Below are 123,914 nucleotides of genomic sequence, written 5' to 3'. Positions count from 1 at the left end.
CTTTCTTTCTTTCTTTCTTTCTTTCTTTCTTTCTTTCTTTCTTTCTTCCTTTCTTCTTTCCTTTTATTTTTTTCTTTTTTGAGACAGGGTTTTGCTCCCTAGCTCTGGCTATTCTGAAACTAGCTATGTAGGCCAGGCTGTCCTCAAACTCATACAGATCTGCCTGCTTCTGCCTCCTGAGTGTTGATATTAAGGATATATCCCACTCTGACCAGGTCACTTCCTTATTTTCCTTAGGAGTTTTGGGGATCCAAACTCAAGTTCATATGGCAAGTTTATACTTTGCCGACTGAGCCATTGGCCCAGCCTTCAAATCATTTCTTGAAGTATCCACTCAGGACCTCTCTCTCTTCTCTCTCTTCTCTCTCTTCTTAGGATTAAACTCAGGGCAGTGATTATGCTGGACAAGTGTTCTGTCGATGAGCTACATCTTATGCCCAGCTTTTTACTTCCTGTCTTGGGCACGTGTGCACATCACATATGTTCAAAGTCAGAAGAGGGGCTCAGCTTCCCCCTGGACCTAGAGTCACAGATGACTGTGAGCCACCACATGGGGGCTGAAACCAACCCATGTCCTCTGCGAAAGCAGCAAGCGCTCTTCACCTGCGGAGCCATCTCTCCAGGGCTCAGGACCACACCATGGGACCCTTTTTGTTTGGTTGGTTTTGAGACAAAGTTTCTCTGTGTGGCCTTGGCTGTCCTGGACTCCCTCTGTAGACCAGGCTGGCCTCAAACTCACAGTGATCTGCCTGCCTCTGCCTTCCCGAGTGCTGGGAATACAGGCGTGTGCCACCATGCCTGGCTCCATTTGAACCTTTGTTCTGGGTCACAGCAGTCCATCTCTGTCTAATTTCTCACTTTGTGGTGGTCTTTCGTCCTCCTGAGTCCTTGGGGGGGGGGTGTTGTACTTGTTTATAAATATTTACTATTGATATATCTTTTAGTAAAGCTGCAGTTAATCCTGAACAGCTGTATAACCAAATCACCACACAGAGACTGGGATTTATTTAGTTAACCTAGAACACAATGCTGGGCAATAGTTACTCCATCCTAAACATCCAAGCTTGCATAGTTTCCTACCATTCAGATTCACCCATTCTACTTGCTTTTAGGGATATCTTAGGTCCAGCTCATTTCTCCATGTTGTTCCAAGACCTCTCCTCCAGCCTCTTTCTCCCAGCTCTGCTCCTCTTCTCCTTCTCTCCTGCCTTCCACTCCTCCCTGTCCTCCTCTTCCTTCCTCTCTTTCCACTCTGAACCAGGATGTCCCACCCTATCCTCTCCATTGCTCAACACTGTAGCTGGTTGTTTTAATTGACAATTTAGAGAACAAATGGTGGCATGTTTACACAAACTTGAGACACAGTGTCAATGCAATGTCCAGTTTGAAACCAGATGTGGGAGAGAGAAATCAGGACTTGAATGAACAAGCGTAAGGTGTGTACATTCCAAAAGAACATTATACCAATGGGGGAAGAAACAACAACAAAAACCCTTGTGGCTCCTTCAGGAGCACCTGGAGTGAAGGGCAGGTGTGTCTGGCCAGGAAGTGGGGGCTGTTGGGGCTGTGGGGTGTAATGGGGATTTTGGGGTTTGTGTGTGGGTGTTCTTCCAGCAAGCAGCTGCAGCTGTGGGTGTGGCCAGTCCCAGCTGCAGCAGCTGGTTTTCCGTGCAGCTGATTTTCTGTTTGTTGAGGGTGTGTGGGAAGGGGGCCCTGACTTCCTCTCCCTGACTGCACTTCCTCTCCTGCCCTCCAAGGGAGGAAAGTCTGTGGAGATGCCTTTATATTGAAGGAAGCTGGCAGAATGGGTTATTCAGGGCACTCTGGACAGCACTGTAGTTATAGCGTCCATTTGTTTAAGTTGGTGTGTGTGTGTGTGTGTGTGTGTGTGTGTGCACACGTGAGCACCTTTTTGTCCTGTGCTTAATAACAGGTATGAATTGCCATAGCCAGGATGGTCATTTTTCTAGCTAAAGCAGAGACAGATATTCAGTTTCCACAGAACGATATAAAGTTGACACTGAAGCCAGGCATGCTCACTCACATCTCTAATCAGAGTGAGGCTGAAGCAGGAGGGTTGCCTCAGATTTAAGGCTAGCCTTGGCTTGCAGAGCACCCTCTGTACCACGTCCGCTCTAGCTGGAAATGAACTATGTGTCCATCTTTCCCACAGCCCTGAAGATTAAGTTCCTCTAAGGAAGGAATGTGCCCTCTGATCTACCCCTAGGTCAGACTTGGCAAGCCACAGGGGCCCAGGAAGCCTGTGTAGCAGGCAACATCACTGAGAATTGGGGTCCAGCATCTGAATTATGGAGACACAAGCATACCAAAGCAGCCAGCAAGCAGAAGTTGGGTTGGGCTATGGCAGGGGAAAGCAGCTGTTTGCCTCGGTAAGAGGCAGTGCAGACCCAGGCGGCAGAGCTAGCCAGCTGTTGTGCTAGTCCCTAGTCTGTGGGAGAGCCACTGCAGGCATATGTGAGCTGTAGAGTGACTGCTGGCGCTGGGCTCCGTGGAGAAGGCACTGGAAACGGGCACAGGGCAGGCCGGGGAGATCACCATAAATAGCTTGCCCAGCTACCGAGACCCCGCCTCCTGTTTTCCACCTTCTAATAATGGCACTTCAGCCTTCCAGGGGGAGGGCTGCTTCACCTCGCCTCCTCTCCTGCCAGGCGTGTGTTCAGACGGTGGCTGCACTACCTCTGCAGCCCTGTCCTTTTTTGGAAGTCTTTCAGGACCCATGTCCGGCCTGTCTTTGGTTCAGGGAGTCTGGTCTCTCTTCCAGGGGTGAGACCCTGCCTTATCTCTAGTCTGAGAGCCTACATTTTGCTCATAAGCACGCCACAAAACACGCGCCTGGAGGGCAGGCTGGAAGAAGCTGAGACACCCCTTTTGTCAGCTTGTGGTCTGGAAACAGGTAGGAGGAGCAGGAGTTCAAGGTCATTCTCTAATATATAGAAAGTTTGAGGTCAGCCTGGGCTACACAAGACCCTGTTTAAAAACAACAACAACAAATAGCAATAATGAGGTGAAGTTAAAAAAAAAAAAAGAAGAAGAAAAAGAAGCTTCTCTTGGGACCCTTCTTCCTGGATCTGTGGGGACACATTCTAAGAGGGTAGAGACAGAGTAACTTTTATTCTTCCACAGAGAACTTGTATGTAGCTTAGACTCAATCATGAAATGGAGCTTAACTTTAAAATCGTGGGGCTAAGCTTGGTGATGGTAGAGCACAAGCCTGTGATCCCAGCGTTTGAGTCTGAGGCCAGCCTGGACTTCAGAGCAAATTCCAGCACAGTAAGGACTACCCAGAGGAACCCTGTCTCAGAAAACAACAACAAAGTGACCTTGCCTTAACTGCCCCTAACTGGTGCCACGCTTTAGAAAGTGTTACCTGTGATGGTTATAAAAACACAAGGACTTCTACATCAGTCCCTTAGTAAACAAACACCGAGTCTGAGGGGTGAATTGTCAGCCCCCTGAGACCCGAGTCTGCTCTGTAGGGGAAGCAGGAAGACCCTTTTCCAGTGGCCGTATGGGCAGCTGCCCTCTCTCATTGCATCTGACTAGTCCAGAAAGACCCTTAGGAAGTCTGTTCTCCCACCGTGCACGTGTGGATCCTGAAGTCCAGGGACCTGATATTGCCAGGATGTCATGAAAGCCAAAGCCATCAGCCGCCACGGTCTTTACCAGCGTTTTTATGCAAGGGAAAAGGGCTCTCAGGCTCTTCTGGAACATGCAGCCACGGGCCAGGCTTCTCCTTTTTCCTTTCCTCAGACCCCGGAGGGACCCAAAGTAGCCTCTCCTTGCAAATGCCCTCTCTACTGGATCCTAGAGCTGAAGCGGTGGCTTGGACAGACAGACAGACTGCAGGGGGGAAGCTCTGATGTTAGCAGCTCAAGGTCACTTTCCTGGCCCAGCTCCATGGGGCTATGCCGGTCCTGAAGCCGGGGTGAGGAGAGCCGGGAGCACGGGCCAGGAGGCTTGTTCTCGCGTGGAGTTGCACCGGTGCGAATGGGAAAGCTGGGTGGGTCGGTGAGATTTCGACCACACAGAACCCGGCCTTCCCTGACCTTTCCTCCCAGAAAATGGGCAGTGACCAGGTTTCGTGGGCAGCTTTTCTATGCGACCAGGCAAAAATAGGAGCTACGGGGCTGGGTGGCGAGAGCAGTCCATTTCCCCATAGTTGGGGAGACTCTCCTTCAGGGGTGCGTAACTACTGGCACGGACTGTGGCTGACGTGCTTGTGTCATGAAGGGTGACTGTGTTTACACGCACAAAGTCCCCCGGCAGCACTCTTCTGCGCAGAGGACACGGATTCGGCCGCGCGGAAGGACTCCGGGGCTACACGTTTGTCCTCGTGAGGGGCGGACGGGGATTTCGACCTTTTGCTTTTGTCACACGTTCTCGTGTAGCCCAGGCTGGCCTTGACCTTAGCAGGGAGCCGAATGGTCCTCCCTCCGCCGCTGTGCTTAGGAGTTTAGCTCTGGATCCTGGGTCTCACTGGCTCCTGCCGCTTCGGGGGATGTCCGGAGGCTCCCAGAAAGCGCGGGCTCAGGGCTGGGGCGGCCCGGGCTCTGGACCAGGCCCAAGGGTGTCGGGAAGGCTCCTGCCCGGGCCCTGGACCCGCCTTCTCCCGGGTGAGACCCAATGGGGCTGCAGGCTGCGCGGCCCCGCCCCGGTCGGGTCCCCGCCACCCGGGCTCGCCGAGTCCCCGCCGCCCAGCCCGGTGCAGCGGCGCGCTCGGACCTCGCGTGCGTGCTCGGGATGGCCGGCTACCTGCGGGCCGCGCGCTCGCTCTGCAGAGCCCCGGGCTCGGCGCGGACCTGGGCCCCGGCCGCCCTGACCGTCCCCAGCCGGCCGGAGCAGCCGCGGCGCCACTGTGAGTGTCGCGCCGGGGGGGATGGGTGGGCGGGTGGGGAGTCGGGGGGGGCGGGCGCGCGGGCAGCGCTGCGACGTGGCGACGTCCCGGGAGGGGGACCGGGGAGCGCCACTCGCGACACGCGGGCGGCCGGGGAACGGAAGGGCTGGGGGGTGGGGCGGGGGAGAGGTGGCCTCCCTCTGGGCTCCCGCGCCGGGCGCGTCCAGGCTCCTGCAGGCGCAGGGGTGGGGACGCGGGAGGATAGTGGCGGCTGGTGGCCCCGGGGCCTGACTGTTGGGTCCTGTCCCGGCTGGGGTTCTCCAGCTATTCCGAGGGAGCGTTTCTTGGGGGGGAGGGGGTGACTGGATCCGGGGAGGGGTATCCTGACTCCCCTGCGCCCATGGAGGGGACAAGCGACCCTGAGGGGCGGGGGAGGCCTGCTGCTGCCCTAGACGGGGGAGGGTCACCCCGCAGTCCCGGCTCAGACAAAGGCGAGGCGGAGAGGCCTCCACTTCCCCTTCGCTCCAACCCCGGGCGCACTCACGTCCCTCCTCTCCGGCAGGCCCACGTCAGCCAGCTATTTTCGGAATCTTTACTCGACAGCTGGAGGAATTGCCCTTCTATTTCCCCCCACTTTTTTTTGGCCGCCACTCCCCCAGCCTTCGCTGTGCTGGAGGCTGTCTGGGGCCGTGTCCTGGCCCTTCCCCAGGGGCCCACCACCCGCCGCGTGTGAGTGGGTCCTGCCTGCCCTAGCATACAAGCTGGTAGTGCACGCGCATTGTCCTTTTTTTTTTTTTTTTTTTTTTTTTTTTCCTGTCAGTCGTTCCCCCGAGGTCTGCGTTGCCTTCAGCTCGCTTCTTAGACTTGAAGGCTCAACTGGAGGCAAAATGAGCATGTCTTAAGAGTCTCCGTTACCAACGGGCTGCTCGGCCTGGCATATGGGCGTCTTGCTACACCCTGGCTACTCAACGCCCTGGTACAAAAGACAGGGAACAATGTAGAGCGCTTGGTGGCCTTTTTTGATGCCTGTTGCCACGGGAAATTCTATCCTGACCTGGCCCATAGCCCCTTGGGGTTAGCCAAGAGAATGAGGAAGAGGGGGTGGGTCTGGCTGTGGGGTTTGTCCTGGCTAGAGTGGTAATCTTTAACTGTGTGGAAGCAGCTGACCAGAGCTGGGGGCCAGGAGGAGGGAGAGGGCGGGAGTCCTGACCCTCCCCTTTGCCAAGGAGAAAGGGACATTTCTGCTTTTGTGCTTCTGGGACCCGATCAAGTGGTTAGGCCTCCAGGACGCCTAGAAGGCAGCCCAGCAGCAAAATGTAGAAGTTAATGGCATCCAGTGTTTTCTTTTTCATCGTTTATTTTTTTTTGCAGTGTGTGTGTGTGTGTGGGGGGCGGTTCTGGTAAAAGGGTAATGGTAAAATCAAACTATCCTAAGAAACCACACTAACAAAATAAAGCTCCTTTGGGATCCTGAATTTGGATACACGTTTTTTTTTTTTTTTTTTTTTTTTTTGAGACAGAAGGTGTCTATATGTAGCCCTGGCTGTCCTGGAACTCGCTCTATAAACCAGGCTAGACTCAAACTCAGAGATCTGTCCCTCTCTGCCTCCCTAGTGCTTAGATTAAGGTGTGTGCCACCACTGTCCAGCTGGATACGCATTTTAAAAATCAGCCACTGGAAGGTTCTTCCCCAAGGTCTCCAAGGGAGGTGAGGATTCAAAACAAAACAAAACAAACACAAACAAGTCATCCCGTGTCTCTCCCACTTGATTCCTCTAGCAGCTGCTTGCTGGCCCTTCTGATAATTAGAATTCGGGAAAGCTTTTGGCTCAGACTCTGTAGGGACAGCACTTACTTAGACTCCCTTTTCTACTCCTGGCTAGAAACGTTGTCATTTCCTCACCTTGACTTTTTCAGATGTATCACCAAAGACTTACCGTACTTTAGTTTGTATCAGCATTCGCCCGAAGGATGTGTGCGCACCACATGTGACCCTTAGGGCCCACAGAGGCTGAAAAAGGGCACTGGATCCCCAGAAAGTGCAGTTATGATGCTTGTGGGCTGCCATGTGGGTGCTGGGAATTGAACTTGGGCCCTCTACAAGAACAGTAAGTGCTCTTAACTGCTGCGCCATCTCTTTAGCCCCACTTTTAGGTAGGTCTTCTCTCGGTGGCTGGACCAGGAAGGTGTCCCGCCAGTCCTGCACCCGTGGAGGGGACAAGCAATCCCAGTGTCTAAGATCCAAGAATAAATTATACAATGGCTGATCATCAGGGCGTTAAAAAAAAATCTTTATTATTTATTATGTATGTGTGAGAGACACATGTTAATGTGTGTGTGTGTGTGTGTGTTTGTGTGTGTGTCTGTACATGCTACAGTACATGTATGGAGGTCAGAGGTCAGCCTCGTGGAACTGACATTTTTCTTCCACCTTTGCCCTCCATCTCACAGCCCTTCCTCAAGTTTTGCAGACCCAAGAGTTAGTTCTTATCTGTGTATCTGTGTCCTGTCCTGTGTTGTGTCAGCTTCCTCCAGAGCTGGTTTGGGTGCTTTTGTTTGACCCAGCAAGGTTTTGAGGGAAAGCTCTAGAACAGCAGGTCTCAACCTGTGGGTCACCACCCATCTGGGGTCACGTATCATACAGTTACATTACAGTTCATAACAGCAGAAACTTAGAGTCATGAAGTAGCAGCAGAATGCTTTTATGCTTGGGGTCATCACAACGCGAGGAGCTGTATTAAAGGCTCTCAAGGCTAGGAAGGCTGAGAAAGACTTGGCTGCCCCCAAGTTTTCCACCTTTAGTTGAGGCCTCTGGGGCTCATCCTACCCTCCGCTTTGCTAGACTCTAGGAACAGCTAGCTTCTTGGAGTTTAGACTGAGTCTTTGGAGTTTAGACTGAGCAAGCAAGCAGCTCTCCGTTCAGTTTGCAGTCTCCAGCTCTCTTTAAACTTAATTTTGAGCCTCTGCCTCCTGAGTAGGAAGGATTACAGGCATGTACCTTGACACCTGAGTGCAAGCCCCCCTCCCCAGGTGCTGGAGACCCACCCCAGGGATTCTCAGGTGCAAGGCAAGGCAAGGCTTCAATCACTGAGTCACACCTTTAGCCCAGATTATTGCTAGCCATCTGCTCTGTGAGCTGCTCTGGGCAGGGTACCCATCACAGGAGACCCCTGCTTATGTGTGGCAATGGCCCTAGGCATCGGGAAAGGAAGGAATGCAGTCCTCAAAACAGGAAGTGAGCCCAGGCAGCCCTTGTCCTACCCTTGTCCTTCACCGATGGCTTTAGCACATTTACTTCCTTTTGTGGGCCAGACACTATGCAAGGCATGGGGGACAGAGTGGGGAATGGGAGCGGGGAAGAGTTCTGCCTTTGGGCTTTAGTTGTAGTGTGGAGGGGACAGGCACTGAAGAAGGTAGTTGGCCATTGTGACTCATAGTCATGAAGTAAGGAGAAGGGCCAGAAAGATGTGCAGTGGACAAAGGCACTCGCTGCCAAGCCTGGTGACCTGGGTTTGATCCCCAGGACCTCCATGGTGGAAGGAGAGAATGGACTCCCACAAGTTGTCCAGTTGCCCTCTGACCTCTGAAGGTACACCGCAGTGTGGGTGCGCACCCAGAGTAAATTGATGTAATAAATATCGGAAGAGCTGAGAAGAAGCAGCAAAGGTGTAAGGCGTGTGGGAAGGTCTGAGCGGGGCAGAGAGGGCAGACCCAGACAGTGAAGCCTGAGCAAGGGAGGAAGCTGACTCTTTAAATATCAGAGAGGGAGGGAGGACCTGCAGGTGCCCAGGCTGCTCGCACTGTGTGCTGAGGTCTGTGGCGGTTCCCTAAAGGGAACACATTTATGTAACTTGGAGTATATCACTATGATTGTCCTAGTTTATTAGTTACTGTTAATCATTCACTGTTTCTGATTAGCAGGATAAACCTTATCATGGAATGTATGTACAGGAGAAAGTACGTCACACATGCTCAGCGCTGTCCACCGTGCCCGCTGTGGGCACTGGAGCATATCCCTTACGGAGAAGTGGGGAGCTGTGAGGTTGTGTCTTCATTTACATTTTTCCAGTAGGATAGCAGCATGGATGAATGGACTTGAGGGCTCCATTTTGTACCATCAATTTTTCCCCCTCTGCTGATGACAGCTTTTTGAAATCTCACTCTGGTTGGGTGGAGTTGGCCTTTAAATTCCAGACAGAGGCAGGCAGATCCTGAGTTCAAGGCCAACCTGGTCTATAGAGTGAGTTGGAGGACAGCCAGAGCTACACAGAGAGACCCTGTTTCAAAAAACAAACAAACAAATAAATAAATAAATTTAAAAAAAAAAAAAAAGCAAAGAAATCCTGCTCTGAGAATCCTGGTAGAGGGCAGCTTCTGGTTTCAGGTCATTGTCTTTTTAAATTTTATGTACATTGGTGTTTGACTGCATGTATCTCTATGTGAATGTGTGTCAGATCTGCTGGAATAGGAGTTATACACAGTTGTGAGCTGCCACGTGGGTGCTGGGAATTGAACCCAGGTCCTCTTCCGGAATCCAGGAAGAGCAGTCAGTGCTCTTAACTGCTAAGCCATCTCTCCAGCCCCTTCAGGTCATGATCTTACACATACGCTGTCAGGTTCCCCAAGCTTGCTTTGAACTCCCTATGTTTTGGAGGATGGCTTTGAACTTCTGATTCCTCTGCCTCCACCTCCTAAATGTTGGGATTACAGATGTGTCCACATGCTTGGTTTATGCAATGCTGGGGTTCATGTAAGCTCGGCAAGCCCTCTACTGAGACACACGACTCAGCTCTCTGTCCTTCCTTGTGTGTTTGTGCTGACAATCAAATGAGGAAGATATGCTTGTCACCTGGGCCACACCCTCAACTTGTAGTCCATTTTGAGGACTTTGATTTTTATTTTTAGGGAAGAAGAAAGTTCTGCAGGGTTTCACAGGATGTACTGCAATCAGATGTATGGGTTTTTTTTTTTTAGATCTATTTTTACTTTTATTTGAAATTATTTGTATTTATAGAGAGATGGTGGTGCACACCTTTGATTCTGGCACTTGGGAGGCAGAGGCAGGGGGATCTCTGTGAGTTTGAGTGAGTGAATTCCAGGACAAGGAGGGCTACACAGAAACACGCACTCGCGTGTGCGCGCGCGCACACACACGCACACACACACACACACACACACACACACACACTATATTACATACAAGTGCTTGTCTGTGTGCACAACACGTGCGTTGGGCATGTCTGGTGTCTGTGGAGGTGAGAACCCCTGGAACTGGAGTTACAGGTGGTTGTGAGTGCTGGGAATCAAGCTCAGGTCTTAACTTCTGATCATCTCTTCAGCCCCCATGTTTCGTTTATCTTTTGCAATGCTGGGCTTGGAACCTAGGCTCTGAGGAGATTCAAGCTGGGCGTCGCTTTGGAAGTTTTCAGAAAGGATTGGGTACTGCTCCTTTTTAGAATTTTTTTTTTTTTTTTTTTACGTTGATTAATTGTGTGTGTGTACGTGTGTATACATGCCTGACTCAGCACTTGGATGTAAGAGGACGCTTGCAGGAGTTGATTCTTTTTCCACCAGGTGGAATCCAGGAATTGAACTCAGGTGGTCAGGCTGGGCTGTCTCTGGCCCTAGAATATCTTTTACTTAGACTTTGACAGTTTCTTTCTTTTTTATTTTAACAGTATATTTAAATCTATCCTTTGACAAGTTCATAATCCATACAATGTATCCTTATTCTCCTTCCACTATCTTACTTCAGTGGTGGTCAGCATTGTTACTTTGTTACTTTGTAGCCACCAGCCCCAGACATCTCTACAACCTTTTCATCTTGCAAAACTGAAACTCTGTATTTATGAAACAGTAACTCCCCATCTCCACCCTCTTTTAGCCTCTGGCAGATACGGTCCATCTCTTCTCTGTGCTTAAATGTTCTAGGTCAATAGTTCTCAGCCTGTGAGTTGGGACCCCCTTGGAAAACCTGTATCTCCAAAAGGATTTACATTTTGATCCGTAACAGTAGCAACATTACAATTTTTTTTTTTCAAAATTACAATTATAAAGGAACAACAAAGATAATTTTATGGTTGGGGGGGTACCACAACATGAAGATTAGAGGGTTTCAGCATTAGGAAGGTTGAGAACCACTCACTGTATAAGTAGAATCCTGCAGGATTTTTCTTTGTTCCTCTCTTTTGATACAGGGTTTCTCTGTGTAACAGTGGTTGTCCTGAAACTCGCTTTGTAGACCAGTCTGGCCTCCAGCTCAGAGAGCTGCCTGCCTCTGCCTTCTGAGTGCTGGGATTAAAGGTGTGCACCACTGTACCCGGCATAACTGTCATATTTTGTGATTTTTAGTGTCTTTATGGTGTTAAGGTATTTGCCAGATTTAATTGTCATTTCAGAGGCTTTCTGCTAACCCAGACCTAGTCCTGGAAGCTTCTAGCCTCTGTAAAATCTAATCTAGGCCTAGAATGTTTTCAGCCTCTGAGATGGCTGAATAAGCTCACCCTTTCTAGTTCTTTCTGAACTCTTTTTGGCTGGTTCAACTCAGCTGTTCTGGCTTAAACTCCTTTCCAAGCTGACTGATTCAAACTGGCTTCTCCTAGTTTCTCACTGAATTGTTCTGCTTTGCCTCAAACTACCAATCTGTTCTAATCTGGCTCTTTCTCTTTCTCAGGCGCATTATGTCTTCACCTGTGTCTAGCTTGTTCTCTCTTCAACTTCTCTCTGTAAAACTCTCTTGGTACAAACTGCCTCTGAATCCCACAAATTCAACTGCCACAAACTAAACTCCACTGCACTGCTTCTCAACTCATTGACTCAACTGAACCGCTGGAACAGCACTGGCTAAAACTCAAAAGATCTGCATGCCTCTGTTTCCTGAGTGCTGGGATTTAAAGGCGTGTACCATCACACCTGGTTATAAGCTTTACTTTTTTTTTTTTTTTTTTAAACCAACCAGGCCTTAAACTCAAAGATCCGTTTACCTCTATCTCCTGGAATTAAAGGTGTGTCTGTATTTCAGCTGGATCATACAGACCTAGAAGGTCTTTGGATGTGATCTCTTGCCAAAACAGCCATGTTCTGAATTAAAATTCTGCTACATCAGGGCTCACCTGTGTGGCAGCTGACAGGATTTCCTTTTCTCTTTCTTCTAAGTCTGAATAATAGTTCATGGATGTACAAACCATATTTTGCTTATTCATTCGTGGGCTGGTCTCAGACTCCAGGTAGTCCTCCTGTCTCAGCCCCCCTGCGTGCTGAGATTTCAGGACTGCACCTGGTTCAGTTTCTTGCTATTTTACACTTCATCTTCATGGAAAGAGTGAGAAATGATCTCTCCTGGTTGGAGCCTAGGCTGGTGGCGCCTAGACTGGCCTTGAATTCCATATGTAGTGAGGGATGACCTTGAATTTCTGATCCTGCAAGCCCAGTCTGTGCAGTGCTGAAGACTGAACTCTGGGTCTTGTCCATGCTAGGCAAGTACTCTGCCAGCTGAGTTCCAGTCCCAACCCCACTCTCCTGATTTATTTTATTTTGAATTAGGTGTATATGCAGGGGGTACTGAGCACATATTAATCCTTACAGGAGGTTGTAAGCTGCCTGACATGGGTGCTGGGAACCAACTCAAATTCTATGGAAGGAGAGTATGTATTCTTACCCTCTGAGCCATCTGCCCAGCACCTCAAATTAAAATATGTGTATGAATGTTTTACCTGCATGTATGTTTATATGTGTACCGTGACCATGTATGTGTGGTCCCCAAGGATATCAGAAGAGGGCATCAGATCCCCTGGAACCAGAGTTACAGACAGCTGTAAGCCATCGCGTGGGTGTGTAGTGAGAATTTTGGTTTCTTTCAAAACACAGAAATGTGGGTCCAAGAGATGGTCCAGTGGTTAGGAGCACTGCCTGTTCTTCCAGATGGACCTGGGTTCAATTCCCAGGACCCACATGACAGCTCACATCTCTCTGTAACTCCATCAGGCAAAACACCAATGAACATAAAATAAAAATAAATTATAAAAAAAACAACAACACAGAAATGTTATGTGAATATGTTTTTGCTTCAGTCCCAGGTGTGAGATACGGTGCTGCTTCACAGCAGCTAACAATGATTTGTCTGGAGCTCTGGCAGGGTCATGTTTTTTGACAGCTGCAGATAGTTATGTTTGGAATTCTGGGGACTCTTCAGAGGATATATAAATGCCAGAGCCCCAGAACCTCTGGGGCTGCTGTTTCCCCTGCTGCTGCTCCTTGCTGGATTGCTGGTTGGAGTTACCCTGATGAGGAAGATCAAACTTGTTCCAAGGAACTCCATGCGCCTAATTAGCAGGAAGTAGTCTAACAATATTGACACACTCTTTCCCATCCTAACCTTCTTTCTCTCCTACCTAGTGTAGGGAGGTAGAAAAAAACAACCCAATAAAGTAACTGAAAGTCTGGCTACATGGGTGGGAATCAAACCTGGGCCCCCTCAAAAATAACAGCAACCCGGCCGTCTTTCTATCCTGTCTCTTGATTTCTTTTTTTTTTAAACATTAGTCACCATGCTGGGTGTGGTGGTGCACACCTTTAGTCCCAGCTCTTCTTGGAGGCAGAGACAGGCGGATCTCTGTGAGTGTGAGGCCAGCCTAGTTTACAGTACATCCAGAGCTCTGTTACACAGAGAAACAAACAAAAGAAAACAAAACAACAAAAACTATTAGTCACCAATGGATATTTTACAAATGCTCCTACCTGAACGAGGTCGGTGGTATTAATGCTGGTAGTCCCCAGTACGCAGGAGACAAGGGCATCAAAGCTTTTCCATTTGAGGCTATCCTGGGCATAGAGTTAAAGGCCAACCTGAGCTACATGGTAAGACCCGGCCACTCCACCCCAAAACCAACACCCCAACAGAACAACAATGACAACAAAAATCCACTATCCAGATGAGGGTAGAGGGCTTGCTTGATAACCTGTGTGGGCTGTGAGTTCCAACCCTCAGCATCCAGTAAGGGGGAAAAAGACTTTTTAGAACAGGGGTTGTCTTAATTAGTGTTCTATTGCTGTGAAGAGAAACCATGACCAATGAAACTCTTTAGGAGAGCATTTAACCGGGGGCTTGCTTATGGCCTTCAGGGGTTTAGTCCATGATCGTCGTCGTGGTGTTTCTCCCTGTTATCTGCTCCTTCCTCCCTGTGTGGTTTCCTAACGTCAGAGTGTCCAGGATGCTTAGTTAGCACCGGGTTGCCATGTGAATAAATTGGTCCTGGCTCTCTAATTCTGTGCACAAACACAGGTACGTCAGGCTGTGATCTGGACTTTGACCACCCCTCCCCCAGCTGAGGGCATGTGCCACCCATATCCCTGTTGGTGAAGGGCTGTGTTTTTCAGCTGATGGAGTTGAGACCCTAAAAACTGGTTTACGAAGTAGGCGTAAATTTTTACCAAAAAAAAAAAATCTGACAAGCTTTTCTTTTTGTTTTTAAATTAACTCTCCATAGAAGCTTCTAGAAGCTAAGCAAATTCTGTCCAGCAGACTGTCTCAGGCCCTTCCCACTTAAGCTTGAGACTAAAGTTAAATTCTATAGCTTGGGTTGAAGATCCCCATGGGTCTTGGGTATGTTAATAAAGCCAGCCATGTCTGCCTTGGGAGCAGGCTAATTTATGTCTGCTTTTGGCATCTGGCGCATGAGGACAAGGCACACTGATCCAGGGAGTGGATTCTGTCTTGCCTCTGACACTAACCACACTGCCTAGCTCTTAAGGTTCTGTGTGCGTGTGTGTGTGTGTGTGTGTGTGTGTGTGTGTGTGTGTCCTGTCTCTCCCTCATACAAACTCATTTTCGTGGTCTTTGGGAAGTGATCTGATTTGCTCACTTTGAACGAGGTTTACAGTCAAGGGTGCTGTGAGTCGAATGGCTGAGCTTCGTGGCAATAACATGTTTAAGGTCCATTCGTTAGGCTTCCCCGCCCCTTCCTTCTGGATAAGCCAGGTATCACAGTCTAGTCTTACCTCGAGGTAAGTTTTACTTCCTCCTCCTGAGTGCTGGCTTTGCTGGCACTTGCCACCACCTGCCGTTTATGGAATGTTGGGGATTGAGGCCAAGGCTTCATGAGTGCCAAAAAGCATTTCATCAGCTGAGTTTACCCTAAGCCAGCTTGTTGAGGTTCTTTAAAGATCCTTTTAAGGAGCTGGAGAGACCCGCAGCAGTTAGGAGCACTTCCTGCTCCTACGGAGGGCCTGGGTTTCATTCCCAGCATTCCTGTAGCAACCAACAAACATCTGCAACTCCAGGTCCAGGTCAGATCTGTAGTGTCTGACCTCAGATACTACATGTTTGGGGTGCACATACATACATGCAGGCAAAGCACTCTATACATAACAAATACGTTACAAAATTTAACATACAGGAAGGCAGAACACTTATATACACAAACAAATAAATGTTAAAACATTTAAAATTTGTGTGTGTGTGTGTGTGTTTGAGAGAGAGAAAAACTTGAACAAGCTGGTTCTCTCCTTGCACTATGTGTGTCCTGGAGATCAAACTCAGGCTGTCAGTCTGGGTGGCAAGCTCCTTTACCCATGAGCCATCTTGCCTGCCCTTGTTGGGGTTTTGATACTTTTCTAGAATGACTGACTCCCCAGAGCCTGCTTGGCTGAGTTCCCTTCTCAGGTGCCATAAGCCCTGTTCCCAGTGAGGAAGGTACAAGTCCTCCGGGCCTTGCTGTGTCCTTGGGACCTGGGGCAGTAAGCTGCTCATCTCCCCGAGTAAGCCTCAGTTTCCTCGTGTTTAAAATGGAAGCAGTGAGAGGCTGGAGAGATGGTTCAGCTGTTAGAGCACTGGCTGCTCTTCCAGAAGATCCAAGTTCAGTTCCCAGCACTCACGTGCAGCTCACAACTGTAACTCCAGTTCCAGGGGATCTGACACCTTCACACAGATACAACATTGAGGCAAAATACCAATGTACATAAAATTAAATTAAAAAAATAATTAAGAAAAACTATTATAAAAAATAAAATGGGAGCAATGAGCTAGGTATTATAGCCCCTGTAATCTTAGTATTTTGGAAGCCAAGGCAGGAGGATTAAGAGTTTGAGGCTAGGGGCTGGAGAGATGGCTCAGAGGTTAGGAGCACTGTCCTGAGTTCAATTCCCAGCAACCACAGGGTGGCTCACCACCATCTACAGTGAGATCTGGTGCCCTCTTCTGGCATGCAGGTGTACGTGCAGACAGGATATTGTATACATAATAAATAAATAAATCTTAAAAAAAAAAAAAGTTTGAGGCTAGCCTGGCAGCACAGTAAGAGAACAGATTGGGCTACATATGTAGATGCCATAAACAAACAAGAAACCTAGTGAGGTAGTACAGGCAGGTAATCCCAGACCTGGGAGGTAGAGGCAGGAAGACATTCAAGGCTATCCTTGGCTATACAGAGAGTTCAAGTACCTGGGCTACATGTGACCCTGTCTCCAAAACAAAACAACAAAACCAAACAAGATGGCCCCGGAGACACTTCCCTTGGGTGTGTTTTGCTCTCAGATGGTGCCTGGATTGTTGTCAGCCGCTTGTGCTCCCACTGTGGATCTGCACATTTCTCCCAGGTGGCAGGCAACAGTCAGACTTAGTGACTGTGAGAGGACTGAAGGACACAGGACTGCGGGGGCTGGGGGGAGTGATGAGCTGAAGTGGAAGCCTGAGGATTTGCGGGCAGGGACCCTGGGCAGTCAGGAAACGTGACTTCATGCTGGACTGTGGTTCTCCCCTGGCCTCTTCAGCTTCTGAGGGGAGAGGATCTGATTGGCCAGGCTGGCCTCAGCCCCTTCAGCAGGGTGGGATGCAGCAGCTCTATATGGCTGTCCTCCGTGGGGAAAGCGGGAGCTGGAGCGGCTGCGGGGCCATCGCAGCCCTGGCTGTTTAATGAAGTGTTGAACTGGCTGGGAGGACGACTCCCTGCTGCTGACCCCGGCCAGGGATGTGACGTGCCGTGTGTGCCCAATTCTAGATGCTGACAAGAGGATCAAGGTGGAGAAGCCCGTGGTGGAGATGGACGGCGATGAGATGACCCGCATCATTTGGCAGTTCATCAAGGAGAAGGTAGCGCCCCTTCTTCAGTGGGCCGTGGGTAGATGGTCAGTCCCACCAGGTGCCGGGTCCCCACGAGTCCTGTTTTTCACTTTCTGCCCCACCTTCCTCAAGTAACCACGTTAACAGATGTTTTTTGTCAGCCAGTTCTGTCCCAAGCAGTCTGCGCCTCTCACTGGTGCTGAAGTGTGCAAGATTTTCAAATCTTGTTTCTTCTTCTTTTAAAAGCGTTTTATTACATACATATGTTCGTGTGCCACGGTGCACAGGTGGAGGTCAGAGGACTTGTCAGTTCTCTCCTACCGTGTGAGACCCAGGGACTAGACACAAATTGTCAGGCTTGGCAGTGAGGGCCTTCACCCGGCGAGTGAGCTCGTCTGTTCCACATCTCTGTTTTTTGTTTTTTAAGAGAAAAGGACAAAGAAAAAAAAAAGCCAGGCTGTTGGCGGCACACACCTTTAATCCCAGCACTCAGGAAACAGGCAGGCGGATCTCTGGGTGACTGGGAAGAGGTGTCTGCTGTCCTGAGTTTGCTGCGGCGGTCTCTCCCTGGGCTGGAGCTTGTGTTTTCTCTGGCTGGCTGGAAGTCAGCAGGATTAAAAAAGTTAGTTTAGATTTATTGATTTCATGTATGTGAACATTTTGTCTGTGTGCATGGGTCCGTACCACATGTGTGCCTGGTGCCTTCATGGGTCAGAAGAAGGTGTCGGATTCCCTGGAGTGGGAGCTGTCATGTGGGTGCTGGGATCTGAACCTCGGTCTTCTGCAGGAGGAATAAGTGCTTGTAACCCCTGAGCCATCCGTCCAGTCCCCTTTCCTTTTTTAAAGTTAATTACTATTTTTTTAAAAGCTGAAGTCTCACTCTGGAGCCCAGGCTGTCTTCAAACTCACAGTGACCCCCTGCTTCAGTCTTCTGAATGCAGGAATTACTCGGTCATGTGCTACCATACTGGCTGTGAGACAGGGCTCTCTCCCTCTTCCCTGAGACAGGGTTTCTCTGTGTAGCCTTGGCTGCCCTGGAACTAGCTCTATAGACCAGGCTGGCCTCCAACTCACATTATCCGCCTGCCTCTGCCTCCCAAATGCTGGGATTAAAGGCGTGTGCCACCACCTTCCAGCTTTGTTTGTTTGTTTGTTTTTTAATATTTTAGCAGGGCTGGAGAGATGGCACTTATTTTTTCTTACAGAAGACCCAGGTTCGATTCCCGGCACCAACACGGCAGCTCCCAACTGTCCAATACCCTCCTCTGTCTTCACAGACACCAGGCATGCCTATGCACAGACGCATACATGCAAGCAAAACAGACAGACATGCTCTGGACATGGTGGCTCGCCTTTAATCCTGGTACTCAGGAGGCGGAAGCAGGCAGGTCTCTGAGTTCCAGGATAGCGGGGACCATGTAGTGAGACCCTGTCCTAACAGCAGCAGCAGCAACAACACAACAATAAAGACTTATTTTTAATGTGTGTGCCTGTGTGGAGGTGTGTGGGTATGCATGAGTGCCGGTTCCTGCATCGACCAGAGGTGGCAGAATTCCCTGGGGCTGGAGTTACAGGTGGGCCCTCTGCAGGAGCAGGATGCACTCTTAACTGCCTAGCCATCTCTCCAGTCAGAGACAGGGTCTTAACTGTGTAGCCCAGGCTGGTTTGCCTCAGCCGCCCAAGTGCTGGAATTACCATGTCTGGGCCGTGGTGGCGCACACCTTTGATTCCAGCGCCGGGGAGGCAGAGGCAGGTGGATTGATGTGAGTTTGGGGCCAGCCTGGTCTACAGAGTGAGTTCCAGAACTGCCAAGGCTACACAGAGAAACTCTGTCTCAAAGAACAAAGACAAACAAACAAACAAAAAGATCACAGAGCGCTTGAGGAGAAGGGGACCCCACTGTGTAGACGGGGGATTTAACGGACTCCATGAGTCCCTGGTGTGGCAGGAGGTGCTCACACCAGCTTCCTTCTGAGGAGTGAAGCCTGGCTTGCCTCTCAGAGTCCCAGCTTCCTGCGTCTCTGCCTCTGCTGAGGAATGGCTCACCTTAGCTCTCTCCCCGGCCCTACCCCCACTAGGTTTCCCTCCTCCTTTGCCTAACCAGCTGATTTCTCATGCCTTGGCATCCTGGCCAAATCAGTCGTCCGGCTTGACACTTCTCTCGGGCTTTCTCCTTCCTAGCTCATCCTGCCTCACGTGGATGTCCAGCTCAAATATTTTGACCTCGGGCTCCCAAACCGTGACCAGACCAATGACCAGGTCACCATTGACTCTGCACTGGCCACCCAGAAGTACAGCGTGGCTGTCAAGTGCGCCACAATCACCCCTGACGAAGCCAGGGTGGAAGGTATGAGGGCGGTGGGGTCACAGAGGCTGGGAGGCTCACGGGCCGTCACACTTAGATGGAGGCAGTTGGCTGCGTCACTCATTATGAGACCGGGAGATGGGTGGGCGCTCCAGGGCTGAGCCTCCCTGGGGCTGGTGATGAGGACTGTGAGTCAGCCCAGTCATGCTGGGGAAAAGCCGTCGATGTTGCTGTGATGCCGCTGGCGGAGGTGTGATTAGGGACCAGCCTCCTGGGCAGCTCTCCTGGAGACCAGGAGAAGCGGAATCTCTGCTATGTTGTATGGCTTGCTCCAGGGAGGGAGACAGACCCGGAGCTCTTTAACAGCCTCCCTTCTGATGGCCTGGGTGGCAGGCTGGTACACAGAAGCTGTGCAGCCTGGGGGAGGGTGCAGGCCATGGTGCTGCGGGGCTGGCGAAAGGCTAAACTTGCCTTCCCTGGAACTGGCGGCATCTTCTGAGGACTCCCTGTCTCTTGCCATGTGGCTGCTTGATTACCCTCACCGCACACAGCATGGCCTTTTCTCCTCCCCTCTCCATTTCCTTTCTCCTGGCAGCCACTGAGATTTACAGCTCGCCTCTCTTGTTTTTTTGTTTTTTTCTCTTAAGCTCTAATAAAATTGTCCTCAGGCTTCAACAACAACAACAAAAGATGGTTTTGGACTTTTCTTCCCTAATCTCTGCAGTATGAGGAAGCTAGGAACGAGCCTTCCAGATAGTCTCCAAAGCTGAGAGGGTAGCTCAGGGATGGAGCCCTTGTCTACCATGCATAAGGCCTTGGGTATTCAATCCCGGCCCTGCAAAACAACAACAAAGGAAAACCCAGACCACCCGCCTATAGCACACTGAGCTCTTTTATAGTCCTGAGCTCTTTTCCTTGATGTTCCTGGAATTAAACAAGAACAACACAACACTGCTATGAAAGCACTGACAGAAAAACTTGGATCCTGTGTGTGCTAGGCAAGCACTGTGCCACCGACCAATGCCTCCAGCCCAGTGCAGGGTCTGTAGCTCATTCTTTCATGGACGAGGTCTTAGTGTCTTGGGCAGGATGGGCTGGAGGGAAGCTGCCCTTTCCCTTCGCTGAGCAACCTCCCTGCGGACCTGAGTCAGACAACTTATTTAATGACAACCCGGCATGGTTGGGATTTCATGAGTGGTTTCATTTCTCAGCTCAGGCTGAGGCTCGTTTTGTAAGCCTCCCAGTCAAAACTGGAAGATTCCAGAGGTCTCGTACTTAAAGTCTTACGACAGCCTTCCTACTGCTGCGGCCCATTAACACAGTTTCTCATGCTGTGATGACCCCCAACCATAAAATTATTTTCGTTGTTACCTCACGCTGTAGGTTTGCTACTGTTAATGAATCATGCTGCAAGTATCTGTTTTCAGATGGTGTAAGGGTTGTCTGACCTCCAGGTTGAGAGCGTCTGCTCTGGAGTCTAGCTTCTTGTGCCTCCTCCAGGATGGTGGGTGGGCCCCCTGTCTAGCTCTGTTTTGGCTTGGGTGCATTCTGGTTGAAGAGGTGGAGCTGTGGTGGGTCTGTCTTCTCCCTGTCCTCACAGAGTTCAAGCTGAAGAAGATGTGGAAGAGCCCTAACGGAACCATCCGGAACATCCTTGGGGGAACCGTCTTCAGAGAGCCAATCATCTGCAAAAACATCCCTCGCCTCGTCCCTGGCTGGACCAAGCCCATCACTATTGGCAGACATGCCCACGGTGACCAGGTAGGCCGGGCGTGGAGACACAGTCTGTTGACTCATGCGCCCCCTCGGGGAAGCGCTGGCCCGAACTGCCTCTCCTCTTGGCAGTACAAGGCCACAGACTTCGTGGTAGATCGAACTGGCACGTTCAAGATTGTCTTCACGCCGAAGGACGGCAGCGGCGGCAAGGAATGGGAGGTGTTCAACTTCCCCGCCGGCGGCGTGGGCATGGGGATGTACAACACGGATGAGGTAAGGCCCGGGCCGCCCTCCTCCCCTGCCCGTCTCCACCTCCGCCCACTTGGTAGCTTTCTTTGCTTCTGTTGGCCTCGTTGTCACGCCAGGGAGAGACCAGCTGGTCAGAAAAGGGCGCCTCCTTGGTTGGCCGTGGTTGGATCACTTGACCGCCTTCGAGCCAATCGCTGATGGCCATGGAAAAAGGGCTCTGATTGGATAAGTCAGGGACACGAGATCCAGCTTAACTAGGCCTGCACCAAGCGTGAGGTCTGGGAGTTGTGAGGCAGAGAGAACTGTCCAAAGTGAAGTTGGCGCGGGGTCTGAGCTCCCAGAAGTCTGGGGGAGAAGATGAGTCAGCCAGAACAACAGGGGCTCGCTCCCTGGCAGCAGGGGTTGAGGAGTCTTACGGAGGTGAGGCTGGCCCTGGCCCCGTGGGCGGACTGGCAGTCCTCAGGCCGGGGGCCGTGGCGTGCCCGCTCTCCCCACAGTCCATCTCGGGCTTCGCGCACAGCTGTTTCCAGTACGCTCTCCAGAAGAAGTGGCCTCTGTACTTGAGCACCAAGAACACCATCCTGAAGGCCTACGACGGGCGTTTCAAGGACATCTTCCAGGAGATCTTTGACAAGTAACAGGCTCTGCCGTTTGCCGAGGGCGCCGCAGCCCGCCCGCCAGCTCCATCCCTGCCTCAGCCGGGGAGGTCGCTCTCCGGGCGTGCTTGGTTCAGCTTTGAGGTTCAGGGAGGGGTCCCTAACCAGCCGGCCTCCTGCCCTCTCCTTGAGACAAGCCCCTTCGCCTCCCCCCCTCCCCCAGGCACTATAAGACTGACTTTGATAAGAACAAGATCTGGTACGAGCACCGGCTCATCGACGACATGGTGGCGCAGGTGCTCAAGTCCTCGGGCGGCTTTGTGTGGGCCTGCAAGAACTACGATGGGGACGTGCAGTCTGACATCCTGGCCCAAGGTACGCTGGACCGGGCCTCCCCATCCCCCCAGGGTTTCTCTGCAGAGCCCCGGCCGTCCTGGAACCCGCCCTGTAGACCAGTGCTTGCACTCAGAGATCCGCCTGCCTCTGCTCCCGAGTGCTGGGCTTAAAGGCGCGCGCCCATTTATTTATTGTATTCATAGGAACGCCACGTACACCAGCACACCAGAAGAGGGCATCAGATCCCAGGAGAGATGATTGTGAGCCACTGTGTGGGTGCTGGGAGTTGAACTCGGGACCTCCGGAAGAGCAGACAGTGCTCTTAACCGCTGAGCCATCTCTCTAGCCCCAATTTTTTTTTTTTTTAAGATTTCATTTATTTATTTATTTAATGCATTTATATTAGTGCTTTATCTGCATGTGCACCTGCATGCTAGAAGAGAGCAGTTAAGGGTATAGATGGTTATAAGCCACCATGTGGTTGCTGGGAATTGAACTCAGGACCTCTGGAAGAGCAGACAGTGCTCTTAACCATTGAGCCATCTCTCCAGCCCCCCAATTTTTTGTTTTTAATTAAAAGATTTCAATATGATTGTAAGCACAACTGTTAAGGAGAGGCTCTGGAGAAGAAAGTAAGATACACCCAAAAACACAGGCATGGACTCCTCAAAGAGTCATAGGAGGGTGTGTGTGTGTGTGTGTGTGTGTGTGTGTGTGTGTGTTTTCCCCTGTGGTGGCCAGAATTGATATTAGGTGCCTTCTATTGTGCTCTCCATTATTATTTTTAATATATATTTTTAAAAATTACATTTGCCAGGCATGGTGGCACGTGTCTTTAATCCCAGCACTCGGGAGGCAGAGGCAGGCAGATCTTCGTGAGTTCGAGACCAGCCTGGTCTACAGAGTGAGTCCAGGACAGCCAGGACTACACAAAGAAACCCTGTCTCAAAAACCCAAAAGGAAAACAAAAAACACAAAAAACCCTTCCCCCCCATTTATAAGGCCAGACAGCAGCATTATAACCAGAGGCGGCAGATCTGTGAGTTTAAGTACATACTGAGTTTTAGGACAGCCAGAGCTACATAAAAAAATTTTATGTATCTATAATTTATTTATCTATCTAGCAGTACTGGAGATTATACACAGGACCTCACGAGAGCCAGGCAAGTGCACTACTACTGAACTGTAGCCAGGGGCCTTTATTTATTTACAGTGGAGGTCAGAGGGCACCATGTAGGACTTGTTTCTCTCTACCATGTGGGTCATAGAGACTGAACTCAGGTTGTCAGCCTTGGTGGCAAGAACTTTTTCAGCCAAGCTGTCTTGTCTTCCCCCTGCCTTATTTTTTGAGACAGGCCAGACTAAGTGGCCGGTGAGTCCAGGGGTGCTGCCTGTCTCTGTCCCTGTGCCTGGTGTGTTTGAAGGCCGTTTTAATAGAGAAAAGGGTGCAGGATTATCAGGCAGCATGGGAGCCTCACACTTGTAATCTCAGCCCTCAGGAGGCTGTGAATTCAAGGCCAGCTTGGGTTGTATAGTGAGTTCCAGGCCAAACAAAAATAAAACAGAAAAAGGACCGTGGAGATGGCTCAGTGGGTGAAGGCACTTGCCGCCGTCAAGCTGACAGCTTGATCTCTGGAACTTACATGCTAGAGAAAACAGATCCTTGCAATCTGTCCTCTGACCTTTACACACACACTGGCACATCTGCACCGTCCCCTACACAAAATAAAAACAAATATATGTAAAACAAAAACAAAACCAGGAAACAAAACTGAGCTGAATCTTTTTCTTATGTAAGTTCCCTACATTTTTTTTTTTTCTTTAGGCCTTCACATTTCTTGTAGGTCTTGGGGGAGTGTTTTCATTCCCCAGCGTCCTTGACAACAGTCATTCCAGTTGAAATCTGGATTTGGGGACATCTGGAAATAAATCACAAAGTTTGAGAGTGATCTAACAGCAGCGGAAACAGTGGTGTTTGCAGAATAGTGATGGCAGCTTATTTCTGCTTGAAATGGTGTTCTGGGAGGCTGCAGGACTGACTACCTCAGGCTATGGGGTCTGGAAAGGGCGCACACAGACAATCGCTAGCAACCTGGAGATAGCCACCCGTGTGGGCGTCACTGTCCCGAGCTGCTGGGGTGGGGTCAGAAGATGAGAAGGCTTCCTGCCTAAGATGAAGGGTTCTGAGCGGAAGCCCTGAGGGGAGATCTGCCTACCCCCCAGGCTTTGGCTCCCTTGGCCTGATGACGTCTGTGCTGGTCTGCCCTGACGGAAAGACAATCGAGGCCGAGGCTGCTCACGGGACAGTCACGCGCCATTACCGAGAGCACCAGAAGGTAAATGTGTTTGCCTGAAGGTCGGAAGCCCTTAAGGTGGGAGGATGAGCCGAATCTGTCGGTCTGGAGGTGGCCATCTTTATCTGGGGCTCAGCTGTTGATCTTGTGGCCTGTTCTCAGGGCCGGCCCACCAGTACCAACCCTATCGCCAGCATCTTTGCCTGGACGCGGGGTCTAGAGCACCGAGGGAAGCTGGATGGGAACCAGGACCTCATCCGGTGAGTTCACGGGGAGGGGTTAAGCTGGTGCAGCCTTCGGCTCTGGCCAGCATGCCAGGGCCTCACTCTGCAGCATCCCCCTCACCCCGCAGGTTTGCACAGACTCTGGAGAAGGTGTGCGTTGAGACTGTGGAGGGTGGAGCTATGACCAAGGACCTGGCCGGCTGCATCCATGGCCTCAGCAAGTGTGTGCTTTGGGAAACAGGGCCTGAGACCTCAGCAGGTGGGAGGAAGGCAGGGGACCCCACGTAGAGACCCTCTCATGAAACAGCATAGCTGCCTGGGGCTCCGGCAGGACAAGTCCTGAGAAATGGCTCAGGCCAAGCCTCCTAGACCAGGCCTGAGTTGGTCCCCATTGGGAGTTGCTCAGTTTCTCTGATCTCTTCTTCAAACTTCGCCTACGAGGCCTATGTCCAGTGGCTTGTCACTCTGTGGTGACTTCTGGCCCTTCAGCAGTGGGCTAATGGCAAAGTTGGACCTGGGTGTGGTGGCGTGAGAAGGCCATTCTTGGTGCCTGAGGTCTGGTGTGCCTGGGAAGGGCTTGGTTGTTGAGTCGCCCCTGATGTTCTCTTGGCAGTGTGAAGCTGAATGAGCACTTCCTGAACACCACAGACTTCCTGGACACCATTAAGAGCAACCTGGACAGAGCTCTGGGCAAGCAGTAGGGGCGGACGGCACCCAGCAAACAGCGGTGCTCTGTACATGGTAGAGGGTGGCCCTCTCGGACCCTCTCTCTGGTGGCCTTTCTAGGGGACATTTTTTTATGATGGAGATTTTTTTTTTTTTTAAAGTATGTGAGTGTTCTCCCTCATGGTGGATGTGAGGCAGAAACGGTGAGCTTACCTCAGCCAGTCAGTGTGTTTTGCATACTGTAATTTATATTGCTCTGAATCACATGGTGCCATATTTAGCTACTAAAAAAGCTCTTCGCAAAAAAAAAAAACAAAAAAAAAAACGGTCTTGCTGTGTTTGTCCCTGAGTGGGAGGAAGCAGCTGGCAGGATGCCCCAGGGACAGGGTTGGGGTGTCTCAGGCTGTTAATAGGTCATCTAGAGGGCCACCATTCATGAGGGAACAAGGCAGTCTGAGGGCCTCAAGCACTCTATACAAGCTATACTGGAGTTGCTAGATTTGTGGGTAATGCCACGGGTTCTTCGAAAAATTGTTAGCAGTGTTTGTCCTTGAGCAGAAAGAGGCAGCTGAGAATCACAAAGAACTTCCCGACGTGATCCCTTCTAGCTACCTCTCTCCATCTGGGGAACATCATTTTGGGATGCTCTAGATATTTATTATTAACACGTACACCTTTTTAGTGGAGAGTCTAACCCTGAACTCTCAGCAAGCAAACATCCCCACACGGACCTGCACCCCCAGCCCTGTTCTTTTATTTATTTATAGGGCTGCCCGGGCTTCTTGGGGTCTGTGTATGTTAAGGGTCCCCCTGTTCCCACCCTCAGGTTCTTTTTCACCACACTTTGGCACAACTAAAAAAGTAAGGTGTTGAAAAGTTGCTCCCAAGCTATATACACACTATCCTCATGCTTCTCTCTCGGCTTCTTGGAGGAGTTAAAGAGTTTCGTAACTTTTTTTTTTTCCCCATAGTATAGTCAGTTCTCTGTATCCAGAGTTGATCTGGGGGAGTCGTGTTGGAAATTGAGTTTAGGAAAGCATTTTATTACTAAGATCACTAAGCTGTATTCTCAGGCCCCCCGTCATCGTCATCCACCTTTCCTTTTTTCAGACATGTTTTTTTATATACTAGGCTAGCCTTCTATGTAGTTGAGGATGGCCTTGAACATCTAACCTCCCTCTTGAACATTGGGATCATAGGCGTGTGCCACAGTACTGTGTATGCACTATGCAGTACCAGGAGTCAAGTCAAGCCTCTGGCAACTATCATCTGCAGCCTCAGCCACAAGTTTAAACTTTTATGTGTATTTTGCCTGCATGTATGTTTGTGTACCACATGCATGCAGGGCTAACTGAGGTCCAGAAGAGGGCATTGGATCCCCAGGAACCAGAGTTAGAAGACAGTTGTGAGCTGCCACGTGGGTGGTGGGAATTGAACCTGGATCCTCTGGAAGATCAATCAGCCCTTAGCTGATTAGCTGCCACTCCCACCCCTAGCCACAGGTTTTATAGTTGCAGATTCAACCAACTCAGGGTGGGAATATTTGGGGAAAAAAAGGCAGGTATAGCGGTGTGTGCCTGTAATCCCCGCATTTTGCAGGCTGAGGCAGAAAGAACACTGAGTTTGAAGTATCTGTCTCAAACAAAACAAAACAAATCTGAAAGGCCAGGTGTATGCACACATAGTTGTAATCCTGCTTCAGGAAGCAAGGGCAGGAGGCCAGTTGAGGTCCAGGCCAGCCAGGGGTATTAGATAGTGAGACCCTGTCTCAAACCTCAAAACTAAGAACAGTACCGGAGAAGAAGAAGCCTGGCGTGGGAGAGCACATCTGTACCCCAGCCCCCACAGGTAGATCTGGGTCACAGAGACCTTGTCTCAAACAACAGAACCCACCCTGGGGGCTTGGAGCATGCCCCCCTAGTTGTCTGGCAGGTCAGGTGGCTGGATGTGACAGGGGAGCCTCATTGGGACCTCCTTGTGGAGAGGGACCTCCCAGCGCAGCGGGAAGAAGCAGGTCCAGTCACCTCACTAAAGAATATCCATTTATTTATAATTATTGCTAAGTAAACTTCTCTTTTAAACAGGAACATAAGAACACAGTAGAGCTCTGCACAAGTGGACTGGCTAAACAGTTGGTTTGTATACAAGTCAAAATAAGTTAGAGTGGAATTCGGCCAGGGCTTCTGAGCCACCCTTCGGGAGGCTGGGTGGGGTGCGGCCGGAGCCTTGCCAGGACCACCCCCAGCTCCCACTGTGCCTTCCTCTCCGCACTACCCAGGCACAGGGCAGGGTTTTTGTTTTTTTGAGTGTGGTGGTACCCCCTCAGAGGGTTGTGCCAACGGCAGGCTAGGAGACGATGAGAGACCCCACCCCAGCCAGACTCTCCCTTCTGTTTCCAAGACCAAGGCTACTGCGTTGGCAGGAGAGGAGGGAGGAGGAGGTGCAGGCTGCTTTTTTGGTACCAGGGGAGAAAGTCATTGTGGAAAGAGGTAGTTTGCAGGGGTGACGCCTTCTGCTCAGCAGGAAATGAATGTCTTCGTACAGTGACGCCTAATCACTGCCACCTGAGGGTCATTGCGATGGGCACCTGGGAGGCCGGGAGCCTTGAGAAACCACACTTGGGCCGCTGTGTCTTGAGCAGTCGCCCTGAGGCCTAGCTTGGTGTTTCCTTTATGGACGCAGGCTTGGGGGCAGTTGGGCTTCAAATCAGCACCCTCTACCCAAGCTGGTTCCCCCTCTTGGTTTCTCAGCCAAAGCTGGTGGCTTCATCTGTGCCTTTTCAGGGTTAGCCCTGCCTGCTCTTCCCCTTGGAGGCTTGGGGTTTGTGGGCAGGGGTCTGGGTGCTCTGGAGCACCTGAGTGTGCTAGTCACTATGTGGAGGATGGGTTGGGGGAGAGAGCAGACAGGTGAAGCAGCTGGCCTCATGGATGACACACAGCCACTGGCTGGAGAGGGCCAGGAAGGCTCTCCGCCTCCCCTTCTCTCCTGAGGCTCCCTGCTAGTGACACACCTCCTGGGCCAGGGCAGTAGTCCCTTCTGGGCCCAAGTCCCATCAGGCTTGCTTGTGTTAGGTAAGGGAAGCAGGAAGCACACAAGAAAACTTAGGCACAAACAAAAACCACCCACCTCTCCATCAAAGATGATAGACAAGAGAGTTGGAAAGGAAAACAAATCACCTTCAAAATACCCTCACTTGATCAAAGCAGATCCTCCCCCCTCATCTCTGGTCTTCAAGTTTCATTTTAAATATGTTGCTCTTCCTGAACGTCAGCTCGCCCACTCCTCACGCACCTGCTCACTCAAACAACAACAACAATAATAAAGTGAACGTTCTAGTTCCCCTCTTCCCACGGGTGGTCTTCCTTGGCTTCCCCTGGGGACAGCCTCTCTTGGTCCCAGAGATATGTCGCCCTTCCCTACTCCATTACCCTGATTTTGTTTGGTGAGGGTGCTGTGGCTGGTACCTTAGCTTGGGACGAAACTGGATGAGATTTGTTGGAAATGCACATTAGGGACATTCTTTCAAACACAGGGCTAGGGTGCTCTGCAGGCTGGCTGGGAGGGTGCTCTGCAGGCTGGGCTCCCCAGCTCTCCCTCAGGCAGGGCCAGGGCCGCATGCATGCCTGGATGGAGCAAGGGGGTCCCAGGAGGTAGAAGGCAGAGTGCCCTGCCTGGCTCTTGAGTGACAGGGGAAGGGAAGAGGTTCTTGGGTCTGAGCAGGGTGGGGGTGGGCAGTGCCGACCTGTGCAGGAGCACAGATGTTCTTAAAGGCCAGAGTTGGTGCGGAAGAGAGACAAGACCTGGCTCAAGCGTTCTCTTCCAGAAGAGCCTCTCTGGGCCTGAGGTGGCTTGGAAAAGACCTAAGTGTGTGCCCCTGTGCCTGTAAGAGGCCTCACTAGCATTTTCCCTACCCGCCCACAGCAGCAGGCCAAGGAGAACCAGATGTGGACCTCCTGGTTACCTTTTCCCTCACTGGGATGCCTAGGCCTGTGCCCAGCTCCCTGCGAGGACAGTAGTACAGTCTCCATTTGGTCTAAAGGTCCCTAGTGGTGCAAATGACTGAGGGTGGGTGGGGAGGGAGGGCTGGGCAGTGGACAGTAGCTTGGTTCTGGGCTGCAGAGGCGCTGCCCTCAGTATGTGGGTCTCACCCTGTGCCCTCCCCGCCCACTCAGCTGGCCTGCTATAGCACATTGTAGTAGGCCATCTCTTTCATGGCCTGCTCAGTGAGGGTGCTGGCCTCCGCGCTGCTGTCCACACTGCTGTAGGTGTAGGCGTTTTCCTCGAAGTCTTCCATTTCCTGTTGGCTGTCAAGTTCAGAGGGGTCGGGGCCTGCCAGCTCCATCATGGGGTCTACAAGAGAGGGGCACAGTTAGGCCTAAACACTGGCCACCCCCATCGTCCTGCCGGAAGTGGGGGCCTTAAAGTCCAGCCTTTGTTTCCTCAGGCGTTTATGGATCCTACTGCTGGGTATCCAAGAGCCTTGGGCGGAACAGATCCTTGGCTCGGCCTTGACTTCTGGGCTGTGTTTCCTGGCCCCTGCTAAGTCACTAAGCCCTCCTGGGTCCTCCTCTGCAATATCTGTCATTGGTTCCCCCTTGCCATGTGACTCATTTAGTGCCCACTGCATGCCAGGTGCTCCCTAGACCTCCTCTCATCCAGCGTTAGCCCGGAACCTCAGTCTGCAGCTCAATGGGCTGAGCCACTTTCTGAGGTCATCCAACAAGCACTCCTGCGAACTTGCAGAGCTCTACCTCCCCGTCACTGTGGGCGTGGTTCCTCCACATTAGTGCACCAAACCAGCCCCACCCTGCTCCTGGCTTCTTGAAGGACAAACTCAGACAAGGTAGGTTGTCAGAGCATCTGGAGACAGAAGAAAGTCTGAGAGGTGCCTTCTAATTCTGTCCAATGGAAATCTTACTGTAAAGCTTCCTGTTGCTACAAAGCTGGCTACCTCCTGAGGGGAGATGGCTTGGTATGAACCGGGAGGCTGCCTGGGACTGTGGCTCACTGGCTAAATGGGTTTGGCCCCTGTCCAGCAAAGAAAATTGATGTTTAGGGGGAAACAGACCTAGCTCAGGGCTCACCCTGATAGTTGGGACCATAATCCTTTGTGGTGGGGACATCCTGTCCACCTCAGGATATCATAGTATACCGCATTCTTCCCATTTGATGCCAGTAGCATTTTGCCAGTTACAACATCCAAATGTCACCTGGGGGTCAAATTCACCCATCCCCCACCCCTGCCAATAAGTGGCTCAAGGATTGGCACGTAACCTAATTCTGACCACTGGGTCAGAAGGAAATGCCAGCTGGCAAGTTACTGGTTTTAAAGAAGTAAGGAAGACAACTTTTTTTCTTTTTCTGGCCGTGCCAGGAAACCCCGTGTTCTGGTGGTGATCTTGAGTCCAGGAGGAAATGCTAATGCTTTGGGGCCTCACAGGGTTTCTCTATGTATCCCTGACTGTCCTGGAATTTGCTCTGTGGACCAGGCTGGCCTCACAGAGATTCTCCTGCTTCTGCCTCCCAAGTGCTGGGATTAAAAGTGTGCACCACCACCAACTAGCAAGATAGGGTTTTTTTATGTAGCCCTGGCTGGCCTTAAATTGCAAGGGTTGCCTGCCTTTGCCTCCTCAGTGCTGGGATTAAAGACATTTCTCCACGATGTATGGCTTTCTCTTTATTTCAGGTAGCCCAGACTATCCTCAAACTCTATATAGCCAAAGATGACCGTGAGCTTTTGGCCCTCCTGTCTCCACCTCCAGAAAGCGGAGATCACACTGGTGAACTACCACACCCAGTTACTAGGATGCTGGGGTCAGACCTGAGGCCTGTGTGTGCTGAGCAAGTGCGGCCAGCTAAGCTATCCCTAACTCCCTCTGATTGTGGAGTCACTGCACCTAGCAGAAAACCCTCTTAACCCTGAAGACAAGGTTAACTGTCCCGGCAAACCAAGCCCAAGTGTTTCCCCTTTAAGGCGTACTACCATGCCATCACAGTCCACCCCTGGTTATTAAAACAAGCCAAACTCATGTCCCCATTTCATCTCCATTATGTCCACTGGTCCAGGCAAGTAGCCCAGGCTGGCTTTGAACTTAGTATATAGACTGCCTCCCAAGTCACCACCCAGTTCATGCATGCACATTGACTCGCCTCCCTACAATTCAACCAAGCCTGCGAGGTGGTGGTTCTTAGAACAAAGCTGCTCCTCGCAGCTTCATGGAAGATGTATGCTGGGATCCGGCTAATCTAAGCAGTCCTGGAAATGAGGGAAGACACTTCCCTCATTCCAGAGAACCAGGTTGGATGGCTCTAGTTATACGCAAAGGCACAAGGTTGGCTTAGTCTCTGCTGGTGACCAGCTACAAGGCAGTTCCGCCTCGTGAAGCTCTCAGATGAGTGCGCAGGGAACAATCCAGACCCAGCTCAGCACCCTGGGTCCAGACCCAGCCGTCAGCGTTAAAAGCCTTCAAACGTCCTGGAGAGGGGGTTCAGAGCACGGGGTATTCTTCCAGACACCCCAGTTTGACTGCCAGCACCCATGGGTGACTCACGCCTGTCTGAAGCTCCAGTTCTGATAGCCTCTTCTGGCAAGCACGTGGTACACAGACATCCACATAAAATTAAATGTTAAAGGAAAATCCTCGAGTGACTTCCATGGGCAGCCAATTTGAGACCTCATCCTGTAAGGTCTATATCAGAGGCAGTCAAGGGGAGCAATACCTTCACTCCATCCAAGAAACTGCTGGGAGTCCAGCAGGTTGAGCCAATTTGGGGTGGCACATTAGGCAAGGAGAGCCTTTGGTTCCCATCAGCAGGTCTGGGGCCAAGCTAAGCTCCAACTCCTCCAGACAGGGCTACAGAGAGCACCCACACACAGACTATAGGCTTCCTTCTTACCTACCAACGCACCTTGGTAAGACTATTGAAAAGCCACCCTCAGCAAGCCACAATGTGCCCCTCCTCTGTCAGGAAGTCCAGGCCGTTTACTGGCCAGATGTTCCAAAACCAAAGCCACTGGCCATTTGTAGTGGTTAGTCAACTCACTCATCAGCATGGTGAAGGCTTAGGAAGGAGCCACAGGCGCGCCTGCCTCCTGCCCGTACGACCTGAAGCCACCTCCCCACGGTGGAGCTGTGGACCTATGGTTAGCTCTGTTGTGAATGGACACAAGTGGGGGTGTCCCATAACAGCTGAGATGTCTACAATCAAGATGTAGCATCCTCTAGAAAGTCTCTCAAAAGGCCTTGAACTGAAGTCTTCCTGCCTCAGTTTCCTGAGTGCTGGAATTGCAAGTGAGTACTGCCAGAACACCCAGCTCTCCTAGGTCTTGGGTTCTGTTTTAGTTCTTACATTCATTATTTGTTCCATGTTTCCCTCTCAGGAAACTTAATGACAGGACAGCCTGTCCCTGTCTACATATGCGGCTGCATTCTCTCTGCGGGCACCACGACAGGTTGAATGTCAGAATTTCAGTGTGTGCTCGGAGGCGTGACCTCGTATGTCCCCCCTTGTCACTTTCCCATCTGCTTACTCAACATTATCATGGTGTCTCATGACAATGGTGAGAGAGATGGCACATGTGTGGCTCTCGAGGCTTGGGACTGAGTCGCCTCATCTCTGCCCTACGGTTCCTGCTACAGGAACAACACCAGAGCCAGCCTCCCTGTGAGGGTCACATGAGTTACACGGCACTCAACATGTGTGTAAGTTATTGTTTTTATTATCGTTTTCGTGAGCCCATGTAAGTCCTTAGAAGAAGACATAAATACCCCCCTCCCCCGTTATTGCCATGACGGCTCTCCGGGCTCCCCCTCTCTCTAGACCTGCGCCCACCTCATTGAAGTCTCGGCCTTGGCCAGCCTCCCTACACCCCTAATTGGACAGGACCCTCCTGAGTGCGCCATGCTGCTGTCATTCCTGCTCTGCCCACTGCGCACAGCCCACCCACCTTGGCTGTCCAGGCTGATGTCCATGACGCCGTGCTTGACCTTCATGTGCCGGCTCAGGTTCCCCTTGAGGTTGAACTTGCTGGAGCAGTAGGGGCACTTGAACGGCTTGCTGCCCGCGTGCAGGTGCATGTGGCCCAGCAGGTTGTACATGCGGTTGAAGGACTTCCCGCACACCTGGAACGGGGAGGGGACCCGAGGGCTGTGGGGAGCCGGCCGGTCTGCTCCGCTTCCTGATCCCCCCCAACCCGCCACGCATGGCACGCTGTCCCCTTCCTGTGCGACCACACAGCGAGGTCCTTGCATCTCCTGCCTGCTGAGCTGGAGGGGTCCTGACCGGAGCCCTGCAGCGGCCGCAGCACAACCTTCACCCTCTCGGTCCTCCAGAAGCTCCGATTCGGCAGCTTCAAGGCTCCGATGGCCGCCTGCCCCGCCTCCCGTCCCCTCCAAGTCCAGGCGGGCCCCAGGGACCGCACCGCGCCATACCTTGCACTTGAAGGGCTTCACAGGCGAGTGCACGATCATGTGGGTCTTGAGGGTCTGCTTCTGCACGAAGGTCTTGAAGCAGATGTGGCACTGGTAGGGCCGGACGCTGGTGTGGATCAGCATGTGGCGCTTCATGTTGGCCTGCAGGGTGAACTCCCGGCCACACACCTCACACTTGAACTCCTTCACACCCTGTGGGGGTAGAAGCGGCACTCAGGGTTGGGGCACTGACAGGTGCCATCTCTGAGAAATTCATTTTTACAAAAAAAAAAAAAAAAAAAATGTTTTTTTGTCTGTGTGTATGTGTGTGTGTGTCTGCCACGGTACATGTGATCGGAGGGCAGCTTGGCTCTCTCCTCCTACCGTGTGAGTTCTGAGCAGCGAACTCGGGTTATCGCGCTGGCTGGCAAGCGCCTCTACCTGCTGAAATAGCTGACCGTCTGGGGTACGGCTGGGAAGAATGGTAAGGCTGCTGTTCCGGGCTGCCTTCCACCCGATAAGGCAGACACAAACTATATATGCCTTCCCACCCTTGCCTGTCAGGTGGGCATGCAAGCATGTCTGCTACAGCAGCGCACAGAGATAGAAGGGGTCTGTCCGTCCATCTGTCTGTCCATCCAGCAACCAGGCACCTTCCCCTGCCAGCAGTCAGCGCCACGGGCCTGTGACCAGCAGGACAAAGCCTTGGCCTGGTGGCCCGAACAATGTTCATTAACATCAAGGATGGGTGTGTTTGTTTCTGTTCAGTTCCATCTCTTGGAGGACACATCTGTTTGGAAGTATGAGTAAAGCTTCGCTGCTGGAGGGAGCTTATCGGAGGAGAGCCTTTCTAGCATACTGTGTCTGAGCCCCAGCGCTGGAAGATGGAGGCTGAGGCAGGATGAGGCAAGTTAGGGCTACACAGGGAGATGCTGGGTATAACATAACATAAAGTCGGGAGGGCTCGGGAGGAGAAAACAAGAAAAAGCTGTATGTTGCCAGTTGTGGTAGCACAGGCCTGATACTTGGGAGAGGTGGAGGCAGTAAGATGGAAAGGGCAAAGGTAGTCTAGGCTACTGAGCAAATTCAAGGCCAGCACAGACAACTTAGCAATAAAAAAGAGTAGGGTGGGGTTTGGGCTGGAGAGATGACTCGGTGGTTAAGGGCACTGGCTGTTCTTCCAAAGGTCCTGGGTTCTGTTCCAGTCTTCACACACATGGTGGCTCACACCCATGTGTAATTCTAGTCCCAGGAGCTCTGTCACCCTGTCTAGCTTCCATGTATGTGGCATACCCACACACACACACGCAAGCAAACACTTCTACATGTAAAAATAAATAAAAATATAAAAGCTGGGTATGGGGACACAAAAGCAGACACATCTCTGTAAGTTTGAGACCAGCCAAGGGTACAGTGTGAGACTGTCCCAAAATAGAGGGGGCCGGGGAGCTGGGAGTCTATCTCAGCAGTAGCGCACTTCAGCTACCAAAGGTTGAGTCCTAGGTCAGTCACTAACACACACAACAAGAACCTTTGTGCGCGCTGAGGAAAGACGACGGACACTCAGGGCTGCATAAAATTCTGAGCTGCAGCTGGGCTGTGGTGGTGCACACCTTTAATCCACCACTCGGGGGGCGGAAGCAGGCAGAGCTCTGTGGGTTAGAATCCAGCATGGTCTACAGAGACAGTTCTAGGTCAGCCACGGCTACACAGAGAAACCTTATCTTGAAAAAACAACAACAACAGAAACAAAATTCTGAGTTGTAAGACCACAGACACCTTGATGGTGTGCCCCCCCAAATCTCCTGGAGCCGAGAGCCGCCTGTGCCTGTCCAGCGGACAGCCGCAGGCCCCTACCTACAGAGGTGCATTCCATGGGGTCTGGGATGGCCCAGGAGTTTTTAGCTGCAACAGTATTCCCCTATGGTTCTTATCACGGACCCCCAGCCCCAGGAGACACTGGCTCCGGAGCAAACTGTCTGGTCTGGACTGCCACATCTCTCTTTACGGCCCAGAGCTGACACTCGCCCAGCACAGAAATGGGGTGCTGTGTGCACAGGGGATGCTGGGAGAGAAGAAGGGGTCACAGTTGGGTGCTGTTGTACTTCTGGGGAACAGAGAACCCCGCTGGGACAGGGGCATGTCTACGGCACACGGCACAGCTGTTCATCTTAATTAGCTGTCCCAACTAGTTAATATGAAGTTTTTGTATTCTGTGTGTTGTGTGTGGGTGCTGGGGGCCCAAGCTAGGGTGCTCAGGATACTTTAGCAGACCCCCTGTATGTTCTCTTAGCATAAGGCCACATGACCACTAGGGGGCCCCATTTAAGAGTTGGGAGCACAGATGTGCATGGGGTACAAATGAAGACACTGACACAAATACTTGCAGCGACCTCAGCGTACCCTTTATGGCTCAGCATTTTAGTATGGTGGGGGCTCTGAAGCCTCTGAGTAGAGGAGAAAGACGGCAAAATACACAGCCACACATCACCGTTCATTCCCGCCCTTGCAGACATTAATAATCAATTACACGGTTTTACCGATGAGCTGAGGGTCAGCATCAGAACCCTTCTTGATGTCATACACTGAGCAGCCTGACGGGTCAGGCCCGACGGGACAAGCGTCTGCAGGGGAACCTGCCAGGGGTCCCTGCTCTCTCGTTCAAGTTGTCGGGGCTGGAGAAGTTCGGGCTTCTGGCCTGGCAGGCTCACTGTAGTGTCTTCTGTGACACTACAGGTCACAAGTATATGTGTTGTTGATGAGTGCTGCTGAGAGCGGAGGTCACGGGAGGGGATTGGGTCCCCCCCACCCCCGGAACTGGAGTCCAGGAAGCTGTGAGCTGCTGGATGCGGAGGCTGAGAACCAGACTGGGGCCTCTGTAAGAGCAGCCGGCGCTCTCAACTTCTGAGCGGCCTCTCCAGCCCCCTTTCCTCTTTTCGTGAAAATGCCCACATGGGCACTTGTACGTGTGGAGGCCAAGTCAGCATCAGGTGTTTATCCCCAGGAGCTGTCTAAGTTTTTGTTTGTCTGTTTTGCTTGAGACAGAGTCTCCCATAGGGACCTGGAGCTCGCCCATTAGGCTGGTTCGTCACAGACCTCCCAGGATCTGCCCACTTTCCCAGAACTGAGATGAAAAGCACGTGCCAGCTTCTTACACAGTGGCAGGGGACTGGCCATGACTGCACCAGGGGCATGCACGGCCCCATCTTCTACATTTATCTGTTTGTGTGTGTGTGTGTGTGTGTGTGTGTGTGTGTGTGTGTGTGTCAATCCGCAACTAACAGGAGCTGGCTCCCTCCTTTAACCACGTGGGTGCCGAGGATCAGACTCAAGTTTCTCAGGCTTGGCAGCAAGCGCCTCTGCCTGCTGAGTCATCTGGCCGGCCTTCCCCGGCCCCATCTATCCCTCTTTTCTAATCGTATATATAGCTTTGACTTTTCCTAAAGGGAAGCCAAAGGCTTTGCTACACTTGTGATCCTCTGCATTTCTGGCCATAGCAGCCACCTCCCTGTAGCATCCCAACTCTCCCAGGCCGCATATACAGGAAACACGGAGGGACCCTTTAGTGGCAAGGGAGTTCCACAAACATTTCACACAAAAATCTTTAAAATTCCTCTGGTGTGTGTGTGTGTGTGTTTGGTATGTGTAAGTGCCTGTGTTTGTGTAGGTGCGTGCGTGCGTGCGGGTGTATGTGAGCCTGCCCGGGAACACGCACAGGTGGAGGCTAGAGGCTGATGTAGGAAGTTTTCCTCAACTGCCCCTCACTCAACTCGGTGTTTTGGCTATGCCATCTGGCTAGTGAGCCAACAGGACCCCCCTGTGTCCTCCCTCCACTAGTGGGGTGAGGCACACCCACACACCCAGCTCTTTTAAAAAAAAAATATATATATTTTTTAATTTAAATTTATTTTAAGTGCATTAGGGTGAAGATGTCAGATCCCCTGGAGTTTGTGTTACAGACAGTTGGGAGGTGCCATATGGGTGCTGGGAATTGAACCTGGGTCCTTTGGAAGAGCAGACAGTGTTCTTAACCACTGAGCCATCTTTCTAACTCCCCCACCCACCCAGCTTTTACAGTTGTGCCGAGAACCTGAACCCTGAGCCATCTCCCCACGTCTCAAAAACACTTTAAAGCCCAGTCTTTAAAAAACCCAAAACTAATTTAATTTATGTTTCTCATACTCTACTAAGATACATTTCTGAGTATGAAAGTAAGGAGTCAGGGCTGGAGAGACGCCTTGGGGGCTAAGAGCACTGACTGCTCTCCCAGGGGACCCAGGTTTGATTCCTAGCACTCACATGGAGGCTCATGACCACCTGTAACTCTGATTGGGGGGAGGGCCTGACCTCCGTGGGCATCGGGCATACGCTGGGGTGTGGAGTCACACGTGCAGGCAAACGCTCGCACACGTAAACCCAAAGTGCACCTTCAAAAAGAGCTTCACCTGGGCTGACCTAGATAGGCCCCTCCAGGGCTCTGGAGCAGTGCTGAGGAGAGAGAGCGACAGGACAGCCGAGGCCGGGGTGGGGGTGGGGGTGGGGGTGGGGGCCTTACCTTGTGGGTGAGGGAGTGCTGCTTGAGGTGGTGGATCTGGCTGAACTCCATGCCGCATTCGGTGCAGACGAAGGGCCGCACGTTCTGGTGCTTGAGCATGTGGTTCTGCAGCTGGCTGCGGTAGTGGAAGGACTTGTCACACTCGAGGCACTGGTAGAGGGTGGGGCCCTGGTGGGAGGCCAGGTGGCGCTTGAGCTGGGTCAGGGTGGAGAAGTCTAGGCCGCACTCGACGCAGACGTGGCAGCGGCCGCTCTCGTGCTTCACCTCGTGGGCCTTCAGCTCGCTGGGGTAGGCGAAGCCGCGGCCGCAGAAGTGACAGCTGTAGGGTTTGACCTCCGAGTGCAGCAGCATGTGGCGTTTGAGGTGGCTGGTCTGCGTGAAGGCCTTGTGGCAGACCTGGCACTTGTGGGGCCGCGTGCCCTGGTGCGTGAGCAGGTGCGTCTGCAGGTGGCTGGGCTGCTTGAAGAGCTTGCTGCAGTGCGGGCAGGAGTGGGGCTTGATGCCGTTGTGGCCCAGGATGTGCGTCACCAGGTTGTACTTGGACGTGTAGGACTTCTCGCACATGCGACACTGCCAGCGCTTCTGGCGGTCGCCCGCCTCCACCAGGTAGGAGTCGTCGATCTGCACGTTGATGTCCAGCCGGTCCAGCTGGGCCTTCTTGTGGCGCTCCACTGTGGAACCTGCCGCGTCGGCCTCGAACTCGCTGGACTCCTGCCACACGAAGCCCTGTTCCGGTTTGACGAGTTCTGGCGATGTCATGCTGGGAGGCTCGGGGTTGCCCAGGGGTGCCAGGTGGGGCGGCTCGAAACCACATTCAGTGGGCAAAGTTTCTGGTCCAGGTAGTGCCATGCTGGGCTCGGGGAAGCCGTCCCGGGCTGGGTCCGGGAACGGAGGATCGAACGGGACCATGTCCAGCTCTGGCCTTGGAGTTCGAGGAAGGTGCCGGAGCGTCCGGGGTTTGCGGCTGAAGGCGCTGAGGTCGATCATCTTGACGGCGCTGCTCTGCACCAGGGCCTCGCAGCCGCCGCTGGCCACCTCCTCGGCAGGGCCCTCTGCAGGGCCTGGGTCCTTGTCGTCGCCAGGTACAGACACCTCGTACACCTCCTGCTCCTCTTCCTCTTCCGCCTTCTCAAACTTGACCTTGGGCACCAGCCGTACCGGGGGCCGCGTCTTCCTCCGGGTGTGCTTCTCAAAGGCCGCCTCTACCTCCAGCACTTCCTCTTCCGGTGGCTCCTCCAGGGCCCGCCCATTACAGGCCAGCTGATAGATGTCGGGGCCTGCCGGTCCCGGCTCCCCCATGGCTGTCCCAGACAGTTCTGGCCCTAGGTCTGGGTAGAAGGCCTCAGCACTTATGGTGGCTCCGAAGAGCTCATTTTCTGAGACCAGGCCCAGCACGGCAGCCTGGGCCAAGGACAGCACCACCACAGCGTCCGTCTGTGTCCCTGAGTCCATGAAACCTTCCATCCCGTGGCGTCTGGCTACGAGGGCATTTCTGTGGGAGAAAAGGGCAGGTTAATACTTCTAGTTCCCATGCCAAGTGGGCAGCAGACTCAGGGAGGACAAGGGTCCGGCTAACTTGGGGGGGGGGTGTGGCCTCCTGCCTTGAGAACGTGATATGCCTGTGATTATGGGGAGCAGTGTATGCAGGCACCTTCACATCTCTGAGAGGCCCTGGGTAAGCCCCACCCCCTGCTTGCCTAAGTCTTTCCGTGTGTAAAACAGGGGGCGTGTGGTTTCGGTACATGTGCTCATGGTCATCTGGCGAAAGGTCAGCGTTGTCAAGCTGTGGGTTGCTTTTTTTTTTTTTTAAGATATGGTCTCTAATCCAACCTGTAGCTCACCCACGGACTGGTCTAGCTGGTCAGCTACCCTGAGGGATTCTCCCAACTCTGCCTTCCAGCTCTGGGGATACAGGCTTGTGCCGCCATTAACGGGGTGCTGGGGATCAAACCCAGGTCCTCAGGTTTGTGCGGCAAGCACTTTAGCCGCAGAGCCACCTCCTAATCCGGGTTCAGTGGTTCTTAAGTCGGGTCTGATGGCGCCCTCGGAATTCTGTTTCAAAATGCATAAACATGTCTCGGCCTTTTTTTTTTTTTTTTTTTTTTTAAAGACAGGATGTAGCCTCACTATGTAGCTGAGGAATTTGCTATCTTACAGCCCTAGCCTCCTGAATGCTGAAATTGCAGACATGTGCCTCCAAGCCTGGTGATTTATGAACGAAACTGAATGCCTTTTTATTTTCGTTTTTGCAGAGCTGGGGACTGGACCCAGGGCTCTGAGCTAGGCGAGCACTCATCCTCTGAGCCCCAGCCCTTCTGTTTTAAAATTTAATCACTCCATTATTTTAAGAACTGATTAAAAAAAAAATACCCACCTACTCAAAATACAATGTGCCACACTTCTAAAACACGCCACGAGTCCCACTGGCTGTGCTGCCGGAGTAATTAATTTTGCACAGACCCTGGGAATGTACTGTGAGGTGTTGAACAATTGTTGCCATTAGTGATTGCATGGCTGCATGAATGAGGATTAAAAATAAAACATATACAGGGTAAAACAATACAAAAATAAATTACGTTCTGAGGCTGGTTTCAAACTCGGGTTAGCATCGGTCAGCCTGATGCTGTCTATCATACAAGCCATTGTTTTCCTTAATTAACTAAATGCCATATCTATATATACCCAAATATACTGATAAAAACATAGCTTTAGCTGACCCTGGAGTTGCACAGGAGATCTTATGGCTAAGGCTGGTGAGACCACTGATTTGACTGTTAAAACTGGACCCCAGGTTCATGGTCATTGTTTTCTGACCTAACAGGTTCTTGTAGACAATACCGCTGTACCCCATTCCAGCTGTACAACCGTCGAAGGCACCCTCCTTCCCCCTGGCTCCCCAAGCACCTCAAACCCCACTTTTGCAAAGTGGTTCCTGCTTGGCTGCCCCTTTCCCGGCGCTGCTTGGGTGTTCTGCCACCAGCCTCTCCCGCCTGCTCTCATGCCCATGCCAGCTTCCCCAGGGCTGTGGCGCACCAAAGGCATAGCCCCGCACCCTGCCCCTGCTCTGTTCCTGACACACTCCAGAAGAGTGGCACTAGAGGGTGGTTCCCACACGCTGTGCTCCCAGGGCTTGGGTCAGGCACATGGCCAGGACAGTCCTTCCTCAGGAAATCAGTCCGGGCCTGGCACTGCCCTCCCCTCCCCCTAGCAGAACTCAGTGGAGCTTCCTCTTCCTGAGGAGGCTGGCTAAAAATACCCCAGACAGGAATCCGGCCTCCTTGCAACAGACACAGAAGATTAAACTATTAAGCTCAGAGCAGGGCTCTGGTGGGAGGGGTCAGATAGGAGTCATGCCAGGGGCTTCAGGGTCCATCTGCAGCCATGCAGGGGGCTAAACTCACTTCTGGATACCCTACGCCATGCCCAGCTGCACTTAAGTAGGGATTTCCACTTCAGTCACTTGTAATTGATTACAAAAAGGTCACTTCCATGCCGCAGCTTCTGCATCTAAGAACTGGGAATGAGGGCACACAAGAAAGGTACGGGATTCCAAAGAAGCATGATGCAGGACCAGGATCTTAGTTAATTACAGAATCCCAAGTAAGAGTAAAGATCGATAGCTTAACCATCCTAGATCTCCAGAAAGGCAGTCACAGGGCTGAAAAAAAACTTTTCTTCCTTGTCCCAAACTCAGCAAAGCTTTGGTGATTGTAAGGACAACCGTTGAGCACTAAGAAAATAGTTCCTGAAAATAGTATTGCTAAATCCCAGCCTAGTCACAGGCCTGGTGCTTAGAGAAGGTGAACCAGATAGGGCTCTGTCCCCAGGGAGCCTACAGAGGAGACCCTCTGGGTCCGTCACAACTTTGTCCAGTGCCCACTGGTCACTGCTAGCTTTCCTGAACACTCTGGGAAATGCCACTGCCATACCTGCCTGTCCCAGACACAGCACCAGGCAGCAGTCGGAGTGCGTGCAGTGGCTTTGAGCAAACAATACACTCAGCGAATTTTTCTAGCCCTGTCCCAAGGCAGAACCCATGGGGGATTCATGGAGGATTCATGGCAGAGCCTGTGCTTGGAACTTGGCACTGGAAGCTAGGTATAAAAGCACACGCCTGAAATCCCATCACTTGGAAGGTAGCCTAGGTTCAGGAGTTCAAAGCCATTCTCAGCTACATACTGAGTTTTAAGCAGAAAAAAAAAACAAAACCACAAAAGAGTAACAACAACAAAAGAGAACTTGGTTTGAGTGCTGTTGAGGCCGTCACTAGGTCTGTCATGTCCTAGTGTAGCCCAAAGCTGCTTCTTCATCGCCTGCCTACGGAGGGCTTCTGACTTGAAACAGACACAAGATGAGATGGTGTGGCTTTCCTCAGAAGCCCAGGTGTCCTGCCCCCACCCCCACCAACCTGCACCAACTGATGCAGAGAGCCCACTTTACATTCGGATAAGAGCATGACCACTGACCACTTCGCTAGCCCGGCTTGAGGGGAGAGAGAAATCATGCAAGTAACCTTTCACACTGGGGTCCCCTCCAACAAAGAGACACTCACTGTCACACACTCGGGATAAAAACAAGCCCATCCCAGGCCATCTGGGCCTGCCCTTCCTCCAGGAACAGGTGGCCGTCAAAGGGATTTCCCCAAGAGTCAGTGCTCTTGGAAGGCTAAGGGTGGGGCCTTAAGAATTGTCACTCCTGAGCCACAGACATGGCAGCAGCTCTCCAGCTCATTACTGAGGGCTCCAGGCCCTATTTAAGCCGGCAGCAGCCTCACCCCACAGCACAGGGAATGGTGCCTAAACTACAGTGACAATTCTTTTGTGTGTGTGTTTTTTCGAGACAGGGTTCCTCCGTGTAGCCTTGGCTGTCCTGGACTCAATTTGTATACTCACAGAGATCCACCTGCCTCTGCCTTCCTGAGTGCTGGGATTACAGGAGTTCTTAATGAGCAGGCTGCAGCTGTAGCTGAGTCTCACCAAGCCATCTCTAGCACCCAGGAGAACTCCAAATCCAAGACTCCTGAGTCTGAGTGAAGGAGCTGCTCAGGGCCGCCTAGGGCCAGCAGAAGCCTACAACCTGGTGACAAGGGCTGGACTTTATGGTCTCTTGGGGTAGCCATATAGGCTGTGTATGCATGAGTGTGTATTATGTCTGCCCAAGTGTGTGTGATGGGTGCGGAGAAGGGGCTCTGTTGAGGCAGTGGTAGAGAGACTAAGTGAGGCAGATTCTAAGTGACTTGCTGCTCTGTCTGACATGCAGAGATAAGTGGAGGGGAGGTGGCCTCCAGTCCAGCATCTCTTTCATCCTCTTAGACCAGTCTTTTGGTTTAGTTGTCCCCAAGGCCGCTGGTTCCTTCTCAAGCTACAGCCTCTTTGATGCCCTGGCCCAGACTACTCAAGGCAGAGGGACCCACAGGGGACCCCACCACTTGCAGCACGGGGATGCTGTAGGCTCCCAGGGGCCGACCTCCCCCCCCCCCCCCCCATGGCACCTTCCTTCCCTAGGCAAGGCCTTTCTTTATCACTTGTGCTGGGGATTCAACCAAAGCTGATGGTGTCCAAGTGAAAAGGGTTTGGAGGGCCCTGTGTTCTTCCAAATTGCATGGCTTATGACGGGGTGGGGAGGTTGGGGTGGCTATCCATTAGTGCACCTCTACGAAACTCCTCCCACTCCTCAGCCCGCCTCTCCTCCTCCCCAGAGAAAGTAAATGCTAGAGGGTTAAAGAGTAGCTGCCAGAGTGTGGTAATGCAGCTAAGGGAAAGAAGAAAAGGGAAGGGAAGGGAGGAAGGAGGAGGGGAAGAAGAGGAGTGAGATGGGGGGGAGAGAAACAGAGGCCTCGGAGGACAAGAGACAAAGGCAGGGAGGGGGAGGGGACCCAGAGAGGCACAGAAGCCCGCGGCTGCCCTATTTCCCAGGGCTCAGCATCACCTCTGGGCCAGAGGGTCAGGCCTGATCCTGGGGAGGGAGTAAACTCTCCCCTTTGAGACCCAGCAGCAGCCTCCCCTACCCCAGAAAGGGCCCCAGGCTTCTCACTGTTACTCCAAAAGTGCTTTGTCTCTGTTCTCTGGCTCCCGTGAAGACTGATAAAAGCTCAGGGACCAAGTGACACCTTCGGGTCTCAGTGTCCCTATCTACAAAACAGACAAGGGCCTACTTGGAATCCCAGGGTTATGAAAATCTACAACCCCTATCCTATCTGACTGCCACACAGGGACCCCTCATTACAGAGCCCTCTCTTACCACACAGCGCTCTAGCAGCTCCTATCCTCCACGGAGACCCCCCTCATACCCCTGCTTAAGGGTAAGGAGGCTTGGCCGGGTGGTGGTGGCGCATGCCTTTAATCCCAGCGCTCTGATTTTGAGGGCAACCTGGTCACACAGTGAGTTACAAAACAAAATAAAACAAAAAAAAGCCAACCAAAGTCAGGAGTGTCCCACAGACTGCCCAAGCCAGCTGCAACTGACCAAATCTGGTGATTACTTCCTGAGGGGTCCCGAGGAGCCACTCCCCAGTGCAACCTGCGCTCATACTGGGAGGCCAAGTTTGCCCTTGGATCAAGAGGTTACTCAGGCTTTGGGCTGCATTTGTCCAACGGAGCCAACTGAATTAACATCCATTTACCAAGCACCTCTCAGGTGCCGCCCGTATACACAGCAGGGGACAAAATCAAGCTCCCGCCAACAGGTGGAGCCTGAGTTCGGAGAGCGGCCGGAGGTGCGGCCTCTAGTGAGAGGGGCGGGCTCTCACCAGAGGGAACAGGAGGGAGGAGGTCTCAGTTAAGGTTTGGCACTCAGATCTGCTATTAGCTTCGCCAGTGGGAGGAGGTGGTGCCCAGGCCCTGGGGGCTGGAAAGGCAGGCCCCAGGGTGGGGCGGATCGCCTGAAAGAGGCGAGTGCCTGGCACACAGCTGAAGACACACTCCTGGGAATTCACCTGGTAGCAAAACCTCCCTCTTGGCTTCCCTCTGTTGTTCGAACAGTAAAGTGCTCATATCCTCAGAGAAGAGGAAGTGAAAGCCCAGAGCTTGTGCAAACCTTATAGTCTCGTTTCTGTCAGCCACGGGCCACCCACAGTGTGGAGGGGGCCATAGGAAGTGGAGCTGTATTCCCTCTTCCTCAGCTTCCCCTTTCCTGAGGTCCAACTTCACAGAGTTAGACGGGAGTTGGGCCACAGAGCACACACAGGTCTGATATATGTCAGCCCCTGCTCTGTTTGGCCATTCTCTAACCCTGACAGGTCTTGAACTTGTAGCCTCAAGAGATCATCCCACCTCAGCCTCCAGAGCACAAACTCGGATCCCCCCTCCCCACCCCCCCAGCAGCACCCCACTCCTCCAGTACTCCGTAGCCCAGGCTTGTTTTCTGCTCCTGACTGTCCTCACTCCCAAAGGTGAGGGTTACAGGTTTACGCCACCACACCAGGCCTTCTGCACCTTCTTTTTAATAAGGACATTGAGGCCACAAAGAGAGGAGCCATGATGGTAGAAAGGCAAGGCTGGACTTCGGGTCTCCAGCCTGGACTACCATCTAGGCCTATGGCCTGGAGGCTAAGTACCCATGCCTCAGCCTGCTGCCTAAGGCTTAGTTCTCCTGCTGGGCCTCAGCCCCTCTCACACTTGATCGTCTTTGTCCATGCTAACGCCTCTGTCAGGAAGAAGAGTCACCCAGGCATCAAGAATGAATGAAGAGAGGGGAGGGAGGCTGAAGGGATGGCTCAGGGGTTAAGAGCAGAGCTGCTCTTCCAAGGGACCTGGGCTTGATTCCCAACACCCACAAAATGCCTCACAACTGTCTGTAACTTCAGTTCCAAGGGATCCAATGCTGCCTTTTGGCCTCTCCAGGCACTGGCACACACATTAAGAAAGAAAAGAAAGAAATGGATGAATGAATAAGTGATTCTAAGGGCCCCTTGACGCTCAGCAATAATGGCCCTGCTCTGAAGTCACCGGGACCCTCTTCACAGTCCCTCACTCTTCTACCAGACAGCGCACACCCCCAATGAACAGATGTAGCTTGTTCTTTACCGTAAAGGCTGGGCACGCACCTCAATGTAGCCTTTGCTGGAGACCCCTTTCTTTAACCATTCTGCCTGGTCTTAGGATTGTCCCTGCAGGCAATGCTGTCATCTCACAGCCCTACGGGCCCTGTGCCACTCTACGAGACTGATGTAGGATTTCAAGTCTCACTATGCTCTCCGCCACCTACTAAACATAACACTCCTGGCCCACAGTTCTGGGCAGGGCACTGCTGTCCAGCACGGAGGGCTGTAAGGGCAGAACATAGGAAGAAGGGTTGCCACAACTCAACCTTCCTGCTAGCAAAGAGGCGATTCAGCTGGCCAGCCTCCAGGGGCCCAGCAACCGCTCACGTCATCACCTGCCTACGTCATCACCTGCCTATGCCAGGTGCGCCCAGTGTGTAGGGGACCACGACCACCTCCAGCTCACTCCAACCCAAGCTCCCCACCCCCTCTCCGTATTTCTCTGTGTGTCCTAGGTGGTCCCTTCCTCTCCCTTACTGCCCTCTCCTCTCTCTGCCCTCATGGCTCACTCACTGTCTCTACACCTTCTCCAGGCCCTTACTCATCTCCCTTCCCAATAAACCTCCTTTATACCGGGTCTGCTGTGTGGTGTAATTCCTCAGGGGGTTGCACCTTGGAATAGACCCGCCACGGTGTCCACGCCCGCCACCCGCCGCTGTATGATCATCATAGATCATAACACTTCCTGTAGGAAATGTTTTGAACTTAAGAATCCTGCCACCAGCTTGTCCCTTGCCCTCAAATTCTAAACTAGTCGAGAGAGAGAGAGAGAGAGAGAGCGTGAGAGAGCGCTAAACCAAGTGAACAGAGATCAGGCAGGTCAACCCTGCTCTGGATCCCACTTTCCCTTCCCACTGTGCTTGAAATCAAAGGACCAGCCTGCTCTATCCACGGCTGCGTGGCTACTTCACTGTGCACTGTTTTCGGCCACAGACCTGGCCTGCAGGTGACTTTTGCGTGTGGAGTTCCACAGGCCAGGGATGCTCTTTCTTGTTCCTCAGCCTTCAAGTGCCTTCTAGTGCAGGTGTGACACCTGCAGGAAATCTCCCCTGTGCCGACCCACCTGCCCAGGTCCCACCCTCTCTAAGTTCTTGGCAAGCTCAAGTTTAACCCTTTTCTAATACCTTTCCTTGCCAGGCGTGCTGCCGCACACCTGCAGTCCTGGCACCTGGGAGCTGGAGGGTCGCCCCCAGGTTCAGCGGGGCTACATGCCAAAACCGTGTCTCACAACAAAGACGAAATGCCTTTTCCTTTTTGGACTTTATAATTTTTAAGGACTTGTTATTGATCTATTTATTAGGACAATTACTGGCATAGTGTGTGACATGCCAGTGAGATGACACCTCCCAGGGGCGGGGACCTGGTCTGTTTGCTCACCCCAGCAGAGCCTTGTGAGAACACACACTCAGGGAGAAAGAGGAGGCTGCTGGGGAGCACAGCTTGGAAAGCTGCCACATGGAAAGCCCCGGCCTGGCCTCCCTTTTCCTAGTGGCAGGAACAGTCCTTCTTCCCAGAGGGAGGGACAGCAGGCTTCCTGTTTCTGGAAGGTAAATCCTTCTCTTTCCTCTAATTCCAGAAGCAAAAAAGAACACACGGCCTCTATGACAAGGATGCTGTCTGTGCTGGACTCCAAGATCCCCAGCTTAATAGAACAGAGAAAAACTTTAGCTCACAATCGCAAGGACAGGTAAGAATCACCAATGAGGGGACAGCACTCACTGGGTTTGACACGTGAGCAGCCCTCTAGCAGGGGAACGTTTCCACCTTACAGACTCAGAATCCAAGGCAGTCCCTGCCGGCAGGGTGAAGCAGGCTCCCCAGGGTCTCTACTTAGATCTGGACAGGGCAGGCTTTCAGGGTCACTCTCTCCCTCCTTTGCCAACCTAGCTGGACCAAGGAGACTCTCATGGCTTCCCTTCCTCTTCATCTAGCCTCCTGTCAGGCCCCTCCTCTGCAGAGTCCTCTACCTTCTCCATCCTGTCTTCCTCTCCCTCCATTCCTCCCCTCTTCCGTTTCCATGGCAACCCCATCCTCCGCTCTGCCACTCGGTCTTGCGTTCCCATCTCATCTCTTTTTCTCCTCTTTCATCTCTCCCATCATCACAGTGTAGAGTCCAGCTCTCCCCCCATGTCCTTTGCTTCTGGCCTCTTGCTCCCTTTTACTCGCCTTTTATCTCCTCCAGTTGCTCTCCTGTTATCTCAGAGTGACATTTATTTGTCTCTTGCTTAGAAATAAAAGAGAGAAAGGAAGGAAGAGAGAGAGAGAGAAAGAAAGAACGAAAGAAAGAAAGAAAGAAAGAGAGAGAGAGAAAAAGAAACCCTAGTCTGTTTGGCCTGGCTCTTCCAGTTCGGCTCCAGCAACCCTTCCCTTGAGCCAAAGGGTCAAAGACCCTAGATTGCAAGGAGGAAGGAAACCTCCCAGAAGGGACCCCAGTGGAAAGAAGAAAACACACAGTTGGGGATGGGACTTGCTGGAGAGGAACCCTCAGGACAGAGCAAGGAAACCCCAACCCAACCATACAACAGCCTGAAGGCCCCTCTCCCAGGTCTACCTGGCCTTAAGAACAGCACTCTTCCCTACAAGCAGGTGGTGGAAATCACCAATTCTTCAGGGTTCACTTTTTAAGGAGTGGGGTGGGGCTAGTGGTAGAGCACTTGCCTGCCATGCAGGATGTTCTGGGGTCTTTTCCTGAGGGGAAGGCACGATTGAGGCATTTTTCCTAGTGTCCTACCAGCTCCCTCAGACTGTAGGGGCCAGGCAAGGAGATGGATGTATGCGCTTTTATTTTACAGACAGATGACACTATGCTCTTCCTCACTCCAGGACACAGCAGCCCCAAGCCTAGCCTCCTCCAGGACATGACACTGCTGTGTTTAATCTGCAGTGATCAGAAACAAAGGTCTAGGCACAGATTTACCACAGAAAAGCAAGCAAGCTGATTATGCCAGCGGCCCCAGGATTTCAACAACAGGACAGATAGGTTGGTAGAAATGGTATCAAGTCCTCTGGTGACATGGAGTAGGATGAAGGGCACAAGGCTATGAGACCTTGGGAGTAGCTGAGACTCTTTGGCCTCTGAGTCCTGGGCTCCTAGGGCCCAGATGGGGTCCTGCTCTGTTCTGTGCTGTCAGTGAGGCTGACAAGGTTCACTCCAGGATGTGGCAAGCCACAGGGTGTGGGACCCACAGAGATGCCAGGGACATCACTGCTGTTCCGCTGAAACGTTTGCCAGATGGACGGGGCCCAGAAGAAGCGAGGGGAGATGTTCTGGAAGGAATCAGCAAGTCCAGGGCCTCCCTCTGCAAATGAAGAGACATGTCTGTCTTCTCTCAGCTCTGCCGCCTTGAGCTGTGCATCCTCGGGCAGGTGGTAGGCTCGAGTCTTCTGGGGTGACTCCTTCTCTGCAACCAGGATGGTGACAGGGCAGGAGCCACCTCACACTGGGCCCTTCCTACTGGCTAGGTGTTTACATTCTGAGATTATGGATGTGGAGAATGGCACCTTGGTAACAAAACCCACGTCACAAGCTGGGCACAATGGGGCATACCTGTCATCCCAGCGCTTGGGAAGTCAAGGCAAGAGGATTGCTGCAAGTTTAAGGCTAGCCTGGGCTAGGAAGTGAATTCCAGGCCAGCCAGGGCTCTGAGACCCTGAGGCTCTGAGACCCTGAGGCTCTGAGACCGTGTCTCAAAAAAAAAAAAAAAAAAAAAAAAGGAAGGGGCGAGGCATGATGTCACATCATGCCTTTAATCTCAGGAGGCAGAGGCAGGTGGATCTCTGTGAGTCTGAGGCCAGCCTGGTCTACAAAGGGAGTCCAGGACAGCCAGGGATACACAGAGAAAACCCTGTCTCAAAAAATAGATAGATAGATAGATAGATAGATAGATAGATAGATAGATGAGTGAATGAGTGAGTGAATGAATAGACAGGGAAGGAAAAGAAAAGAAAGAGCTGAGAAAGGCTTGTTTCACAGGAGGGACTGAGGCAGAGGCGAGCTAAGCAACCTGGCCAAGGCCTCAGGTTGAGTGGCGTCTGGGCCTAACCTCATGCCTCTGCTTTTAAGGGAAAGCACTGAGGGAAATGCTGCCATCTGCAGCTAAGGCTGTGTGCAGGCAGGACGCCGGGATGGGCGCCGCTGCCTTTACTATTTCTGCCTATGGCCATTATCTGTTCTAAAGGTCAGGTGGGTGCTGGCTGGGTGCTGGCAGGCGACAAAGCTCTTCACGACCAAAGACCTTACTGTTTCTTTAGAGAGAAGATGAAGAGCCACAAAACACAAGTGCAAAGTATCAGGCTGGAAATGAGTATGGGGTACCACCACAAGGCCAAGTGACCTCGTGGCCCCCCTGGCCCATGGGTATTCTTCCATGTAAACCAGCTCTGTGGGAGACAACAGAGTTGGCCCGAGCTGCAGAACTAAACTCAAGTTTGCCCCTTCCTGCCACGCTGTGTGGGACTCGTCACCTGGCCTACAGAATGGGACAAGATTTCTTCTTTCTAGGGTGTCAGGAGGTGGAAATGAGGTCCACTGGACAAATGAGACTGACGTAGGGTGCACTACAGGAAGGTGGGTGGGGAGGCTTTGGGTTGGATGTTTAAGGAAGCTGTCATTCAAACAGATGCAGCGGGCACAAGGGCTGGTCCAGGCACAGGGTGGAGAAAGGAAGGGAAAAAGGACAGAGAGGTGCTGAGGTTGGAGGACAGGCGAGGAGTGTGTCCTGGCCTGGAGCCCCCATCTCCTTTCTCATGGCAGCCAGGGTGACTCATCCCGGGGCCTCCATCCTTGAGCAGCCTCTCCAAACCAAGCTGGCACTGAGACCAACTTTTATTTTGCAGTCACCAACACACCCAAGTCAGGTCTGGATTTATGCCAGAAGAAGTATAATTTGGGTCTGCGGAGAAGTCAGACACACACACACACACACACACACACACACACACACACGCTACCTAGGGGGTCAAGGGCACAGACCGTCCTTCACCTGCCACACGGCCATAAGGGGAAGCCCTGTCCCACAAGTCCACATATTCTGCCCTCAACCTCACAGTCTGCAGAGGGACACGCATGTGTGACGGAAGCCGCTCGGTGGAGGAGCAGGAGGAGGCTGGGGTCATGTTAGTTATCAGGGCACATGCACGGCCGTCTGCCATGTCTACAGGTACCAGATGCTAATAGAGGAAGGGTCGAAGAGAGCCTGGCTGGTGCAGGCTGCAGAAAGGTAAGCATGGAACTTGTAAAAAGCAGAGAGTCAGAAGCACGAAGGGCCCAAGGGATGGATGGCCTTGAAGGTAGGTTCCTGGAGGAAGGCAGGCTGATGGATGGGTGTGTGGGATGCCCGGAGACAAACCTGGCTTCCTCTATCTGGATCTTAAAGGATGGCACACAGGAGTTTGTGAGGGGCCAGGATGGATGTCATACTATGGATGTCGAGATGCCGACACTGGGATGTATGGGAATGGTGGGAGGGTCTCCTGGCTCTTTGCAGTGGGGTCTGAGGGCCCTTGGGAAGCCTGAGGGCTAAGTTAGCTCAGCTTCCAGTATAGAGAAAGGGGATGGGCTTACTGGGGGGAGAGTCAGGTCTGTAAACATGAGGGCCTGAGTTTGGAACCCCAGAAGCCACATAAGGAGGCAGGCATAGTGGTGGACCCCTGCAAGAGAAGTGTTGGGGAAATGGAACCAGGAAGATCCCTGGGGCTTGCCGGCTGAATGAGGGGAACTCTAGGTTCAACGAGAGAACTTGCCTCTCAAAAATGAAGGTGTGGGAGGGGGCTGTAGAGGTGGCTTAGAGGTGAAGAGCACTGGCTGCTCTTCCAGGTCTTGAGTTCAATTCCCAGCAGCCACATGGTGGCTCACAACTATCAATAATGAGATCTAGTGCCCTCTTCTGGCATGCAGGTGTACATGCAGGCAGAATACTGTATACATAATAAATAAATAAATCTTATTATTTTTAAAAAAAGGGAAAAAAACTGAAACAAAACAGTGAAGAGTGATTGAAGAATAAACCCAGCGTCAACCTCTGGCCTCCACACACCCACCCCACACACAGAAAGACAGGTGGAGTAAGGAGTGAGCACCACCCACCTGGGCACAGTGGGTGGCGCTGGGCATAGTTTACAGAACCCTGACACTGCTGGATTCTCTCTACCAGGGGGGCCGCACTGGCCTGGCCTGGACTATACACACATGGCTCTTGTTCTTGTGGCAAAGTGCCCAGTGCTGGCGGTAGCAGACTGGCGGGCTGCCCTAAGAAACACGGTGCCAGCCCGGATGCTCTAAATGCATTATTTCGCTTCCTCCTGACCAGGCTGCGGTTGGTATTAGTGATATCACAAGTGGGGAAGTGGAGGCACAGAAAGGTTCAGAATGTCTTTTTTTTTTTTTTTTCTTTTTTCCTTTCCAGCACTGCTTCTCAGAGCCTGGTCCCCTAGGCGGCTGACTTTAGGGATGTGGACAGCTTTTAGAAGCCTGTACGGCCATTTGTCCAGTTGGCTCTTTTTATTAGAGTATCTTCATGGGAGGGCTCAAGATGGATTGAAAATATTCAGAGGGTTGGTGAGATGGCTTGGCGGAAAAAAAGAGCTTGTCAATAAACCTGATGACCTGGATTCGATCCCTAGAATATACACACAAACACAGACACACACATAGACACACATTCGTAAATAAATAATAATCCTCTGTCTCCCAAGGCTTAGGGAGGACTGTAGAATGTAAGAGCTGGGAGGAGTGCTGTTCCCTGGACATGGCCGTTGTGTTCATGAACTCACTATAGCAATGGTCACCTGCACAAGGCCCAGCCACAGGGTTAGTTGGCATTCTGGCAGCGGCACTAACTCAGCTCAGTGGGTATCAAGGCATAAATAAAACAAACAAAACCCAACAAAAGGACATGAAGTCAGGAGGGGGGAATTGGCAGGGATTATGTGTGTGTGAAACTATAAAAAAATTGTAGAGAAAGTGTGGTTCGCCTTTGTGATCCCAGAATTCTGTCTGAAGGCAGAGGGGAAGGATCTCTGTGAGTTCAGCATCAGACTGCTTTACATAGTGAGTTCCAGGCTAGCTAAGGCTCGAAGTGAGACCCTGTCTCAAACAAACAAACAAACAAACAAACCGAAGAGCAATAAAAAGAAGCTCAAGTTCATTCTCAGCCACATACTGAGTGAGTATACTGCTAGCAGGATGTGCTTGAAAGCCCGAGGAGGAAGCGAAAGAGGCTGAGGAGAAGGAAGAAGGAGACGATTAGGATGAGAAACACCATTCTGCGATCAGACGTGTGCTGTGTGCTTAGGCCTAGATGGCTCCGCACAAGAGAACTTTCTCCTTGTCATCATCCCCTAAACAGCACAGTATGCCAGCAATGGCGCAGCATTTACATTGTGTTAGGTATTATTATAAGTCATCTAGAGGCTCTTTAAATCATACGGAGGCTGTGTGGGCTGCGTGCGGGTACTACGTCATTTTATGTAGCTCCCCACAGACACGGTGGGACACCTGTAAAAGCAATTTAGAAAGACAGGTGTGATAGCCCATACAGAAAGCCGAGGCACAAAGATAAGGAGTTCAAGGCTAGCTTGAGCTACACACTGAATTCTGGGGTAGCCTGACTACTTAGCCTGCTTGTCTCAGACAAACAAACAAACAAACAAACAAACACTGAGCCCTGGCTTAGTGTGGAGTCTAGAGTGACTCCTTCAGATCTCCTAAAGCAGATGTACCTGCTTGGCAGCCACTGAAAACAAACCCCGGTCTGTGAGTGTTTGTAGTTACTGACTTTGATAACTCCATCTCCACAGAGCCAGTTTCTGGAAGCGCTGCCACCTTGGTGCCAGTTCTATGAGAGGCAGGGAGGGCCAGTGAGATGGCTCAGATAAAAAACGCAGCCTAAGCTTAAAAACCCAAACTCGATCCTCACATCATCCCAAAAACTGTCCTCAGGCCTCCACAGGTGTGCCATCCTAAACCACTTCCCCCACTCACACATCATGAAAGAGGTGTTGCCATGATTTACGAGGTGTCCCAAGAAGCCTGCAGCACCAGCCCTCAGTCCCCCCCATGGCACTTCCCCTTGGGGAAGGGGTAGGCCCTAGCCACATTTGTCTCTATCAATTCCTTGAGGCACAAATTCTGAGTATCGCTAGGGAAGTACATACCTTTCCCCACAGTGAACACCTAACTCAGACTTAGAAAGGACATAATAGCCTGCTTTTTTTTTTTTCCCCCTAGACCTGGGCATATTCGCAGAATCTGCATGCAGTAGGTACTCAACAGTAGCCACAGTGCCACGCTCTGCATTGCAGCATCTGAGGGACATTTGCTCTCTGGTGCCTGCTTCTGCTACCCTCCATCTTCCTCAGGGAGGAAGCAGCCTATTCCATGACGACCAGAGGCCTGAGGACAGGGATGAGCCATACCTTCATGAGGCCTGTCATTCACTCAGCTGGTCATGGTCAGTATCCAGGATCCTGTGTCTAGTTTGTTAACGATAAATTCAGTACACACACCCAGGCTGGGCATCAAGGGTAGATGTGTGACATCCTAGCCAGCCCCTCCTCTCCTCTCACCCTGGCTAGTGCAGCCCAAGCTTCCCTCCTCCAAACAGCTCCTTTCTGGCAAGCTGGAGATTGATTGTTGCTCCCCATCCCACACACCCCAGGTCCCAGAAGTGGCAGCAACTTCAGGGTGGGCGGGCTGACAGAAGCCTCCTTCCTTCCTCCAGAAGGAAATGAGTTCCAGTCAGCGGGTAGGTTCCACCTGGAGAGAGCCGGCCTCAGCCTCTGCCAGCTGCTTTCCCCTGCCTCAGTTAGCCTGTTTACCTCACACCCTTCCCTCGGCCTTGCCCCCACCCCACCCCACGTCCAGATTTCTTCTAGCACCACAGCAAAACCCAGACAACATCCAACTTCCCTTCTCTCTACCAGCCTGACCTAGGGCGACCACTGCTTGCTTCACTGGACCCTGTGACCTCTGCCTTCCTCCTGGCTCTGTCTCCCACAACCCCTTTGCCTCCTGCACACCCCCCCCCCCAAGGTCCCAGCATCAGGCCTTGCCTCTAGGGCCTGCTGGGTTCCCTCAGGGAGCATCAGAGAGGCGGGTTCCACACTCACCTCTCTGCCGAGGTCACTGAGCTCCCAGGCCCAGCTCCCACCATTGTTCTAGGTGACAACTGGCTATCAACCATCACCCCCTGTCTAAACTCCAACTTGCCCCTGTCCCTGAAGCCATGCACCACTTTCAGCTTTCTAGACTCAAAAGGTTTTTGAAGTCACTTTTGAGTAGCTGAGATTAGGCAAACATGGTTTTTCTTTTAAATTCAGGAGGACCAACATGGCAGTCCCGCCCTCCCTCACAGAGCCACAGTAGAAGGGTGACCGGCACAGCTAGCCTGGTACTCATGAGAGAATACGGAAAGGGAGATGTGATTACTACTACCTGAGGAATCAAATAGGGAGGCTGTGCCTGAGTAGGTTGTACAGGAGTCTAGCAGATGGATTAACAAGAACACTTCAGAGGGAGGGAACCTAAATTTGTATTAGTCTAGAGACAGGGCACTGGAACCTGAACTGGCCTGGAGTCAGGGCCACTCAGGCCACAGTGACGGTGGCCCTAGGTCTGGTCCTATCTAGACTGTGCGAGAATGGAGTTAGCACTCAGCAGATACAGTGCCAGGCTGACCAAGCTTAGCTCTCAGGAGGGGCAGAGAGAAAACCCGGTGGGCACCCACATGGGATGCTCACTAGCTCCCAGGTGACACTTTCTGCGGCCACTCATCACCAGAGAGCCTCTCCACCACCCCAGGTCTAGCCAACATGGGTGCACCTGCTTCGCCAGTGTGCCAGTGCGGCAGAGGACTAACAGCCAGACAGTTGTGCAAGCGTGCTTGGCTTTCTTGCTGGGGCTGAGAGGTTTGGGGGATTTGTGTTCACCTCTGACCTCTGTCTCAGGGCCACAATGGCCTCCCCCGGCTGAAGAACTTGGGGTCCCTTATCTGCGACAACAGATGCGCATGGGAGTCTTGTCCAGTGGGGACCTTTCCAAATGCCCTGCCCCCTCCAAGAGGGGGCTAGCTCACACTACTGTCTGCAGACAGAGGTCTATGCACACGGCACGATGGAGAGGGGGAGAAAAAAAAAATCCTCACAAACCTACTTCTCTAAGTTCTCCACCCCCTGAAAACAGAGGCGCTATTCAAAAGGAAAAAGGAGAATTTTTTTTTTTTTTAAAAAGAGTCAGAAGAAAAGAAATGAGGGACTGAATAGAAGAAAAGGGAGGAAAAAAAGAGCGAGAAGAGAAGAGAGCTATCCCCAGGGAGGTGGGGAGTGCCCAGAATGAAAGGCAAGAGCGAAGGAAAGGAGAGCAGAGACAAAGCGCGGGGGAGAGAAAGACAGAGCTTTAAAGAGAAAAACGTTCCAGCGTGAATGCAGCGTGCAGGGGAGAGAGGAGCAAAAGAGCAGCCCAAAGCGGTGACCCCCCATTCACAGAAGGTGCCAATCACGGGGACAATGCAAACCCTTTCTTCCTTTCTCCTTCTCTCCTTCCTGGGGGTGGAAAGTCTGAGAGCTGCAAGTTAATTTCTCAAAGTGTGAGAACACATTCTGTCCCACTGAGGAAAGCTGAGTGTTGCAGAGGCTCCCCTGAACTCCTGGTGCCCCCTCCGAGTGCCCCCCTCCCTCCCAATGGCCCAGCAGCCATCAGTTCTAATGCAGGGTTGGCTGGCCCTGTCCTTAGTCTGGGCCCTGGCTGTGGTCAGCCCTTATGGGGTCCCGGGTGAGTGAGACTGACTGGTTAAGATCTGCCTCCTGCGAGGTCTTGCCAGTGTGGGGCTGGTTATCTGTGGGCACGATCCACTGTCCCAGGATACGAAGCACACAGGAGGAGGATCTGAGTGGCAGCTCCTTCACCGGACCTTGTCTACCTGCTCCAGCCGTAGAGATGGAGCCCTGTCCAGAATAACGGTGTGGGATGACGGAGAAACAGCCCAGGGGCCCCAGCTAATTGGGCTGGACCTCAGTCCAGAAGGCTAAGGTGGACACCAACTGTTGGGTCAGTGTCTCTCGGGATGGACAGGCCCCGTGGGCAGAGGCTTGCCCTTCATGCACTGGAGAGCTGCCCTCAGCCAAGACCTAAAGCCAGAAAGAACAGACTTGCCACGCCGGCTCGTGGTGTGCCTGTCCCAGCTACTTGCAGGACTGAGGCAGAAGTCTCATTTGCACACAGGAGTTAGAGGCCAGTCTGGGCAACACAGCCACAACCCAATCTTGGTAGAAGAGAGGGAAGAAGGGAGAGGAGGAAGCATGGCCGCCCTGGACTTGGATGGGAACCTCCCTCTTCCCTGCAGCAGGTCACTGGGCAGTGCCTAGCTGGTGTCCAGCTCCAGGGTGAGGCAATGCTCACACACTGGTCAGCACATGGCTCCCCAACTGTCCTCAGAGATGGCAGGTGAATGTCCCTGGCTCCCCTTCTTTGTCTTGTCTTCTCTCCTCCTAGCTTCTAGGACCCAATGAGTCATAAAACCGAGGACAGGGTCACCTTCACGCTGTTCCTTCTGAGCATCCTAACGCTGGGTATAGGAAAGCGCTGGGAGTGGAGAGGCTTCAGGAAGAGACTGACTGGCTGATTGACTGATTGGGTCTGCCTTCCTCTCTATTGAGCATGCAGTTGGTGCAGAGTTGAGTGCTGGGGGCTGGGATTAGACAATGATGAGGACCACGGGGACCTGGTGCTGCTGGAGGCCAGCCAGGGTGGAGACGGGGTGAGAACAGACCAGAACCCCTTTCTTGGCCATCTTCAGCATGAAAGACTAGCTGGAATGGGCCCAGAAGGCCTTCAAACCTCAAACCCTGCAAGGAGAGAAGGGACATGAGGCAAATCCGAGCTCACAGCGGGGAAACTCGATGCAACCGCAGCTTGCACCCACTCTTGCACTTTGATATGCAGATGCTGGCATGTAATTGATAAGCACCTACTGTGTGCTCTCAAATGCTGTCAGAGTGATGGTAAGCAAGCTTCTTATGCCACAGTGGAAGCAACCCGGGAGAGAACTGCCAGGTATGCTCTGATGAGAACAAGGGGCGCCTCTGTAGAGGGGGTGGCATGGAATCACTATATTAAACAATGTGTGCTAAATAGGAAAGCAAGGTAAATTTTTGTTTGTGGGATGAATGTGGTCCCAGCATGGGGGAGGTAGAGACAGGAAGGCAGGGCCATCAATCCCCATCTTGGCTACACAGTGAGTTTAAGTTAGCCCAGGCTACAAGTGAGGCCCTGTCTCAAACCCAAACAAAACAGGGCTCAGTGGGCAAGAGTATTTGCTGTGCAAATATGAGCACCTGAATTTAAGAACCCAGAACCTAGGTAAGAAGCTGGGCATGGGGGGTTGGAGAGATGACTCAGAGGGGTTAAGAGCCCTGGCTGCTCTTCGGTTCCTCCAGAGGTCCTGAGTTCAGTCCCCAGAAACCACACAGTGGCTCACAACCATCTACATTGAGATCTGGTGCCCTCTTCTGGCATGCAGGTGTACATGCAGGCAGAATATTGTATACACAGTAAATAAAGAAATCTGAAGAAGAAGAAAAGCATGGACATGGTCACCTGTACCTGTAACCCAGAGCTGGAGTGAGGGGACAGAGCTAAGAGATAAGCTGGAGAGTGACAGGGCAGGTCATCTGATATTCTCTGGCCTATGAGCCTAGGTGTGCACACAATAAATACATTATTAAGAAACAACAGCAAAGTTCCCCTTTGTTTTGAAAAGCCTTTAAGGAATTCTGCTGACAGGCTACACCAGCACCAGTGTCTAGAAAAACATAACTCCTGCTGAGGTGACAGAGAAAACATCCCAGAGATGGGTCCTGACCTCTTGATGTGGAAGGAATTTGAGACAGGGACAGAAAAATGTCATTTGGTGAGACCTGTAATCAACATTTTGGAAAACTATTCTACTATTTTTTTGTGTATGGGCGTTTTGCTTGCATGTGTATCTGTGCATCACGTGTGTGCCTGGACAGAAGAGGGGATCTAGAGATCCCCTAGAACTGGCAGGAGCTAGAGACAATTGTGAGCTGCTGGGAACCGAACCAGGGTCCTCTGAAAGAGCAGTCAGCCCTTTTAACCCCTGAGCAGCCCCTTAATCCCTTTTTGAAAGGAGTAATGAAATAATCATAACTTGGTACTCAATTCAGCAATGAGCAGTATTAACCCAACAGTATTAATACTTTAGGAAGAAGGTGTGTGTGTGGGGGGGGAATGACGGGATGTTATGAATGAGATTCCTCATCTATATGGGGGAGGGGTGTCCAGATATTGTCCAAAGTTGGTGAACAAACTGTAAGAGATATTCTTTCAAAACATGGAGGGTCAGGAGCTATAACACTGGGGTGAGGGACACAGGCAGGCATCTTTTACCGCCTTTAGATCCTTTAGCATCTCACTCAGCCTGGTTCTGAAGCCCATCAGCAGGGTTGCAAGCGAACACAGGTGCATGGGAATGAAAACAAACCTGGACCAGGGCATAGTGGTGCCCCCCTCTCATCTCAGCAGAGGTAGGCGGGTCTCTGAGTTGGAGGCCACCCTGGTCTGCATAGTGAGTTCGAGGACAGCCAGGGCTACATGGAGAGACCCTGTTTTGAAAAACAAAAAACAAAACCCATCAACCAAACAAAGGAACACCCTGGGATGTGGGGGTCACACCTGTTGTCTCAGCACTCGGAAAGTGGGGCAGTGGAGGCAGCCCTGGCTACATGAGATGCTGTCAAAGAGAAGGAAAGAAAAGAGAGGAGATAAGAAAAGAAAAGAAACACGCAGGGGAAAGCTTTGTAAAAAGAAAAGAGTCGCTCTTGAACCCAGAGAAGCAAAAGGGGCCACCCGTGCCTGTCGGAGAGGCTGACTCTCAGAGGCTACTGCCCAAGGCAGCACAATGAAATGAGCCTGGGGGAGGCAGCTGGGGAAAGCCTACGCATGGGCATGTGTTCTCAGGGAGATCGAAGCACAGGGGTGGCGTGAAAGATGCAGGGCCAGAGACCACCGCCTCGGTTCACAGGAGTCTCAGGAGTGCTGGGAGGATGAGGAGTGACCCGAGGACCTCTCGATGGCAGCTGCAAAGGGTAGTCGTCATACAGGTATGCCTGAGGTCTGGGCTTCCTCACAGGCCTCACAGAGCTTACTTGCTCACTTGGCATCATGGCCACTGGACCCACGAGCTCTGGTTCTCTGAGCCTCACACTTGCGCAGGTACCTTCCTCCTTGCCAGCTACTGTGCTACGTCTGTAGCACACTAATGCCTGGTTCTACCCGAGTCACATCCGTTTTCCCATGTCCCCCAAATTCTGCCAAAGGCAGAGTACACCGAAAAGCTCAGGGAGCGCAGAAACGTCAGGGCACTTAAGGAGCAGAGCACGGGAGCGGTGGGACAACTGATGGCCACTGCACGGGGTTAAAAATGACAAAATATTAGGTGCCCCCCCCCGTACTTGGTTTCAGTCACTAAAGCTCAAAACCATGGCTAGATTGCCTTAGATTACATTCAGTATCCTCAGGCTCAGGCCCAGGGGCCCCTGCAGGGAGCCCCGGCTTGTGTCACAGGGCTCGGTCCTGGCCCACTTCTGTCTTGTAGCCTGGGATGTGGGCCCAGCTTCAACCTCTCCATGAAATACGGACAGCAGCACATGCCTGGCCATTGGGGTTTGCTGCGGACCCAGCAGGATAACCTTTCCGGTCAGCTGGGTCCAGCTATAAATAAATTGCGGAAGCAGGAGGGAGCATCCCGCGACTCTCAGGAGGTAAGAACAAAGGCCACCCCTCCAACTCCCCTTCCCTTTACGGGTTTTCCTGGACACAGTGTAGCGATGTTCGGTGGAGTTCTGAATCGGTAAACAACTTAAGCATTCAGTCTGATGAATCCAGAATCCGTTCTACAACACAGCTGGCTTGCATAGACTCTTCAAAGTCAATGTCACATGTACACACCCCACACACAGAGCAGGGAGACTGTTTTGAATCAAAGGCTAAAGCAACAGAACCAAATGTAATGCAAGGATAGGGAAGAGGCACAAGATGTTTTCAGAGGACAACTGGGGAAATTCACATTGTCGATGATTTCTTTTTGGTGAGATCATTATACCAGGTGGGCAACCCTGGCTCCAAGGGCTGGAGAGCAAATATGTCGGATGAATCCCCATGAAGGTGTTTCGCTTGTCAGTCAAGTCTGGCGATTTCAAAATAAAAGCCCATGAGTAATCAGACCCTGTGGGCAGGCTGTGACTTGTGCCTTGTGTCTACAGGGTCTGGCTTTAGTTTCTCCTCTAGTCTGCCCGTTGTGGAGAGCAATGTTGTGTTAGGCAGACTGCAGTGATTCTGATCTGAATGGCGGATATCAAAAGTGCAACATGGACTAAACCGTGGGGCGAACAGGCATGAGCGCTCTGACCTGCCGGAGTGCCAACTGTCCAGGGCCCGCCCGGCCCAGCTGCTGCAGGCGGAGGGGAAGTTGAAATGTGGGCACAGCTTGGTGGCTCTGGTGCTCGGCTCAGCGTGTGGGCTGGCCACCTAGGCTTGCTGGGGTGACCCCACACCCTCTCGGAGGGCTGGTCTCCCACCGCTCCTCTCTCTCAACACGGACACAGGGTCCCTAATTTCCACGCTCTGGTTTTGGACCCATTGCTCTGTGGGGTCCCAGGCACTTTCAGGCCAGGGACTGCAAGTCTCGGGTCAGAGTTTATCTCCACCTCATGGGCCTTCTTCACCTCACCACCCAGGCTAGGCCTACTGCAGACCCCAGGGAGTTTGAAATGACCTTCAAATAACTGAAAGAAAAGCTGAGAGCCCTGTCTCCTGTCCCAACGGGCCGGGGTCGCCACCCTGAGCCAGGCTTCTGACTTGCTACCCGGTGCCCTTTCCCCTCCTGCCACTCAAGAGTCCCCTCCCTTCAGCCCTCACCTTTCTAATGATGTGGCTACCCCGTTCCCAACTCCCCAGATGCCAGCATTCTTCAAGGCACGGTTCAAGTGTTAAAGGACACACGTTGCTTCTCCAAGAGGGAAAGACAGCGTTCCCTGATGTGTGGAACTGGGCACAAGAGCTGCAGAAAGGGCCACTAAGAAGCCTGCGCTTTGGGGGCATCCGTGCTGAGAGTGTGAGTGCCATCTTCAGAAGAGTTTTAGGCAAGAAAGTCACACAACATTGTCACACACACACACACACACACACACACACACACCTTGAGGTGCTGGGGGTAATACCTGGGCCCTTGTACATGCTTGGCAAATGTTCTACCACTGAACCACATCCACAGCCTTTGCCATGAATATTTGTTGTTTTGGTGGGTTTTGCTCTTGAGAGAGCCCTATATAAACGCTGGCTCACTTCCAACTTGTGGCAATCCTCCTGTGTCCACCTCCCCAAGTGCTGGGACTATAGGTCTGTACCACCATGCCCGGCACAATGCACATTCTGAAGATCTTCCTGGTTGCTGTGTGACAATGTGAGGGGCTGGGGGCGGGACAGGACAGTGTCATGGCTTACCTACTTAACCCTTCACATGCCCTACCAGAGCCCCCAGCTGCACAGACTTCATGGAAGCTGCTGTTCCTGAGAGTGATAGCCAGGTCTGTTCTGTCATCAGGGGCTCTCGGGGTGTCATCAGGGAATGGCACAGGCTTTCTTCCCACTGTGGCCAGTGGGGTTGACAGCTGAATGAGGGGAGGAGGTGGTGAGTGAGTGAGTGAGTGCTAACAATGAGAATTCATTCCAGGCTCCCAATGGGCAGAGACCATCTGGACAGAGCCAGAGGCCACCGAAGGGACGCCCCTCCATGAGGGACACATTCACTCCAGCCACTTCAGAGAAACCCAAGGAGCCCGGTGTCACTGAAAAGAACATTAAAATCCAATGGCACCAGATGAATGGCTGAGAAATGTTACACACGGATCGGCCAAGGGCTTCCCTCCTTAGATAAAGCAATGAAAGAGAAGAGTGAAATGGAGGGGAGGGAGGGCAAGAGAGGGGGAGGGGAAGAGAGGAAGGGAAGCAGAGGCCAGGGGAGGAAGCTGGGAGGGAAGGAGTCTCAAACTCTGTGAATTTGCAGAAAAAGGAGGAAAGAGACTAGGAGAGAACAGGGGAAGCGGAAGATGCTTCCCCTTAGAAATGGAAGTCTCTAGAACAAAGCTGTCAATGGCCCAGGGTGGCGTAGGCCCAGAATCCGGAGGCCAAACTCCTCTTCTACCAAAGAGACGCTCCACTGGGCCACAGAGCCTCTGGGCTGTCGGTACCAGCTGGGGCCCCACACTCTGAAGGGCCTCCAAAGGGCCTGCTCTTCTTTGGTCTAACATTCTGCAAGACGGTCCTGACATTTTAACTAATTTTTAAACGTAGGGTCCGTGTTTTTATTTGTCACCTGGCACTGAAAATTATGTAGCCAGTCCTGGCTGACCTTTCCAGAGGACGTTTCTACAAGCAGGGCAGGAGGAGGGTGGCTGTGGGCTGGCCCAGGCTGCTGCTGGATGTTTGCTGTCCAAACACGAGTCTCTGTATTGTTGACACAGCCACCAGGTTTATTAGGAAACACAGGGCTTCACCCCCAAGCTGAGGATCTGTCTCTGCACACGGGAGGCCCACATTACACTAAGGGACACCATGCTGTCTGGGAGAGCGGTCTTGAACAGTGAGCTCGCTGCGCTCAGGGGGAGCCACTGGCAAGCCTGTCTGTCCATATCCTGAGCCAGTGGGCTCCTCTGCTCCGAGTGGGGATGTGGCCGGAAGCTCATTGATGCTCATTCTCAAGGGCTGCGCTGTTGGGGGCTGGGACCATAACTTCACCTGTCAACCCCCTCACCTTCGGGAGTGCGGAGGGTGGCACTGTCTCAGGGCACCCCATGTCCTTCTGACCTTCTGCTCTAGTCTCAAAGTACAGGCCGGTCCAACACCCTGAAGACCAAAGGCAGAGGCCCTCCAGATCTATCGCCCACTTGGCTAACAGGGAGCCCGGAAGAGCCCCTGCTATTTTTTCGCTGAGCCAATGGTAGGCCCTGACAGCACGCTTGCTGCTACTCAAAAGACCCAAATCCCTTCGGTCACCCAGGGCATGATTTGGCAGGGTAGGTCTCCAGCAGGTGTGCGGAGAGAACACCTGCAGGCAAAACCTTGAGCAGCTGGTTTCCCAGGTGAGCAGAACAAAACCAAGCTCAGTAGGCCTGCTGGGGTGTCACTGGCCCAGGGTGGCGGGGGCTGAGGCAGGACTCCTAGAAGGGGTGAGGAGAGGAAGCTCCAAATCTAATGGGGAGGAGACTGGGGAGGAAGCTGGGCCTATGGAGGCCTAGTGCCCAGGTTCCCCTCGCTGCTACGGAGCACCCTCCAGGAACTGAGTCAATCAACAGGAAACTGTCAGCTGCTTCCTGACAATCCCGGCTGTCTCAAAAGCCACAACACACACAAGAACTTGGAAGCAGGAGGGTGCTGGCAGCTTCCTGCAATCCACAGTTTTCAGATAAAAGTATGAACACAAGGCATTCTCTTTCTGCTGAACCCCAAGCCCAGCTCATGTACGATTTCATAAATATGTCACATAAGAACCCCTCCCACAGTGAGGTAGTGAGTCATTTGCATCCTAAACTCAGAGGTATAGGGACCCAAGGTCACACAGCAAGAGGCTAAAGGCCGCCTCAGGCTTTCTTGTGCAACCCATGGTTCGGCATAGTGTACAAAAAGTTCAAAGCCAGCCTCAAAGGGACATAGATGGCAGAAGAGCTCAATGAAGTGGCCTGGGAGCCAGTCCCTCCCGTGTGGAGGGGCTGCTGGGAGTCTGGGTGTGCAGATGGCAGAAGAGAAGGCTGCTGCTTCCTCCCTGCTCTTCTGTTCCACTTCTTCCGCCTAACTGCACACACACTGACCCTGCTGTTTCTCAGGCTCAGTCTTCTTTGCAGACCTATCACAGACTGGCATCCCTGGTCCCGAGGCCTGTCACATGAAGTCAGTGGTGTCCACACCAGGCTACTGACTGTCCACCGGATGCTGTCATGGCCAAACTGTGTGTTTCTTAATACTGTATTTATATCCATTCTCATGCTCTCTGCCCCTCCCCCCAGCTGGGAGCCGACAGTAGGCACTGCAGGAGGATAGGCAAGCCTCCTACTGCCGAACTCCAAGCCCTTCTGAACAACACTCCAGTAGTTGTACTGAGGTCCTGGTCCTTGACCTGTACTTCTGTGTACCCTGGCCTAAGAAAATAAAAAACTGTAGACTTGTCTGGCTGTGACATAAACAGCTCTCCCAGCTACTCCTCTTGGGCCCAGGGGTTCCAGACCAGCTTAGGGACCAAGGCAAGGCTTCATCTCAAAAACTAAATGAAATTAAGATAAAATGCAGACTTACCTAGTTTCTCGCCAATGAAAACGCTAGTCTCCTGTAAGAAGGTATGAGAACTTCAGATTTCCTTTTCTTCCCCCCCTCCCTCTCTTTCTTCTTTTTTAAGACAGGGTCTCAGAGTCTAGGTTGGCCTTGAATTCCTTATTTGGCTGAAAATGACCATAAAATTCTGCTAAGGATGGAACCGAAGGCTTCCTGTATGGTATTCAAGCAATCTACCAACTGAGACCAGATCATGGTTTCTCTGTGTAGCATTGGCTATCCTGGAACTCACTCTGTAGACCAGGCTGGCCTCAAACTCACAGAGATCCACCTTCCTCTGCCTCCCTGAGTGCTGGGATTACAGATATATTTTCCTTTTTTTTTTTTTTTTTAAAAGTACTTTCTTTTATGTGCATTCGTGTTTTGCCTGCATGTATGTCTATGTGAGAGTGTCAGATCTTGAAGTTACATACAATTGTAAGCTGCAATGTGGGTGCTGGAATTTGAACCCTGGGCCTCCTCTGGAAGAACAGCCAGTGCTCTTAATCTCTGACCATCTCTCCGGGTCCCTACCCCTTTCTTAATATTTCAAACACACATTTGATCACTCTCGGATGGGTGGCATTTAATTTTCTAAAGTCATCTTTTTGTCTCTCTTTCTCTTAAAAGTAGAAAACAACAGCCAGGTGTGGCAGCTCATGCTTTTAACCCCAATCCCAGCACTTGGGGAGGCAAGCAGGCACAGGTGAGCAGATCTCTGAGTTTGAGGCCAGCTTGGTCTACAAATCAAATTCCCAGTCAGCCAAGGCTATAGTCAGACCCTGTCTCCAAAAAAAATCGAAAGAAAAAAATAAAATAAAAGAAAGAAAAGAATAAATATTCATGGCATTTACATGTAACTTTCTGTGGCCTGCTGAGCTCCATGGAGCAGAGGTTTGAAGAGAATGAAAAGTTCACCTGAGCTCAGTACAGTTAAAGCCTGTAGTCCTTAACTAGGTGTATAGTTCCACTTCTCATACAGGCAAAACACTCATACACATAAAATAAAATAAAATAAAAAGAAATGTTAACCAGGCAACTACAGGTCCCACCTGGGTGGAAAAAGCAACTCTAACAACTCATGGGTGGCCATAGCAACTGCAGCACTCAGGACTCACTGGAGTCTTGAGACTAAGACTTGAGTCCCACTTGGATCCAGAGCATCTGGGCCCAGGCGATGTATTTTCACAGCCCCACCCACTTCCAACAAGAATGATAAATGCTGCCACCACTGACGATGCCCCACTGCCTACAAACCAAGAGTGACAGGACTGTGAGGAGCTTTGCAGACCCAAAGCAAAATATACTCACAGAAAGCAAGTGGGTTTGTTTGTTTTTTTTTTTCCTGGGCCAAGTGCTGGTCCCAGCCTGGTGTTGAAGGGCCAGAGCTCTGCTTTTTGAAACTTTCTGGGTGTCCTCAGGTATGATCACTCAAACTATCTGGTTTTCGGAACTCCTCAGAGATCAGATGGATGGATGGGAGCACTGCTTCTCAGATATTCAAGAAGTCACCCGGGGACCACTTAAAAACAGGTTCTGGATTAGCTGCTGAAGGGGGGGCGGTCCCCATGTGATGCTGAACCCTCAGTCCCCCATAATCAGGTGCTAAGCTCTCATGGCTTTTCCCTCCAGGTCAGTCCATGTGCTTTTTTAAATCCATGACCACCATTCTTTTCTCTGTGTTTTTGTGTGTGTATACATTTGTGTTTTGCCTGCATGTTATGTCTGTGTGAGGGCCTTAGATCCTGAAGTTACAGACAGTTGTGAGCTGCCATGTGGGTGCTGGGAATTGAACTCAGGACCTCTGAAAGAATAGACAGTGCTCTTAACCGCTGAGCCATCTCTCCAGCCTCCCCCCCCCCTTTTGGTTTTTCAAAATAGGGTTTCTCTATGTAGCCTTGGCCATTTGGACTCACTTTGTAAACCAGGCTGGCCTTGAACTCATAGAGATCTGCCTGCCTCCCTAGTGCTGGGGTTACATTTTTTTTTTTTTAATGGTGGCCTTTATTGGTATTCATTTGTTACAAAACACCCACTCAGCAATTTTGCTTACTTACAGAAACCCTCTATGAAATTGAGAACTCAGAGAGATTCACCTGCCTCTGCCTCCTGAGTGCTGAGGTCGCAGGCATGACACCATCTTTGGTCCACCCAGCAATTTTTTGTTGTTGTTGTTTGTTTTTTGGTTTTTCAAGACAGGGTCTCTCTGTGTAGCCCTGGCTGTCCTGGACTCACTCTGTAGACCAGGCCAGCCTCGAACTCACAGAGACCTTCCTGCCTCTGCCTTCTGAGCACTGGCATTAAAGGTGTGCACCACCACTGTGCAGCCAAGCAGCAAATTTAAGTATGTGTGTGTGAGTGTTTTGCTTGCATGTATGCCTGTGTGCTACATGGCCTACAGACCCCAGAAAAAGGGCACTGGATCCCCTGGAACTGGACTCACAGTGATTATGAAGCACCTTGTGGGTGCTGGGAACCAAACCTGAGTCCTCTGGCAGAGCAGCCAGTGCTCTTAACCGCTGAGCCACCTCTCTAGGCCCCACTCTGCACTGTTTACAAACCTGAGAGGAAGCCCTCCCATCCTGTGGGTGGTGTGACCTTCCTTCCAGATGAAAAGGAGGCCTCACTTCCCCACTGCTGGGCCCACTCTGTGCCTTTGTCCCCTCGGCTTAGCGGGTGAGTTAGGAGGCCATGAGTGGCGCGCAGCTGGAACCTGGCGCACAGTAAGCTCACTCCAGCTGCTGTGCACACAGGAAAGCCAGGGCACAGAAAGCCTCGTTCTGTGGAACATTCCTAGGAAAACCAAGATGTAAGCCAAATACCTGTCTTCCTGCTCTATTTCATCATCAGAATGGAGATGGTAACAGCTGATAATCCTTACAGCTGTGAAGATTAATTAAGAGAAGGGCTGCAAAGGTGCAGAACCTGGCTTCTAGTAAGCACTCAATAAGACTTTGTGGAATCACTGTTATGAAGGTTTTGTTCTTTTCTTTTTTTTTTTTTTTTTTTGTTCTTTTTAAATTATGCTTTTCTTTGAGGCAGGGTCTCCTGTAACTGAAGCTGGCCTTGAGCTCCTGAGCTTCCTGTTTCTCCCTCCTGAGTGCTGAGATTAAGGGTATGAATTGTCACATCCAGCCCTCAAGTCTAAAAATCTAAGAAGAATGAAGAATCTAGTCCCACCTGAGCTGGAGTCTGAGCTCCTGTGCTACTAACATGGTGGCGTCAGGCCAGCCACCCTGCCACCCTTCCTTCCAGCACTGAGGACCAATCCCAGGGTCCCCTGAGGCACACCCAGCCTCATACTGAATAACCACAATGACGACCACACCTTGCTAGGCCTTTCTGGTCAGGCCGGGAGAGCTGACCCTGCCACACATCCTGGGCATGTGCTTGCCCCCGAGAGCACAGCCAAGGAACCTCTGCAAGCATGTCCCTGGGCCAAACCTTCTGAGAAGTTCCCCAGCGGGAACCCGTCCAACACTCACACTAATTACACCCACCATATGCCAGGCACATGCGACTGGACCCTGCGAGATAAAACAACAGAAACGAATAGAGCAGAGCCACCTGGCCACGACCTCACGACTGTGGAGGGGGCATGGGTAGCTGGCTTCTTCTCCAAGGACTGAGGAAACTACCCATTACGAGAGTTTGGAAAGAATGACAGTCACTATTCCTTCTCGAGCTAGCCTGCTACTCTTTCTTCCTGGGTTCTCTTCCTGAACCTGCTCCTCGAGACTCTGACGGAGGTCTGTACAATCTCCTGCCCTGACTAATTTTTCCATGAGTGGAAGCCCTCCTTACATGTTTGTAATCAGCCATTCGTGTTCATAGCGATGGGCTGTTCACCACGTGCCTGCCCGCCTCATCCAGATTGCTTCTGACTTGTCCAGCTGCCCAAGTGACCACTTTAATGCAGTCAGGAAAGGAGAGATGAAGAGGAAAGGGAAATGTTATATAATTTAATAGGATGAGGTAAGCCCAGGTTGGAAAAAAAAAAACCACACTGTGGCCAGTGGTGCTGGCACTCGCCTTTAATCCCAGCACTGGGGGAGGCAGAGGCAGGGGGATCTCTGTGAGGCCAGGAGGTCTACAGAGAGAGTCCAGGACAGCCAAGGCTACATAGAGAAACCCTGTCTCAAAACAAAACAAAACAAACCACAGTGTGAATTTAAGCACGTTACCTAACCTCTCTGAATCTCACTTTCTGTCAAATGGGCATAATATCCTGGTGATGGGTGGTTTTAACTGGCAGAGTGATACATGGAGCACCACCTGGGAAGGGAGTCTCAATGAGGGGTTTGTCTAGACCAGCTTGGCCTGTGGGCCTGTCTGTGAGGGATTTTATTAATGGGGTTAACTGAGGTGGGAAGACCGCCCTGAATATGAACAACATTATTTCAGGGCCGGCCCCGGACTGAGTGGGTGGGAGACAGCAGGCTGGGCAGGCGAGCACTAATACAGTCTTCGCTCTCTGCGCTGGCCGGGGGATGGGATGACTAGCTGCTTCAAGTACCTACCACCCGCCCATCTTGGTACTGGAGAAAAACCTTGGGGGAAGGGAGTTTTCTGAGGGTTGAGGATACAGCTTAGTGGGATGGTAAAGCTGCCTGTCTGGTTCGCAGGATGCCGTGGATTTGATCCACAGCACCACAAAACAGCGAAACAAGCCTTCCCCTCCAACATAAATGAAAACGCTCACACCCGCTGTAACCTAAGAGATAAACGTAGCTTGGTACTTTTTAAACAAAACAAGCACACTCCCTGTATTAGTTGACGTCCTCAGCAAATATTAATTTGGCGTGGCGCCTGTTACAAACTGAACTGACTTTGTCACTTGGCTCTCTTTGAGTTCAAGGCCAGCCTGGTCTACAGAGTGAGCTCCAGGACAGCCAGGGTTGTATAGAGAAACCCTGTCTTGAAAAACTACCACCACCACCAAAACAAAAACAAAAACAAAAAACAAAACAAAAAAAAACAAAAAAAACAACAACACCTTTTATCTATTTATTACTTATTTACTTACTCCCTTTTCATTCAAGATTGTACTCTGTAGCCCCAGATGGCCTCAGGTATATGACAATTCTCCTGCTTCAACTTCCTGAGTTGCTGGGGTTATTACAGGCTTCCACCACCAAGTCTGACTAAGCTTGATTTAAAGAGCAGAGCAAATCTAAGCTGTGAGTGGAGGCAGCAATGTAGACACTACGACTGAAGGAAGCGCTCAGACCGGCCAGCTACCTGTCTCAACGCACAAAGCAAAAAAGCTAGCAACGAAACCAAAACAGCATCACGGACCACAAAAAAGCAAATCTACATAGGCTCTTTGGAAAACTGTCAACCTATTTATGATTAAAAAAAAAAAATCTTCTCTCCATCACTACCAGGCTCTTATCGAGTCTGCATACAAACAGATGTTGTAAATTCTTTTCAGAGGCAAACAAACCTGGTTGGTTGGTTGGTTGGTTTGTTTTTGTGGCCATTCTTGGGAATGGAATCCAGGGCCTCCTGCAGCTAGGCAGGAGCTCTATCTACCACTGAGCCACATTTCCTGGCTCGACTTTTCTGTTGCCGTTCTATTGGTTCTAAACTTTAGAAATCAACCCCAAGCCTGAGCTAGGGATGTCGATTAAACTGGGTTTACTGTTACTTCCATTCTTCCTTTATGTTATTTGCTTCATGATTACGGAGCTGACTGGATCAAGAGCAGTGTTAACAGTAATGGTGACACAGGCCTCCTAGGCTGCCATTGGCTGATTTCAACGACGATGCCTGAGTGTTGCTAGTCTTGTAACATGGGCTACTAGCTTAATAGCTACTCTGAATCAGGCTAAGAAGGCACCCACACTTCTGCTCCTCTTCTGGTGTATTGATTAAGTAGAAATGTAATCAATTCTCCCCCTGCACACATGGAGTTAAAATGGTCTTGCTGCTTTAACTCATTAGCATACCATAGTTACTATATTAAGCTTTCTAATACTGACTATTCCTCCTTCTTGCCCCACTGGCTTGTGGTGGATGACTTGCTTAATATGTTATTGAATTCTATTTCCTACCTGGCGTTTTCATTCTTTAAATCTGGTCTCCTTGCCACGTTTAATATCAGTCTTATTTTTGCTCTGTAGAATGAACTAGAGACTTCTCTATTTTTTGCTAAGCCACAGAATAGCATAATGCTATCAGCACCATCACATTTGAAATTAACCAGCAAAAAGCACTGAGGACTGGCGTCTTTGGGCAGAGGAGGCAGCACTCTGATAAGGATCACGATTTTTCCCTCTATTAGCAACATATACGTTTTCAGAGGAGCAAGCGTTTAATTGAGATTTTCAAATTTAAGCCTATTGCTGTGCATAAATTTTCCATTTAAAAATCTCTAGATCTATTGAAATGCACCCCCTTCCTGTTCCTATTGTTTTTTTCTTTATTCCTTTCATTCTCAAATAAACCTGCCAGAGGTTAGTCTACTTTGTTTAGAAACAGAATTGGCTCTTGGACATGTCTGTTAATTTCAGTGTTTCGGTTTCGTAATTTATTTATTTATGCCTTCATCTTTACAGGTTTTTCCTCTCATTTTCCTTGGGGGCAGTTTTAATACACCCACCCCTCCAAGACCTCAGGCTAAAGCTCGGTTTACTCTCCTTTTTTTCCCTTTCTCTTTTTCGTAATAAAGGCATTTGATGGTATGAGAATAGAACCAGCTGTCCCCCATAGGTTTGGGTATGTAGTCTTTTGGGTTTTGATGCTTTTCTAAATATTCATCACTATACTCTTTGTTTCTTCCTTGGTCCAATAACACTTTGGGAGCATGCTTTACGATTTTGCTGAGCGGCTGGGTTTGGGCTGCAGTGTGTGTTTTTGCGGTGTTTGGCTGGGTTTACTGCATGGTGATCAAAGGCCCCCTGGACTGGCACCGTTTCTGTTTTGGGTAGAATGTGAGTCCCTGCAGTTGGTTAAGGGAGCTGACAGCGTGTCTGCAGAGCATATGCTCACTCGCAGAGCCCAAGTGCTTGGAAACTTTTTGCCTGCCATAATGTTATGTCAAAAGTAGAAGAGAAGGCGGAGAAGTTCGATGTGCCTGTGGCCGTGTGCAAGAGCATCGTGTGTGCTGAAAACACAGGAGGGCTGTGAGGACCACATGGTGTTCAGAATGTTTAGTTGAGGAGATCATGAGCAATTTTTGTTTATCACATCCCATACAGAGCCATGAAGTTGACTGACACGATTTTCTGTCTTTTCTCCTAAGGTTTGGTGACAGACACAACATGGCTGATAAATAAAATAGAGCTTCAGAAACTCTCCTCTTCCCCACAGCCACAGGGTTAAGGAAGCCACCAAAAACAACTGGATTTGGACGCACCTGAGGATAGCGGCCTGTGAGGGACCCACCGTCATGCTGGTTCCAGAAAGGGGAACGGATGCTCATGTTGGGTGGCCAGTAGCTTCCGTTGCCCTTTCTAAGGCTAGGACTTCTGGAGCAGAAGCGGCTAAAAACCCTAGGGAGGTCTAGAGCTAACTCTAGCACTGTCCACCAGAAAGAGGGGGCGAAATGTATAGGAGGCGCAACGGGAGAAAGGTGGTCCCTTACTGTTCCCTGAAGGCCTATCACATCACATGAGGTGACCAGCTCCACAGTTCTGCCATCTTAGCTCCCTCCTCGTCACACTTAACTACAATTTCCTGGAATCCTTTCCCCACACATATCTATCTCCTGTCCCTACCCTACATCCTCTCTGCTCTGAGTTCTGTGTCCTAGCAGGCAGGCAGGGAGGAGGCCAAGAGGTATATAACTAAGAGGACGGGGTTGGGGGAACCAGTTGTCTCTAACTCTAAGCCCTCCTCCTCGGTGGGGTAGTCAGACCCCACCCAATGTGGGACAGTCTAGGCCTATGGAGTCAGAAGGAACATCAGGAAAATGGACTCCTGGCTCTTTTCTGTAGGAAATGGATTAAGACCAAGATGATCAGCAAGATGTCAGGATCCTGGTGGAAGGAGAGACAGACTCCTACAAGTTGTCCTCTGACTTCCAGGTCTGTCTTGTCTCTCTCTCTCTTTCTCTAAAACACACACACAAGATATATAAGTAAGAAAATAAATGTGGCTTAGAATCTGGCTTATAGTTAGTGCCCACTCTAGCTCCCCTCCTCCTTTGCTGGGGAAGCCCAGCTCAAGCTCATGCCACATTTCAAAAGCTCTTGCTACATTCTCAAATGCAGAATCAGGTATGCAAAACATGCCCCAGTGGAAACATTTTAGTTAGGGTAATTTCTCAACGAGCTTTAAGAAACTTAGCCAAGAACAGAAAAGGAAAACGTACTTTCGTAAATTATCTGTTAGCACCAGGAGGGAATTCTAGGAGAAACAACAAGGCATTCAAGCAAAAGAACCACACATATTCCCCCCGAAAGGTCGACTCTCAGGCCAACATTCCCAGGGCTATTTCCCCATGCAAATATGGCCACACTCCTCGTCATGCTGCAGTGATCTGACGTACTGTTTCTTTGCCCAGAACCCATTGGTGGCAATAAGAAGACTCTGGAGGCTGCCTGAGCTTTCAACACATTCTCAACTTGCGCCACCGGTATCTGTCTCCTACCTCCAGATTCTCTCTCCCATTCACAGCAAACCACCTCCCTCTCCTCATGTACCCTGGGGTTTTTCCCTTGCCTGCTAGACACAGTTCCCATCAAGCCAGGACCCCACTCCTCCCCCACAGCTAGTACATTCAAAGATTGGATTTGATTTCCAGGTGTAGGGGTGAAGCTCAGCATTAAAGCATGCAAGCTGGCCCCAGGTTCTACCTCTAGCACTACAAAAACAAGGCAGGCATGGTGGCTCTAGTCTATAGTTCCAGTATTTGGGAGGCCGAGACACGATGATCCCACAAGTTCAAAGCCAGCCTAGGCTACACTGCAGGACCCTCTCTCAACAACAACAAAAATACAAAACAACAAAAAGCCACGCCAGTAAACAGCAATAACAAAATCCCTGACCATTCCACAAGTTCTTGTGTATAAATCCAATATCCAGTGTCATTGTGGATTAGGGACAGAGACCCTGACATTCACCTTTTTTTATCACAGAGCTGGGTCAATGGAAGGTACGAGGTAAAAGGATTAAATGAAGAAATAGAGATGGAAAAGAAAAAATTTAAGAGGACAGAGTTCTAGGACAGCACACAGACCCCTGACTTCACAGGAAACCATGACAGCACTGAGGTCAGACACTAAAAACAGACGAGTTGCCTGTGCCTAGTTCACAGGCTGTGAAACAAAGACCCAGAAGTCTGGGGATTGTAAGCAAGGAAAAGCAGACTCAACCCATCCAGACCCTGAGTTCTCTGACTTGTCCATGGGTCTCTCCTGTGCTCTGAGCCCAATCTACAGGGTCTTTTAGGTCAGTGCCTGCATGGGTGAAAACAGCCCATGTTTCCATTTAACGGTTTCGATCTACAAAGGACACAGTAGGTGAGGTGTCAAGCTAGAAGTTTGATCACCTTGACTGCATAGCAGAGACCCTCACCCTTTGACCCACAGCTCCCCATGGTGCTAGAGGCCCAACTGGGTCCAACACCAAAAAGTGGTCTTTTCCCCCCAAATCTTAGCTGGCTAAAGAGCAAAGTGGCGGTTTCCATCTGAATCTAAGATTGCAGAAGGATATCTATCATGTTCTGTCATACATGGGGGAGGGACTGAGTGAGGGATGGGGACGCGGCTCTAGGAAGAAAGGGAGGACAGAGTCGATAAGGGATCTCATCCACCGGCAAGATAACAGGGGTAGAGTGACAAAGGAGCTGGCAGTGTGGCTGGCGCTTGGAGAGAGAGGAAGAGCATATTAAAATTTAAACAAAGCCCACCCCAGGGGAAACATCCAGGCTCCCTCTCCTCTCTTTTCTAGCTTGAGTCATCAGGTTCATATAAACTGAACCGATGCTCTTTCTCTCGGGCCTGGGGTTTTGTGCTTTCCTTTTGTGTTACCCATTTGGGCAGTGGCAGCTGGCATATTGGGTCTCTTGGGGAGAGGCAGTTTGGGCCTCCTCAAGCCTGTGGCCTTTCCAGGAAGGCCTGAGAGAAGACAGAAGACAGCAGGCTGGGACTGGGTCTCAGCTGGACAGATGGGTAGGGAGAGTATTCTGACATGGCCAAACGGGCCTCAATGCCAGAAAGGGTTAAAAAAAGGAGGTGGGGGGGGGGTAAGAAAGAACCTAAGGAGGGAAGGCCTCTCAAGAGCCCCCAGCAACTACCACATGTGGAGCAGGGGGAGGAAAAGGAGGAAGAGCCATTCAGGAGAAGGAACAGGAAGGCCCAATTTAGCCTACAGCAAGGCAACTTCCTCAAGAAGGTCACTCTAACTTCCCTCTGTTCCCTTACCAGATGATGACGGAAAGATTAGGGTGTGAGGGGCCCAAGTCTGGGCAGAAGCCTACACAGGATATCTCAGCTCCCTCCACCCCAGAGGCCCAGCAGCGCCAGCCTCAGCATTTTTCCACAATGGTCTCTAGAGTTTGGACAGGATGTTTGTTTCAGGGTTATCTTCCTATCAAAGAGACAGGCCTCAGTTTCCTGAGAGGCTCCCTTCAGCCCTAAACCCTGGGAGGTTTCCCAGGGAACCACAGAACTGACTATTGCCTGAAGTTAGAAAGGGCATAACAGCGCCTCTGGACCTAGGCCTGGAGCTCAGGGTGCAAAATAGAGGCACAAAGATACAATTTTTTTCCCCTGGCCAACAGAGGCCAGCAATCCAGAGCTTCTTGCTTCAAAAGACTTTGGAAAGATAAGTCTTAAAACTTACAACCCCAAAACAAAAACAAAAAAAACTTACATCCCCCCAAAGCCAAAAATAAACAGACAAGTGTTAAAAACAAAACGTGGCGTTCAGCAAAAAGGAACCAAAAGGCTATGGTGTTTCTGCAAGGCAATTTAACCACCTAACTCTGTGCTTGAGGGGAATACCAAGGCCAACCCTTATGATCCCAGCACTTGGGCAGCTGGGGCGGAGAATTGCCAAGAATTTGAAGCCTCCCTGGGCTACAGAGAGTTCTAAACTAATCTGGACTACAGGATGAGACCCTCTCTCCAAAAACCAAGACGATGACAGTCTAACTGCAGAAGGCTGCATTAAATAAACCCCAGTCCTGGGGCTAGGGGATGCTTTATTTGGTAAACTGCTTGCTGTGCATACTTGAGTTTGATACCCAGCACTCACAGAAAAGCCAGGCCTGGTGGGCTGCAGTTATCCCAGTACTGGGCAGGTGGAGATGGGGATTCCCCTGGCTTGGCCAATCAAGCTAATCGGTGAGCTCCAGGTTGAATGAGAGCCCTTGTCTCAAAAAAATAAAGCAGACAGCAATTGAGGAAGACATCCAATGGCAACCTCTGGCTAAAAGGCCCATCTATTGGCTCAAAAGAATGCTACAAATCTTCTGCACTGACTGGAAGGAGAATGTTTAACCCAAAGAGGATTTTAATTAAAAAACCAATTTAACATTGTTAATTAAGTAGCAAGATGGCACAAACAGTACAATCTCCTATCTTGAATTAAAAAATTGCTGAAGGGATGTATATATACTCTCCTTTTAAAATATTAAAAATTATAGATTTTTCTCTTTGCCCATCTATAATCCTAACTTTTCTGCAATAAACTTTTTCGTAATAATCAAAAAGGTCATGCTGGGTGCTGGCAGTGCACCCAGCACTCAGGAGGCAGAAGCAGGTGGATGTCTGAGTCGGAGGCCAGCCTGGTCTACAGAGTGAGTTCCAGGACAGCCAGGACTACACAGAGAAACCCTGTCTCAAAAACCAAAGTCAGTCAGAGGTGATTTTTTTACTATCTCTCTATATGTCATTCTATGTGTGTAGTGTATGTTCTTGAGGGGGTGCACATGAATACACATGTATGTTGAAGACAGAGATTTCTCAATTGCTTTCCATCTTTTTCTTTTAAAGACAGGGTCTCCCGCTGAACCTGCAGCTCACCAGAAAGCCTGGCTAGCTAACCCCAAGGATCTGCCTGTCTCTTCCACCTTCCCTGAGCTGAGGTTACGGGTGAGTGTCCTTTTCCCGACCTTTTACATGGGTGCTGGGGATCTGAACTTGGGTCCTTGTGTTTGTGAAGCAAGCACTTTCCCAACTGAGGCATCTCCAAAGCGCTCTTCTTGTTTATTTTGAGACAGGGTCTCACTCTATAGTTCTACACTGGCCTCATGCACAAACTGGCCTTGAATTCCTATTTCAGCCTAATGAATTAAATCCTTGTGTACCATGCATGGCTAAAATGTTCTTTTCATTTCTCAAACAGATGACGAGTTGGGTTCTGTTTGTTTGGTTTTGGTTTTTTTTTTTTTGGTTTTTCAAGACAGGGTTTCTCTGTGTAGTCCTAGCTGTCCTGGAGCTCATGCTTGAAGACCGGGCTGGCCTTGAACTCAGAAATCCACCTGTTTCTGCCTCCTGAGTGCTGGGATTAAAGGTGTGTATCACTACCTGGCCAAGGGCTGGATTTTTTTTTTTTTTTTATAAAAATACTGGACAGAAACATCTTCAAAGTACACCTGCCTCTTCCCAACGACTAAGAGGTGTGTATTCCAAACAAAAGGAATCAGAATCCTCCGGAAGGTCCCAGCCAATGCAGCTATGGACCCATACAGACCCATACAATCCTCCAGTTTCTGAGGACAAACTCTTGAGGACACAGCCCCTCTGTGGGCCCTCTTCATGAGGAACCAAGTGGGGAGAAAGCAAAGCCTGTTTCTCTTTGCCCTTGTTTGAAGAAAGGGCAGTGGCGACCACAGTAGACAGCAAATTCAAAAGGAAGGGGAAATGCCCAGTTTCCAGCTGGGTTTACCTGTAATCTAGCTACTCATCAGGCTGAGGCAGGAGGACTGGTATTAGTCGCCAGCCTGGGCAACACAGCAATAGTCAATCTTTCATAGGGAGTTAAAAGGGTCAGGTATTTATGGCCAGCTAACCACGTTCATCTCAAAAAGTTAGGGGGGCAGTTTATCTTTTTCATTCTCTCTCTCTCTCTCTCGGAGAGGCTAATTATTATTATTATTATTTTTTTTTTTTTGAGACAGGGTTTCTCTGTGTAGCCTTGGCTGTCCTGGACTCACTCTGTAGACCAGGCTGGCCTGGAACTTACAGAGCTCAGCCTGCCTCTGCCTCCCCGAGTGCTGGGATCAAAGGTATGCGCCACCACACCCAGAGTAGTGGGCAGTTTCTGTGCTGAGATCTGTGAGCAGAGAGCTCATTTTTACAATCAAGGTTTAAAAAGACGTCAGGGTTGTCAGAGCCATTCCCGTGATCTCTGTAAAAGAAACAGCACTGTCCACCCTACAGGAAAGTTTCTGCAGATAAGGATGTCGAAGACGGTGGACATTGAGTGTTTAGAGAGCACCGCATTAGGAGTGGTCCTTACTCAGGTGTCCAGGAGCCCATGGAAGGAAAAATGCACCAAGCACAAATTTAATTATTCAAGTGCCAGGAAAACCCCAGGAGCAAGGGAGGTGGCTGGGCGGCTCCAGCCCTCGTTATGATCAAAAGCTGAAAGCTTTAAAGTCTATCTCAGATATCAAAACGCATCAATTTGGGGAGCACTTACTGGGCGCCTCCTCTCCACCCACACATTCCGCTCCGTCACCGGACAGGGAACTTATATGGTGGTGGTGCTGAAATGGTCAATCAGTCACAAACACGGAAAAGGCAGGCTTTTGGGATGTGTCCCTGGCAAAACTGTCAAGTGACAGGGTGCTATGCACATGAGCTCAGACACACAGATGCCAAGAACTGCTTACCTTACCCTATTAGCACTACATGAAAGGACCCTGCCTCTTTCTGGAGAAACATCAGCTCTAACTTAGAAAATAAATGACACCACACACCAGGACAGCTGGTACAGGACGGCTTTGTATCTCTTAAAGACATCAAACTCTTCCCCTGGGTGAAGTCGTAGCCTATAAATTAGTCTTGTATTATATATGGCCAACACACCTCTAGCTTTGTTCTCTGCACAGCATTTCTCTTCAGCAAAGAGAAGGCAGTCAATAGCCCTGCTTTGAAAAACAATGCAGGCATTTCTGAGACAAAAAGGAAAAACAAATACATATATGTGTGTGTGTGTGTGTGTGTGTGTGTGTGTGTATATATATACACATACATACATACATACATACATACATACATACATACATACATACATACACACCTTTCCTCCCCTTTAGTTAAAGGCATGCCATCTGATCTACACCTCTGCAGAGAAAAATACTTTAAAAGTTTTCCTTCTGGAACCTTCCAAGTACGAAGTGCCTTTAGCTCTGAAAACTTCTTGACCATAAAACAAAGCCAAGGTGTCAGCAATGTGGTCTGGCCGGGTACCTGGCAGTGGCCCACACCTCGCTGACGACAGTAAGTGGCAAGCGCTCCCTTGGAATAATACTCAAGTTCAGACATTCTGATGAAAGCTGGCCACTTCAAAGACAGGACTGCAGAGTGCATCTCTAATCTCCCTCGTGGTGTCTGATGCAGCCCGTACGGGGCATGCCTTCAGCATCTATTTTTGCCTGAGCTTTCCCCTGGAGACCCAGGACGGCTGCAGAGGCAGGAGTAGAAGTTTACAAACATTCAGCTGGGTCTCAGCCAAGTAAATGAATGACCACAGGCTCTTGACCAATGAAATGTCAAAAAGAAGAGAACCTAGAGCCAGGCGTTGAAGCTCAGTACTCAGGAGGCAGAAGCAGGTGAATCTCTGAGCTCCAGGCCAGCCTGCTCTATGAAGCAAGTTACGGGACAGGCAGGACTACACAGACAAATCCTGTCTTGAAAAAAAACAAAAGAAAGAGAGAGACGGAGGGAGAGAGAGAGGAGGAGGAAGAGGAGGCGAGAAGAGAAGAGAACTTGGGCTGGAGAAATGGCTCAGTGATGAAGAGTACTAGCTGTTCTTCTAGAGGACGTGGATTTGATTCGCAGCACCCAGGGGATCTGTACACCCTCTTCTGACCTCTGTGGGCACTGATCACACACATGGTACACATACATACATACATGCAGACAAAACATTCACACGAAGAGAGCTGGCTGCGGTGGTTTATTCCTGTAGCCTTAGAACTCAGGAATTTGAGGAAGATGGATTGCTGAGTTTAAGACTAGCCTACACTGCATAATGAATTCCAAACCAGCCTGGGCAACCAGGTGATACCTTCTCTCAAAAAGGCAGGTGCACTAGGAGTGAGGATCTAGAAAGAAGAGCCCAATAATTCTGATGTCCAACCAGATTTAACCGTAGGTTCCAAATTTCTCTCAATGAACTTGAATCATTTCAGAATTTTGAGTTTCTGTTCCTTGGTCTATAAAACCAGGCCTGAGATGAAGGTGCTTCGTTTACAAGGCTGCTGACCTGAGCCTGGATCCCTAGAGCCCACACTGAGGTGGAGAGAATCAACAAAGTGGTCCTCTGACCCTCACATGTGAACCATGGCACACATGCCTTCCCAACAGTTATCATGCATACACACACACACACACACACACACACATACACACACACCTCTAATCCCAGCACTTGAGGAGGCAGAGGCAGACGGATCTCTGTGAGTCTGAGGCCAGTGTGATCTACAAAGCAAGTCCACAACAGCCAAGGATACACAGAGAAACCCTGTCTCAAAAAACCAACCAACCAACCAACCAACCAACAAACCAACCAACCAACAAAAAAGCAATTAGCTTGCACAAAATACCAGGAAGGAATACCTGAAAATCGCCTATTTTAAAATACTGAGTACCCCTGAGGTCCTCCTTCTTCCTACATTTCTATTTCTACACGAACCTCCTTCTTTGTGCATATTTGTTATCAGGTAGTATATGCGCAGGGCACAAAATTCAAAATGTAGAAGCTAGCCACCCTCCCCAGGGAAAGCACTGTTATGAGTCTCCTAACTCCAGAGGTCTTGCTCAGCCAGGCATTCTGTCCCGGTTTTCTCGCTTGGAAAAGCACCTCTGGCCACCTCAAGCGCACACCAGCACACAGCATGGAATCACATGGCAGCAGGATGCTCTGCTCTCTGCTGATGGCGGTCCGAGGGTTTCTGCCCTTTTTTTTTCTTTCCCTTTCTTCCCTCCCACATTTTCCCTCCTGAGATCACTACGTAGCTTTGGATGCCCTAAAATTCACTATGTAGACCAGATGGCCTCAAGCCACCTGCCTATGCCTCCCAAGTGCTGGGATCAAAGGCACGTGCCATCACCATCCGCGGACATAATTGTGTAATGGGTTTCTTGCCCCTTCCTAGCCTCTGCTGGGGCCTCGTGCATACCAGGCCAGCAATCTATATTAAGGCCAGCCCCTATATTAAGACAGCTTACTCTTGGGTCCCCTTTTCTTCTCTTCCAATTCATGTCCAGATACCTCTAGGCTGTGCCCTTTCTCTTCACAGCCCTCCCATTTCTTCATACCATCTGCGAGCCTAGAGTTGATACCTGATGTTGCAGCAAGACTTGTAAAGCTGCATTCAAAGTTGGTACCACTGAATGTGGGACGGGGACCTTAAAAAAACGCCTTTCAGTGTACGGCCAAGAATCCAGCACCAAAGAGGTGAGCTAGACTCATCACAAGACAAATGGTCTAATAATAATAATAATAATAATAATAATAATAATAATAATAATAAATACAAGAAGATATTATTCAAGATATTGTTATTATTATTATTATTCAAGAAGAGTAATATTGATGTTACCATAAATTCTGTTCAACAATAGATATCTATTAAACAACTCTTCCCCACCGTGAGCAAGGCACTGGAGCTAAGCTTTCAAAAAGCTTGGAGTCCAGTATGAGGGTCTGAATCTCCCTGCTACCCCAGAACTAACAGGCAAGGTAACAGTGGCTTGCAGCAGGGAAAGGCTAGCTGGATGTAAGATAACTGTCATCCCAGCTATTAGAGGCAGAAGGATTACTGCAACCTCGAGGCCAGCCTCAACTTCAGCGAGTCCCTGGCCAGCCAATGCTACAAAGTGGGCCCTGGTCCCAAAAAGCAAGCAAACTGCCTGTCATGGCGGTACAGGACTTTAACCCTGGCATGTGGGACACAAAGGCGGAGGATCTCTAGGAGTGCCAGGCCGCCCAGGGCTACACTGGGAGACCCTGTCTCACAAACAAGCAAGCAAACATCAAGCAAATTGAAAGAAATGCGGAGAGACTAACTTTGCAAGAGAGCACGAAGAAAGCACAAAAGACAGGGAGTGTGTGTTCATGTGTGTTCGGTGCTCATGTGAGTGCAGGTAAACACGAATGTGTGCACACACGTGCACACATGTAGAGGGCGATTTCGGGTATCCTCGAGTGCCATCCACCTATTTGCTATGAGCTGGAACTCACTCTGTAGACCAGGCTGGCCTTGAACTCACAGAGATCCACCTGCCTCTGCCTCCCTGAGTGCTGAGATTCCAGGCCCCAGCGCTGGCTGAGATAGGGTTTTTCACTGGCCTGTCTCCTCTCCCCAGTGTTGAGATGACAAACCCTGCACACACAGTTTCACTACCACAGCAGGCTTTCGCTATATGGGTCCTGAGGACTGAATGCAGGCCCCCCCTTTACCAACTGAGGGGCCTCTCTAGCCCAACCCTCAGTTTTAAGCAGGCCTGGCAAAACCAGGGCTTAGGCTCAAAAGAGAAGGCATTTGGCAACAAGGCAACAAGGCATGGATCGGAGCAGAAGCCAGGGAGTCGGGAAGGAAGGAGGGAAAGTGGTTCAGCATGAGCTGGGGGCGGGGCATCAGAAAGACTGGGTGATTGGCAGGGCCTCCATCGTGTACTGAGTTCTGCTTCCGTCTGCCAAGAATTCTATATAAATGGACAGATCTGTAAGACCTTCAAATACCTGCTGGAAGAAAATATACCCTCCTTGAAAGAACGTACTTTCCCGGACAGCCAGGGCTACACAGAGACCCTGTCTTGAAAAACAAAAACAGAATAGAATTAAGATTTAAAATACTTCTTAAAAATAGGACATATACAGCTGGGCATGGCGACGCACACCTTTAACCCCAGTGCTTGGGAAGCAGAGGCAGGTCGATCTCTGTGAGTTTGAGGCCAGCCTGGTCTACAGAGTGAGTTCTAGGACAGCCAGGGCTACACATAGAGAAACCCCGTCTCAAAAAGAAAAAAATTTTTGAAGATATATATAATGTATTTGTTTTACTATGTACCTGCACACATATAACTATATTATATAGTTATTTAATTAGTTAACTAGCATCCCAAAGAAGAGACTGAAAAGACAGTGACAGAGAAACTGCCAGAAAGCTAATGAAGGTTGTCCATGCTGTGTTAAGGCACCTACTCAACCCTTAGAGCAACGACTTGAAATCCACTCCTTCATACCGTCACAACGAACTGCAAACCGACTCCGCTGTTCCTTCCCCTAGAGCAATCAAGAGAGTACAGCAATGGGCCACCAACTTCTGTATCAGCAATGAAAGGACCAGGTGTGGTGGCACATGCCTTAAGTCCCAGGCAGAAGCAAAACCATTTCTGTGAGTTCAAGGCCATCCTGATCTGCAGTGAGCTCCGGGACAGCCAGAGGGCTACATAGTGATAAACTGCCTAAGAAACAAACAAACAAACAAACAAAGCCTGTAAGAACCAAAAGCAAACAACTGTCGAGCTAATATTTTATACCCAGTAAAACTATTTTTAAATATAAGGAAAAAAATGTTAGCCAAACAGAAACTGAAACTTTCTGACTAAAAAACCATCACCATAACATGTTATAATCCCACACAGAGCGGGGATGAAAGCAGAAACCTGAATAAACCAAGAGATGAGATAAGGGCAAAGAAAGTCACAGCAGTGATAAGCACACACAGCGTTTAAAACAGCACCCAGGATGGTGAGACATCTCAGCACGTTAAAGATGCTTGCTGCCACAGGAACCCAAACAGAGTTCCATCCTCAGATCTCACAGGAGTTGTCCTTGGCGATCTAACACACACACACACACACACACACACACACACACACACACCTAAAAAAATTATTTCTTTTTTCTTTTTAAAATTCTTTATTAATTACACTTTATTTACTTAAAAAATTATTTCTTTAACAGCAACTAAGTAGTTTGTGGGATTAAAGAAAGAAAAAAAGCCGGGCATGGTGGTGCACACCTTTGATCCTGGCACAGGAGGTAGAGGCAGAGGCAGGCAGATCTGTGAATGAGGCCATTCTGGTCCACACAGCAAGCTCTAGAACAGCCTATACAGTGAGAACCTGTCTCCTAAAAAAAAAAAAAAAAAAAAAAAAAGCTATGTAGAGAGATACTGTCTTAATAAAGACATGAAAAGAAAAAAGAAAAGAAAAGAAGGAAGGAAAAGAAAAGAAACAAAAACGAAAAGAAAACAAAAGAAAAGAAGGAAGGAAAAGAAAAATAGTTACAGCCAGGTCTTTGGGAGGAGCAGACAGGAAGACCACTACAAATTTGAGGATGGCTTAATCTACACCTAAGATCCAGGCCAGCCAAGGTTAGACAATGAGGCCCTGTCTCAAAACAAAACAAAAGGCTGGGGGGAAAGCTAAGTTAGTAGTGCATACCAGAAGAAAATGCAAAGTCCTTCCCATCCCCAGCACCACCACATCTGGATGAGGCAGATAAACATAAAACCATACCAAACGTATACAGCCTGAGTTCACTTGTTAAACAGCACAGATGTTAGACTATGTCACAAACCAAACCAAAGGCAGTCCAGCTGTGGGCTGTGCATGGGGGACGATGGCCAAGGTGGAGCCCTCAAAACACACACAAGCACGCACGCACATACACATGCACATGCACACACACACTGAGCCAGACGTGTGGGAGAAGCTGAATGCAGGACTATGGCCAAGGCACCACGGGGCAGCAACGACAGACAGCAAGGCGGGGGGTGGGAGGGTGGCAGAGAAAACGGGATCAGAGAGGTGGAAGACCAGTGATAAGCCAGATCTGAGTGGGCTAGGCTGTCCCTGACAGCAACCGAGCAGTGCAGTCAGGCAGACAGAGAGAGAGGGAGGGAGAGAGGAAGTGCATTCTAGTGGATTCCTTTCTAGAAAGGAAGCAGGAGACTGGCCTGTCCACCACAGAAACCCTGAGCCCAGGATGAGGGAAGCCTGCATCTACAGAGGCAGTCTGGGCAGGACATGATGGAAGGGCAGGGGGAAGAGCCTAGGGAGAACCTAGGCACAAGTTCTCAGCTTGGGCAGGGATGAACAGGCCAGTTCCAAGTAGGGCTGTGTAGCAGAAGGACAAGTCAAGGCATTTCTACAAGGGTCTGAAGCTAACAGCGTCACAACCACGGAACGCATTTGTCAGCCAGACAGTTGGTAAGCCCAGGGTCCGGTATCAGAATCACCAAGCAATATTAACCAACCACAACACTGGCTTCCAAAGGGTACCGACAGTTCTCAAGAAGACATGCTGGGTGACCTCAATGCCGGCGGTCAAGTCTGCCTGCTGCGTTTTACCAGGCACGCCAAACTGCCTTCACAAGCCGTCACTGTCCTACTGGAAGTGGGATGGTCACCAGGCTGGCACCCAGGCACACACCCTCCCCAACCCCCAGACAATCCACATACAAGCAAAGTTAGTTTCTCGTTTAAGTCTGGACGCTCTTGCTTTCTGTAGCCGTCTTTCCAGCCTCATTTTGATTCTGGGGTACAGAGGGGAGACAGTTGGGCCACAGTGATCCCTCATGCTTAGTTCTGACTGCTTGGGAAACCCTCGGTATTTCCCACAGCTCTCTGCGCACTCCCAGAAAGAAACGCACAATGTAGCATATACACTTAATACCAGAAACTCATACAATGGCGGGTATGAAAGACAGAACCAAAACCCTCGTAGAGGCCAGCCCATTTCTGATAGTGATTTGACCCTGTTTGTAAACACACACACACACACACTGTAAAGAAAAATCACATGCAAGAAAATTCAGATAGCATAGGAATCGGTAAAAAAGGAGACAAAAGGCCTCTGTGATGGGGTAAGGCACTGGGGATGGGGGGAAGGGGTTGGGTCTGGGAGCACCACACATTAATTAGGAGGTAATAAAACCAGTTATTTCACCTTGTGATGCTGCATTTGGTTCTAACACCCTTTAATCTGTTCAGTTTGGGGATCTACCCCAATTTCCTCTTGCAGCCCCCTCCCCTAATTCAAGGGTGCAATTCTTCAAAGGCTTTTCCTTCCCCAATGTTTAGTCTTCAAGGCTGCAGTAATCTTGTTTGCTAATGCTTTGCTTTGCAAATAAGAGGAAGTTGGACCCAATGGTGATCAGGATTTTCAGAGGCAGTCTGGGAACCTGGCCCCATCCCACTATTTCCTTAAGAAAAGTCTTCCGGTAACCTACATGAACCATCCTACGAGGGGGGAGAGGTGGGGAGCGCCTCTGCAATCTCCACTACCAAGAAGATCTCACCCCTATTCCACCTGGGTCCAGCGCTTGCTCCTACACTCGACACACGTGACTTCAGGAAAGGTATTCTATTTAAAGGAGCTAATTTAAATATTTAAACAGAGCTCCAAACACTAGTGCATGCCTGAAATCCCAGCACTCACTCGGAAGTGTAGGAAGGGGTGGTGTAAGAGTTACAGGCCAGATCAGCTACACAGCAAACTGGAGGGCAGCCTGAACTACAATTCTGTCTCCCGACCCGGCAAGAGCAAAAATGAACAGATAAGCTAGCAGACAGCATGTTAAGGTAGTTAGAATTGTGCCCTGCACATAGTAAGAGCTGGGTGATAGCTCCTTGGAAGGCTGAGGCAGGAGGATTACAAGTCTGCCTGGGCTATGGAGCAAGGCAAGTTGAAGTCTGACAACGTGGTAAGACCTTGTCTCAGAATTTTAAAAAGGGGCCTGCAAGATGGCTTAGAGGGTAAAGATACTTGCCACCAAGCCAACAACATGACTTCAGTCCCTAAGACCAACTTGGCAGCAGGAAGGAACTACCACAAGTTGTCCTCTGACCTCCAAATGCACACATACACACACCCTCCCCCAAATTTAATATATATATTCTAAAAGAAAGTGAAAAAGAAAAAGGGCTAGAGATGTAGCCGGCCGTAACGCTCCTGCCTGGCATTCGTGAGACCCTGGGTTCTACTACTAGCCGAGCCTGGTCTAGATCAGTAGTCTCAGCCTTCCTCATGCTGTGGTGAACATCCAACCATAAAGTCACCTCGATGACTTTGCTACTGTTTTGAATTTCACTGTAAATATCTGATCTGAAGGATATCTGACATGTGACTCCTGTGAAAGGGTCATTTGACCCCCAAAGGGGTCAAACACCACAGTTAAGAACAGCTGTGTCAGAGCCAGGAGCTCCTCTGAAGCCAATGACGAATAGTCTTCTTCAGATTGCCATTAACTTGCATGGCTTCAGCTTAAAACCCCACCCCTCCAACTGCAAGGGTCAAGGACCCCTGTCTAGACCCCTCCCTACAGTGAGGTCAGGAGGCCAGGGACAAAGTTCTGAGGCAATTCAGAAAAGAGCAAGTTTGCACCCACGGAACCGCTGAGCAGGTTCCCCGCAACCCCGTAATCTTCCACTTGTGGCAGATACCTCACTCCTCCTTTCCCTAAAGCCCTTTGACCTTGCCAGCTTGTCTCACTCCAGGCTAAATCTTCCTGTGAACACTCGGAGGCACAGGGCTCCAATAAGTCTTACAACTTAATCTGACGCATCTCAAAGGTTCTGAGGGTGCTTGAGTGCTTACTAAAGTGAGGGTCCCCACGACGGCGATGCAGGGTGAGGCCCTGGCCCGCTACAAGCCTGGAGACAGCACAAAGCTCCACAAGCTAAAGGTCAGAGATACCAGAAGGGATCTGTGCGCTTGCCTAATCCCCTGCTGCCTGCCAGAGAAGCTGCTCCGGGTCGCGCCACTCCTTGCCTGCAAAATGAACTACTTCTCAGTTCAGGCTCTTGCTAACATGCGGCCTCTGCTCAGGGGCCCAGGAGTCTGCATTTCTACCAAGCTCCAGGCCAGGTAATGCTGACGGGTCACATAGAGAGCAGCATGATTCATATCAAAGTGAACAGACAAGCTAGGCCTGGTGGTATGGTGCCTGGAATCTTAGTATGGGGAGGCAGAGGCAGAGGGTGGCTGTGAGCCTAAGGCCAGCATGGTATAGCGGCTGCATGCCTGCAACCCCGACACTTAGCTGCTAAAGCAGGTTCAGGTGTTCAAGGCCAGTCTCTCAGCCACACAGCAAGTTGAGGCCAGCCTTAGCTACTAAAAATGAACAAACCAAAACCCGCTAGTAAGGGAGAGAAGCTGTTGGCAGGATAGCTTTTCACATTAAGGCACTTGCTGCCAAGCCCAGTGTCCTGAGTTCACTGCCCCATCCCCCGGCAACAAGAGCCACACAGTGGAAGAACAAAATGGACTCTTACAAGCTGTCCTCTGACTTCCACACAATGTACCATGGCATCCCTGTGCCCGAACGCATATATAATAAGTAAAGTAATAAAATGTTTGTAGAGGCTTTTGAGTTTGACCTGTACAAGCTGTCTAACCCCTTCCATTATTACCCAGGGTGCCTTTCTCTTCCTTATTGTCTCTATGCTCAAAGAAAGAAAAACAATAACAAAGTATACCACCCTGGCTAGAGTCCTCCTCCTTCTGTTTCAAATACCCTTTTCTTCAGGAACTGTCCCTTTGCTCCTCCCTCCCTAATTATTGGCTCCTATGCCTCTGAACTTCTTCCTTTGAAGCATTATATAACAACTGTAATTAAAGAGCATTTGTGTAATTATTCGTTTAATGTCTGTCTCCCAGACAGACTGCAAGCTCCAGGAGGACGGGACAGCATAGCGCCTAGGACGCTCCAGGCTGCCCATAAGCAAGCAGCTGTATGAGCAGCCCTTGACTGGACTAGCAGGCTGGACTTCAACACCTACGGGACACCTGCTGGAGACCTCGGGACCAATGGTGACCTCTGTGCGTGTGCGCACCCGTGTGCATGGGCACACATACACGTTTGCATGCCGGTGGAGGTCAGAGTGTCACTCTTCGGGCATCATCCACTTTGTTTCTGAGATAAAGTCGCCTGGCCAGACGGCCCCAGAAATCCCCGTCTCTTTCGCTCCAATTCTGGAGTTACAAGTGTGTGCTACCATAGCTTTCATGTGGGTGCTGATCATTGAATTCACTTTACCGCCTGGGCCTTTTCTCCAGCCTTCAACAGTACGTTCCTTAACTTTAAAATTCCCACCAGTTTAAATATATTCCAGTGGGGCAGGAGTGTAGCTCAGTGGTAATGCACATGAGTAAAACCCTGGATTCGACTCCCAGCAACACCTGTGTTCATATGGGTGCACAAGCATCCTAAATTCTTGTCAAGTAGAAAAACAGTCCTGCTCTGGTACTGCCCTGGAAAATAAGCATCTCCTTTCAGTCCTCACTGGCTGAACCACCTGGCAGTGTGAGGCCCCTCATTCTGCTGCAGCCTGACAGTTCCTGTTTCAGCTTCTCCCCCACTATCCTTTGAGGAGGACCCAAAGGCTGAAGACTCAGAGACCTGACTACGTCATTATTCTAGGGAAGCGAAGTCCATCTGCCTGGGTTCAGACACCGGCTATGTCCCGGGACAAGCGATTTAACTCCTCTGTGCTGTTTCCCAGGCTTACCAAATGAGAACGGCAATGTGTCTGCCAGCGCCTGCAAGGACCACGGGAGATGATACATACACTTTAGGCTAATCCTGGCCCAGAACCAGGGGTCATATTATTCTCCCAGCGTCTGAGTCCAATTCAAAACCTCTCCATTGTTTTGCAGAAAGTCTCCACCCTGTGGCTCCACCCACTCAGGATCCACTCTTTCCCAACCCCCTCCCGCCTTACCTGTCTGGAGCCTGTTTGAAACAATGAATCACAGCACAACTCTGCAGCTCCCATCAATCACCTCCCTGTCCCTGCCTCTGTGTGTCATTTCTGAGCTCCTCCTGGGAGGGAAGTGCTTTTCCTAATGTCCAGTACATCATTCAACAAGTACTCATGAAAGGCCAACTATGTATTAGTCTCACAAGGGCTTGGCAATGGACAAAGCAAATAAGCAGTAAATAAGCAGACACGATGGTGGGGGGAAATCCATATAGAGCCAAGATCTCTGCCGCACTAAACATTCTAGGAGCTCTACCCTGGGGATGGAGATCAGCTAGCTAAGGCCCTTCCTTCTGTCCCCATTCTTCCCCTCTGGCCAACACTAAATAAACCACACACAAGTACAAAGTATGAAGAAAGTATTCCAGATCAAAACCCAGTAATTTAGGAACATCCTGATGACTAAACTTCTACCCTGCCGAACTGCTAGACTTTAAAGAAGTCAGTGTTAAAATAGCAGCAAGCTCTCCCAATAATTGCCCTGGCCTGCCCAGTCCTCCAGAGCAGCATCTCCGGCATAGCTAGAAAATAAGGCAATGTTCCCTCAGCCTGTACATGCACCACCAGCCCATGGTGTCATGTCCTCACAGCCATGCTGTCTGAACTATGTGTGGCTGGGAAGCCCTAGCAACAGTCAAGGTGGTGGCCTTGTGGAAGGAGTACTGGAAACAGAGTCCCGGGGGCCCAGAATTGAGTGACTGCCCCATGACTGACCATGAGGTCAATGGGGGACTCCTGCCTCAGTTATTTTTAAACAACCTCTCAAAGGTCTCCCGGTTCTGAGGCCGAAGGAATGGTTCACACGTCCTTCACAGAGACCTTGCAGATTCTGAATCCTTCCTTCTGCAAACTGAGGAATTTCCTTGAGGCCAAGAGCTGGTAAGGTAGGAGGGATCAGTGGGTGACCACGCCAAAGGAGGAACCACCAAACATCAACACTGGTCGTTGGGGAGTGGTGGGCGGCTCCAGGGTTTCCTTTAGGTTTTCTTCCTTTTAGTTTTCTACTATTCAACCTTCCTAAGGCTGCGACCCTTTTAACACAATTCCTCATGCTGTGGTGACTCCCCCAACCATAAAATTATTTTATCGCTACTTCAGAACTGTCATTTTGCTACTGTTGTGAGTGTAATGGAACTAACTGATATGTACCACAGCTGATATGCAACCCCCAAAGGGGTCAAGCCCCACAAGGTAACTATTCCCTTCTAGAAAAGAGATATTCTAGAGACAGGCATGGTGGCACAGCCTGTAATCTCAGCACTTCGGAGCTTGAGACAGGAGGATCACCAGTTCAAAGCCAGTCTGGGCTAGGTAGTGAGACACTTTCTCAAAAGAGAAGGAAATAGTTCTTCCCAAGAGAAGGCTTGTTAGAAATACCTCTAGGCCACAAACCTAAACTAGAAGCTATACAAAATCCCTGGTGACCCCATTACTTTCCTCCAACCCAAAAGATATTCTAGACCTTGCCTGGCTCCTTGTCTCTAGACAGGGAGCCTAAAATAAAATGCCTGGTTGTGACAGAACTGACCCGAGCACAAAACAAATGCCTCATACAGCATGAGACCAAGGGTCAACTCAGAACAGCCTGGAGAAGATAACCAAGACACTCTAGACGTCAGTCTGTCCCCGTGTCAACTCACTAAAACTCTTGGCACATGGTCATGCAGGAAACCAGACCAGGTTGTCCATTCCCCCTACCCCAAAGCCAGTTTCCTCAGGCAGCAAAGCCAGCTCTGCAAGGTGGCTGGGACTGTAAGTGATCATCAAGTCAAGGTTGTGCTCCAAGAACAGCAGGTGCCTGGCACACAGTTACTTGTGGTAGGAGAGGAGAGCAGACAAAACCACTGAGCAAAAGGTCTCAAAGGGTAAAAATTTGCTTTAAAACAAGTGAAAAGGTGATGCTCATTCTACTTCCCCAAATCAAAAGGAGACAGGCCCATGAGCTTTGATGAAAACCCACTTATATCTGAAGACTGTTAAGGACCATTTCTCCCCCCCCCCCCCCCCCCCCCCCCCCCCCCCCCCCGCCTCCCACACCAGCTCCCTAGCTCTTTGAAGGTCCCTAGGAAGGTGAGGCATGCCCTCCCCCATCCTGTTCCCACACAGCAGCTCTTCTCTTTGGCAGAAATGAACTTTGTTTTTACTTACACATGTACAAAGGCAAGGCTGAGAGGGCAGCGGTCAAAGCTGGCTGGATGACCCCCACCAGCACAAAGTCCTCCACACACCTGTGGGGGAGTCCTGTAAGCTTCCGAGATAACCCCGGGGACTAGTTACGTCTTGAGGTGGACAGTGGCGAAGAGTTTCCATTGTGAACGGAAAGAAAGGCGCTCAGGGTGCCCTTCGAAGACAGGGCACTGGGCCCGCAGGTCAAGTGTCCCCTCACTGGCAGGTTGGCCGCTGAGACCGTGAAGGAACTCTGCAGTGTCCGGGTGAAAACACACCCAGGCTACTGCCTGGCCTGGCCGGAACCATCTCGCAGGGCGTAGAGATACATTAATGATCGTTTTGGATTAGTTAAAGCCCACACAAGCACCTCCCTGGCCTCTTAAATCTTCCCAAACTACAGTTTAGACGGGAGGGAAGCAGTTGCAGGGACCATAAAAGTCATCTTAAAAGGCAAGCAGAAGGAAAAAAGAAAAGAAAAGAAAGAAAACCAATAAGCCGCTACGCACGAGTTAGCAAGTCCGCAGCTAGGGGTGGGGGTGGCAGCGAGGCCGGCTCGGTGGGGTCTGAGAGTCGGGGAAAGAAGACCACCCGATGGGGGGGGGGGGGGGGCTCCTCGATCTGACGCCGACGATCACGCCCCACAGCTCCGTCCAATTAGGAAAATGACCGCCGAGGAGAGGGAGAGGGGGGCGGCGAGGAAGCGAGGCCGAGCCGCGGGAGGCTCGAGACCGGCCGTGGGGGATCTGCCCACCCCATTGCCTGCAACGGGCGAGCGCCTTCAACAGGTCGGAGCCGGGGCCACCGAGGGGAGCCCGGACCCCGCGGCGCCCGGCTGGAGACGCTCCCCCGGCCGCCCCCGAGGGGGCGTCCGGGCACCCCGGCTGCGCGCTGCGCCCTCGCCACCCCGCCGGCCCGGCCGCGCGGCCACCCCACCCGCTCCCGGAGTAAAAAGTTTGTGGGCAGCCGCAGGGGCGGGGCGGCGAGGGGTGAAACTTTGTGTCCCGGGCCGGGTGCGGGGGGAGCGTCCCCGAGCGCCGGGACACCCACGTGCGGGCCGGAGACGACCGCCGCCGCCGCCGCCTCCCCGGCCTCCCGCGCCGCCGCGCTTTCCTTTCATTTTGCCTTTGCCTGTGCTTCTCTCTCTCCCTCTCTCTCTCTCTCCCTCTCCTTTCCTCTCTCTCTCTCCCCGCGCGCTCTCCTCCCTCTCACCCTCTCTCTCTTCTTCCCTTCCCCCTCTCCCTCCCCCCCTCCAGCCGCCATCTCTCCCCCTTTTCCCCCCCCCCGCTCTCCCTCTCTCTCTCTCTCTCTCTCTCTCTCGCTCCAGCTCTCCGGCATGAGGGAATGTGGAAGTGAAAGGAAAAGACGACATGTTTGCAGCGCGGCTGCGGGCCTGCGCGCCGCCGTCCCCGGGGAGAGGCGGGGGGCGGGTCGACCGCGGCCGCAGCGACCCACCCCCGCGCCCCCCAGCCACCCCGCCGCGGGCCGCCCGGGGGCTGGCGGGGCCGCGGGCCGCGCGGGACACACTCACCCTGGGTCCGGGCGCGGCTCCTCGCGCTGGGGGCCCTCGGCTGGCCGGGGCCGGGCGGGCCGGGGGCTCCTGCTGCCCACCGCCGGGGTTGCTGCTGCGCGCCGCCTCCACGCGCGCCCGCCCTGCTCTGCCACCCTCCCTCCGGTTCCTCTCTTTCTCTCTCTCTCTCTCTCTCTCCCTCCTGCTCTCTCTCGCGCTCGCTCGCTCGCTCTCTCGCTCGCGCTCTCTCCCTCCCTGGAAGAAGGGAATGAGGCAGGGCTGACGTGAAGGGATGCTAAACAGCTCCTCCTAAGCCAGCTCGCAGAGGAAGAGAGACAGAAAAGCAGCCCTTTTATCTCTCTTTTGTTTTCTCACTTCCTTCCACCCCCCCAGCACCCCCCTCTTGTCGGCCCAAGTTTTCTTTTTCTCTTTCTACCGCAGAGAGGATTTTTCTTCTTTTCTTTCTCTTTCTCTTGGTGCAACTCTCTTACTCGAATTGCAAGCCTGGAGGCTTCTCTTTTTTTTTTTTTCTTCTTCCCCTTCCCTCTTTTCTTCCTCCTTCCTCCTTTCTTATTTCTCTAAAAGGGTTTTGTTTGCTGTGGGAGTTTCGTTTGAAAATCGAGTCACGCCTTTTTCCTTCTTTTCTTTCTCCCTCTCCCTCTTTTTTTTTCCCCTCCTCTCGGCAGAAAAGGGGAACAAAGATTAACAAGCGGGGGAGAAGGGAGCGTCAGAACCTCGCATGGAAATGGGGGGCTGTCCCTGCCAGGCACAAAGGGGGCCCGAGAGAACAGCCCCCCACAGGAAGTCTGGGGTGCCCTATCCCAAAGAAGAGCCACTGGGGGTGGAGGTTCGGGGGAGCCTCTGGGTGCCCATTTCTTCTGAAATACGGGTAGGACTGAGTCCGCCCCCTCCCCAACCAGTGGTGAAAGCTGGGGGTGCCTTCGCTTAATATATATTTTTAAGTGGGTAGATGGGGCTTGGAGCAAACGTTGCCGCAGAGCCCTGAACAGTAAGAGCTTTTAAACAGCTGTTCGCAGAGCCCTGGACGGTCAGACTCGAGGGAGCAGCTCCGGCTGTGATCGCCGAGTGCGAAGGGGTTCAGAGGAGTTTGGGCCCCTCGCGGCCTCCCCAAACCCAGGGTCTAGGTTCGGGTCCCGGGGTGCACGGCTGGGGGGCGCCGAGGCGTGGTCGTTCGCTGAGGTCTGGACCCTTGTGGCTCCCCGTAGGGCCTGGGGTTCGGCGTAGCTTGGCCTCCTCCCAGCTCTGGGACAGGCCGGACACCCCGCCTCCAACCTCCCGGACACCCGCCACTCAAGATCTGCGCAGCTCGACTCCGACGCAGGGCGGGTACCGAGCCCGCGGACAGAGCCGGGCAGTGTCGCCACCAAGGGTCAATTATTCATGGGGCGCCTGGGCGTGCTCCCAAGACCAGCTCTGTCCTCGGCTTCTCCGGAGGACTGGAGACAACACGGGGGAAAAGTTCCCAGAGCAAAGTTGGCCACATTTCTGATTTTCCCAAGTAAGTATTGAGCACCTGCTGGATGCCTGGCCCTTGGACTGGAGCTGCAGCTGGGCGAGAAACGTGAGGTCTCGGCGGGCCCAGACAAAGCGAGGGAAGCTGCGGCTCCGGACCAGGTCACCGAGCAGAAGAGAAGCCTGGATCCTCTCCTCTCCCTGCGCTCTTCCTTCCCCTTCCCTCCTTCCTCCGGGCTGCATCTCCTTGGCTCCACCCCTTCTCATCAATTCCTCCCACACTTCCCTGCTCTCCCTGGCTTTTCACTGGAGGGTCCCTTCTCCCAGCGAGGAGCAGATGCTGAGCCCCATTGTCTCTCCCCCAATGACTGCAGCCTCCCAGGGATAGGATCGCCACTCCTGCCCCTCCCCCCAGCCCAAAGGCCTGGGCCTTTACTGACAGGAGCCCCAAGGCCACTGCCCCTCGCCCCACCCTACACCAGCTCACCGAGCTGTGAGCAATGACTCCAGTCACTCAGAACATGATTTATTTCTGGCAAGGAGTGAGAAAACAGAAGCCAGAGAGTTTGGTTCAGCAAGAAGGACCCCATGATTTCAGCCTCAGACCCCATCGACTCCCCAGGGCACCCTGAATAGGGAATGCAGAAGCCACTTTCTGTCATCACCTGCCCCTCTTCAGAACACCCAAGCCATACCCCCTCAAAAACGACAAAGTCATCTCCCGGAGTCAAGTATTCATTCAACAACCGTGTGCTACTTGCCTGCTCCCTAGCCTGGTGCTAAGTACCACCTCATTCTGGCTTTGCAAACTGGTAGAAGGAGCCAGAGAGAGCTAGGCCTGTGCACCAGGCATCACGGTGCATACTTGTGCCAGCACTTCGGAAGCTGAGGGAGAAGGACTGTCAAGCATTTCAGACCAGCATAGGCGTCATATTGAATACCATGATAGCCAGGACCATTGTAGCAAAACCTTGTCGCAACAAAACTAAAAGGAGGGAGGCACAGTAGCTCTTGATTGTAGTCTCAGTCTGGGAGGCAGAGACAGGAAGATCAGAAAGAGGATCAAGGCCGGCCGAAGTAATGAAGCCAGATCCAGGCTAGGCTACTGAGATCCCCTTCTCAAAAAGGGGGAGTTGGTCCCAGCACTTGGGAGGCAGAGGCAGGCGGATCTACAAAGCAAGTTCTGGACAGCCAGGGTAATTATACAGAGAAACCCTGTCTCAAAAAAAAAAAAAAAAAAAAAAGGGGGGCGTGGGGGGTTGGAGAACGGGAGGATGTGGGAGGGATGTGGGAGGGGCCGGGTGGTGGTGGTGCACACCTTTAATCCCAGCAGAGGCAGGAACATCTCTGAGTTCAAGGACAGTCTGATCTAGAGAGAGAATTCCAGGCAGCCAGGGCTACACAAAGCAAACAAGATCGTGGGAGGGAGGCAGCTGTAGTGGCACAGGCCTTCAGTCCCAGCACTTGGGTGGCAGAGGCAAGGCAGATCCTTGTGAGTGTTAAGTCTAGCCTCGACTACATAGCAAAGAATACCCAGAGAGACACTATCTCAAAACCATAAGAAAAAAGCGTGGGAGGGAACGATTTGTCTGCAGGGCAAGAAGGGACTCTTTTTCTAAGTTTAAGGAGCTGATGAGTTCTAACAGTCAGGCCTAGTGGGTACAAGCCTTTAATCCCAGCTCTGGGGAAATAGGCAGAGGCAAGGTGTCCCAAGCCAGCCATGGTAATATAGAGAAGTCCTGTCAGAAAAAAAAAAAAAAAAATTCAAGCACTTGCAACAATATAGATTACATGCTAGGGAATGAGGGTTTGGGGGCACAGGCGGGGGACAGGGCTAGTGTCAGGGAAATAGTATTCAAAGTTATTCCCTTTCACTTGCCAGCTTCCTGAACTGAAGTGACTAACCGTGTCCAGTAAATAACTTAGACCCAGTTTCCTGCCTTATGAAAATAGAGGTAGTCGAAGTTGGGTGCGATGCTACATACCTTTAACCCCAACGCCGTGGGACGCAATCAGGTGAGTCTTGTGAGTTTGAGACCAGCCTGGTCTGCATAGCAAGTCCCTGCTAAAAAAAAAAAAAAAAAAAAAAAGAGAGAGAGAGAGGGAATCAAAATAAGTAAATTAAAGAGCTGTAATTCTAGCCACTTGGGAGATTGAGGCAGAAGGATCAAAAGTTGAAGGCCAGTCTGGGCAAGATATGGAGACCATGTCCCCAAATAAAATGTGAGAAAGGGCTTGGGGTGCAGCTCAGAGGCAGAGGACCTAATCTAGCGTCTGTGAGCCACCAACATAAAAACCTAAGTTCAAAGCCAGCTCCAGCTACAGAGGGAGGCCCTGTTTCAAAATATGGTAGTGAGCGGATAAAAGTGTGTGAGGTGGGGCTGAGGGGCAGGGCAGACCCGTGGGTTGTGGATTGTCTTGTGTTCAGATGCCCAGGCTCACGTGATGTACATCTGCGGCTGAGTCAACCACCGATCTCATCTCTATGACAGAGATGCAAATACCTGCTTCCGGGTGCACAGCGAGGCCCGAAAGAGCCCATACCTTTTGTGCCATTTGACGCATGAGCACCAGCAGTACATGGTAGCTTTTATTCGTTATTACTATAAAATGAGGGAGTGCCAGGGAGGTGCCCTTACAATCTAGAAATGAGAGGATGGGTTGAGACCAGAATGACTCACAGACTACCAAGGCGAGGAGCCAGCTGTGACAGAAACATTCCCTCAAAGATGCCTTGTGTCCCAGTGGGTGGCTGGAATGGGGGACTCCCACATCTGACCAAGATGGCCAGGACGTCATCCCAGGAGCATGACGGCCTGATTGCTGGGGTTCCAGCCTGCCTGGGGAGCTAAGAGGAATCTGGAGGATGGGCCCTGTGAAATCGGCAAAGGCTCCCAGGAACAGGGGAGAAACGAATTCCAACTCATACAGGGTGGGAAGAAATTCTTGAGTTTTCCAGAGTTCAGCTAAATGTCTCCAAGACTCCTAGTCTTTTATGAGGGTCCTGATTCTCCAGGCACATGGAAGATGAACGCCACGGCAGCAAAATGCCCCGTGGATCCAAGGATCCGGGCAGACACCGAGTTCCACTCGGTCCATTGTGGATATCCTGCACTTCTATACTGTAGTTTTTATCAAAGTACTGGGAATGGAACCTAAGGCCTCCTGCATGCCAAGTCAATGCCTGCAGACTGCCTCTTCCTTCCTGCCTACAGGTTCTTCTCTGGTCTGTGGAGCCGACCTTGAACTCCTGATCCTCCTGACTTCCTGTCCCAAGTGCTAGGTTAATAGGTATACCCCACCTCAAACCTGACTTTTTCTTCCTTCATAGCACAAGTACATTGTGAAAAAGTTGAAAATCAACTTTAGAACTAAAAACCCCACAGAGCGACATTATGCTTTAGTGTATAGCCATGGGCGTTTCTTCTCCGAGTAGTTACATGTAGCTGCATATAATACAACATAAATATTATTAAATAATTGGCACTACACAAACACACACACACACACACACACACACACACACACACACACATATACATGTATATAAATGTTAGCCTGGAATGGTGGCTCGGCCATTGAGGGGACTTCCTGTTTTGTAGAGGACCCAAGTTTGATTTCCAGCACCCACATCTGACAGCTCACAACCACCTGCAACTCCAGCCCCAGGGAATCGGATCAAATGCCTTCCTCTTCTGGCTTCTGGAAGCTCTTCCGTGCGGGTGACTCACACATGAACCCCGTAAAAAGTCGAGAACTATAGAGGAAAACAATTAGCTTCAACATACACGCCCCAAAGAGAACAAGTGCATATACAATGTACACATATAAATAAATAAATAAATAAAATTACGATACAGTAGATGTGATTTTTAAAATAAATTTAACAAAATTGCATCACCTTAACTACTGAGTGGCAACCAGTAATGTTTCACAAATGTCTTTTCCTGTCTGTAAACACCCACGGTATCATTCACTATTACAGCATCAAATTATACTATTCATGGTCTGTATGAATACAAATTGCTGGACTGATGGGATATATGTAGATTTTCTTTTCTTTTTCTTTCTTTTTTTTTTTTTTCTGTGTTTTGAGACAGGGTTTCTCTGTGTAGCTTTGGCTCTCCTGAACTCAAACTCACAAAGATCTGCCTGCCTCTGCCTCCTGAGTGCTGGGATTACTTGAGCACACCACCGAGCCCAGCTATATGGAGATTTTCAGTGTTACGAAACTGGTATGAAGCCGGGCAGTGGTGGTGCACATCTCTAATCCCAGCACTCCGGAGGCAGAGTCAGACAGATCTCCGTGAGTTTGCTGCCAGCCTGGTCTACAGACTGAGTTCTAGGACCACAGTACACAAAGAAAACCTTGGGGGTGGGGGGAGAAAAGAAAGAGAAAATATTGCTCTGATAAGCTTTTTTTTTTTTTTTTTTTTTTTGCTATTGTTTCTGTTTTAAAAAGCTACAGTTACCCTTTGTTTTATTCTAGCATTGTTTATTTATTTTGTCAGGGTAGGTACATGCATTGTCTTCTACCAAGTGGTTCTTCAGGTTTGGCTGCATTTATCCTTATCTGCTCAGCCTTCTCACCAGCCCTGCTTGAGTCTTTTGAAACCAGGTTTTACCATGGGTCTTGGGCTGGCCTTGAACTCTCAAGATCTTCCTGCCTCAGCTGGGATGATAAGCATTAGCCATCATGCCTGGGAAGATGCACGTTCTTGTGTAGTCTTTTTGTGTGTGTGTGTGTGCCAGGAACTGACAGCACCTTATCATAACAAAGCCAGAATTTACAGCCAAGGCTTCTGGTTGGGTTTTCTGTGCCTGGCCTGGTTAAGAGGAGCAGGGTCCCTCAGGATCTTCTCTGTCTTTGTCTCCGCCTCTCTTGCTCTCAGACAAGGTTTCATGTAACCCAGGCTGGTCTCGCACTTGCTGAATAGCTTAGGATAACCTTGAAACCTGAATCCTCCTGCCACCACCTCCCCAGCTTCTTGGATCACAAGCAGATTCCCACTATCTTTCTTACATACTGCCTCCCGGAGAGAACCTGTCTGGCCAGATGCCCCACCTTTAATTCTGACATCTTAGTAACTGAAATAATTAATGTTCATTTCCTGGAGTTGCTGGAAAGAATGAAATCAGGTAAGTAGTGACAGAAAACACAGGCTACTGTATCTTGGAAATTGTAAAGGCTCTTTAAATATCAGGAGATCCCAGTGAGGGCCCAAGCTCAAGATATTACCATTTAGCCAAATACCCTGATTTACTCTAAGCAGCAAAGAGTCTTCTGGAGTGACACTAGAAAGCAATCAGCTGTTTCTGTTCTAAGTGACACAAACAGGAGGCCTCCTTCCAGTATTCCTGAATCCCCAAAGTGATGTCTCTTAGCTAAAATGTGAAGTGTGAAGGTAGATGTTTTGTTTTTTTCTTTTGGGTTTTCAAGACAGGGTTTCTCTGAGTAGCCTTGGCTATCCTAGACTCACAGCCACCTGCCTCTGACTCCTCAGTGCTGGAATCACAGGCGTGTGCCACTGTGCCCAGCTAAGGGAGGTGTGTTTTAAGATTGATGGATCAAATAATCGATTTCTTTCTTTTTTTTTTTTTTTTGTTGGTTTTTAGAGACAGAATTTCTCAATGTAGCTTTGATAGTTCTCTGGAACACTGTAGACCAGGCTGGCCTTGAACTTAGACATCTGCTTGCCTCTGCCTCAGGAGTGCTGGGATTAAAGGCATGCCCCACCATCAACATATTCAGTATGTTATTTATTTATTCGTTCATTCATTCATTCATTCATTCATTCATTCCTTTGTTTGTTTGAGTCAGAGCCTCTCTGAGTAACAGCTCAGGGCTGTCCTGGAACTGGCTTTGTAGACCAGACTGGCCTCAAGTTCACAGAGCTCTACCTGCTTCTGCTCCCGTGTGAATTAATTACCTCATATGGCTTGATATTTAATTTTTAATATCAGGCCTCCCAACTAGCATCCAGCCATGGAAAGGAGGAGGACCCCAGGGGATATTACAAGAGTGCTACAGAAAGCATGGTTTGGTGTGGTGCTAGAGACCATACACACTGACTAAAACATCAGGAGAAAAGGTCAAGTGGGAAGTGACATGCCTGTAACCCCAGCCCCTTAGAACTGGAGGCAGAGAATCAGTTCAAGGTCACCCATAGCTACAGGGTGAGTTTGGGGCCAGCCTAGGCTACAAGAGGCACTGTTTCCTCTCTCCTCTCTCCCAGAAAAAAAGAAAACTAACAAAATCTGTTGTGGTAGCATGGTGCATGTCTGTAATCCTGGCACTTTGTACATACTCAGGATGTGGAGGCCAGAGAATCAGGAGTTCAAGGTCACCCAAAGGCACATAGTGAGTTTGAGGCTAGCTATCCTAAGCTAACTTCACACCCTCCACCCCAGTTGGGGGTGGGGGAGAAACAGGAAGAAAAATTTGCCACAGAAAGTTTCAGAATGGCTATAAGCAGGCAACAGCCAACTTCAGTAAACAAATGAACAACACATACATAAGACCTTGATTATATGAATGATTATAAGAGGGTAAGCTGTTGAGAAGGCTCGTCAATAATTTGATACTTCAGATTGAGGGAAGTTTGGGCCAGAGAGATGGCTCAGTGGTTAAGATCACTTGCAGCTCTTCTAGAGGACTGGGGTTCTATTCCCTGAGCCCCACATGTTGGTCAATAACCCTAGTCACGAGGGATCCACTGCAGGTATGTGGTACCCAGATGTACATGCAACAGAACGCTGTACACATAAAGTAATAAAAATAAACACGTCTTTAAATACATATATTATATACATTTTTTTTTTTTCAAAACAGTGTTTCTCTGTGTAGTGCTGGAACTCACTTTGTGGATCCGCCTGCCTCTGCCTCCTGAGCGCTGGGATCAAAAGTGTATGTGCCATCTCCACCCAGCTGTTTGTTTCTTTATAGTGTACTTTGAGTCCATATTAACCTGTATGCCATTCGCGTTCATTTCTTTCTTGTGTGTGTATAGTGCGTGCATGCGTGCATTCATGTGTGTGAATGCTGTAGCGCACACGCAGAGCTCAAGCCTTTAATCCTAGGCAAAGGCAGGTAAAGATCTGAGTTCGAGGCCAGGCTGGTCTACAAAGAGGATCCAGGACAGCCAGGGCTACACAGAGAAACCCTGTCTCAAAAAACAAATAACAAAAACTTATATATTTTTAAAAGAGAAGTTTAATAGCTTCTACCTCTTGATTTTTTTCAAAGTGCAGTTCTAGATTTTTTGTTTTATTTTTTTATAACACTAGGATATTTTTTTTTATAACCTAGGATATTGCACACATTAGGCAAGAGCCCTAACCACTAGGCTAGATCACAGCCCTCTTTTTGTTTTAATTAAATATATATTCGGCCGGTGCAGTGATACACACTGTAATTGTTGGGATCTGTAAGCAGGCATCTCTACGGCCAGACCCAAGGGACCTGACAAACCAGATACCAGGCATCCGTGAGGCCACCTATGGACCACCTGCAGATCACCTGAAACCACCTGTGCATGCTCTGTGTCACCTTATATGAGACCTCACAGCACTTCTTCCCTGTCTCTGTCTCTCATTCCTCAGAGGTCTCTGTGCACGGGTGAGCCCACCGTGTAACTTTGCTGCACAATCCTAACAGTAATCCCAGCATGTAGGAGGCAGAGGCAGGTAGATCTCTCTGAGTTCGAGGCCAGCCTGGTCTACAAAGAGCAAGTTCCAGGACAGCCAGAGCTGCACAGAGAAACCTCTTTTTGAAAAAACAAAAATAAAAGCCGGGTGTGGAGGTGCACGCCTTTGATCCCAGCACTCAGGGAGGCAGAGGCAGGTGTATCGAAATGAATTTGAGGCCAGCCTGGTCTGTTCCAGCACAGCCTGAGCTACACAGAGAAACCCAGTCTCAAAAAACAACAACAAAAATTATTGTCTTTGTTCCTTTTTTATTGCTATGATAAAACTGTGACAGTACTGACAGGTTTTTGTGTGTCAACTTGACACAAGCTGGAGTCATCAGAGAGGAAGGAGCCTCAGCTGAGGAAACGCCTCCATGAGATGCAGCTGTAAGGCATTTTCTCAACCAGTGATCAACGTGGGAGAGCCAGCCTACTGTGGGAGGTGCCATCCCTGGGCTGGTGGTCCTGCGGTCTGTAAAAAGGTGGGCCAAGCAAGCCAATAGGCAGTACCCCTCCATGGCCTCTGCATCAGCTCTTGTCTCCAGGTTCCACCCTGCTTGAGTCCCCATTCTGACTTCCTTTGGTGATGAAGTACATGCCAAATAAAACCTTTTCTCTCAAAACTTGCATTTTGGGGCCTGGTGTTTCATCTCAGCAATAGAAACCTTTCAACTGAGGCAGTTTATAAAGGTGTTTAATTTGGGGCTTACGGTTTGATTTCAGAGGGGCAGAGTGAGTTGACCGTCATGGTGGGGAGCAGGCAGGCTTTAGTGCCGGAGCAGTGATTGAGAGCTCACATCCACAACTCACCAGCTGGAGGCAGAAAGAATGAACTGGGAATTGCTGGGACTTTTGAAACCTCAAAACCACATATCCTGTGACATACCTCCTTCAAAAAGGCCACACCTCCTAATCCTTCCCAAACAATTCCACCAACTGAGGATCGAACATGGAAATAAAGGAGCCTATGGGGGCTATTCTCGTTCAAATGACCACATATAATCACATATATTTTTCTCATCTTTCTGACCCCATGGCTCAGTGTGTAAAAGCTCTAGCTCCCAAGCCTAACTGTGTTCCATACCAGGATCCAAGAGGCAGGAGAGAACTGACCTGGTCTCAAACCTCCACACCTGTGCCCACACTCATATACACAAGGTAAATAAATAAAATGGAAAAAACTGACAGCTATATGTTGGGATTATAGGTGTTTTCATTTTTAAAATATTTTATTTGGGTTGTGCTTATTTATTTGTTTGTTTGTTTGTTTTATTTTATTGAGACAGGGTTTCTCTGTGGTTTCACTGTCTTGGAACTCACTCTGTAGATCAGGCTGGTCTCCAACTCAGAGATCTGCCTGCTTCTTTCTCCTGAGATCTGAGATGAAAGGAGCGCACCACCATCCTTAGCTTATTGTATTTATTTGTAATTGTGTGTGTGTGTGTGTGTGTATGTGTGTGTGTGAGAGAGAGAGAGAGAGAGAGCGCACATGAGTACAGGTGTCCTTTGAATTCGATCTTCCAGATCCCTGGAGAACTGAACCTGGGTCCTCTGCAAAAGCAGCAAGGTGTTGTTAGCTGTGGAACCATCTCTCCAGTTCTTTATTTTTCTATTTTCTGTCTGTTACACAGGATTGTCAAATTTCTTGAATGAATATAATTTCTTTTCCTTTAACAAGCCAAATCTCTCCCCTCCCACATCGGGCTTTGCTGAAACATCTAGCTGCTCTGTAAAGGCTGCACAGAATTCATGTATGAAGCTTGGTAGGTTTGCACACGTGTGTGCCACGGGTTACCTCAGAGCAGACAAGGTGATTCACGAGCACATTGGTCCCCTCCAGACCAGAACTTACCTGGTTGTCCTAGTTTTGTTTTCAGGGTCATTATTTTTGTTTTCATGTTTCATTATCCTGAAACAATCGCTTGGACATTAAAAACAAACAAACAAACAAACAAAAAAAAAAAACAAAAAAAAAACAAAGGCACAGGCTTCTTTTGCATTCTCCAGGCAGTGGCGTGGCCCCCACAAGGAGTCTTCAGGGAGCTTCCAGTTTGTAGGAGAAACAGGCCGGCCGGCAAATAAGGGTTTTGTTGCGCAATGCAATTACTTCTGTTCGTTTGGAAATGTTTGGAGAGCCGGGTGGAAAGAGGAACTAGGCTTTTGGTTGCTGATTTAAGCTCTGGATGGAATAGAGTATCTATTGTGGAAGTGTATTGTGCAAAAAGAGAATGGAGCTTTTTGTGAAGAGAGATAAAGAGGTTGCGGGGTGGGAAAGGGGAGGGTTGGGGGAGGAGGAGACAGCACAGGCGGATAGTTCCTGGAGAGGGGCCTGAGAAACAATCATCCAGTGGGCAGACTTCAGGCAGGGCCGTCGGAAGGTCCCCGCCAGCCGTCCTCCTCAGCCTGTCCCTGGGTCGGAGTGTAGGGCCAGCACTGTACTTGGTGCCATCTTCATACAGGCTCAGTAAATAGGCATTGTCCTTGAGAGCTGTGGTAAGCCTTTGTAAACCGTGTGTTTAGAATCATTCCTTTGGGTTTCCCTTAAGCCACTCAGTAAACAGTCTGAAGCTTCAGGTATGGCGCCTCATTCCTGTAATCCTAACAACTAGGTGGCTGAGGCAGGAGGATTGCTGTGAATTTCAGAGCAGCTTGGGTCGCAGGGTGAAATTCTACCTGAGATGAGGGTGAGTGGGGAGAGCCAGGGAGAGGGTGCCACAGGCAAATTGCTTGTGGTATAAGAATAAGATCCTGAAGCTGGGCACAGTGATGCAAGCTTTAATCCCAGCACTCGGGAGGCAGAGGCAGGCCCATCTCTTTGAGCTCTTGGCCAGCTTGATCTACAAAGCGAGTCCAGGAAAGCCAGGGTTGCACAGAGAAATCTTGTCTCTAACTCCCCTCCCCACCCCCCAAAAAAAGCCAGTGTGATGGCTCACGCCTGTAATCCTAGCACGAGGGGAGGCAGAGGCAGGCGGATCTCTGTAAATTTGGGGCCAACCTGGTCTACAAAGGGAGTCCAGGACAGCCAATGCTACGTAGAGAAACCCAGTCTTGAAATTAAAAAAAATAAAAATAAGAAACCGATTTTAAAAGCTGAGGTGAATAGCTATTTATTCTCTGGGTGAATGGTTAGTGTTCTGTTTAGTTTTGTTTGTGAGTTTTAACTTTTTGGTTTTAAAACAAAGTTTCGCTGTGCAGTCCTGGCGGCCTTTAAATTTGACAAGACCCACCTGCCTCTGTCTCTCACCTCTGATTGTCTGGCCTATGTTGCATTGCTTCTGTTTGTTCTGACACAGGCCTCACTACATAGCCCTCACCGGCTTCACTGGAACTATGTGGACCCAGCTCATCTCAAACCTACAGAAATCCACATGCCTCTTCCTGGAGAGCAGTGCTGGAATTAAAGGCATACGCCACCATGCCTGACCTGTGGATTCTTTACATATAAATCATTTATAATAAAATGTTTATACTACTAAGCGATCTAACAGGAAGTCCCCCCCCCCTTTGTCTTTGTTTTTTGTTTTGAGACAGGATCTCTTGTAGTCCAGGCTGGCCTCAAGTGTGAGACACCCTGCCCCTGGCCTTGCGATCTATCTGTCTGTCTGTCTGTCTGCCATTGAAACCAGTCTGAGAGGCAAGGTTTCACCTAATCTTGTATTGCTTTGAGTATGAGGCCAGGCCTGGGTACACAGTGAGTCAAGGCCAGCTGAAGCTGCAGAGAACTGGCTTCTGTTTTTGTTGCTACAGTTGTTCCGGTTTTGTTCCTTCCTTTGCTTTGAGATAGTTTCTCCTTAGAGTGCCAACACAAAATAATCAAACACACACACACACACACACACACACACACACATGCAAAAACTTGCTTCACCTAGGAAGACGGGGGCGGATGGGGGTGTCTTTACTGAGAAAGACATGGGAAGCAACTAACTTGACCTCCAAAGGCTCACTTCCCACTTGGAAGAATCCCACCTTCCTGCATGCATCAGCGTCTGTCCCCGGGGCTATCAAGATCAGTTCCTCTCTCTCCGAAACTTACTTCCTGTTCCCATTTCCCTCTTGGTTCCACTTCCTCTAGCGAGCTCTGCTGTTGGCTCTCACCCTTACACGTTACCCAGAGAATTTTCCCCAGAGCTGAAAAAATAGTTTTAAAAAAGGATCTTATTTTCCACCACAGGGAAAGATCCCAATAAGTTTGAAAACGCAGATGTCATTTGAGCCACAATCCCTGTTCCCAAAATGCTACAACTGAATATTAATGTTACAAATTGGTTATTGAGGATTCTCGGAGGTAGCTCTGGGATAAAAGAGATGAATCAAAAGTAAAGTATCAATTTACAGGACAGCACAGCGTGTCTGGCTGTATCTCTCCCCCCCCCCCCATGTATCCCATTTTCTCTGGTCTCAGAAGCTGAGCAGGGCGGGGCCTGGTTGGTACATGGAGGGGAGTAAGCAGGGAAAACCAAAAGAACCTCAACTATGAGAAGCAACAGCATACATGCACAATGTATGTATATGTATGTATGTATGTGTGTATATATATATATATATATATATATATATATATATATATATATATATGAGATGGCTCAGTCATTAAGAGCACTCATAACTCTTGCAGAGAACCCACATGGTGGTCACAACCGTCTGTTAACTCCAGTTCCAGTGAATCTGACATCCTCTTTTTATCTCTTCAGGCACCAGGCTTGTATGTAGTGCATAAACACATTCATGCAGGCAAAAAAAAAAAAAAAGTCAGGCACTTGGGAGGCAGAGGCAGGTAGTTCTCTCAGTTCAGGGACAGTCTGATCTACAGAGTGAGGTGTTCCAGGGCAGCCAAGGCTACACAGAGAAATAAACAAAAAAAATAAATAAATAAACAAAAAAGCCTGGTGCAGTGGCTCACACTTTTAATTCCAGCTCTCAGGAGGCAGAGACAGGTGGATCTCTGTGAGTTCCAGGCCAGCTTGATCTCTTTGAGACCAGGACAGTCAGGGCTACACAGAGAAACCCTGTCTCGAAAAACCAAACCAAACAAGCAAACAAATGAATGAGATATTTTCAGGTACCAGGTGAAGCAACAACTTTTGAAGCTTAGAGCTTGTGGAAATCAAAGGGAAAGAGGTTCTTACTGTTAAATCAGTCACAGTCAAAGGTGTGTGTGTGGTTAATGCACGTTTGTGTGTGGGGGCAAAGATGTCAGAACGGGATTGGATCTCTTTGGAACTGAAGTGATTATGATTGTTAGCCAGCTGTTGTGTGTTAGGCAACAAACTTGGGTCTTCTACAAGAGCGCACGAGCCCTTAACAGCTGAGCCATGTCTCTGACCCCATATTGTTAAGCCAAGAAAACATGAGCTGGGTATGGTGGAACAGCACTCTGGAGGCTGTGGCAGGAGAGCTCACTGTCCACTGGGGCTTCTTGAGACCTGTCTAAAAGGAAAGGAAAGAAAGACAGTATTCTCATGAAAAAGAAGAGCATGTAGGGCTTGATGGCACACACCTATAATCCTAGCACTAGGAAGGTAGAGATAGAAGGGTCAGGAGTTTAAGACCAGCCTGGCTACTTGGTGTCCTATCTCCAAAATCTAGAAAGGGGGAGGAGGAGGAAGAAAGAGGAGGAAGTGGAAGAGTAAGAGGAGGTGGGGGAGGGTATCTGGGTGTGGTAATGCGTGCCTGTAACCACAGCCCTTCGGCCGAAGAGACTGGAAAACTGGGACTTACATGCTAGCCTCAATTACACATCCATTTGAGGCCACCGTGGGCTACATGAAACCCTCTGTCAAAAGCCCAAAGGGAAAAGTGGAAAGACAAGCAGAAAGGCATTAAATATTTCTAAAGCTATTTTTTTATTAGATGCTGGTTACACATATATCATAAATATGTACATATATACATATATATTTACTGTAAAATCTCAACATATCATAACAAATACCGAAAGGCAAGCTACTCAAGAGAAAATTCCAGAAAACAAAAAGATAGAAAATGGAGCCAGGCACAGTGGTGCACGCCTTTAATCCCAGAATGTGGGCTAGAGAGACAGGCAGATCTCTGTGAGTTCAAGGCCAGCCTGGTCTACGGAGTAAGTTCCAGGAGAGCCAAGGCTACACAGAGAAACCCTGTCTCAGAAAACAAAACAACAAAAAAGTATGCTCGCGTGAACACAAGGTCAAGAGAGGCTATGGCTGTTGGCTTTCTTCTCTCCTTCCCACCTCCCACCAGAACCCACCTCACCTGGGAAATGGACCCACAAGAGAGAGCAGAGGCAAGGGGACAGTAGCAGAGGGAGTCCCCTGCCCAAATTCTTCTTCGTAGAGGAGCCACCAGTGCTGACTGCCTAGCTGCCCTTCGCTTCCCCGGCCTTTCTGTAACAGGGGTGCAGGCGAAACTCAGCATTTCCGGTCCAGCACGCTGAGCCAGGTGTCCCTTCCAGGAAGAGATTGACTTTGTAGCTTCCTTGAGACCAGAGAGGAAATAAAGGGAAGGCAGATAAGCAGTGGGATTTACTTACTTCCGGTATGCATCATTTGTCCATCCATTCATCCATCCATCCATCCATCCATCCATCCATCCATCCATTCATTTCATGTATCTCAAACTGGCCTTAAACTCCTGATTCTCAGCCTCCACTGGAGTGCTGGGATTACAGATGTGCACCCCAGAGCCTGGCTGACAAACGCGATTTTTAAAAATTATACTTGTGTGCACAAAACAAGGGCACACACGCGCCACAGGGTGTGCGGAAAACCTTGCGGAGTCGATTCCCTCCTCTTAGTGTGTAGGTTCCAGGGATCCAAGCGATGCTTTCAGGCTCGGCAGCAAACGCCTTTACCTGCTGAGCCACCTCGCCAGGCTGACATGTAAGCTTGCAGTGCAGCCTGGAACCTCTGGAGACTGGCACTTTCTCCGAGGCTGCACAGATCCCTACTGTTTGCTCACACAGAGCGAACAGGCTGCAGAAGGCTTTAGCTCTCTGGTTTCCAGTCAACTGGGATTTAAAGCCCAGACCCACCTAGTCCCTGCTTGATGGAAATCCTGGAACCTCTCTCTGAACTGTTTCTCTTTCTAAAGGTTTGTTAAAAACATGGTCCCTCAAGAGTGGCTACAATTAGGGCTCAGGCATCACACAGGGCTTGCTACCAGATGGGAGCTGGCGTTCCCCAGTGACCTGCCCTCAGCCCTGGCTACGTGCTCATGTTATTTGAATTGTGTGGCTCATGGCTGCGGGCCCACTCCACCTGTACGCTCTCCTGATGAGTCACTTGTGTAAAATAGAACTCCCCACCCCCTGCCAGCTTCTACACCAAGCCTGCCTCGCATTGGGCTTCATCCAGCCGTGCCAATGTCTATCCAGAACCAGCTGAAAACCTGACACTCCCTCTCCTCCACTTCCATGATCTTTAGCTTCCAGGAGTAATTGTTTCCCCCAGCCGGGGCCCACCCTGCTTCTCAGCCAGCCCCGGTCACGTCATCATCCCCCCCAGCAAGCCAGCACTACCGCAAGCAAGCACGTGCTCTGAGCTCACACTATCGTCCTTTAGACTTATTTGTTTGTTGGTTGGTTTGGAGACAGGGTTCTACTGTGTAACCTTAGCTGTCCTGAACCTCACAGAGATCCTCTTGCCTCTGTCTCCCCAGTGCTTGGATTACACTCGTCTGCCGAGCCACCATGCCCTCTTTCTTTCTTTCTTTCTTTCTTTCTTTCTTTCTTTCTTTCTTTTCTTTTCTTTTCTTTCTCTCTCTCTCTCTCTCTCTCTCTCTCCCTCTCTCTCTTTCTTTTTTTCTTTCTTTGAGACATGATTTCTCTGTGTAGCCTTGGCTGTCCTGGAACTAGCTCTGTAGACAAGGCTGGCCTAGAACTCACATAGATCTGCCTGCCCCTGCCTCCCAAACACTGGGATTAAAGGGGTGCGCCACAACCACCCAGCTTATTTCTGTGTTTTTAAAGAAACCTAAATTCCAAAATTCTCACTACACATAGGGGTAAAGATAGATCTCAAGAGCTTACCCAAAACTGCTAGCTCCAGCTTCAGCAAGAGACTGGTTTTTTTTTAAAAAAAAAAAAAAGAAAGAAAGAAAGAAAGAAAGAAAGAAAGAAAGAAAGAAAGAAAGAAAGAAAAAAGGTGGAAAGTGAGTCAAGAAGATACCCAAAGTCAACCTACAGCCTCCACATGCACACAAGATGAGCAGCCAGGCAGACAGACAAGACAGACAGACACACATATATAAATACACGGTCTTACATATAGATATACACACACAGGCACACACATAGACACACAAAGATGGATACACACACAGACTAGGACAGAGACACACATAGGCACAGAAATAAACGTACCCTCTCACATCATTTCTTGGTCTTTTGGCTGAAAGCAAATGTAAATAACCTCTTTCTAGATTACCCCCACCCTTCTTTTTCTTTTTAAAGCACTGGATACCCAGCCAGGGCCTCGAACACGGCAAGCAAGTGCCCTACAATTGAACTAACACCCTCAGCATCACCCCACCTCCACCTTGAGTGGACTTAACAGTTGCTTTTTTTTGAGACAGGGTATTGGCATACTTTTTAAAACTCTGTTTTACTTTGGTTTCTTATACCTCTTTCTCCCTTCCGACCCTTAACCCTTCCAACACCCCAACACCAGGTAGGAGAGAAAGAAGGTTTGTGGGGAGAGAGGGCATAGTTCTCTTTAGCTGCTTCCTGCTGGTTAGGGTCTTTGGGTTCCTTGGGGCAAGTACAAGCTTTGTTTCAGGATATCTCCAACTTCTCCGCAAGCTGCATCAACAGCAACAGGAGCATCGTGGAGGAAACACGGGCCTTCTTCCTCCTTGGAGCCCCCTTTCTTTCTCGGGGCTCTGGCCTTTATTCCCGTTCCGGAGTCCTCAGAACTAAACTATCTGCAGCACCTATCAGAGCCCGCAGGAGGCAAATAGTTTGCTGCCATGGACAAGTCTGAATCAGTCCCATCTCCCACTGCTGGGAGTAAAACAAAAACATGTTTACAATAACATACCAAAGCATTCCACTTTAACGGGGCCTTTTTAAAAATTCTTTTCTTTTCGAGGGAGTCAGGGGAGTTTCAAGATAGGGTTTCTCTGTGTAGTCCTTCATGTCCTGAAATTCTCTCCGTAGACCAGGCTGGCCCTGAACTCACAGAGATCCATCTGCTTCTAGCTCCCAAGTGCTGAAATTAAAGGTGTGTGCTGCCACACCTGGCCTGAAGTAGGGTCTTACTCTGTAGTTCAAATTGGTCTGAAACTTGCTAGGTAGACCAGGCTAGCCTCAAAGTTTTGTCAACCTCCCTCGACCCCTAGGCCCCAAAGTGTGGGAAATACAAGTTTGTGCCTTGGATTTTTTGTTTGTTTTGTTTTGCAGCCGTCACTATGCAGTCTTGGCTGTCCTAGAACTCTCTGTGGAGAACAGGCTGGCCTCAAACTCACAGAAATCCACCTGCCACTGCCTCCCCAGTGCTGGGGTAAAAAGCGTGTGCCATCACTACCCAGCTGGACGTCTTTCATGGCAGGAGAGTATCACAGCTCTGTCTACTTCCTCACACAGACCACAGGCCATTCCTGGGGAGAACCAGCCCTTTACATCCCCCCCAGTTCATGATCCACAAAGCTCTCCATGACCTCTGCTCCGTTCCTGCCACCTCTGAACCCACTCTAGGATCAGGAGCTGTGGAACAGTCCCCTGTTCACCTCGCCCTTCCATGAATCCTATCTGTGCCCCACAATGACAGAAGTCATGTTTAGAGTGCTGTCAAAACTCCTTTGTGGACCTGTGAGAAAGTATGGGGAACAGTCTGGACTCATCTCTACCAAGAGAAAGCGAAACCACGACCCAGGAAGGGAAATTCTGCATACCTTGGAAAGGCTCTGAAGCCCCCTTCGGGTCCCCCCTGGAGCCCCCATCTGCCAGCCCATGCTCGTTAATTAAGCTTGCTCTCTATGGAGCACCCCCGCACTCCAAACAAATACAGTCAGTCCCCCCATCCCCCAGCAGCTTTCTGGCTTGTCACCCGGCCTTGTGCATTGATTTCTATTTTTCATTGCAAATATCTAGCATCTCCACTACATTACAGATTAAATAATATTTCTTCAGACTAGCCTGGGCTATTTACAGTTAAAAAAAAAAATTACCTCCTCTCCTTGCCACCGCCACAGGTAAATTGTACCGACTTCCAAACAGATTAACAAGTGAACTTTTGAGCATACCCCTCCTGGAATCCCGTTGTCATTTTGCTTTTAACCCCAAGTGGTTGATGAGCCTTCCTCCACCCTTTGTTTCTCTTTATTCCCCCGAATCTTGCCTTCATTCTTTCATCCTGCTCCCATCTTTTCTGCTGCTTTGCATGTGTGTGGTGCAGAGAGGTGAGAGAGAAATGAATCTAAGGCCCCACCAATGCCAGGCAAGCACTCTGAGACCGACCTAGACCCCAGCCTAGACCCAGCCTCCTCTCACTTTTCTTTTTTTATTTTTTTTCTAAGACAGGGCTTCTCTGTGTAGCCTTGGCTGTCCTGGAACTCTCTTTGTAGACCAGGCTGGCCTCCAACTCAGAGATCTGCCTGCCTCAGCCTCCCGAGTGCTGGGATTAAAGGCATGCGCCACCAAGTCTGGCTTTCACTTTGCATTTTAAGACAGGGCTGTGATGAGTTGACTAGACTTGAGCTCACTCTGTTCAGGCAGGCCCTTAATTTGTGATCCTCCTGTCTCAGGAGTGTGAGTTACAGGCCTGCATTATCAAGCCTGGCCGATCCCACTTCTTTTAAGCTACCCTGTTGTTCTCTGTTTGGTGAGGGAGGGGGGCTTGGCTTCCAGACAGGGAAGGTGGGGGGCGATCTGTTTCTCTCAAGGGTAGCTAAAGTGCTTTAGGGTGCAGCCTGAGTGCGCTAAGCTGGGGTATGGAGAAGGTTTTCCACAGAGTGTTACAGTTTAGCTCTTTTAGCATGAGATTGCTGGCAATGGTGGAAGCTGGGGCATCCTGAAGCCTGTGGCAGATGCCAAAGTGTAACAGCTCTTGGTTAAGCTGCTGTGCTGAGCAGGGCAGAAGTGCGGGCCAAAGCCCATGCCTGGCCAGTTTGCAGCAGAGACACGGGCCTGGTGAGATGAGGCCTAGCGGAGAATAAACGACAAATCTCAGCCAGTCTTGAAGTGACAGTACCTTTATTCCGTTTGTTCTTGTGACATCAAGGGCAATATTGACCCTAGGCAGAGGGAGGGATTTCGAGGGTGAACATGTTTGATTCGCTGGGTAGGGGATACGTAATGGTCCTACCACAGGAAGGAAAATGCTGTACTTAATAATCCTGTGGTAGGGGGAGGGGAAATCTCCAAGTACAATTGAAAGCCACTATTGGACTAAGATCCTTAGCAGGGTGGAATTCCTAGATGCCTGCTAGAGCAGTTTCCTTATCAGGGAAGGGTCTGGCCTGTCCTCTGCCCTGAAGGCTTTGGGATGCTCCTTAGCTCTAAGGAGACTTTTAGGATTCCTTTGAGAAGAGGGAGTCTATCAGCATAGACTGAGGGCAAATAATTGGCTATCCAGAGACTGACCTCAGCCTTTTCCAGCAGAGTTCCATGGTACCCTACTACTGTCTGAGAACACGCCCCTCATCCTACCCCAACTCATGAAGCTGTTGCTTTTGGCCCACTCACAGGTACCCAGGCCTAGCATCTTCTCTCTCTGTCTCTCTCTCCGGCCTCAAGCCATGCAGATGACCTTGAACGCCTGCCCTGCCTCCTGAGTGCTGGGATCACATGCATGTGCTAACACTTTTGGCCAACATCACATTTTCCTACTTCCTATTAAGCCACCTAGAGCCAGTGAAACTCTTACTGGAAACACATTTACAATGAACCTCTTAACTTACTGGAAACACATTTTCCCGAGAGGAGATAAGGCTTGAATATGAAATATCCCTCCAGGCTCTTAGGTTGAATACTTGGTCCCTAGCTTGTGGCACTCTTTTGGGAGGAAGAGGAGAACGCTACCTGGAGAAAGACAGCCATTCCTTGGAGTTGAGGGCGGGAAGGTTGTCCTGGCCCCTTTTCAACACTCTTTGCTTCCTTCTGTCGTGAGGTGAGCAGCCCTCCTACACAGGCTCACTCCACAATGTTGCTTTGCCCTTGAATCCCTGACAGAACTCTGAATCTATGAGCCCAAACAAGTCAGTCCTCCTTGGAGTTACTGACTCAGGTGTTGGGGTTACTGTGACGAAATAGACCTAACACAGCAGCCATCTTGCTCTGAGAAAGAAGGCAGAGCCAAGATGCAGGACAGCAGAACTGGGAGGGTGGGCCTTGGCACTTCCTCTTGATCAAGCTATACTGAAGGTGGACCTGTTCCTGGGTTTTCTGCTCTCTCAATCAATACACAATTTTGCATTAACTAATGTGGCTTAGGTTTTCTGTTGCTTGCAGCCCAAAGATCCCTCCATGGTTTTCCGTCCCTAACGTCCACATACCCCTACAGGACGGAGCCCCATAGTCAACACCTGGGGCTCAATATTGATTTCATGCTCTGTCTCCTCCTCTTCTTTGGAAGATGAATGCTGCGCACACATCTTGCTAAAGAGAAAGGAACTGTTTCGAAATAGTCTGAGCTCCAGGCTCCTCCGTGCCTCCAAATAGACGTGCCACATATGTTCCCGGGTTCTAGCAGACACTCTAGCTGTCAACTGGCTTCTATCCTGAAACCCAGACACTTCTACAGGGAAGCAAAGACAGCCTCAGGCAGAACCAAGGAACCTGGAGCTAGTCCAGTTTTGGTTTCCGGCACCTACATGGGGGCTCACAACCGCCTCTAACTCTAGTTTCTGACACCCTCTTCTGGTGTCCTTGGGCACTGAACACATGTGGTGCACTTACATATATGTAGGCAACACACACACACACACACACACACACACATACACACACACACACACACAAATCTGCCAGGTAGTGGTGGCACACGCCTTTAGTCCCAGCACTCGGAGACAGAGGCAGGCAAATCTCTGTGAGTTTGAGGCCAACCTTGTCTACAAAGTGAGTCCAGGACAGCTACACAGAGAAACCCTGACTCAAAGAAAACAACAACAAAAACTAGCATACACACACACACACACTGAATGGCCTTCTCTTTAATTGAAACTAGCTGGAACATTTAGCCAGAAAGCAATCACCCCATGCAGGAAGCTATAAGCAACCTTCTGAACCTTTGCTAGCTCATCTGTAAAATGGGCAGGTAGGAACCCACCTCTGAGACTTGTGTGTGGTGCAGTGAGCTCACACAGGCACCTGCCTGCCTCGTGGCTGGAAGTGCAGTAAATGGTGAGGTCACCTCACATGCGACCCCGGGCCGGCTCTGCAAGTGACAGCCCACAATTAGCTGCTCTTACCTTTTTGTGAACAAAGTTAGTGTATCCCTTAGATGAGGATTTTGTTTATGGTGGGAGAAGAGGAAGAGGAAATAGAAAAGAGGAAGAAAGGATCTTGAGGAAACTGCAGTGCTATGGAGGGGAAGGCACAGAGAGACCTCGCCTTGAGATCTGTCAGCATGGACTGCTGCTCTCTGGGAGCTGCAAGAATCTCTGGCATTAGTGTGAGAAGAACTGAGTTCTAGCTAGCACATCTGAGGGCCCCAGGGAACTCCCAATTGTTTTGTATTGCCAAAACAAAATACACAAGACCCAGTACTTTTTAAAGAAAAGAGGTTTGCCAAAAGTGGTGCATGCCTGTCGCTCCAGCAACTCAGGAGGCACAGAGAGGAGGGTTGCTACACGTTTCATGAGAGTCTCATTTATAATGAGAGTTCCAGGCATGTAGAAAGACTGTCACAACATGACGGATGGCACCCAGAGATAAACAGCACCGAGAAAGAAGCGCTAATGGGAGGGAGAAATTGCTTGGCATGACAAGAAGCCAGAGCACAGTGAGGGGGTTGGGGGTTGGGCTAGCTCCTCCTCCTCGTCTTCTTCCTCTTCCTCCTCTTTTCTCTTCTTCCTCTTCCTCTTCTTCTCTTCTTTTGCTTCTGCTTCTTCTGCTTCTGCTTCTTCTTCTTCTTCTTGACAGGGTTTCTCTATGTGGTCCCGGCTGGCCTGGAACTCACAGAGATCTGCCTGTCTCTGACACTTGTGTGCTGGAACTAAAGGGGTGAGCCACCATGCTCGTCTAGCTCTTTATAAACATAATGAAAACCCTTACTCTTTAAAAAAAAAAAAAATCACCTATTCACCTATCTATCTATCTATCTATCTATCTATCTATCTATCTATTTTTAAGACAGGTTTTCTCTGTGTGTAGCCCTGGCTGTTTTGGAACTCACTCTGTAGACTAGGCTGGCATTGAACTCACAGATCCACCTACCTCTTCATCCCAAGTGCTGGGATTAAAGACATGTACCAACCACCGCTGGGCAATTTATTTTCATTTTAATTAATTAATTAATTTGTGCACGCGGGCACACTTGAGCATGCATACGCTCATGGGTCCCTATGTGTCCTCAGCACACATGGAAGTCAGAGGACAACTTTCCCAAGTGGGTTCTCTTGGATTGGTTCTCCCAGCTTATTTCTGAGGCATGATCTCTTGTTTCTGCCCATTTCACGTTAGGAGTTGCTGGGATTGCAATTGCATGTCAACACGCACAGCTTTTTGTTTGTTTGTTTGTTTTAACAGAGGTTCCAGGGATTGAACTCAAGTTGTTACGCTTATGCTTTTACCCACAGCCATTTTTCTGGCTCCACAAATTCCAGTCCTGAAGGAGCAAACTCACTCTTATGAGACTCAACCCTGGAGGGCAGCATTCATCTATTCATGTGGGTGGAGTCTTATTACCATCCATTAGACCCGCAGCACCTCAGCTGCTCTAAGACCAAGCTTCCAGCCCATGCAAGCACGGCAGCTGCCCTCCCCCACCCAGGGACCGAGGAAGAGTCCCAGGTCTCTCCATGCACCTTTGTGAAACACAGATATTGGCACATCTCCTTTGAAAAGCTATCTCTTTAACCCTTTTGAGGTTATAATGTAATTATATCATCTTTCCTTTCTTTTTCCTTCCCTTCCCTCTATCCAAACTATCCCATATTCCCTTCCTTGAACACTCATCTCTTTTATGGACTGGATTTGGAACTAAATGAGATGTGTACTGTGGAAACACTTTAAATAATACTGCCTAGATGGTCTAATGAGCCTTGTACTGGCTGGTTTTATGTGTCAGTTTGACACAAGCTAGAGTCATCAGAGAGAAAGGAGCCTCAGTTGAGGAAATGCCTCCATGACATCCAGCTGTAAGGCATTTTCTCAATTAGTGATCAATGGGAGAGGGCCGGTCCGTTGTGGGTGGTTCCATTCCTTAGCTAAAACAGGCTGAGCAAGCCAGGGGAAAGCAAGCCAGTGAGCAGCATTCCTCTATGACCTCTGCATCAGCTCCTGCCTCCAGGTTCCAGCCCTGCTTGAGTTCCTGTCCTGGCTTCCGTTGGTGATGAATGGTGATATACAAGTGTAAGCCAAATAAACCCTTTCCTTCCCAACTTGCTTTTTGGTCATGGTGTTTTCCTTGCAGCAATAAAACCCTGACTAAGACAAGCCTATATAGCCTTCGTATTCAAAGTTTTGGGAGCTGCCATTTTATAGGACACATTAAGTACTTTGAGTGTGTGTTACTGTTCATATGTATATGTGTGTTTCTGTGTGTGGAGGTCAGAAGGCCACTTGGGTATCTTCCTTAGTCACTGTCTACATTATTATTATTATCATTGCTACTGTTGACAGGGTCTCACTGAGAATTTTTGTCTGGTCTGGAACTCACTCTGTAGACCAGAATGGCCTATAGATGAACTCACAGAATTTGCTTCTGCTTCTTGAGTAATGAGATTAAAGGCCTAAACTACCAATGCCTGGATTGTTTTCTGAGACAGGATCTCTTACTAGACTTGTAGCTCTCTATACAGATAGACTAGCTGGCCAGAAGCCCGTGTCTTGTCTTCTCAGTCTGTCATGCATGTGCACACACACACACACACACCATACCAATAATACCAACACCAAATAATAATAATAAATAATAACAGTAAAATTAAAAGGGCTGTTTAACCACCACCCCCTTCTACCACTGAGCTGTGTCCCAGCCTTAGTATTTTCTGGCTTGGGATGGCAGTGTTTGGACTTCCATGGGTAGTGGGAAAGGATATAGCCAGAGTTTGCACCTGGGACCCCAGGACTCTCCCATGCAGCAGTGCCAAAGTTCCAGGGATTTGCTGTTTAAAAAATTTGAAAAGCTGCTCCATCTGGAGATGCTGTTCGCATGGGTGGCTGAGGCTCGCCTGAGACTATTAGCAATGGGAGACACCCTGCTTCCTTTTTTTCTGGAATTGGAAAGTAGTGCTCTGTCCTGACCATCAGTGCCCAACTTCTAGATCAGATTTCTAGAACTCTCCATCGTGTAGAAGGCTCCTGGCATGGAGTACCCATAGCTCTAGGACCCTGCTGCTCTGCTTGCCAAGGAGGGGCTGGGAACAGAAGGCTTTCGCAGAATATCAGAAGACAGCCCAGAATCCTTGAGAAATCAATCCTTGGGGGTGGAGGGTGTCTCAGGTCCCATAGGCCTTTAGGAACATGAGCCCTCTCCTTTGTGAAGCCATAGACAGATACAAAATAGGTTGTAATGAATATCATGGAGACTCTTGAAAGACATCCCACTGTTACTAATAAAAAATGAAAACCCTTTGGGCCCAGTGCCCAGAGCCTGCAGACTTAGCCAGGCCAAAAGCCTCCAGCAGAGGGTGCTCACGGGGATCGGCGGCACAGCTCCCCCGCACCTTCCCCAACCCTCCCCTCCCCCGATGCCAAGCAATTGCCAGGCACCCAATGGCGGGAGAAAGCAGCCTTAGCCCAGCTGGTCTCAGCCAGAGCAGAGCAGCGCAGATGGCCGAGACCTGCTGCCTCAGGGTGTGAGTCATTCAGGGGAGAAGCCTGGAAATGTGGGGATGCCGGGGGCGAATGGGGAGGGGAGGGAGGAGACTAGGGCGAGGACTTCAGGAGCTAAAGTTGACCACTGACCTACTCTCCTGTATTTATTACCCATCTTGCTGACTCGGCTGAGGGCATTGGTCACATACTGAGGGGAAACACCACTGGGGGTCACTGGTTCTGCTCCAGGAGCTGCCATGACTCCCTGAGGCCCTCACGTGGCTGTCTCTGCCTGATGTCAAGGCCTCCATTCTGTCCCACACAGGCGCAGGATGTCTCCGGACTAGCTGCTTCAAATAGCCTTCCCTGTTCTCTTCCCCGAAAACGCAGAGGGCTGCTGCTCCGAGGGCTGAGGCGGAGAAGGCAGGTGACCACACACCCATCAGACTCGGATCACACACTGGCAGGGGACAGGTCCGCTGGCCTTGAATTTTGATCTGGAACTCTGGATCCACTTGCCAAGTTCCGAGTACTAGGTTTCCAGACATGGGTCACCGTGTGTGTGGTGTGTGTGTGTGTGTAAATTAAGTTTTATGTGTGTACCACACGAATCCTTGGTACTTGTACCTGTGGAGGCCAGAAGAGGGCATTAGAGTCTCTCCGGACCTGGACTTATGTAAGGTTATGAGCTACCCCAAGGGTGCTGGAACTGAATCAGGGTCCTCTGCAAGAGCAGTGCATGCTCTCGACTGCTGCGGCATCTCTGCAGCCGCTTCTTGAATGATGTAGGCGTGTAGGCGCTTACAGCTCTGCACTTCTTCTTTTCGTCACAAAATATTTTTACATTTCCCTTGTCATTTCTCCTTTGGCCCCTGGGTTATGAGTCTGTTGGCTAGGGTCTGGAGAGACGGCCCAGGGAGGAGGAGGATTTCTGCTCTCTCAGGGGACCCCAGTTCAGTTCCTAGCACCCCCATCGGATGGAGGCATCTGAGCACATACACCCAGAAGCCCGTCAGCACTTAAAGTTCTGCTGTTTTCATACCCCAGTTGGTAGGTTTTTGTTTTCCTGCTGCTATTGGTCTTTGGTTTTCCACACTGTTATTGAAACAGACCCTTTCTATTATTTCAATGTGACATCTATCCTGGAGAATGTTCTAGATGCCCTTGGGAAGAATGTAGATTCTCCTGTTCAGGGGTAGCATACATATATGTATTTGTACACACACACACACACACACACACACACACAAACACATATATATATACACACACACACATACATACATACATGAACTGGTTAAATCCATCTGATCTACAGTGTTGACTAGATCCCGTATTTCCTCATTGATCTTCTGTCTGGTTGTTCTATTTCTTTCCTCTAAAAAATTTATACTATGTATTAAAAGGTATGTATTAAAACCATTCACATGGTTGAGAATTTTAAGCCAAAAAGGTCCTTCCATTTTGGACTTCCAACCCCCATTTTCCTTCTGCAGAGACACCTAGTAGTGATAGTTTCATGGGTGTTCTTGAAGCACTTTAAACAAAATATACATTTATTTTTTTTTCATGTACTTAAAATTTTTAATGTATTTAGTTACATGTGTGTAGGTGTTTTGTCTGTATGCATGCCTGTGCAGTGCTTGCATGCAGTGGCCACGAAGGTCAGAAGAGAGAGCTAGGTTCCCCTGGGACTGGGGTTACAGACAGTTGTCAGCCATCATGTGGGTGCTGGGAATTGAAACCGGATCCTCTGAAAAAGAACAGCCAGTGGCTCTTAACAACTCAACCATCCCTCCAGTCCTTCATTGTGTGTGTGTGCGTGTGTGTGTAACAGGGCTTTCTAGTTTAGCCCAGGCTGACTTGACTTTGTGATATTTCTGCTCCAGCCTCCTGAGTAGCTGGGATTATAAGTGTTCCCCAGTGCATCTGAAAATCAGTCAAAATCCTTCCCTCCCTCTCTCCCTCCCTCCCTTCTTTCTCTGTGTCCTGCTCTTTCCCTCCCTGTCTCTCTCCCCCTCTCCTTGCTGTATATTCCTGGCTGGGTAGATCAGGCTACATTAACTTCTGGAGTGTTGGGATTGTAGGCACCTTTCACCATTCATGGCCTCAAAAATACGTATTTGTGAGCCCTTTCTCAGAGGTGTGTGTATGTGTGTGTGTTGTACATATTTGAATGTGTTTATATGGTATGTACACCTGTTCAGGTGGGTGAGTATGCTGGTAAAGGCCTGAAGCTGTGAATGTCAGAGGCCAACATGACTGTCTTCCTCAATCATCCTTCACATTATTTCCTGAGCCAGGGCCTCTCATTGCAACCACTAACTGGCTAGGCTGCCTGGAGAGCAAAAGCCCTGGGAATCCTCCTGTCTGCCTCGCCAGACCTGGGATGAACGCTGCTGGGGCCTAGCTGTTTTTCCATGGTGTTGACTCCATCTCCCAGAGGGCCTCTCCCTGGCCCCAGCTCTCCCAGCGGGATCCGAAGATTTTGGAAAGCAGTTCTCAGTCAGTCTCCTTGATACTGCAGCATTTGAGAATTTCTTTTTCTTTTTTTTTTTTTTAATTTCTTTAATATTATTTTATGTGCATTAGGGTGAAGGTGTCAGATCCCTTGGGATTAGCATGTAAGCTCCCATGTGGGTGCTGGGAATTGAACCAGGGTCCTTTGGAAGGGCAGAACAGTGCTCTTAACCACTGGGCCGTTTCTCCAGCCCTGCATTTGAGAATTTCTATTCCCATTCCCTCCAGTACATGAACACATGGTCCAGGGTGAAGACATTGCATGGGATGGGGTTCCCAGGGTAGATAACTGAGAGAAGAGAAGCTTCTAGGAGGGGCTCTCGTGGAAAACCCAAGTTCAGTTGCCAGGACCACTTTGACTTGCTCACAACTGTGTGTAGCTCCAGACTCAGGGAGTCTGGCATCCTCTCCTGGCCTAGGATGGTACCTTCTTCCATGTTCATGCACACACACAAACACATACACACACTCACACACACTTAATATAAACCTTCAAAATCAAAACAGAACAAAAAACCAGGGACGTAAAGAAGCTTTCTGAGAGACAAGAGGAGCTGTGGCTGGGAGCATGCAGGAATGTCCAAACCAGAATTAGGATCCGACTTCCTAGGCCAGATTTGACAATGGTTGCTGTGGGGTGTTAAGGGCAAGTCAGTGCCTCCACTGACCTACATTTTCTCCTCCTGGAGAGAAGAGATTAGGAGTCGAAGGAAACCCCTCCCACCAGCTCAAACATCAAGCTTTCGGGCCTTTCCCTCACACACCCGGGGGCCAGCTCAGTGTAATTCCTAATATTTGGATCCATGAACGCCCTCCCTCCTTCAATCCTTGGAGCTGTACTTAGATGCAGGAAAGGGCCGTAGTTCTTAGGTGGCGTAGAGTTTCCTGGACAGAGGAATTAGCATATGTGAAGAAGCAGTCTGAGGGTGGGGATGTGGCTCAGCAGTACAGCCCTGGTTGCACAGGCTTTGCGTTCAACCAACAGTGTCACAAAAAAGAATAATAAGTAAACATCAGGAAAAGCGGGAATGAAAAAAGAGAAAAATGGAGGTGGGAGGAGGAGAGTGAGAGAGAGCCCTT

General features: G+C 50.2%; 2 protein-coding genes and 1 long non-coding RNA gene across 4 annotated transcripts; 2 read left to right on the top strand and 1 right to left on the bottom strand.

Moving 5' to 3' along the window:
* The first annotated feature begins 4,707 nt into the window (after window positions 1–4,707).
* On the top strand, window positions 4,708–25,521 carry Idh2 (isocitrate dehydrogenase (NADP(+)) 2). The gene is made up of 11 exons (XM_055623295.1): window positions 4,708–4,876; window positions 16,849–16,940; window positions 19,092–19,257; window positions 20,816–20,976; window positions 21,061–21,204; window positions 21,678–21,814; window positions 22,000–22,151; window positions 24,336–24,448; window positions 24,569–24,666; window positions 24,759–24,851; window positions 25,244–25,521. Exons 1-11 carry the CDS (start codon window positions 4,762–4,764, stop codon window positions 25,329–25,331), a joined length of 1,359 nt encoding a protein of 452 aa, XP_055479270.1. The 5' UTR covers window positions 4,708–4,761; the 3' UTR covers window positions 25,332–25,521.
* Window positions 25,522–27,321: 1,800 nt separating this feature from the next.
* Window positions 27,322–95,212, bottom strand: Znf710 (zinc finger protein 710). 2 transcript variants are annotated; one of them, XM_055623293.1, is made up of 5 exons: window positions 94,278–95,212; window positions 38,263–39,754; window positions 33,729–33,920; window positions 33,245–33,419; window positions 27,322–29,646 (listed from the first exon to the last, which is right to left on the bottom strand). In XM_055623293.1, the coding sequence occupies exons 2-5, from the start codon at window positions 39,724–39,726 to the stop codon at window positions 29,477–29,479; spliced, it is 2,001 nt and encodes a 666-aa protein (XP_055479268.1). In that variant the 5' UTR covers window positions 39,727–39,754; window positions 94,278–95,212; the 3' UTR covers window positions 27,322–29,476. The 2 variants fall into 2 exon arrangements, with proteins under 2 accessions (XP_055479268.1, XP_055479269.1); XM_055623294.1 differs by lacking the exon at window positions 94,278–95,212 and adding an exon at window positions 92,729–93,259.
* Window positions 95,213–95,227: 15 nt separating this feature from the next.
* LOC129688458 (uncharacterized) lies at window positions 95,228–99,591 on the top strand. Its single transcript, XR_008721946.1, has 5 exons — window positions 95,228–95,775; window positions 97,612–97,745; window positions 98,158–98,312; window positions 98,945–99,020; window positions 99,332–99,591. It is a non-coding gene; the product is annotated as an uncharacterized LOC129688458 (long non-coding RNA).
* The last annotated feature ends 24,323 nt before the right edge of the window (window positions 99,592–123,914 follow it).

The sequence above is a fragment of the Psammomys obesus genome, unplaced genomic scaffold (assembly GCF_907164565.1).
Source record: "Psammomys obesus unplaced genomic scaffold, mPsaObe1.curated_primary_1811, whole genome shotgun sequence".
Lineage (NCBI taxonomy): Eukaryota > Metazoa > Chordata > Mammalia > Rodentia > Muridae > Psammomys > Psammomys obesus.
The sequence above is the reverse complement of the archived record's forward strand: the minus strand, read 5'-3'. Positions and strand labels throughout refer to the sequence as shown.

What these genes read in the sequence shown, in the direction of transcription:
- Idh2 (XM_055623295.1), top strand. Translation starts at nt 4,762, where the DNA reads ATGGCCGGCTACCTGCGGGCCGCGCGCTCGCTCTGCAGAGCCCCGGGC. An exon ending in GGCAGTTCATCAAGGAGAAG is followed by an intron (nt 16,941 to 19,091) that starts GTAGCGCCCCTT and finishes TCTCCTTCCTAG; the next exon opens with CTCATCCTGCCTCACGTGGA. An exon ending in TTCCAGGAGATCTTTGACAA is followed by an intron (nt 21,815 to 21,999) that starts GTAACAGGCTCT and finishes CCCCTCCCCCAG; the next exon opens with GCACTATAAGACTGACTTTG.
- Znf710 (XM_055623293.1), bottom strand. Translation starts at nt 39,726, where the DNA reads ATGGAAGGTTTCATGGACTCAGGGACACAGACGGACGCTGTGGTGGTG. An exon ending in TGAAGCCCTTCAAGTGCAAG is followed by an intron (nt 33,420 to 33,728) that starts GTATGGCGCGGT and finishes TCCCCGTTCCAG; the next exon opens with GTGTGCGGGAAGTCCTTCAA. An exon ending in CATCAGCCTGGACAGCCAAG is followed by an intron (nt 29,647 to 33,244) that starts GTGGGTGGGCTG and finishes CCTCTCTTGTAG; the next exon opens with ACCCCATGATGGAGCTGGCA.